At 37.9% G+C, this 138,252-nt stretch overlaps 3 protein-coding genes and 1 long non-coding RNA gene across 4 annotated transcripts; all 4 read right to left on the bottom strand.

The window, feature by feature from the left end:
- Nucleotides 1-30,187: 30,187 nt before the first annotated feature.
- On the bottom strand, nucleotides 30,188-33,830 carry LOC139139937 (uncharacterized). Its single transcript, XR_011553909.1, has 3 exons — nucleotides 33,752-33,830; nucleotides 33,347-33,500; nucleotides 30,188-30,600 (listed from the first exon to the last, which is right to left on the bottom strand). It is a non-coding gene; the product is annotated as an uncharacterized lncRNA (long non-coding RNA).
- Nucleotides 33,831-46,075: 12,245 nt separating this feature from the next.
- LOC139139967 (dehydrogenase/reductase SDR family member 4-like) lies at nucleotides 46,076-61,975 on the bottom strand. The gene is made up of 9 exons (XM_070708940.1): nucleotides 61,777-61,975; nucleotides 59,180-59,357; nucleotides 58,821-58,898; nucleotides 57,977-58,000; nucleotides 53,217-53,287; nucleotides 51,414-51,465; nucleotides 50,661-50,795; nucleotides 47,569-47,624; nucleotides 46,076-46,399 (listed from the first exon to the last, which is right to left on the bottom strand). The coding sequence occupies exons 1-9, from the start codon at nucleotides 61,842-61,844 to the stop codon at nucleotides 46,285-46,287; spliced, it is 777 nt and encodes a 258-aa protein (XP_070565041.1). The 5' UTR covers nucleotides 61,845-61,975; the 3' UTR covers nucleotides 46,076-46,284.
- A 25,675-nt stretch (nucleotides 61,976-87,650) lies between these two features.
- On the bottom strand, nucleotides 87,651-112,013 carry LOC139139935 (dehydrogenase/reductase SDR family member 4-like). The gene is made up of 9 exons (XM_070708899.1): nucleotides 111,866-112,013; nucleotides 103,150-103,327; nucleotides 102,886-102,963; nucleotides 100,821-100,844; nucleotides 100,538-100,608; nucleotides 98,834-98,891; nucleotides 97,139-97,273; nucleotides 96,047-96,102; nucleotides 87,651-87,967 (listed from the first exon to the last, which is right to left on the bottom strand). Exons 1-9 carry the CDS (start codon nucleotides 111,922-111,924, stop codon nucleotides 87,853-87,855), a joined length of 774 nt encoding a protein of 257 aa, XP_070565000.1. The 5' UTR covers nucleotides 111,925-112,013; the 3' UTR covers nucleotides 87,651-87,852.
- Nucleotides 112,014-116,610: 4,597 nt separating this feature from the next.
- Nucleotides 116,611-131,178, bottom strand: LOC139139698 (dehydrogenase/reductase SDR family member 4-like). The gene is made up of 7 exons (XM_070708558.1): nucleotides 131,083-131,178; nucleotides 126,183-126,360; nucleotides 123,898-123,968; nucleotides 122,205-122,262; nucleotides 121,333-121,452; nucleotides 118,769-118,824; nucleotides 116,611-116,725 (listed from the first exon to the last, which is right to left on the bottom strand). Exons 1-7 carry the CDS (start codon nucleotides 131,139-131,141, stop codon nucleotides 116,611-116,613), a joined length of 657 nt encoding a protein of 218 aa, XP_070564659.1. The 5' UTR covers nucleotides 131,142-131,178.
- Nucleotides 131,179-138,252: the final 7,074 nt, after the last annotated feature.

The following is a 138,252-nucleotide window of genomic DNA, read 5'->3' as shown; positions in this document are numbered from 1 at the left end:
TTCCATACACCTTTCTTGTCTTTCCAAAAGCCTCTTGAAATTAAATTTCAGTTACATTTGGCTTTTTGAATTGTTCACTGATTCTAGATAAGTGAACACACTCTGTAGATACATGTATATCTCCTGTGTGTTGACCAATAAATAATATTGTTCTCTGGTATGATTGCGAAACTTACAAGTCAAATGACAGAATTTCACAAGATGTTAAAACAAAACCATCGGTGACATCATTCGGCAAACCATTTTTTCACCCTGAAATCAGAGAATGAAAGTCGAAATATGGGTAAATTTCATAATTTCATCGCTTCACTTGACCATTTACATTAAAATTGGACCAAATTTCGATCTTGAATTTGCACTCTGTTAGCATTTTATTTCTAATAGCGTTGATCGCGATTTCGTGCTGTACTATAGCTGCACGCGCGCGACTTTCGGACAAATATGCTGAAATTCGGACAAATTTTGTCGTTGTTTGCACGGCTGTTGTTGCAGCTTGTAGTCTCAGTCATCAATTCATACGAATAAGTATGACGCTTTTGGCCATTCTAACACTCGCAGGTTTTATTTTCGTCGTTTATGTGGAAAGTGCGGACAAATGTTTATTTATGCATATTAATGTGAGAGAATTCGAAGAGCGACATCATTTGCGATCAGCGCTATTAAGAATGACACGTTCAGCGCGGTAAGCTTATAATTTGCGGCCAACCTTATTTGTAATCAATAATGGAAATGGGAATTACGAATTGGGTAAAATACTAAATTGTAGTTGGTTTTTCCCGAGTAGGAATAGCGATGTTAACCACTAGTTGTGCAATGTTAACTGCAAATCGAAATTAGTAATTAGAAATTGGCACCATGTGACCAACTTAGAGAGCCTCCATATTTTACAGAGGTGTCGGTGGAAATCAGGAGGTTTAGTTTTACGACACGGCTGGAGTCAGACATTACAAAACACTGTTGGGGGTTATTTTACAAAAGCTTTTTGTGGAACTATGGCAGTAACAACAAAATTGAACGAAATGTAAAACATTATGTAATTTCAAAAGACAGGAAATGAGTACATGGATATAACTGCAGCAGTTGTCTGTAAAACTGGCCGTTTAAGAATTTTCTGTAAATAAAGCTACATTTTTGAAACTAACACGAACAGGAAAACGTATTCACTTCTGGATATGACACTTTAGTCTACGATTAATCGTTTGATTCTGACGAGTTACTTTGAATGTCAAGTTCGTGGATGTCAAAACCCTCTACAGAGAGTAGTAAACTTGATACTAAAAGTGACCCCTCAGAAGCCAGTGATTAATTTTAGGCAAACTGTCATAACTAGAACGTAGGCCTATAATCTGCGTAAAAGTGATCGTTTGATTCTGAGGGGGCTAACTTTAGTGCAAGTTCACTACCCCCGTGAAGGGAGTTGACATCCGTTAATTTGACACCGAATTTAACTCGTCAGAATCAAACGATTGTAGACAAAAAGTGTCACAACGTTAACTACAGATGTATATACCGGTTTACTGTTCTGGTTCGTTTTAAAACTGTTGTTCTATTCATCGAATGTTCGTTAACTGCAACAGTTGTATTGATGTAGACACCCGCCGCAGATTATCGAATGGACATCCATGACAGCTGTATCAATACAGAGATTGTAAACTATTAAGGTTATACTCGTATCGATTTACAATCCGTGACAAAACGCGGCCAATCTGTTTATCGCAACGAAATTTTAATAAAGGAATTCGAAAACAGATTTTTTGTTGATTTTCATGCTAGGCTAAAATCTGTCGCATATTGAAATATACCCTATTTCTTTCTTTTATTTTGAATATCAATTTATCATTTCAAAATAAGCATTACGGTGCTACTGCGTGGCAGAAGCGGCCAATCGCCCTTTCCAGTTTATTATCAGGCTGGCGTAAATTGAAAATAGGAAATGCAGGCTATTTCCTATTTTCAATTAGGTGCAGACATGCGCAATGACATGTAGTGCCGCTAACCAAGACAGCAAAGAGAGTCCGACGTAATTAAATAATGATAACATTGTAACAAAAATGTATCACAATTATCCCGCGAATTGAAAAGATTTTGACGTCAAGATACACTGACCCTTGTGGTTATGTGCTGGCGTAGCCGCGTAATTAGCTCGAAACGAGAGAAGGCAGATCAAAAACGTCATCCCCCTATTCTAACTTGAGTGACTAGGGCACGTGATGTTTATCCCTCAATGGCCCGCCAAACTAAATTTAGTACAGGCATTGCATGCCGCGAAAAGTAATAATACCTCTAAACAATAATTAAAGCTGCAAGCAGCGTTGGCGGGGCCCAAGCGATTAACATGGTGTCCAATTCTTGCACTGATTATATTATGTGCAAAATTTTAGCTTGAAAACAGTCAAGTTCTTGTAAAGAAGAATTTTGAACATCATCTCATATTTGTCTGTTTCATGCAAAATACGATATGGGGACAAAACCATGTGACCAATCCAATTGCCTTTCACAAACTTGAAAGAGCTCTCACTAAGAATGACAAAAGTGGAATTTCATTTCCATCAGTGTTTTGTTCTGGAGAAGAAGATTTTAGAGATAAATTGCTATTTTCGCGAAATCAAATATGGCGTCTTAAACTGAGCACGGTTACCTACCAAAAATTTGTTTTAAAAGTACAGGACATATATGAATTAGATGACGGTTAAATATTCCATGAAATGAATGTATTCATCTCTGAAATTTAGGCCGTAATAAATGCAAATTTGGTTAAAAAATAAATAATTCCATTTAGTCATATATTTTTTCATTTCATCTTTACTGTTCAAAATTTACTTTTGTATAATTTTATGACAAGACTGTGAAAATTTAGAAAATCAAGCATGGTGACCCAATCTTTTGTCTTTAATATTTGATTATTCTCATATGCCAGAATTCAAACATTTCCATGTGTTCTTCCTTGTGTTGCTCTCTGGCCTGATCTTGTTTAGGTAATGTTTCACTATCATGAGCGTCATTTGACACAAACTCTTCTTCAGCTACCATGTACATCAGAGTCAGAGCTATCTCTGTCACTGCTCACGTATGCAGTAACAGTGACACTACAGTAGCAGGGCGGTATCTGATAGTGACAGTTGCCAATAGGCAGTAACTGTATTAACTTTGATAATTTTGACAATATTTTTGTTCAGTTTATTATACAACTGTGTTCTTGTTCTACTCTCAACAGCATGTTGAACTGTCCAGTATTCAGCTTGCTAGCACAGCCTGTGTATGTGTACCATGCATCAGTGCTGACAACTGACTGTCAGTCTGGACTCTAATTAAACTATCACCTAATACATATTTATATATATACAGGCTTTGTCGACAAACTGAACATTGTGTGTTAGAGCTGCTGAAGGGAGATATATTGGATAGTTATTGCAAAAATCATCAACGGTTGCAGCTTCTGCCCTGTTACTAGGCTCAAGTTTGATTTTTTTACGACAATCACACATGTTTAGATTTTTTCGAGATAAAAGTCATGGAATGTGACAAAATGGTTGTAGATTCTGTTAAATTATTACTAACATTACAACATTTGAATGACATAAAGAAGGTATTCATTTTTCATTAAATTACCTACAAAAAACTTGGAATCGGAAAATATAAAACATAAAAGAACCACTAAATTTCAAGTGCCCCCCTACAGGTAGAGCAAAATTTTCAAGCTCCATGAATTTAGCAAGCGATGCTCGGACAGCGCACAGCGTATCGATGACACTTGGGTCAGGGGTCATGACCAAAAACGTCAGTGCGTATTCACGGCCAGCTTGAATCATGCCACGGATCGCGGAAATCACGGATCATAAATCCAAATGTTCATGTCTATTACGTAAACAGAACCCTAAAATATAAAACACATAATGTTTTGATATGGAATAACATCTTTTTGTTTCACTGACGATCAAGTTAAATGCTCAAATATCGCGACAAGACTTGCGCATTTGCACGACATGAATGCGGAAGTACTTCGACTCGGCAGATGAGCCGAGCGCCTTCTCTGAAAACCTGTTTACGATATCACGTCACAGTACACTGAAAATTCTTGGGACATCATCATTAAGGAGCCAATTCACACAAGTTTCTAACGTCAGTAGGGATATTTGCAGTATTTGCTTGTTGGCAGCAATACACCACCAACATTTCGCCGTTCAGGAGTGCCTTACTCGCTCCACAGGTTATCGTAACGTTGCTTGGATAGTCGTTCGAGGCGGGCGGCGCGGCCGCAGGTCGCCGTTTACTTGGAAAAAAGCCAAGTCAGGGGTTTCATTAAGATTTGAAGTAGGGGGCTAGAATGGAAAAGTAGGCGGCTTGCATCTGCCATGACCACAAAGCGGTCGTCGTCGGGGAGGGTCCGGGAGGGGTGTTCCCCCTCCCGGCCGAAGGCCGGAAACCCTGAAAAATGAGCTAAAATTTACTAACATTTACTTTACACAGCTTACAGTTACTTGAATTTCTAGTATTTTCAGGGGAATAGTCAGCAGTGTTCCATGGCAATTTGTGTTCATATCATAAAAGCCATTTTCCTAGGAGATTAGGCCTAAATATGATAATTCATAATTAAAAATGATAAAATGTGGTGATGTTGACGATAATTTGAACAAAGAAAACAAGTCTTTAGAGCCTCTATGCTTTAAGGAGGTAAACTTTAATAATTCACTATTATTAATGATATAAATTTGATATGTAGATGATATTATACAGTGTTATATCTAGACAGGGGGATAGGGGATTCCCCCTCTGTTGCAATGTTGGCACCCCCAATTAATTTGTCAAGGGGACCACTCCCCCTTCCATGAAATGGTGCCAGTCACACCTTAGAGGTACAAGTAGAACACATGAACTGGTGAAATGCCCCCGAAATTTTCCGATAAAGGGGGGAAAATTCCCCTTGTTGATGCCATCCTGGATGAAACACTCATAATGTTATGCTTAAAATTAAGAACCCTGATGTTTGGTATGGAAATCTGTAGATGAAGAACTTTGATACCACTAAGGAGGTAAAAAGGATAATTTATATAACGAGTAATGATAAAAATGACAATCATTACCATATTTAGAAATAGAATCAAAGATCCTCAAGGTTATTTGACTATATGGGTATGCAAAGTAAGAACCTTGATATAGGATATGAAAATTTGTACGTTTAGAAGCGCACAATTGGATTTACCTGACGATCGCTTTTGAAGTGAATTTAGAGGTCTGACAGTATTGTAACCACTCTGGGCGACTTTCCTATTGGCGTCGATAGACCGAAGAGCAGTACATATCATACGTCCAGCTGGTTAAACTCCTTCACAATTACGCCTACCGTAGTGCAACGCACATCGGCTTACTAAAATTCCAACTGTAACCGGAAAGTTTTTCGTTCGAAAAAAATCAGGTCATTGCCTTCGAAAGCAGTTTAAATCCACGGAATTATCCTTCTCTTGTTTCTTGGTTCACTTCAAAACCGAGGATCGTACAGCGAAGCTTGACCTTGCGATCGCTTCCGTCTTCATTTGTTCATCGACCATTTTGAGTTGAGCTAACGACGGCCGACAGGTGTAGTATGCACGTTTTCATTTGCGTATATAAAGGTAACCAAATAGGAATCAGCAATTCAGGTAGCCAATAGAATCGTCAATTGCAATTCCGATTCTTATTGAGGCAGTATACGCAAGACCGTGCTGCATCGTAGTACAAGGCGATCGTAGTAGTCGCTCGTCTTCTAAATTTTGTTTCACATAAAAGCCGTTGAAAAGTTTGATTACACAGCTTGTGAAATTTGTCCGTATCATTTCCGAAGGTAAAAAATATTTTAGCTATGAAAGAGTTCAAATTTCCAAAAAAGTAGCCGGCGAAATCGTGAGAGTAACCGGTCAATTTCGCCGGCTGCCGGCTCTTAATGAAACCCCTGCAAGTAAACGGCGACCTGCGGCCGACCGCCTTGAACGACTATCCAAGCAACGTTACGATAACCTGTGACTCGCTCTACGTTGTAAAAAAGCCGTATGCTTTTGCCGTGACCTAACTTTCCAAATTCACAGTAGACTTTCCGCAATAGTCGTTGGAGATTTTGTTCAATATATCACGCGTGGTGGAAACCGCAATTATCCATAATCACACAGGCATCTACAGCCAAACACGGATTTCCCAACTTATCCGTTAACTTGAACAGCCTCTTCGAAAAGTTCAGTGACCCGTTTTGTGGGTCAACGATCACATCGGAATGATCGACACCCGTTGCACTGATACATTGTCATCAAGAAGTTTTCTTATGATTTCGTGTTTCCTTGGCTGCCGCCTTTAGTAAAACTTGTTATGTTGTCGACAACTCTGGTGCGTTCTCGCACTGGTCTATCACCGGCTGTTAGGGGGAGGACACAGCGACATTGCACTTTTATATGATATCCGATAGTTACGGCTAATAGACTATACAATATCGAAGTTAGATTGGCTCGGTTAGATCTATTAGTGGTGAAATCTCCGATATAGGATATTTACCGTGATTAGACAGAATCTACTATCGCCTAGTGTCGCAGTCAGAGTCAGTCCTTGGGAGTCGGGTTTGACCAGAACAGTAAGGTGGTGAAATCTTCGATATATATCGGATATTTACCCGCGATTTGACAAAATCTAGTACGGTATCGTCCAGTATCGAAGTTAGAGTAAGTCCTTGGAAGTCGGGTTTGACCAGAACTGTAAGGTGGTGTAATCTCGATTATATATCGGATATTTACCCATGATTTGACGGAATCTAGTATCGTCTATTGTCGATATTAGAGTCCCAAAATCACCGATAAATATCTGGTAAATATCGGCGATTTCACAAACCTTGCGTGCCGAGGCACAGGGCAAGTCATTATAGTGTCGTCTACTATCGATATAGAGTCCCCAAATTGCCCATAAACATGGAGTAAATATCGGCGATTTCACAGATCTGGCGTATCGAAGCACAGGGCAAGTTATTGTAGTATCGTCTAGTATCGATATCAGAGTCCCCAAAGCGCCGATAAATATCGGGTAAATTTCGGCGATATCACAGACCGGGCGTGCAATGGCAGAAAGCAATTACAGTGAAATACGATCAAGCTACAGAACTTCATAAAACAGGGTGTTGTTTTAATCGATGTGTATCAGCGATTTTTACGACATAAACACACTGGGCTTGATATGGTCTTGTTTAATCTCTAATCAGCTACATGCTCTCAGTTACATAACGCACAAGGGCCACTCCATGCATGTCTGATAGATAATCATAAACAAATCACCACACCTTGCAATGTCATGTATCTTTCTTTTTAATTCGTGATGAATGAGTGAGCGTGCATTCAGACACCTACATATAAAATTACCCGAATAGCTTCATTTATGATCCTTGACACTCACATATCAGCTGTGCGTAGACCCCAGTAATTGTGCCCCGGCGGGACCTTGTCCCACTCTTATTCAGTCAATCACAGCAGTCGGCACCCCTTAAATCTAGTGGCACACTCCTCTAAGTACTTCCGTGGCAGTATACTTGACAACGTCACCTGGCGTACAAAAGCTGGTCGCCAAAGTTGCCTTACACAAGGGGCCGAGATTAGGGTTCGTGTGACTGCTAGCTGAATTTGACAGCGGGCATTGCAGTCTGTTGTGCCGTCTTTGACTTTCAAGTGTACAATATAACATACATCACTGATCGATCTTCTGACTGACGAGGTTTTAAACTGCTGCCTTTTGAACATTGAGGCAACTTAACCGATCCAAATGCCTTTCGCAAACTTGAAAGTGCTCGTACTAAGAAAGACATGAGTAAAATGTCAGTTGAATCTGTGTGTTGGTTTTTTAGAAGAAGATTTTTAATGATTAAATTGCGATTTTCGCTATATCTAATACGGCGAACAAACCTTCTGACTGACCCAAACGCCTTTCGGAAATAAAAAAGAACTACCACTTGGGATTATGAGTGTAAAATTTTAGTTCAATCTGTGTATTGGTTCTGGAGGAGAATGTTTTTAAAGATTAAATTACGAGTTTTGCAAAATCACATACGGCAGCCAAACCATGTGACCGATCCAAACGCCTTTCGCAAACTTGAAAGAGATCACACTTAAGATGATATACATAAAATTTCATTGAATCTGTGTGTTTGTTCTGGAGTAGACGATTTGTAAGAGTAAGTTACGATTTTTGCAAAATTCAATATGGTGGCAAAACCAGGTAACCTATCCAAATGCCTTTCACAAACTTGAAAGAGATAACACTATAGATGATGCATGTATAATTTCTGTCGATTCGGTATGTTTGTTCTACAGAAGAAGATTTTTAAAGATGAAATTACGATTTTCGCAAAATTCAATATGGCGGCAAAACCGAGTGACCGATCAAAGCGCCTTTCGCAAACTTACAAGAGACTACACTTTAGATGATATACGTAAAATTTTAGTTCAATCGGTGACTCGGTTCTGGAGTAGAAGATTTTTAAAGATTAAATTGTGATTTCACAAAATCCAATATGGCGGCCAAACCACGTGACCGATCGAAATGTTTTTTTGCAAACTTGAAAGAAATCACTGTAAGGATGACATGAATAAAATTTGAGCGTAATCGGTTTTGTGGTTCTGGAGAAGAATATTTTTAAAGATTAAATAACGATTTTTTGCAAATACGATATGGCGGCCAAACCGCGTGACCGATCCAAACGTCTTTTGCAAACTTGAAAGAGATCACACTTTAGATGATATTTGTAAAATTTTAGTTCAATCGGTGACTCGGTTCTGGAGAAGAAGATTTTTAAAGATTAAATTGTGATTTCACAAAATCCAATATGGCGGCCAAACCACTTGACCGATCAAAATGTTTTTTGCAAACTAGAAAGAGATCACTCTAAGGATGACATGAGTAAAATTTCAGCTTAATCGGTGTTTTGGTTTTGGAGGAGAAGATTTTTAAAGATTAAACTGTGATTTCACAAAATCCAATATGGCGGCCAAACCACATGACCGATCGAAATGTTTTATTGCAAACTTGAAAGAAATCACTGTAAGGATGACATGAATAAAATTTGAGCGTAATCGGTTTTGTGGTTCTGGAGAAGAATATTTTTAAAGATTAAATAACGATTTTTTGCAAAATATGATATGGCGGCCAAACCGCGTGACCGATCCAAACGTCTTTTGCAAACTTGAAAGAGATCACACTTTAGATGATATATGTAAAAATTTTAGTTCAATCGGTGACTCGGTTCTGGAGAAGAAGATTTTTAAAGATTAAATTGTGATTTCACAAAATCCAATATGGCGGCCAAACCACTTGACCGATCAAAATGTTTTTTGCAAACTAGAAAGAGATCACTCTAAGGATGACATGAGTAAACTTTGAGCTCAATCGGTGTTTTGATTCTGGAGAAGAAGATTTTTAAAGATTCAATGAGTATTTTAGAATATCCAATATGGCGGCCAAGGTCACGTGACCGCATGTGATTTTATTTACAAATTCTTAAGACCTTATGTCATGCTTGCATTACAGAGAATTTTAAACCTACTAGACCCAAGGTTTTCTGCAGAAGCCATGTTTTATGTTTTTGTAAAATCCAATATGGCCGCCAGGTCATGTGACCAATCGAAATTTCAAGGATCAGGTGCACGAGTACTAATTGGCTTCTATTAGCCCTGCAAGTTTGAGAAGTTTTCATTAAGCCGTTCGAGAGATCTAGGTGAGCAAAGAAATGGCAGAAGAAGAAGAAGAGGAAGTCAGTAGAACTTGAGCAATAACAATAGGGTCCCAGCCGGTCGGCTTGGGCCCCTAAAAATGGCCCCCAAATCGGACACTCTTGAACCGAAACAACGTTTCGTTAAGGGCGACATTTGAACGGCTAGTTAGGGGCCCAAGCCGACCGGCTGGGACCCTATTGTTATTGCTCAAGTTCTACTGACTTCCTCTTCTTCTTCTTCTGCCGTTTCTTTGCTCACCTAGATCTCTCGAACGGCCGAACGAAAACTTCTCAAACTTGCAGGGCTAATAGGAGCCAATTAGTACTCGTGCACCTGACCCTTGAAATTTTGATTGGTCACGTGACCTGGCGGCCATATTGGATTTTCCAAAAACCTAAAGATGGCTTCTCCAGAAGACGTAGGGGTCTAGTCGATTTGAAATTTTTTGTATAGCAAGCATGACCTAAGGTCTTCAGAATTTGCAAATAAAATCGCATGCGGTCACGTGACCTTGGCCGCCATATTGGATATTCTAAAATACTCATTTAATCTTTAAAAATCTTCTTCTCCAGAACCAAAACACCGATTGAGCTCAAATTTTACTCATGTCATCCTTACAGTGATCTCTTTCAAGTTTGCAAAAAGCATTTTGATCGGTCACGTGGTTTGGCCGCCATATTGGATTTTGTGAAATCACAATTTAATCTTTAAAAATCTTCTTCTCAAGAACTGATTCACCGATTGAACTAAAATTTTACATATATCATCTGAAGTGTGATGTCTTTCAAGGTTGCGAAAGGCGTTTGGATCGGTCACTCGGTTTGGCCAACTATTGGATTTTGCAAAAAATCGTAATTTAATCTTTAAAATCTTCTCCTCATGAACCAAAACACCGATTAAGCTGAAATTTTACTCATGTCATCCTAACAGTGATCTCTTTCAAGTTTGCAAAAAGCATTTTGATCGGTCACGTGGTTTGGCCGCCATATTGGATTTTGTGAAATCACAATTTAATCTTTAAAAATCTTCTTCTCCAGAACCGATTCACCGATTGAACTAAAATTTTACATCTATCATCTAAAGTGTGATCTCTTTCAAGTTTGCAAAAGGCGTTTGGATCGGTCACTCGTTTGGCCGCCATATTAGATTTTGGAAAAAATCGTTATTTAATCTTTAAAAATATTCTTCTCCAGAACCACAAAACCGATTACGCTCAAATTTTATTCATGTCATCCTTACAGTGATTTCTTTCAAGTTTGCAATAAAACATTTCGATCGGTCACGTGGTTTGGCCGCCATATTGGATTTTGTGAAATCACAATTTAATCTTTAAAAATCTTCTTCTCCAGAACCGAGTCACCGATTGAACTAAAATTTTACGTATATCATCTAAAGTGTAGTCTCTTGTAAGTTTGCGAAAGGCGCTTTGATCGGTCACTCGGTTTTGCCGCCATATTGAATTTTGCGAAAATCGTAATTTCATCTTTAAAAATCTTCTTCTGTAGAACAAACATACCGAATCGACAGAAATTATACATGCATCATCTATAGTGTTATCTCTTTCAAGTTTGTGAAAGGCATTTGGATAGGTTACCTGGTTTGCCACCATATTGAATTTTGCAAAAATCGTAACTTACTCTTACAAATCGTCTACTCCAGAATAAACACACAGATTCAATTGAAATTTTATGTATATCATCTTAAGTGTGATCTCTTTCAAGTTTGCGAAAGGCGCTTGGATCGGTCACATGGTTTGGCTGCCGTATTTGATTTTGCAAAACTCGTAATTTAATCTTTAAACATTCTCCTCCAGAACCAATACACAGATTGAACTAAAATTTTACACTTATAATCCCTAGTGGTAGTTCTTTTTAATTTCCGAAAGGCGTTTAGGTCAGTCAGAAGGTTTGTTCGCCGTATTAGATATAGCGAAAAAGCAATTTAATCATTAAAAATCTTCTTCTTAAAAACCAACACACAGATTCAACTGACATTTTACTCATGTCTTTCTTAGTACGAGCACTTTCAAGTTTGCGAAAGGCATTTGGATCGGTTAAGTCGCCTCAATGTTCAAAAGGCAGCAGTTTAAAACCTCGTCAGTCAGAAGATCGATCAGTGATGTATGTTATATTGTACACTTGAAAGTCAAAGACGGCACAACAGACTGCAATGCCCGCTGTCAAATTCAGCTAGCAGTCACACGAACCCTAATCTCGGCCCCTTGTGTAAGGCAACATGGCGACCAGCTTTTGTACGCCAGGTGACGTTGTCAAGTATACTGCCACGGAAGTACTTAGAGGAGTGTGCCACTAGCTTTAAGGGGTGGCCGACTGCTGTGATTGACTGAATAAGAGTGGGACAAGGTCCCGCCGGGGCACAATTACTGGGGTCTACGCACAGCTGATATGTGAGTGTCAAGGATCATAAATGAAGCTATTCGGGTAATTTTATATGTAGGTGTCTGAATGCACGCTCACTTATTCATCACGAATAAAAAAGAAAGATACACGACATTGCAAGGTGTGGTGATTTGTTTATGATTATCTATCAGACATGCATGGAGTGGCCCTTGTGCGTTATGTAACTGAGAGCATGTAGCTGATTAAAGATTAAACAAGACCATATCAAGCCCAGTGTGTTTATGTCGTAAAAATCGCTGATACACATCGATTAAAACAACACCTTGTTTTATGAAGTTCTGTAGCTTGATCGTATTTCACTGTAATTGCTTTCTGCCATTGCACGCCCGGTCTGTGAAATCGCCGAAATTTACCCGATATTTATCAGCGATTTGGGGACTCTAATATCGATACTAGACGATACTACAATGACTTGCCCTGTGCCTCGGTACGCCGGATCTGTGAAATCTGTGATATTTACCCGATATTTATCGGCGCTTTGGGGACTCTTATATCTATAATAGACGATAGTAGAATGACTTGCCCTGTGCTTCGGTACGCCAGATCTGTGAAATCGCCGATATTTACTTCATGTTTATAGGCAATTTGGGGACTCTATATCGATAGTAGACGACACTAGAATGACTTGCCCTGTGCCTCGGCACGCAAGGTTTGTGAAATCGCCGATATTTACCAGATATTTATCGGTGATTTGGGGACTCTAATCGATACTAGATTCTGTCAAATCATGGGTAAATATCCGATATATATCGGAGATTACACCACCTTACAGTTCTGGTCAACCCGACTTCCAAGGACTTACTCTAACTTCGATACTGGACGATACTAGATTCTGTCTAATCGCGGGTAAATATCCTATATCGGAGATTTCACCAGCTAATAGATCTAGCCGAGCCAATCTAACTTCGATATTGTAGCCTATAGTCTATTAGCCGTAACTATCGGATATCATATAAAAGTGCAATGTCGCTGTGTCCTCCCCCTAACAGCCGGTGATAGACCAGTGCGAGAACTTGAACGCACCAGAGTTGTCGACAACATAACAAGTTTTACTAAAGGCGGCAGCCAAGGAAACACGAAATCATAAGAAAACTTCTTGATGACAATGTATCAGTGCAACGGGTGTCGATCATTCCGATGTGATCGTTGACCCACCAAACGGGTTGGAGTCACTGAACTTTTTCGAAGAGGCTGTTCAAGTTACGGATAAGTTTGGAAATCCGTGTTTGGCTGTAGGTGCCTGTGTGATTATGGATAATTGCGGTTTCCACCACGCGTGATATATTGAACAAAATCTCCAACGACTATTGCGGAAAGTCTACCGTGAATTTGGAAAGTTAGGTCACGGCAAAAGCATACGGCTTTTTTACAACGTAGAGCGAGTAAGGCACTCCTGAACGACGAAATGTTGGTGGTGTATTGCTGCCAATAAGCAAATATCCCTACTGACGTTAGAAACTTGTGTGAATTGGCTCCTTAATGATGATGTCCCAGAATTTTCAGTGTACTGTAATGTGATATCATAAACAGGTTTTCAGAGTAGGCGCTCGGCTTATCTGCCGAGTCGAAGTACTTCCGCATTCATGTCGTGCAAATGCGCAAGTCTTGTCGCGATATTTGAGCATTTAACTTGATCGTCAGTGAAACAAAAAGATGTTATTCCATATCAAAACATTATGTGTTTTATATTTTAGGGTTCTGTTTACGTAATAGACATGAACATTTGGATTTATGATCCGTGATTTCCGCGATCCGTGGCATGATTCAAGCTGATGGCCGTGAATACGCACTGACGTTTTTGGTCATGACCCCTGCCCCAAGTGTCATCGATACGCTGTGCGCTGTCCGAGCATCGCTTGCTAAATTTATGGAGCTTGAAAATTTTGCTCTACCTGTAGGGGGGCACTTGAAAATTTAGTGGTCCTTTTATGTTTTATATTTTCCGATTCCAAGTTTTTTGTAGGTAATTTAATGAAAAATGAATACCATCTTTATGTCATTCAAATGTTGTAATGTTAGTAATAATTTAACAGAATCTACAACCATTTTGTCACATTCCATGACTTTTATCTCGAAAAAATCTAAACATGTGTGATTGCCGTAAAAAAATCAAACATGAGCCTAGTAACAGGGCAGAAGCTGCAACCGTTGATGATTTTTGCAATAACTATCCAATATATCTCCCTTCAGCAGCTCAAACACACAATGTTCAGTTTGTCGACAAAGCCTGTATATATAAAATTGTATTAGGTGATAGTTTAATTAGAGTCCAGACTGACAGTCAGTTGTCAGCACTGATGCATGGTACACATACACAGGCTGTGCTAGCAAGCTGAATACTGGACAGTTCAACATGCTGTTGAGAGTAGAACAAGAACACAGTTGTATAATAAACTGAACAAAAATATTGTCAAAATTATCAAAGTTAATACAGTTACTGCCTATTGGCAACTGTCACTATCAGATACCGCCCTGCTACTGTAGTGTCACTGTTACTGCATACGTGAGCAGTGACAGAGATAGCTCTGACTCTGATATACATGGTAGTTGAAGAAGAGTTTGTGTCAAATGACGCTCATGATAGTGAAACATTACCTAAACAAGATCAGGCCAGAGAGCAACACAAGGAAGAACACATGGAAATTTTTGAATTCTGGCATATGAGAATAATCAAATATTAAAGACAAAAGATGGGGTCACCATGCTTGATTTTCTAAATTTTCAAAGTCTTGCATAAAATTATACAAAAGTAAAACTTTGAACAGTAAAGATGAAATGAAAAAATATATGACTAAATGGAATTATTTATTTTTAACCAAATTTGCATTAATTTCAGAGATGAATACATTCATTTCATGGAATATTTTAACCGTCCAGTATTGTCAATTTTGAGTAGCATCTAATTCATATATGTCTTGTACTTTTGTTTGGTAGGTAACCGTGCTCAGTTTAAGACGCCATATTTGATTTCGCGAAAATCGCAATTTATCTCTAAAAATCTTCTTCTCCAGAACCAAAACACTGATGGAAGTGAAATTCCACTTTTGTCATTCTTAGTGAGAGCTCTTTCAAGTTTGTGAAAGGCAATTGGATCGGTCACATGGTTTTGTCCCCATATCGTATTTTGTATGAAACAGACAAACATGAGATGATGTTCAAAATTCTTCTTTACAAGAACTTGACTGTTTTCAAGCTAAAATTTTGCACATAATATAATCAGTGCAAGAATTGGACACCATGTTAATCGCTTGGGCCCCGCCAACGCTGCTTGCAGCTTTAATTTATTTTGGTGTTTCTCATCTCCCGACCGACCGTAAATTTCAGCTCCGACATGAAAATAAAAAAAAAACTTTTTTATTTGCGCCGCCTCTGAGGCGATCATCCTAGCAACAGCATCACCATCATCAAATTGTGAGATTGCAGCGACTCAGACTGAAAGGACAGAGAGCACAGAACACTGAACTGAAAGACAAGAAATTGCAGTGACTGAATGGACAGAACATTGAACTGAAACAAATACAGTTTTTTTGTACTTGTTTTTTTTATTGCGACCGCCCGCCCTGCCCGAGTATTCCTCTGGAGATGAGAAACAAAATAAAAGGGTCACCTTATATAGGTTTGTTGAGACTGAAATTTCAAGATATCCTAATCTTGGATTTTTCAATAAAAATGACCCCCTTATTTTGAGAAATATGGGAGAGAATACGACCAAAAATACCCCCTTACGTACAAAATCCAGGAGAGGGAGACGTAATATTAGAGTCAGGTCAATGCTGAATTATGATATTGTTTTCACATATATTAACACATCAGAGTCTGAAAGAAACTGTCAACTTTGGAACAGGAATGTCAAACTCATAAAATTCATTAGATTTCGAATTACAGTTTTAAACCAGATCGAAGCATAGGAAACGCACAATGAATTTTTTGAAGTTTGAGTGTCCGATAGGTATTTCCTGGATATTTCAAACTTTTCTTAAGCCAGGTTTTTGGAAAAGTACGCCTTTTTTCTCGATTTCACGGACCCGTGATAGGGAATAAAAACACTCCGCTCCCCGTGATTTTAGGACCATGCATGGATACCCATTTCCCCCGACAGTGACACCACCGGGGGCATTCCTGACTCGCGCCTTCGGCGCTACGCTTGCGGCCCCAGTCCCGGGCCAACCCCAACCCGTATGTGCGAGAGACAATAGAAAAGAAAAGGCACAAGGGACTGTCGATAGTCTAAGTTTTGTTTGCCCTGTCCCAACCAGGCCCTGACAACAGGTGGGCGCTTTGACAAATTGTACCAAGAAGAAAACATCTCTCCCAGGCAATTGTTTGGTTTGATAGATTTATTGACTCGTACATGGCAGACCATTTTGACATACGCGATGCTCTTTTATAAACCCGGAACGCGGTCTTGGCACTCACAGAAAAAGCTGGGTACCTATGCTTGTTACGCAAAATTTCAAAACACTCCTTACTTTGATCTGGGGTTTTCAAGAAAAAAGACACCCTTGAGCGAAAGTGCGAAATATAGAAGAAATATGAACCAGAAACAAGCACCAAATTAATCAAGAGCAGATACAGTTACAACCATGTCAATGACCAGTGACATTGTCTGGACACACCAGTGTAATCTTTGTTATTGTCTAACAGCTGGCCACCACTATTACAGTCTAGGGCAACAAGACACCTTACGGAAAAAAGTGTTCCTGACGATGCCCTTATTAAAATAGTCACATTCTCACCTCAGCGCTGAAATGGTTGTACGTGTAAGAACATTGTTTACCAGATTTCAAAGTGTTATTCTAATCCTTTCATGGATAAACCTTTGCAAAAAGTATGAGTTTTCACGGGCCTAGATGATGAAGCAAAAAACTTCCGCTTTTCCATGATTTTGAGAACACGCTTAGGTATCCAAATTCCATTAGAGTACCGGTATCCACATTTCCATTAGAGTACCCTAATCAGGTTTATAACCCCTTTGTGAAGAGCAAATTCTGGCACCAAATACGAATCCACTTCCGCGCTGATGATTCGATGAATGTAATATACAGTCAGAGTCCCTCCCAGGGGCTGTGTTACAGTGTAACAATTACCGTGCGACGCACCGTCTCTCTGACGTCTGCGTTAGCGACGCAGCATGCCACTGCACATGTCTGCACCAAATTGGAAATAGGAAATAGCCTGTATTTCCTATTTTCAATTTACGTCGGGCTGGTGAGTGAACAAGGCTTCGCGTTGGCCGCAATCTGCTATCCGTACTTACCATTATGCTTATTTCGAAATCATACGCTTATATTAGAAATAGGAAATAGAAATATGAGTATATTTCAATATTCAATAGATTGTAGCGTACAAGACAAATCAACAAAAAATCTATTTTCTAATGTCTATATTAAAATTTCGTTGTGGTAAACAGATTGGCCGCGTTTTGTCACGGATTGAAATTTACAACGATTCATGGTTGTGTGCTATGTATCATTCAATTTTGTTGGTATTACCATAATTAAACAGCTAATTTGTAAAATGCAACTCCCCAAACTGTCTTTTTAGTGTCTGACCCCCGAACAGTATTGAAAAATCTAAATCCCCTGCTATCTACCGACCCCCGCCCCGTCAAAAATGAAAGTTCCCTAAATAAGTTGGAATCACTTGGTGCAAATTTCTAATTTCTAATTTCGATTTGCTTTTAACATTGCACAAATAGAGGTTTCGTCTGTAAACTCGCTATTCGTACCGGGGAAAAGCAACTACAATTTAGCATTTTACTCCAATTCGTAATTTCTATCTGCATTTATTGATTAAAAATAAGGTTGGCCGCAAAAGATACCGCGCTTAACATGCCATTCTTAATTCAGATAAGCTTATAGTATGCTAACAGAGCAAATTCAAGATCGAAACATGGTCCAATTTTAATGTAAATGGTCAAGTGAACCGATGAAATCATGAAATTTGCCCATATGTCGATTTTCATTCTCTGATTTCAGGGTAAAAAAATGGTTGGCCGAATAATGTCACGGATTACTTTCGATCTTGAGTTTGCTCTGTTAGCATTCTATACCTGAATTAAAGGTCCATTAGCAGTAACTTTGGTCATTTTTTTTTATTTTGTTTGTTTCTGTGTATATATCATCTGCAGTTTCTGGTGTGAATCCGTGACATTATTCGGCCAACCATTTTTCCATAAGAAAATCAAAGAGAGGATGTTGAATATGGGGTAAATGCCATCATTCAATTAGTTCATCTGGTTGTCGCGCATTGAAATTGGGCCATTTTTCGATATCAATAAGCTTTCTTGACTTGAACTTGAGAATTAGAAATAACCCTCTGTGCGCGGTACATTATTCGGCCAACCTTAATTCTTGTCGACAATCGACAATGTGCAGTTACGAATTAGACTAAAAATGTCATTTCAGAAGTCAGGTGTTGGCATATAGGAGTACTACATAACGTCGAATCCGTGACATTATTCGGCCAACCATTTTTCCATAAGAAAATCAAAGAGAGGAGTTGAATATGGGGTAAATGCCATCATTCAATTAGTTCATCTGGTTGTCGCGCATTGAAATTGGGCCATTTTCGATATTCAATAAGCTTTCTTGACTTGAACTTGAGAATTAGAAATAACCTCTGTGCGCGGTACATTATTCGGCCAACCTTAATTCTTGTCGACAATCGACAATGTGCAGTTACGAATTAGACTAAAAATGTCATTTCAGAAGTCAGGTGTTGGCATATAGGAGTACGCATAACGTCGTCGTGGAACATAAAAGTCTTCTTTAATCATCCATTGTTATCAGGAAATTAGAAATGGAAATTGGCTCCGACTTATTTAGATTTTCCTATATTCAACTACTTGCGTGGGACCTTGACATGACCTGGTTAATGTCAACACAATTACACAAAGAAATACCGCTGGACATTAATGTAACAATTTTGTTGAAAGACGCAGCGCGGATTCTCGTTATGTTACAAAATGGATTAAAAGTAACAAAAAGTGATAGGTATGGTTCAGGGGAATCATTTCCCACGGGACATAATACATGCAGTGAAAGTACACCAATATTTTCCTGTTTGAGCACCCTTTTCTATACGTTAGCTGACAACTAGAAGTCACAGAAGCAAAGCGGATACTCGCCATGGATTTAGAAAAGCTATCGCTTGACAGTGCTTACATCCAGTCATTTCTTGATAACGGCAAGAGTCACAAATACATCAGTTGCCACCTGCAAAGTCTCTACCCGAATGTTAGAGGGTTATCTGAGCGTAGTGTGCGGAGGTATTGCATTAAACATAACATTCAGCGTTTAAATGGTCCCGAACTTGATCGACGTGTTTCTAACGCAATTCAAGAAGTGGGACCAACGTATGGTGTCAAAACAATGCTGGGATATTTAGATGCTAATGGATTAAAGATCGGACGTGTTCGCCTTAGAAACAGCCTGAGACGGTCTCATCCTGATTTTCACGAAAGACGAAGAAACGATACGGCAAGACAAACCAATCCGGTGCCGTATTATGCAGCGTACTTCGGACACAAACTTCATGTAGACCAAAACGAAAAACTTGTTGCATTTGGAGTTACTCACGTCTTATTCATTGATGGCTTCAGCCGTAAGATCGTTAAATCTGTGATAATGCCTATCAAAAACCCGATTGTAATTTACAAAGTTTACCGTGAAATACTACTTGAGTTTGGTATTTGGGACATGCTTCGCATCGATCATGGTCGAGAGTTCTGTTTGATGAACTTCGTTCAAAACAAGTTGCGAGACTACCGAAACTTCCGGGACTGTCCAGCCTATGTCCAATCCCGTTCGCGAGAAAATCTACGAGCGGAAAGGGCATGGCCAGAAGTCAACCAGCGGACGAATTATGATATTAAGGCGGCCTTGATAAGCATGCAGCGACGAATGCTCATCAACATGTACAACGAAACCGAGAAGTTTTGTGTATCTTTCATCGCCTGTAATGTTGCTCAAGTTGGGTTGCAACGCTTTGTGCCAGCATGGAGAACAGGCACCCACTAGAAGGTAAAGTGAATATCTTCAAAGAGCTGTCAAAATCATTCAATGACAATACATACAAATTGCGTAGAAAAGTTGGCCATGTACGCCACCTAACTTAAGTTTGTGAATTATTTGCTGAATTCACAAGCAGGTAAATGATAACAGCAAAAATTCCACACGCGCGTAGTTCTCGCACATCCTTACCATATTATAAGGGACAGACCATTAGAAATTGGGAGGGGTGGTCACGATCGGATTCTTAAAGTTTTTACGTCTGAAAATTTCAAATTTATTTTTTTTCAAATGAAAATAGATTTACAATTTTTTCTGAATCTTGCAGAAGTTTTTATTACTGGTTATGTTCTGAATATTTTTTTTTATTTTGGAGAGAAGTCTGATTTTTTCCCCAAAACTTTCTGCTCTGAAATTTGTTTCCCGTTTCTGACCACCCCTCCCAAAGTGTAATGGCCACTTTGATCTGGCCATGAGCTGAAGCATCCCCATCCAAAACGTATTTATTACCTTGCAGTCCGATCCAAGTCAGGGACATATACCGTGCTTTTAGTGGCTTCACAGGGGCGCGCACTTTGTGACTTTAGCGAACTCTACTAACTGGGATTCGTTTTAAGAAATTGACCGTTATTCTACCCTTTTAATTGAACAATTCTCTTGGAGTTAACAAGCTCTCACACCACCAAATTATACATTTTCTGAAAGCCTAGACATAGGAGAATATTTTGGTTACCACAGTCACACATTGTTTGCATAACTGTCACATGACAGTTTATTGCATAATCTTTCAAAAAATCTATTTTCCGAATGTTTTGTTTCAATCCTTTAATTAAGATATGTGGCTGAAATTTGTGTGAGTACAAGATATCAAAACTGATCGTTAAAAGTGTGTCTCAGAATTTTTTTAAACCTTCTAAAAAGATTGTTTATGACAAAAAACTTACACACTAATAGTCTTTTTCCTTTCGGAGTGTGCTACAAAAAAAAACTAAGCAAAGTATAAAAATCTGAGACACTTTGAAGAGCGTTATAACAGCTTGTATTTGTGCAAATTTGAGGCAGATAGATTGAATTGAAACAAAACATTAGGAAACTGATTCTTGAAAGATTATGCAAATTACCTATCACATGATAGTTATGTAAACAGTGGTGACACTGTGGTTAACAAAATGTTCTCCTATAGGCTATCCAGGCTTTCAGAAAATATACAATTTGGTGGGGTTATGAGCTTGTTAAGAATTGTTCAATTAAAAGAGTCGAAAAATGGTCAATTTCTTATACTGGAACCTTAATTGATTTGCAATTTCTAGGTATTTCTCCTTTAGATTTCCCAAAACATACGAAATTCACAATAACCGTTATCACATGAACGGGCACGTGCACAGATCTCAACCTTTGTGACATGACAGATCAAAACCCCGTATCCCTGGTCTACGTCACACGCGCACATCAATCCATGGCAAACCCTGCTGCTATTATTTTTCAACAATTCATGCCAACAAATTTCGGGAAGTCAAACGTGGCGCTAAAGTTAAACCATCGTGCATTCTATATAGACGAAACTCCCGGACGCAACAACATTATAAATTACCGTTGCATTGTAGAGGACATATGGACAGTAACGTGAGTAATAAAACTATAGCCGCTCTTCGTGAACCACCGGCAGCTCGTGATCGATCGGGTAGCGCACGTATCAGTATGACCACAAGGATATGAAACTGGCCACAGAAAGATATATTTTACTTTATTCTGTTGATAAATGAACAATAAATCTCTATTTCAAAACGCATTTGTGAATCTTGTTTTCTATGCGATCTGCCTGTGTAATAATTCCTTGCAGAAAGCTCGATTAATGCTCCAAAACTCCAAAATACCATAAGAAGACTGTTCATGTGATAAACATATAACCCATGATATTTTTCTCTGTTAACGTCATCGTATACTCGTATTTTCGCGGAGCGCAGAAATTCTCGCCCACTGCTCGAATTTGTACTAATCCGCGAAAATACTCGTATACAATGACGTTATATTCTTGACCGCGGAATGACTTCACTTTCACCTCACTATTTGCGTAGGGATTGCGTTAACCCCATATTTTGCTTCCCGGACTTCTAATTTTGCAGTGGGACCCCTACTTTTGGTGAGGAGGGGTCCCATCCTTCATAGTAATACACATATAAGAATTCAAATGTAGTAGTGCTAAGCCTGCATTGCATGAGGTGAAATGAGATTTTACAATACAGGACGGCGAGCAAGAAATTAAGTGACAAAGGACAGAATGGTCACGATAGGATTCTGAATTTTTTACGTCTGAATATTTCAAATTTTATTTTTTTTCAAATGAAAATTGATTTACAATTTTTTTCTGAATTTGCAGAAGTCTTATTACCCGGTATGTTCTGAATATATTTTTTTATTTTAGAGAGAAGTCTGGAATTTGTTTTCCAAACTTTCTGCTCTGATTTTTGTCGTTTCTGACCACCCCCTCCCAACGTGGAATGACCGTCCCCTAGTGTTTATCATCGACGTAATGTTGATGATGTAAAGATTGAGAAAGCCACACTTCAAAATTTGTTTTCACCTCAGCGTGACGCAAAAATGACGTGACAAACCGCAAGTTCCCGGATGTCCTAGGTCAAGAATATAAGTACGTCATTAGTTGCTGAAAAACGAAATAATATGTCCTCTGATACTGTAATATTTTTTCCATACCAGGTTTCAATTCTCGAGTGCCAGATGTCTTGGCCAGAGGTAACAACAGGATTGCACGTTTAACAGATGATGTGATACCTTCTGTCGACGATGCAGTGATTATGTACGAAAGAGCAGGGGGCAGTTTAACCAGGGAGAGCCGTTTTGGTGACGACCCTCTAAAAGACGACCAACACAAAATCAGTCGCCGAGAGCAGCTTCACCACCAGCAAGCTCATTCTTTTGAATATATTTTGGGACGTTTGGTGAACGGAGACTGTGAACCCTTTGAAACGGCAATCGTTTCATTCATTAACATTACACTTTCCTTGATCTAGGCCAGTGATTCGCTGTGTGTTGAGGTGTTTTAATATTCTTATCAAATATACATCGAATGGACGAGTAGGGATAATTGTGATTTCGAATTCTATATGAAAAGTTGTTGGCCTGAAAATGCCACGGATTGTTACAACTCACCTGTATTTGCAAGATATATGCATCTTTTCTGATGCTTTGATACGCATATGCACCTCGAAAGTGAAAGACTTAAACTTTTGATTAATAGTATCAAAATATCTGTCCCAGATGTACATTTCACCTTCGATGGCCAACTTTGTGATAGATCGATGTTCCATGTGAAGAGAACAGAAGCAAATTACACTGTAATAGGAGTAGGGGTGAATAAGCACCAGGAGAACTATCTTTTCGCATCGAATACTGAAATTGAAAACCTAAATGGTGGTAATGAAGGAAATAAAGCCTTTTGTCGTTTCATTTGTTTATTCTAGTCAATCAGGCGTAAACTTCATATTCATACAGGACGAAATTCATATTACATATGTAAAAGATCCATTTGGTCATTTTCCATTAGAGGAAAACAAAGATATGGGACATGTTTCAAAGTTATTTCAATCGATTCGTCATGGTGAGCTATTCTAGCATATCTTCGCATACATTATAACTTATTTCAGTCTTGTGCTTTGAGTTTTGATTCACTATATACATTTCGAACTATTCATGTTAGTCTTATGGTTCCAGTACATGGCTAAAGTTGTGTGGTCATATGAGCACTATCTGCAGCTTTAAAGTTGGGTTTGGTGAACTTTCAGTTATTTAACAGTCCCTCTTATCAAGAACTGTGATTATTCCTACACGGGTTATTTTCACAAAGAGAACACGTTCTATTAGTACAGTTATTTAGATATTTGCATTTTTCAATAATTGTATTATGGAGAAATGTCATTTTTAGGTATAGTTTTGAGAAGATCGAAACATCATAGACTTCCGTTCCTTGTGGAATAATATTTTCATGGACTCAATTTGATGGTTTTTCTTGATTTGCATAGTTACCAGACCTCTTGATTTGCATAATTAAATGAGAAGAATAAATTTCTCATCGTCTTGAGTGCATAAAAAAGAACCACTTATCAAGCAGTTTCTTGATTTGCAGTGAGTGCGGATCTACTTTCTATCAAAACGATCTACAGTCCAGTTAAAAAAACTAACTTTCTCAGTGGCTTTAGCCACCAATTACACCGTATTAAAAGTTTGTAGGTATCCTGAAAATGAAATAATTCATTTCGACTCAAGCGAAGGAAGTGAGAATCGGTTGCAAACGACAAGTGTGGTAAGACGCGTCATAAACAGATATAATTATTCAACCCGGGCTTCAAAATTTCTGTATGATATTGGATAAAATTAAGGTACACGGGGCACTGCATGCAACCAGCACGCTTGTTTTCAAAGCAACATTTCTTATAAAAGATGGGTTTTAGAAAGCTGAATATCTGAGGTTTTATAACTTGGCAAAATGTTATTCAATAACTGAGGTGGGTGAGTTTTGGGGGTAAAAAACTTAAATTTTGGTATTATGTCATACAGTTTAATTTAAGTCAAAAACTTGAAGGGTCTTATTGAAAATTAAAATTTTATTTTAAAATTGAGTTTATGAAGGAAAAAGTGTATTTTTGTTTTGCGATATCTGCTCTCCTTGCTGATTGACAGCTTTCGAAAGATTGACTTGTCAAAAATCGCGGAAAAGGCCTTGATAAGAGAAACTAAATGCATGATTATTTTTGCTCTGATCGTGTTAACGACAAACAAAAATACCATTTTGGTGTAGGATACATATAAAATTACTTTTGAAATTTTCGAGCAATTTGACCTACGCTGAGCGAAGTTAAATTCATTCAAAAGTGGGGCGAAAATTTAACATTTTCCTACTGGTGCACAAATTTGCATAACAAATAAACATGCAAACATCACGTGGACATGTCAACATTACATGCAAAAAAGAGGTTTATAGTAGTCAGTTACATTATTGACCAAGATGTCTTTGCTACTGTAGTGTAAGAGCAAGACAACCAAACTTGTCCGAATGTGTGAAATTTGACCGAAATCGCCGTGTTTCATGCAGTGCCACCTTAACAATATATTTTGATATAGACTGAAAGATTCAACCGTCGGGCAGAGCTCCTGCACACGCCATGCCTTATTTTAAAAGTGATTAAATATACAAATGGGATTTAGAGTCAATCAGTACTAATTCTTACATGTAGTACGATAAGAATGCCTGCGAAATCATAACAAAATGACGTCGTTTCTGCATTTCGAGCGATGTTGGCCAACTGATAAAATCCCCAATTGGCTTACGTCAATGGATTAGCATGAGCAGAGCGCCCGCACACGACTGAATCTTTCAGTCTAGTACCAGTTTAATAGGCGTTGTTTGGGTGAGGGCTGGGAATTAAACTATTAACTTTAACAAAGCAGTTTTTTGACAATGAACTGGACTAAGGGAACATTCGCTTTTCACGGGGGGGGGGGGGTGTTGACTTTAACAAAGAAGTTGTTTTGTTTTTCTTTTGGGGGGGGGGGTTCCGATCTGTTATATGAATGAATGGTGGGAAGGGGAGTCAATTTTTACGACAGATTGTATGGAATTGTTGCAAAAGACACCAGAAGTGATCAAAACTTCAAATTCTCCCCTGTAATTTTAATTCGGGGTGTAACATATCGCGACCTAGATGTCTTGAAAAGTCACCGATACAACAAGAATAGCATTCTTGACATTAAAACGCACGCCAAATTAAAGATAATGCTCAAATGTCCAGTATTCTGCTTGCCAATGTAGCCTATACATGTGGAATAACCGTTGTTATTGTTGATAATTAAATTCTGGTCCGGACTAGATTACACTTTCAACAATAACAATGCAGATTGTACTCATATGAGGTGTGTTGATGATCAAAATATTTTTTCATTCAATAATTTCTGTTTCGAAATACGTTTTGAAGAAAAAGGCTATTGCCATTACCAAGACACGTATCGAAGCCACCGAATTATGTGAAAAACGAAAATCTGACAAAAATCGGCGTCCTTGGTTACTCGCCCCCTTAATAAATCGCTCTGATTTACTTTTGGTTTCGAATTCAGTCTCAGACAAATTCAGATTTTTGTTCGAGTGACCGAATGTAACTTTGCATTTTGAAGTCTAGTTATTTTTGCTGCTTTTGAGTCATAAATTTACCTACTTGCAATTAAAAATAAATGCAAGGCATTGCTGCATATTTAGTTTGTATTGATATTGCCAGTGCATCTTGGAAAGAATCGTTTTGTCAAAATTTTGAAGAAATTGTATGTTGAAAACAAACAACCGATGGACTCCACTATCATAAGTTGCAGAAATGGTGAGGTGACTTGATAACAGGAATAGTATGCAGGTTGTGATGACCAGCTACATATTTGCACCCAACTGACGTGTGTAAAGTAACTTTTAGATGTCTGGAGATGTTTAAATGTTTACTTCAGGACAATTTGATTACAGTTTGACTGAATTGAGTTTTATTATAAAACAGGTAAAATGCCCCCAGACGACAAGTATGCAAATTTCACCACATTTTGAACAAACCTGACTAAGGTCAACCCTACGAAGTTGCATGCGAACTTTCAAAGCATAGGGATGTCATTTCTGAGATGTTCTTAATTTTTTTTCGAAAAATAGAAACCCCTTCCAATCCTGCGACGCGTTATTTTAATGCCAAAAATGGATATTTGACGTTTCAATTACGCGCGGATCGTTCGATATCAATAAAAATATGTTATTTCCGAGCGTATACGATCGTTTCGATTTTAACTCGAAATACCCCGAAGGTTCGATTTGTGTTTAACGCTATCCTAGTGAGTGACGTGAGCGGGTACACTGCATTCTCCATGCCAGGGGGGGGGGGGATGTGCACGACGTGATTGGCTTAAAATATTGGTTAATTTGCATAATATGAATAATTCATGAGTAATAAAATCTCGATTTTTTTCTCAGAATTTCTTCTAATTATTTTGAATTTCACTCCAGATTCCAATTGCAAGTACTTTGGGACACAACCAACACGAAATTGTAGAGTTGTTTTCATGTTAACCCTCCTTTTCAGATTGGCCGATTACGTTGTACGACGATGAAGAGATGTTGATAACATGCAGTTTTCTACTTTATTTTAATACCGCAAGTCTCAATACTGAAGTATGTTGTAGACAAATTGTCAGATTTCCGTCTAAAATGATTGCTCCAAATTGCTCCACCCTTATTTAGTCGCCCCTGATGTCTAAAGTTACCTAATTAATATGCAATTTCGGCAACGTAAAGTACTTCTACTATACTACGTCTCGTGCGCCCAAGTTCGAATCAGGCGACCGTGACGTAAGATGACAACATTGCGTCCGTGTGGTCACGAGCTCCGGGCCGTTGGCCAAAGTACAAAAATGAGCAAAAAATGAGTAAGAGTAAAGATTTACGGAGCTCTTCTGATGGAAAGAGTCTCGGACGGAGAGCAAAGTCAAGGAAAGTCTAGGCAGAAACCGCAATGCTGGAGTTTGCACAACATATTTTCACTTTGGCCTACGACAACCCGGAAGTTTTCACTACGACGTATCGCGACGGACTGACGGTACATGCGTTCGATCAACGCAATAGCGCCCTCTCGTGCACATCCCCCCTGCTCCATGCAGAGTTCTTATCGCGCACTGTGTGTTCGATTCGAACGCGCGAGAAGAACGCATATGTACATGTACCCCTAGCTTCGTTGACAACGGCCACTGTGCCGAACGTTCGATGTTCGGAAACTGCATATAGGTGGGCCACCAGAATTCAATTTTTCGACACGTTTTTATTGATATCGCACGATCCGGGCGTAGTAGAAATGTCAAATTTCGACCTTTGGCATTAAAATAATGCGTTTTAAAACTAATACAAAGTGGGACTGCCACTTTAAGAACCTGCATAATAAATTTCAGAGCAATCTGAGTTTCAGACAAAATGATTTTTGACCACAAACAGCAAAAGCTTTCCCCACCCAAAATATATTTCACCACAATTTGTACGGTACTAAGGCCATTCTAAGGTAGCTGCATACTGAATTTCAAAGCAATTTGACCAGGGGTTTCAGAGAAGACGATGAATGTTGACAGACAGTCCACCTATCTGATAACCTCCGCATCACTGACAGTGGAGCTCTAATGGTTACGCATTGAAGACTAAAGGATCATTGTACTTATACGTATGTACTCGATTATACAATGAAATCAATTAATGGCGTCGCTGAGAATGTTCATCTACTTTCAGTGTCTCAAACCCGAAATTAACTTCAGCGACATCGTTTTGTCCACCAGAGGGCGTCCTACGCCTGCCCTTGTCGACAAGATTCATAATTTAGCATCAGCCTATATAGAGTTTAAAGGGGCTTCAAAGTTCATCTAGAATTTTAGATCACATTTTCATCAGTGATGCCCTAAGCCGTAAATAGCATTTGTTACTTGACAAGACACGATGACACATTACTGATTGTGACTTTGCTAAATTTGAAGTTGCCAGGGCCTTGTCATCAGCCTGTTATTAAGACTCTAATGCAAAGAAGTCATACGCTAACAAGAAAATGAGAATATACTCATCTTTAATGCAACTTTGAAGAGATATAAAGTACAGTAAGTGTCTCACTATTATGCAAAAGAATGCAATTCTTTAATACATTCCGTGTGACATAATTGCAGACTACACGTATATAGTGAAGTTATCCACTAGTTTTGAAATGTTCATAGTTTCAGTTTTTGATAACTTAGTCAGCATGATTGACGACAACAATAAATTGTGGCAAGCTCATTGATAAAGAATGATTATGTAATCACTACTCATCTCAGTATTTTTTTATCCACTTTGTGTTTTTCTGAAAGTATTGCATGGTTAACACTGATCATTCACAGCAGTTTTTTGTTCAACAACATATTCCTGGAACCTCCATAATTTTTCCTTCCCCAAAACTTGAAAAAAGTCCACAATTGCAAAGGTTATGTTGCAACACTTGCACGTCTCTGAATATTTCTCCAATTTACATTTCTATTTGTGAAGATCAATTCTAGCCAGGCAATCCCATTCACTGTTATGTTCATCATATCTACTGATAAAATCATTGGGCTTTGAAAAGTCAGTGAAAATACTGGCAACTACTGGTATGTAGTATACAGGATGTGCTCAATTCCAAGATAAACTTGGCAAGATGACAACATGAATACTTCAACAACAAGAACTTGAAAACAGTGTATAATAATAGTAACACAACATTGACAACTTGAAAAAAATGTGAATCACTTCTATAACATTAAGACGATATCGAAGGATTCAAATTGCTAAACAACGTTTGCTAAGGATAATTTTCAAAATAAATGAACATGCAAAGATTCGTTGATTTTTTCTTAATCAGAAAAAATAAACAACACCACATGAAAAGAACCGGGTTCTATGCGCGTGACGTCAGAAATATGCAAATGACAACAAAAGTATTTCAAACCCTATCAGCTCCAACAAATTGCACAGAATTTTCCAAAACTTCAGAATTTAATACATGAAATACCTGCTGATAGCCCCTAGCATGGATTAGGCTGTCTGTTCAGGCAGGAGCAATATTTGAAATGATGAATATTCGCTGTTTAATTTTATGAAATTTTGAAGGGTATTATGGCAATATCTCATAAACGATAATGAAGTTTACAAAAGCATGCTTATCTATATTCTCCTTATTGACTTCAATAATTCTACCAAATATGGACTGAATGATTGAAAATTGAGAGTTGAAAGGTTTTGAAAATTTTCAAAATATCAGGAGCATAAAATCCATAGAAAACAACGGAACAGTAAGATTTTGTACTTGCATGTGTGCGCCTTTAGAAGGTTTCTATCTTTAGCAACGCATGAGTTCCTTAAATCCTTCAGTATCGCCTTAACACTGACAAAGTTTTTTTTCAGTCAGTAATTCAAAGCTAACACCGGAACATAAATTTCCAGGTTTGACACAGCATAAAAATTCCTCCATATATGAAAGCCATCTTGGACCCTTACACTATCAGATTCACATATGTTTACTGATTTCTGGTTTCAACAAAATCATCACTAGAATCATCATCTATTTCCACTACATGTGGGTGTGACTCTGTCTGAAACCTTTGGGCCAATGCAGCGGACAGTGTCTCTTCGGAGGACACATCATATCCTCCCTCATCTGCCAAATGATCTATACCACGCACGTGAGGAGGATTCTCTGGAATTGGTTCTCTACACTGGGGGCAGGACTCTAATGGCAGCACGCACTTCATACAGCCAATAATCCTGTTACAGGTTCCAGGACAGAAGTACAGAGGGAAATCGGGTTTGTCAAGACAAATCATGCACGATATTCCAAGTATATTGTCGGATGTCGAACTACCTGCGTGTGTTCCAGATGTAGACTGTAAAATACAATAATTTATTACTTTATTAGATCACGAAGAACCGTCTATTCCATACACAGAGCAGAAATTCAGCTAAAGTTACTTCCCAACATGATACATTCAAAGATTTTATTTTGATTACAGCATTTGAAAAAATGTCTGTTAAGCTATACTTCCATAGCCTAGGCATACATCACGAAATGTTACATGTGTCGATACATGTATTTTTAACATGATCAAAATATGTGAGGTTTTATATGGAGTGTCTAAGAGTCGCAAAAATGAAGACAAACGGCCAGTTCCAAGTACGCTAACCTTAACCATTTCGGGTACCAATGAATTCAGTATAACACACAGAGCCAATTTCTAATTTGATTTTCTGTTAACATTGATAACTAGAAGTTTTGTCATTGAGGTCGCTTTCTTACTCGGGAAAACCAACACTACATTCAGTATTTTACCCAATTCACAATTCCCATTTGCTGTATTGATTAGAAATACGGTTGGCTGACAAGTTGCTGTGCTGAAGTTCGTGTTATTCTTAAGGTAAAATGTACCTTGATTATTTCGTTATCTGAAAAGTTTCTTGATACAGTTTAACATGTACACAAACAAATATCTCCAGCAAGTTTAATTGAATTTACAGCAGGAGTTGTTAAATTCATTGAATATGCAAATAAGCTATTAATTAACAAAAGGCTGCTCAATGTCACACTCAAAAGCCAGGTGTCTGTCATAAACACCCAGAAACAAACTGACCACGGAATGTCTGAGACATCTGCATGAACGTACACCCTATCTGACATGGTAAAGTATATGGTCAAAGTCAGTTATTTCAGATTCAGATCAAGAGTAAATTTATTCCAAAAGTCCAGAGGTGCTCATACATGCAAGTCTATGGAGAGTGAAACTAAAACTTCCTCTAACATGGCCAAATTTAATCGCATTTTGAAACAATTGACGTGCATCTGTATGGGGTAGGGTACTATCCTAGTACAAACTTTGAAAGAAATTGACCCAGACCATGTCTGAGATATCTGTGTGAAAAGACGCATGCATGCATGCACGCACAGACAGAAGGCACTCTATAAGTCCCCTCGGACAACTAAAAATAGTGGGGAAAACGTCACATCACGGACAAAATTCTTTTTTTTTTGGATGGTTTTATACTATTGTGAGTAAAATGTGTTGAACTAGAACTCTTGCCTAATAGAGGGCGCTTTCTTCAAAATATAGCCGGGTGACCCTATATGTTTTTTATGAACAACCACCTTAGGCAATATACAGTCAATAGCTGAAATTTTTAGACGATCTGGGAAACTTAGATTTCAAGGTGCATACTTCCTTAATTCAGAATACAAGATATGAACTGAATATGCTCACGTGTTTGAAAAATAAGTAATACACAAGAGAATGTAAGTAAATATGAAGTACAGCATCTTCTATTGCAGTATAATTTGATAATGCTCAATGCATTACAGTACAGAGATATCTGTCAACTCTATACCAGTAGCAGGTTAATCACATTCGGTAAAGTAGTTTCCGAGTCATGTCACTAATTGCAAAACTTCTTTAATATGCAAATGAGCAGTTAGTTAATTGTACACTGTAAAATGCTTCACAGTAAAGTCAGATGTCTATTAGATCTGTACCAGTGGCAGGTTTCATTGAATTTGGTGCAGTAGTTTCCGAGTTACGTCTCTAATTACAAAACTTCATTAAATATGCAAATGAGCAGTTATTTGATTTCACACTGTATAATGCTTCGCAGTACAGTCAGATGTCTATTAGATCTGTACCAGTGGCAGGTTTCATCAAATTTGGTGCAGCAGTTTCTGAGCTATGTCTCTAATTACAAAACTTCATTAAATATGCAAATGAGCAGTTAGTTAACTTTACAGTGCACAATGCTTCACAGTACAGTCAGATGTCTATAAGACCTTTACCAGTAGCAGGTTTCATCGAATTTGGTGCAGTAGTTTCTGAGTTATGTCCCTAATTATAGAACTTCATTAAATATGCAAATGAGCAGTTAGTTTACTTTACAGTCCACAATGCTTCACAGTACAGTCAGATGTCTACAAGATCGTTACTAGTAGCAGGTTTCATCAAATTTGGTGCAGTAGTTTCCGAGTTATATCGCTAATTACAAAAGTTCATTAAATATGCAAATGAGCAGATTATTGACATGACACTTATAACATCATCATAATGTTATGAGACTGACATCAGTATGAAGTTTCTTGAACTTTTGTGCAGTAGTTCTTGATATATGTCAACACTGTCATTTATGTCTCCATAGGAAACCATTATATCAAAAAATTAAATCTTTGATAATTTCATTAATATGCAAGCCACACCCACCAAAACCTTTTCAGTTCTTGCCATTTGTGATCTGAACCTGTGTACCAAATTTGGCTTAAATCTGTTCAGCCGTTCTTGAGATATCGTGTATACAGACAGACAGACAGACAGACATTGCTGAAACATTAGCTCACGTGTGTGACCCACGTGAGCTAAAAATCCTAGGCTAAAGAGAACAAATTCAAGATATGAAATTTGGTCCAATTTTAATGTAAATGGTAAAGCGAATGTTGACATTTAGCCTACGCATATTTCTACATTTATTCTTTGATTTCAGTGTGAAAAAATGGTTGGCCAAATAATGTCACGAATTTTTTCCCTCGGTATTAAAGTACAATGTACAAGTGTGCCAGAAAATGTGTAGCACATTGTCGGCTATTAATCTCGCTAAAGGACTTACGTGTAACTGCCTCTTGACAGACTCCAAAACTGTTCTTATGTCATCTAGCTCGCTGGACTTTCTTTGTTGCCTCCACTGCGCTGTAGTTTCAAAACCTCGAAGTCCGAGACAGAAATGACGTAAAGTTTCCTTGCGCTACTCCAGTACGATAGCTCTATATCGGAAAAAAAATTAAAAAATCAATTTGTACAAATAAACACACATACTATACGAAGTGGGCTCGGGTATACCGCAGATATTTTGCTTGCAGTCTAACGCTGCGTAACGGTGAATCGTCCAATATTACCTACGCTTATAACTTCAGGAAGTCTTCGCAAAAAGTATGCATACTTCACTAGGAATAACTCGGAATAATGTCTTCCAAAGCTGCCCTAGAGTAAAAAAAATGCGATTTTCAATACTTACTTTGTGTAGCCTGAGTTTCTCTCAGTGGGATGTAATTCCTGTCAAGCATTTTCAGGTTTTCATCCAAACCCAACTCGCCTTCAGCTTTTCACAAACAACATTTATTCCGCAGGAACTTGCTGTTACTGAGACGGGGATTACCTCAGTGTCTTTCAAAACCATTTCTTCAAACTGCAGATATGTTACTGCCTTAGTTACACTGGACTCTTGACGTCGATTTTGCGAACTTGTGCTTGCCCCGATGTTAGCCAAGGTGCCGGGTGGCGGTACCCTCCTTGTCTTGACGACTGAGGTCGCTGGTAAAACATGTTTGCCGGTGGTGTACCAGTTTCAGTGTTGTTACTGTTACTAGTAACTGTCGTGGCTGGGAGATTGTGTCGACTCGGACTTGACGATCCACTCGTCGGTATTATCCCCCGAACTTCATATGTTGTGTCAAGCTCCGATTCAGGAATTTCAAATAGGCCCGCCTCCGTTTGCCAATGCACCTTTCGCCCAGAGTCAGTTGTTTCGTCGGAAACGAGATACATTGTCCTCTCATTAAATGTGTTCCCGGTCAAAACGTTTAATCTCGATGTGTGGAGGGGAAGTGGGAGCTGCAACACCTCACCCCCGATACGAACTTTTACCGACATGACGATCGCACAGAGTTTCGATTCAAATGATCCGTGTTACGACAAACTTTGATCCAATCTCGAGTCCCACCAGAGGCGTTGCCTATACGACAGGATCCCCGTGGAAACTTTTCGTCCAATCACATCATTTTTCTCCAGCTGTCATTCCAGATTACTAATCATCGAACATTGTAGCAAATATTTGTAAAGAAATGTGAGAAAACGGACTCAATGGCACACCTTCCGGTCTGAGGATTCCCACGACCTCGCGCGTTTCCAAACAGGCTAAGGGGCGGACCATTTAATATCTTGGGGTGGTTGTATCATAGACCCAAGGGTCTATGATTGTATGTAAGATTTTGGGGAAAAAATGCTTGACGTAAAAAACTCAGATGTAAAACTAAAGCTTACATATATCCTCGGTACTACTATGCAAGGTGGAGACAAACGAAGGGAAAATCTACAAAAACAAAATCTGCCCATGGAAAAAGTGTGTGGAAAAAAATCCGTCCAAACTTATAAGTTATAGGGGTTTGCAAAATTTTGATAAAATGGTTACATTTAGTACGGATTTTATAAAAAAAGTTACAAATTATGATTGCTTGGGTTTCAAGTACTTTGTGTCACGTATACACCTAAACCATATCGGTCAAGGACCCATGAAGTGATATTGAAAATGGGTCAGTAGAAATCATGCTGAGCCAATTTCTAATTTCTAATTTTGATTTGCTGTTCAACATCGCTCAACTAGAAGTTTAGTCGTTGAGGTCGCTATTCATTCTCGGAAAAATCAACACTTAATTCAGTATTGTACCTAATTCGTAATTCACATTTGCCGTATTGATTAAAAATAAGGTTGGCCGACAATGATACCTCGAAGAACGTGTTATTCTTAATTCAGAAATAGAATACTAACAGAACAAAGTCAAGATAGAAATCTGGTCCAATTTTAATGTAAATGGTTAAGCGAACGGATGAAATATTGAATTTTGCCCATATTTCTACTTTCATTCTTTGATTTCATTGTGAAAAAATGGTTGGCCGAATAATGTCAACGGATTTGAATCGCTGAACCATGGAGAAATTCCTAATATTTAGCTCATAAATATACCCTATATGAGTATAATCTGCATTGTTATTTTTTAAATTTTGGATTCAGGTCCGGACTAGAATACAATTATCAAAATAACAATGGTCATTTCATATATACAGGCTGTTTTGGCAAGCAAGACACTGAGCATTGGTCATGATGATCGGATTATAGTAAAATTCTGTAGTTGATACATTGAAACACAGAGTAGTGAAAAATTAGTCAAAAGTTACAGCTTATGTCCCTTTAAGAATGACAAGTTCAGCGCGGCATCTTTGCAGGCCAACCTAATTTTTAATTAATAAATGCAAATAGAAATTAGGAATGGGGGTAAAATGCTAAATTATATTGTCGTTGGTTTTCCCCAGTACGAATAGCGAGTTTACAGACGAAACCTCTATTTGTGCAATGTTAAAAGCAAATCGAAATTAGAAATTAGAAATTGGCACCACGTGATTCCAACTTAGGGAACTTTCATTTTTGACCGGGGGGTTGGTAGATAGCAGGGGATTTAGTTTTTCGACACTGTTCGGGGGCCAGACATTAAAAAGACAGTTTGGGGAGTTGCATTTTACAAAAGCTGTTTGCTTAACGATGGTATACACCAACAAATTGAATGATACGTAATACACAACCATGAATCGATGTACATTCGATATGAGTATATAACCTTAATAGTTTACAATCTCTGTATTGATACAACTGTCAGGGATGTCCATTCGATAATAACTGCAGCGGGTTGTAGCAGTTTACGAACATTCGATGAATAGAACAACAGCTTTACAACGAACGAGAACAGTAAACCGGTACATACATCTATTGTTGTGACACTTTTTGTCTACAATTCTGAGTCTTTTGATTCCGACAAGTTACGTTGAGTGTCAAGTTCACGGATGTCAACTCACTTTACGGGGGTAGTGAACTTGACACTCAAGTTAGCCCCCTCAGAATCGATGATCACTTTTACGCGGGTAATACACGTTTCTAGTTTTGACAGTTTGTCTAAAATTAATCACTGGCTTCTGAAGGGTCACTTTTAGTGTCAAGTTTACTACTCCCTGTAGAGGGTTTTGAAATCCACAAACTTGAAATTCAAAGTAACTCGTCATAATCAAACGATTAATCATAGGCTAAAGTTTCATATCCAGAAGTGAATATACCGTTTTACTTTTCGTGTTAGTTTCAAAACTGTAGTTCTATCTACGGAAAGTTCGTAAACTGCCACAGTTTTACAGACAACGAACTGCTGCAGTTACATCCATGTACCCATTTATGGTTTTACATTTCGTTCATTTTTTTTTATTGCCATAGTTCCAGAAAAAGCTTATGTAGAATAACTCTCCAAACACTAATGTTTGACTCCAGTCGTGTCGTAAAACTAAACCTCCTGATTTCCGCCGACACCTCTGTAAAATATGGAAGCTCCCTAAGTTGGTCATGTGGTGCCAATTTCTAATTTCGATTTGCAGTTAATATTGCACAACTAGCGGTTCACGTCGCTATTCCTACTCGGGAAAACCAACTACAATTTAGTATTTCACCCAATTCGTAATTCTCATTTGTATTATTGATTGCAAAGAACGTTGGCCGCAAAAGATACCGCGCTGAACGTGTCATTCTTAATTCAGAAATAGAATGCTAACAGAGCAAATTCAAGATCGAAATTTGGTCCAATTTTAATGTAAATGGTCAAGTGAACTGATGACATCATGAAATTTGCCCATATTTCGATTTTCATTCTCTGATTTCAGGGTGAAGAAATGGTTTGCTGAATAATGTCACGGATTAATGGTAAATATATTTGGAAAACTTTAAAAAAATTAGGGATGCCTTTGAAAAAATCAGGTACAATTTTAACTAACATTGGCTTCGTCACAGACGACAGTCTTTGCTTTGATGAGCATAAAGTCTCAAAGAGATTTAATGATTTTTTCTGTAATATATCTTCAACATTGGTTGACAAATTACCATCAATGTCCGGTGAATATGGTTCTGATCATGTAAATCGTTATTTTGATGAATCTGAGGTTTTGAAACATATCTCAGCTATCGACGTTCATAAAGCAACTGGTTTAGACAGTGTTTCTGCAAGATTCCTGAAAGACGGTGCAGAAGTGATCGCCACGCCCTTTAACACATATTATCAATCTTTCCATTCATCACTGTTCTGTTCCTGCAGATTTTAAATGTGCAAAAGTGGTGCCCGTCCACAAGAAAGGTGACAAAACTTTAGAGGGAAACTATAGGCCGGTATCAGTTCTATCAGTTTTCTCAAAGGTTTTAGAGAGATTTGTTTATAATCAACTGGAAACATATTTATCAAAAAACAATTTGTTGTATGATTTCCAATCAGGTTTTAGACCGGCTTATTCTACAGATACTTGTTTAATGCACATCACAGATTACATCAAAGGTCAAATGACAGGAATGGTTCTCATTAATCTACAAAAGGCATTCGACACCGTTGACCACGTTATCTTGTTACGTAAATTGAAAGCTGTGGGCTTGACAAATGGGGCTGTTGATTGGTTTAAATCATATTTGACTGATATACAACAGATGGTTAGTGTGAATGGGTGTACTTCCCCATTGAACCAAATCAGCGGAGTTACCCAGGGATCGATATTAGGTCCGCTGCTGTTTTCACTTTATGTAAATGACATGAATTCAGCTGTTGGTTGTAAACTCTCTGACGACTAAAATAATACTTGAAGAACGTAATATCTTCATGTTTGCAAATAAAATAATACTATAGACACATAATATCATAGTGTTTGAACATAAAATAATAGTAAATTGGCCTAAAATAATACTTGAAGCACATAATATCTTAATGTTTGCAAATAAAATAATGCTATATATAGACACAAATATCATAGTGTTTGAACATAAAATAATAGTAAATTGACCTTAAACAATACTTGAAGCACATAATATCTTAATGTTTGCACATGGAGTAATGTCTGATGCACATAAAAATATAGTGTCGACGTCGGCACATAAAATGATTTTCTTTCGTTATAAAGTAATTATGTAACCTCCTAACATACTACTATCTGTAAAGTTAAGGCAGCTGAGGCTTTCCGTAGTAAACTCAATATAACGTGTAATGGCACTAACATCGTTGTTGTCAATTATTTAGGAGCTGATTTAGATCAAAGGTTATCGGGTGAAAGTATGGCTTAGCAGGTGATACATAAGGCTGATTCCAAATTAATATTTCTTTACCGTAAAAGTACTTTTTTGGATACCGACTCAAGAAAACTCCTGGCAAATGCCCTGATAAATTGTTTGTTTGATTATGCAAGTGCCTACTGGAATCTTTGGCTGAAAACATACATTAAACATCGTTTGCAAAGTACACAAAATAAAATCATTCGGTCTGTACTGGGGTTGCCACAAACACATATTGATGATCCTCATTTTTAAAAATAGCGTCAATGACACTTTGCTCACATTTGGTTACATGTGGCAAGCCTGGATGTATACATGATATTCAACACGCTTCTATGTACCTTAGCTTGTGATATTCATAGTCAAGTGCATTTGAACAAATTTTGATACACCGTCCATTGAAGTATGGAATAGTTGGCAACTTGCAGATGTTGATCACATACACTTACACAATACCATGCAACCTAGTACATCATAACTAGTGATAAAATCAGCCATACCAAACTAAACGTGTCCCTTAAAATATTGTAATGCATAAAATTAATGTAGACAATATTTGGTCTCTCTATGGTCTATGGTTGCACAATCAAAGACTAAGGTAAGATGTAATAATGGACATTCCTCACCTTCCACTATTAATGAAGCTGCCACACCTACATGATAATGGTATGTCCCAAACTGCCACCAAGGTAAACAAGCATTGCAGTGACATAGACAGTGGGGAAATTTCCAAACACAAACATATAGCAAGAAGCCTGAAACATCAGATATGTACATCTGTTTTAAAGCTATTCTAACTGACTTTCAAAGCATCAAACCAGGGATTTGTGTAGAAGCCATTACTTGACTTACACAAACAAGCAATTCCATAAATATACAATATGACAATGAAAAAAAACAAAATCCTTTCGAATCAAAGTTAGAACATTTTTTTACACAAAATTGTTATATTTACATCCTGCATTTGCAAGAGTTTATAACTAATAACCTGACCTTGTTGGATTAAGCAGCAACGTTTACTGACTATACAGATGACACTTATCATATACTTATGTTGTCCTGCATCTTGAAAATGAAAGACTGGTTGTATACAAGATCTCTACACCATAACTTCTTTCAGATTCACTTATAGCGACTTCCATGCAACACTTTTTGTACAATTTGGTATGTTAGCTGCCTTGCAAAGATAATCTGACCAATGTTTATTCACCAAGTTTTCACTTTTGTTGCTCAGTAGCATTTTAGTAACCCTGACTTCATTTGAACAAATACTAATTTACAGTTGAGCATGTAAATGTATGTACCACAAATACACAGGTAAAATGTGCAGCAATTCTCAATCTTTTGCGATTAGACCAGGGACTTCAAGAATATCATATTTGGCATTAAAAAAAAACAAAAACATGCAAAACATGGTACCCAAAACTTCTTTTAAACATGTAACATATAGATAGCTCCATGCTAATTTTTTTGTAAAACAGTGTGTCAGCTGCACTGCAAACGTCTGTCTTCCAATTCGCTCATATTTTCTTATACAAATTTCATCAATATTTTGATATATGGTAATCAAATGATCCTTAGAACTCAAAATCCAAATATGATACCAGGTATCTGACATGTGACTCTCAAAAACAAGACTTTTGACAACAGTCGGTAAAAAATTCAAAAATACATACTTACAAATTTTATGCTTCTCAATCAAACTATCGCATACATTGTTCCTCCTACCATACTTACCAAATAATAAAGTAATCACTCTCTTGTCAATATAAATAGCAGATTATGAAAAATCATGTTTTTGTATTTCTTACTAGTATTCTTTTATCAACGCCTACAAGATTCCATTGGATTAAGCATTCCAAAGCTGGCCACATTTAATATGGAAATTATTCAGTTATGAGCTCCACAAACTTGGTCTACAGAAAGACTGGTGACATACAGACTGACATACACAGACTGGCTGTGATGACATTGGCTTCTTAGTGTGCTTTGGCCCATGGAGAGTGATAAATATATATTATAACAAACAGCTGGATGCAATGATAAAATAGTGATATAGCACTCAGGGTGAATATTTCAACCTTACATTTAGATCAAAGACGATGTTATTTCATTGAATAACTCTGAATTCAGTAAATATCTCGCTATGATTTATCCTCCAGAATTGGAGATTAAAGAAACTACAGAAACGGCCTTTTCTGCTTCATATCTGGACATTTTACTTGAATTTGACTCTAATGGTCACCTTTCTACTAGGCTGTATGACAAGAGAGATGATTTCAACTTTGGTATAATCAATTTTCCACACCTCATCAGTAATATTCCACTCTCACCTGCTTATGGGGTATACATTTCCCAGCTTATTCGATATGCAAGAGCATGCAGTTCATATGGTGATTTTGTAGAGAGACATGGCCATCTTTCTTACAAACTGTTAAATCAAGGTTACACCAGAGCAAGACTTGTCTCTACATTCAAACGCTTTTTTGGCAGGTATCACAAGCTGGTAGATAAATACAATATCTCTCTTCGACAAATGATCACTGATGGCATCGGTGACATGGGGCCTTAGTTAGTGACCACTACCTATCTGACTTACAGATTGATATATGGCGGGTGCCACATGTGGGGCAGGATATGCGCTTACTATTTTTGAAACACCCGACATCACTTCTTGGTCTTTTGGCCAGAGGTCCATACATCTTTCTTTGATTTGACTTTGTTTGTGTACCGTCAATTTACTGTCTGTTCTGTGCTGTTTTGTGTCTCTGTTTACAACTATTGTCTTACAAATTCTGACCTAGTGTTATTGGATTATGGATTGGTATGATTGCGATTATTATACATCAATTTAATTAGTTTCTTGTCCTCTTTCTACTTAGTATGTGATAATGTTTAAGACAATCAGCATGCAAGACAGTTATGTGTTGGCAAATACAGGCAAGCAGCTACCTTTTCTTGATTTTAATGAACAACTAGATAACCTTGACTGAAATGCTTAACAACATGCAACCAATGTTTACATTTTGCTCATACACCAGATACACAGAGAGATTCCAACATACAACCATTAACTCAAAAACCCTACAGGGAAAAGTAAACCTTGTTTTCTTCCAGTGCAACTGGTGTATCCACTTTTGAAATAACTTATAAAACCAATATGTCACAAGGGTGCTGGCACTGAGATCAACTTAAGAATTTTAAGTGTGGTGAACTTGACTATTCCTTTCAAATCTTGACCTGACTTGGAATCTTCAACTGAGATGCAGTGCATTGTAAAATGTGTGCACAAAGACATGGGGGTAGACCATTTGATATCCTTGGGGGGGGGGTCTGAAGATTGATAAGGTAGCATTATTTTCAACCTGATCCACTGTACAGTATTTTTTTTCACTCTTCCACCTTTCTTTTAGTCAAGCCTTTACTGGCAGATTCGTTTTACACTGACATTTGCTTGGAATGTTTTTTTTTCCTGAAAATCTAGATCCCCCAATCAGGATATCAAATGGTCCATCCTTTTATATCAACAATGTTTATTTAAAGATACAATGACAGGAAGTGTAAGAGCTATTTATAACCCTGGTACTCTCAAACATTGAAAACAGTTTAGAATATTTGTTGGGAACCAAACCTGCTAAATCACCTTCAGCTGTGCTTTCTTATGATTCTTTTAACACATTTTAACACCAAATACAGTTTACCATATGAAATGCTCACAAAATCACCACATTATGTATACTTAGTTCCTGTAGGAATAAATCGCCAAAAATCAGAAAATCTTTTCACCAATTTTTATTAATTTTGTTCATATCAACACAACATGAATAAGTTATGGAATCAATACTGTGGACTTTTTCTGTAAGTTTTTTCCATAAAAAATTAGGGAGCTTCATAAAAATAGGAAATTGAAGACGTTTCTCTGAGAATTTAAAACAAGCGACCTTGCAGTTGAAAGAGCTGCTTTGTGTTATGTAGAGAATAACTTTTTGCGACACATGTTGATGAAGGAGGAAATCTTTGACAGCACACTTCAGGTTAGCCAGACCAAAATGGCAAATATAGCTGCAAAAATATGTAATTGAAGACGATATAATTTGAACATATTAAATTAAGATCATACATAGGAAAATTGCTACTCAACATCAAAGCTATTAAAAAAGATTTTATGAAACAAATTTTTTTCAACCAAAGTAGCAAAAATTGCCCCAAAAATACAAAATTGCAGATTTCGTCCTGATTTCAATATATCATATTAAGATAAACCAAACGAACCTGTATACCAAACATCAAAGATATCAAATGAGCAGTTTTTTAGAAATACATTTTTTTGACCAAAAATGACAAAAATTGCCCTAAAAATACAAAATTTCAAATTTGATAAGAATTTGAACACATCATATTTTGATCAACCTTATGAACCTGTATACCAAATACCAAAGGCATCATATGAGTAGTTTTTGGAGAAAAAATTTTTTTGACCAAAAATAGGGAAAATTGCCCCAAAATTACAAATACTAAAAATTCACTACAATTTTTACAAACTTGACTGAGGTCATCCCGAGGAACATGGATACCAACTTTCAAAGCAATCGGACAAGCTGTTTCAGAAAAAAGATTTTTTTACTAAAAACTGAAAAAATTACCCAAAAATATCATCCACAGTTGTACACACCTAATTTAGAATACCTAAAGGAATCTACATACCAAGTTTCAACCGAATCTGACCAATGGTTACTGAGTTTTAGCAGTTTGCAGGATTTTTCCTTTTTTTACCTCATATGCATATTTTTGACACTTACATGTTCATTTGAACAAATTCACATCTCCATCTCTGTGTGCACCTGTACACCAAATACTAAGCCGGTAGCTGCTGTGGTTTAGGAGTTTTTGATCTGGACGGACTAACAGACATACATACATACCGGTACATAAACACAGACGATATGTAAATGAGATGCAAATGAAATGATCCACCTTATACGATAAGCTCTCTTTGGTATACCAAATGAAAGCTAAAAATTAGGGTGGCTCCCGGTCAATAGAAGAGTTGCATTTCTAAAATTAAATTTGATGCATAGGATTATTCATGGGAAAGGCCCTTCTTATGTTTCAACTTCTTTGGTTATGAAAAGGAATGTTCACAATCACAATATTCGCCATAGTGATCTGTCTATTTACATTCCATTCGGCGCAAAGTTTTCTCAAACTGGCTTTCACTGTTCTGCATCGAAATTGTGGAATCACTTGCCATGTAATATATGGCAGAATTCATCAAAGAATATTTTTAAAGGTTTGCTGAAGAGGCATTTTTACAGTGAATTTGTACATTAGAATGGTTGCAGGTTTTCTATGTCATCATGTATATATTCAACGTGAGACTCATTTGCCAGTGTTTTTATTAATTAACCGGCAGCAGGAATTTCATCCGGGTTTTTAATTTTTGTACGGTTTTCTGTAACTTTATTTTGTGACGTCTATATTATTTATTAGGTTGTCTAGTCTTAGTTAAATTGGACCACAGTTGAAATAAGTCCACGGACTTTTCTGTGTTATCCATGCACAAATATTTCCTTGTCAGCGTATTTTATAGATCTGTTCTTTCTTTTATATTGTTGTTATTTGTGCTAAATAAATAAATAAATAAATAAATAAAAATTTAAATAAATAAAAATTTAAATAAATAAAATAACCAGATATGAACTGAAAATGCTCATGTGTTTTATTATATATTGAAGTTATGTGTAAATTTGAACCTTTGCCACATGTTTGCAACTTCATTGAAATTATTATGATCAACATAATGAACAATAATCACCGCTGATTAATTCTAAAAGGTCATGAAGTATACAAATATGCAATAGCTGAAATAAAAACATTAAAGTTATTTGACTGCTCTTATTGTATCACCATTTTATCTAGCAAGTGTAATTACCGTTGGCCAAGTCCTTCAAGCCATATATGCCGAGCTGTGAAAGCTCATTAGATATGCAAATTATAAATTAGCTGACATGAAAATGTGAAATTACTTTCGATATTGTTTTAACCTAGTACCTGGTATAATCATCAATGTACATAGCATGTTTTGCCAACTTTGATCAAGTAAATCCCGGTATATATCCCTAATAAGCAAAGTTCATTAAATATGTAAATTAGGAATTGGCTTAAGTAAAAATGCTTAATGATTGTCAATAATGTTGTATCATGGTATCTGCAATATGTGTAGCAAATTTTGTCAACTTTGGTCAAGTCAATTCTATATATTCCTAATTAACAAAGTTCATGAAATATGCAAATTAGGAATTGGCTGAAGTTAAAACGCTTAATGACTTTCAATAATGTTAAATCATAGTATCTTTAATATACATACCAAGTTTGGTTAATTTTGATCGAGTCAAATCAGACATATATCCCTAGTTAGGAAAGTTCATTAAATATGCAAATTAGCATTTATCTTTCATGTCACCCCTTAATGGTTCCCACTGCTGATATATCTTGGTGTGATCAACATTTGTAGCAAATCTCATCAAATTGTGTGTAATCGTTTTTAATATATATCCGTTTTTTCTAAAATCATTAATTATGCAAATGAGCAAAAAGTATGCAAGCCACACCCACCAAAAACTAATCAGTTCTTGCCATTTGCTAACTGAATCTATGTACCAGATTTGATTCTGATCTGATAAGCCGTTTTTGAGATATCGGACCAACAGACAGACAGACAGACAGACAGACAGACAGACAGACAGACAGACAGACGGACACACAGACAGACAGACAGACAGACATCGCTGCGACATATGCTCACGTGTGTAAACACGTGAGCAAAAAAAGGGATGCGGCCATTTTGAATTTCAAATATCAGTAAATCTTAGGTTGTTTCCCTAGTACTAACATTTTCACGGTGATCGTGGATTTTTATTCTTGATTTTGAAAGAGAATTGTTGAGAGATTTCTTGAGGAAAGACTGAGCAAAAGTTAAAGTATGTCACTTTCGAGGCATGAACTACCCCAAGTAAATTTTACACTTGCCAAGTTTTGCTTTAAAGGGACAAAGTCGACCATATTTCATGAATTTTGTTTGATGCAAGATACTTCTTATATTGTTTGACATGTTGAAAGATACTGAATAAATGGGTGACCATGCATATATTCGATCCCAGTTTTAGACAAATCAAATGAAATCATCACAAATATGAATTATTATTCATGGTCATTTTCATGATTGTTTCATGTATCGTGTTTAAAACTGGGGTCGAATATATGCATGGTCACCCATTCATTTAGCTTCTTTAAACATGTCAGACAATATAAGAAGTATCTTGCATCGAACAAAATTCATGAAAAATGGCCGACTTTGTCCCTTTAATTTGTCATCAGTAGAATGGTTGGTTTTAACATTCATATCAACTGACACACATATAATCCTCACATTGCTACACTCTTCCCTTCTGATGAATTTGAAACTTTATTGCAAAAAATTAAAATATTTTAAGAGCATTATTAAAGAAAACTTTGACAATTGATAATTGAAGTGTTTTTTCATTATCACTGCAAATGTGTATTGGCCTCTTTTAAATGCTGATATGTAAGTTCATGAATATTTGCCAAGATATATCAAAGGAAGGTCAGGTTGATGATGTCTTCTATTAGATTATTTAGAGTCTTGCAGACTGACCACCGGCAATGACGATAGTTTCACCTGTGATGTATGAAGCATCCTCTGAACACAGAAAAGATACGACTCCAGCACATTCTGATGGCTCTCCAATTCTGAACAATGAGAGGAAACAATATTAAAGTCAATGAAAGGTACACAGTACAAATCATTGATTTCTAAAATGGGTCATTCTCATGACCAATACAGTTGCTAACGTCTCACGGCTTTATAGACAGGAAGTCAACTTTTCACTCTTCATGACAGAAAAAATGACACATTTTTGACCTAGCAATAGGATAATTGTGCACATCTGCTTAATGTAAATAGCTTCCTCAAATGATGATGCTTTCTGAATCAAACAGGTTTGTAACTCAATCGGGGCTTTGTGCCCGGAAGTAAGGTAACACATGCAGGGGTCATGAATATATGTTGCAATTACAGGAAAAATGTGTAATGGTGGTTAACTGGTTAACTAAGTTCACCAACAAAGGCTATTTTTTCATATGTGCTAGCTTTCGGGTGGCTTACATTGGAAAAGCCATTTGAGCCATATATAACTCGCCCAATGTTTTACAAAAACAGACAAAATCAATGTATTTTGAATCATGGGGAGAAAAAGGACAAGCTTGTTGCTTTCATCACGTCATATGGCAGGGACCATCTTGTGATGGGTATGGCATTTTCCACTCACTCACGTTCACACCAGGCTGTACGTATTTGCATTACATAAACACTCACGATTCCAGCTTGTCAATAAGTCTCCTTACAGACCTCAAATACTGACCATTTGCAACCTAGAGCCATTGACATGTACTGATGAGCATTGATGGCTGTCACTCTTCAAAAGGACTACAAGCTTGTGTGAAGAGCCCCCCAAATTATCATTAAGAATATTAAATTATGGTGTTGGTCTAAATTTTAGGGATGTGCAGATTTGAGGTGTCTCAATATTTTAGGGTGTGTTTTGCCAGTGTGGTATACAGTCTTCGTAATGCAGTGATAATGCAGTGAATAACCAGTCATGTCTCTGTCACATTCTAATACTGCAGTTATGCAGCCTGTTTCATTGAGCATGCTGCTTTTTATCTTTACAGGTTAAATTTGACAGGTTTCTCAATCTTTCTCTTTGTACAGTAACAGATCATGGATCCCTTTGCAAGTATTTACAACAGCATGCAAATGAATGGGAAGTCCCCAACATTTCTCCTACACCTGTGCAAAAAGTATAGCCCCAATAACTTCTATGGATTAAAATCTCCTCTTCAGAGAATGTAAACATTACCTGTTCATTGGCACGGATTGGAGTCTGTCTGCTTGAACATTTGGATCTTTCCACAACTAAAAGATAAAACAAAATTTAATTGAAAAGCTTGAAGTTTGAGCGCTAGCCTTCATAAAATAAATCCTTTCTTCATGAGACAAGTTATGAAACATATATTTACTCATCTTTAGTACACACGTAGCATTCTGATACTTTTGTGTGCCGCATGTGTAATATAGAGGGAGAAATATAAACCTTTATTCCTAGTAACAAGTCATCGTTGATGACACAGTCCCCACTTGTTAATGGGTATTTTGATTACAGGTCCTCAGAGAGGATAGAGTCCTCTTCATTAGGTCTGTGATAAAAATACTTTTGAATGAATTCGCTTGATACATGTCTGAGTTATGGTTCAGGACATGAAAAAATCGTAAAAAATGGTCGCACAGTGGCCATATTGGATCGCATCACAAAACAAATTGATGTGCATAGCTATGACATTGGTCGATGTCCTTGTACCAACTTTGAATAAAATCGGTTGAAACATGCGGATATGCCTGAGAAATGGCTCTGTACATGAAAAAATCGTAATAAAATGGCCGCCTGGCGGCCATATTGGATCGTATCACAAAACAGATTGACGTGCATATGTATGACATAGGTCAATGTCCTTGTACCAACTTTGAATAAATCAGTTGAGATATGCCTGAGTTATGGCTCTGTACATGAAAAAATCGTAGTAAAATGGCCGCAGAACGGCCATTTTGGATCGTATCACAAAACAAATTGACGTGCACAGCTATGACATTTGTCATTAACCTTGTACTGACTTTGAATAAAATCGGTTGAAACGTGCCTGAGAAATGGCTCTGTACATGAAAAAAATTGTAATAAAATGGCCGCCTGGCGGCCATATTGGATCGTATTACAAAACAAATTGACGTGCATATCTATGACATTGGTCAATGTCCTTGTACCAACTTTGAATGAAATCGGTTGGAACATGCCTGAGTAATGGCTCTGTACATGAAAAAATCGTAATAAAATTGCCGCCTGGCGGCCATATTGGATCGTATCACAAAACAAATTGACGTGCATATCTATGACATTGGTCAATGTCCTTGTACCAACTTTGAATAAAATCGGTTGGAACATGCCTGAGTTATGGCTCTGTACATGAAAAAATCGTAATAAAATGGCCGCCTGGCGGCCATATTGGATCGTATCACAAAACAAATTGACGTGCATCTGTATGACATATGAAGTAATCCTTGTACCAAGTTTGAATGAAATCGCTCCAGGCATCTCTGAGATATCTGCGTGAACGGACGGACGGACGGACGCACAGACGCACACACGCACGCACGGACATGACCAAACCTATAAGTCCCCCCGGACGGTGTCCGTGGGGACTAATAATAACAGAAATTTGCAATTTATTGTTTGCAAATGCAAACTAAATAAAATATAGTTGGAATGTAAGTTGACTGCAACCACTATTCCATATCAGGTGAAGTCAAAGTAGCATTACTTGTAACTTTTGATATGTATGTCATTGTTTTTCATTTTCTCTGCAAACATTCTTTAGGTTTATTCCCCTAATCATGCCAAAATGGCATTAACCCTTTCACCATCATGGTTTGTCCCAAATCCATTGTTTTCGATGGTAAAGTTGGACCTGTATACAGGGAACCCGGGTGAAATGGCATTAAAAGAGTGTTCAACTTGTCAAAACAGCCTCTAGCAGTGTAATGTGCAATGTTGTTATTGACAAATACATAGCAGTCCTGAGTAGAAAATTCTTTGCTGACAATAACATTACATAGTTTACATGATATATCATGTTGGTGAGGCTAATTTGTATTCCTCAGGGAGAAGTAGAAGGAAATGTTCTCTACATGTCATTTTCAATTATATAGTCCCTGCCAAACTCTAAATTCTGTCAGTGTACAAATGTGAAAGTGTACAAATCTGATTGTAAATGCATTATTCAAGTCTAGAAATGGCCAATAGACACAATAATTTGTACGCCTAGTCTTTGGATAAAAGCATTGAAATATGTGAAAAACTGCCTTGTGTACATTTGAATAGGTGAAATCAGAATAGGAAGATAGACAACTGGCCATTTATGGAAATTAATTCAGATTCATGTGCACATTCAGGAAGATTCATCATCGAATTCTCCTATATACTGGATCTTAATGCAAAATAATTTAACATGCAGTGTGTTATCTTTGAGCAATCAATTTTTACCCCCTCAAATTCCTCCGACCCCCCAGGCCGTAAATAATAACATCTCCCTCATGTAACCATATTTTCAACCTTTAAACAGTGGGCCTTATGATTGTAGAAAAATGTATTAGCTTTGAATTCACTGAAAAATTTTACATGAAATAATTGTTAAAATTAAAGGGCCAGTCATGCTAACTTCTGATAATTTTTTTCACTATTTTTGTGTTTTATTTCAACCAAATTTCTTGTTCTACTCTCAAAGCATGTTGATATATATACAGTATTCACCTTGTCAACTCAGCATGTACATGTGGAAACTGTGTTGTTATGGGTGATAATTGAATTCTGGTCAGGACTAGAATTCATATGTAACCAGTAACAGTGCATTTTATGCATACATAGACACTATGTTGCCAAGCTGAATAATGGGTGTTTCAATGTTCTTTTGGGAGTAGAGAAAGAACTTGCAATTGACATGTAAAATAAAAATAATGGAAAAATCATCAGAACTTAGTATTACTGACCCTTTAAATTATGAAAGTACCTATATTCTTAGCACGAATTGCCATAGGAAATTGATCTGTCAGTGTCAACCTGAATTTGATGAAAATTTGGAATTATTCTTTCTTTCTTTCAATTTTCCTTTCCTTAATCTTTCTTGTTGTACATCCGTTCATTTTGTCCCCAACAACTACAGAACCACAACTTTTGCTGATGAATTTTGTCAGGTATCAACAATTTTACAATTTTCTTTGAAGAATTATCAAAGTGGAAGACAATTTGAAGAGCTCTCTGCTTTTTTCCTGTCACATGACTTGTCATGAGAAATCAGATGACATTAATAGGATTACACAGTGTATTTCAATGAAACAGATACTTACTGCTTCACTGAATCTTGTCCGTATCAGTCCAGGTGCAATACAGTTAATTCTGATATTCATGCCGGCACACTGTGGTACCAATGCTTTCGTCAAACCAAACATTGCTGTCTTACTTGTTCCATAGGCCCCTAGCAACTGAAAATAACAATTCCACTGTCAGGCCACATTGTGTTCATATCATGCTCTCTCACTCCTGAGAGAAATCAGTGCATCAGAAAACTAGTCTTATACAGACAACATCAACTTTCATACATGTAGGTGTGATCAGATGTACCACTCTTTGCATTACGGGTATCTCGTAATAATTTGTTTATCCAAGAAAATGGATTTCTATGCATTTACTCTATAAATTCAGCCAATTTTCTCATTTTCATTTCTGAAGTGAATTCGTTCATTATGAACATAAAGGTGCAGTTTCTGCTAATGTCATGCTGATAGTACGGCCGAGTGGTTGCAAGTTTGTTACTAAATATAACTGCATGTGCAAGCAAACTTGCTCCATCATGGACAAAGTTTGTTTGTGTTGCAAGCTAGGCTGTACTTTCAATAACTGAATTCACTTGCTATGACTATAAAATTGCACATCACACATGCACAAGATGGAAGTTTTGTGTTTCTGACAAACAGAACATTACAGTCACGGCTGACTGAAGCTGTAGGGGGATGATTCATTTCATAGAAATCTACGACAATAAAATGAGAAAAGCAGAATAATATAAAGGAAGATGATTTGGAGTTGGCATGCATACTTACACCACTGAAAACGAAACCTCCAATAGATGAAACCAATACGATAGAACCACCTCTGTAAGAAAGGCAGGAAACAAAACACACACATTTTTCTGTTCATCATATTAATTGCTCCATCAACATTATTACATCATCCAGAATAAACAATGATAATCTAAAGGAAAATGCATGACCGCTCACACCTGTGGCCACTTTACTGTTGATCAAGCCTACAGTACTTGATACAGTCAGAAATTCTGCTTGTATAAAGACAAAACAGACCCTGCCAAGGGTTGTAAATGAGTGGTAACAATTGGCACCCTGTGTTAAAAAAATTGAGACACAAGATATACCACTTCCATTCATGAAAGCCTGTACTCGATAATTAGTTTATTAAGGCAACACATATTTATGAGATCAATGGTATAGCATCATGCAATTGGCACCCTGTGTTAAAAAAATTGAGACACAAGATATACCACTTCCATTCATGAAAGCCTGTACTCGATAATTAGTCTATTAAGGCAACACATATTTATGAGATCAATGCTATAGCATCATGCAAACTTGTATGTCCCATGCAGACAGTGTGTCTGGGGAAATTGAAATCAACAAGACTTGTACATGGACCAGTACCTGGTAATGTTACATTGTATCCCAATCTTGAACACAGGGTGCCAATCGTAAACTCTCATTTACAAACCCCAGATAAAGCTGGTTTTGCCTTTGTACAAACAGAATTTCTGACTGCATCAAGTGGGCTTAATCAACATTAAAGTGGCTATGGGTGTATTTTGCAATCTACAATTCATCTTGTAACAAAAGCCAATAATCCTGAATCTCAATACTGTTGACATCTGTTCAGAACAAGAAACACAATGTCATACACAGTACAAACTAGTTTATATTTATGAAACTGTAATTAAAGAAGTATCAAAAGCTGATAATGGAAAATGACTAGAGATAGACATTGATATTGTCATTCAGGTACAATGTTTTTTTCAATTATTCAAGTGAATCAAGAAACGTAGTATTAAGATTTTCATAATTATCAAGATTGTGTAAGTATGATATAGTGAAGGTATCGGCAAAGATGTTCAACATTGTTCACAATACCAAGTCATACAACTTGTGACTTTAGTCCTAGAATTTTTGTCTACCGAGTTATATTGCTGTACCTTTGCATTAGAGGAGAAGCAAATGACTGCTTTGGGGTTCTGAAATACTGGCTGATCTTAAACATCTCCATGCGGTGAAAGACAATATTCACATGTCATCATTTCAATCGCAAGACTGAAGATTAGTGGACTTAAAAAAATTTTGTTTGGATTTTTAATTACCTAGGGAGTCCACTCCTTTTTGTTCCTAACCAAAGGTGTGTCTGCTGATCTTTAGTTATCTCTTTCCATTTTACAGAACGCCTTGTTATTTTGAGTTCTGACTGTCCTTGCTTTTATTAGGTCAAAGAGGGCAAATTATATTGGTATAAATGACAAACCTTTATGTTGCCAAACCTAATGTGCTTGATAATTAGAGAGTATTGGCTGTCATTAGACAGTGCTGTTCATAATACATTGCAGCATATTGGTGTAATGATATCAAAACGTTCACAATGATGTAATTATTGGTATGATATATGAAAACAAATGTCTTGTATTCTCTATATTAATGTCTAGAACAGTATGAGTGCAGTTGAATGGTGATTTTTTTATCTATTAAGTTATATCATTGTGTGTACATGTAGAAGTGAAATGCACCCTATGTTAGAACAATATACTTTTCTCAGTGCACACTTGGTTATAATTATGAAATATTATTTGTCCTTACCCTCGCTTTTCTATGTACGGTGCAATTTCTTTGACAAGAAGAAATGTAGCCTTCACATTGACCTCAAAAATCTGAAATATTCATATCAGATAACTTGGCGTTAATATGATTTTTTCCTTATGAAAGCATTTTGCATTAAAGTCACAGAACCACACATTTGAAACAAGTGACCTAGTGGCCACTAGAGCTGTGTTATCTGTGTTATGTAGAGAATAATTACTTGTGACACATTTTGATGAAGAACTTTCAAGGTGGAAATCTGTATCAGTTCATTTTAGAATGGCCTGACCTAAAATGGCAAAAATAACTGCAAAAATACACAATTGAAGATTTCATCATAATTGAACATATCACATTAAGATCATCCCTGAGAAGATGCCTACCACATATAAAAGTTATCAGACAAGTAGGTTTTGAAAAATGAATTTTTTTACCAAAAATGGCAAAAATTTCCCCCAAAATACAAAATTGCACATTTCATCATAATTTGAATATATCATATTTAGATAACCCCTATGATTCAGTATACCAAATATCAAAGCTATCAGACAAGCAGTCAACAATCTTTATATAACTTTTGGTAAGAAAAACTTTTTACCAAAACTAACAGGCCGTTTTGAAGAAGAAGCTTTGAATGTAAAAAGTTGATGGATGCCGGATTATGGACGCCTGACCCTGAACAACGCCACACATCCACCTATTACGCATTAATAGAGATGTACATAATACCCTAGGGTACATACATTCATTCATTCAGACAACCGGCAGAGACAGGATAACGTTGTCTGTGAACTGGCTTGCTTTGTGGTGAATAAGCTGAGCTCAGGTATGACACGTGCAGCCATGGAGAAAGTTATCAAAGACTTTTATACTAAGTCGGAGGTTGATGAAGCCAAGAATATTGTTTTTGAATTGGCTGGTGACCGTGGGCCATCTCGTCGTAAAACTACGCTTACAGTTCGTGATGTTATTGATTGCGTCGCTGATTTACCTGTCGATACCCAGACAAGATTTGTTGCCCAGAGTCTGCATCGTCTTCCCCCAATTGACATTGACTATGTTGACTACATAAGTTTACTGAAAATGGTTCGAGATATGCGTGAAAAACTGGACAGAGTAAGTTCTAAAGTTGAAGCCAACGAAGCCTCCACTCGCTCTGCCTGTGACAAGGCTGCCGTTGATAACACCTGTATAATTAGACAGCGTGAAAAAAGTCATACAGGTCAACGCGCGGCCGTGGAAAACGCTCCAACAGAGTCAGTTTCTGCAGCTGATATTGATTCTCCGAATATGCCAGTTCCTGGTACAACTACAAGCGAGGACCAAACATGGTCATTTGTGGTGAAAAAGAATAAAAACAAGGTTCGTTCTGTAAATCGTCCCCGTAAAACCAAGCAAATCGTTCAGGGATCCGGAAATTCTACCCATCATTTCAGCGTAGCGGATAGGCAGCCTAAACTGCGCAGCGTCTTCGTCAGTCGTCTGTCGCCGGAAACATCTATTGACCAGATTCAAACCTACATCGACGAAGTATGTGGCTCTGACACTTTTAAGGGAGGTTGCAAACTTAAAACTCGTTTTGATACTTATTCGTCCTTTAAAGTTGATATTAGAGACAACTCCTTTGAAGGCATACTTCGTCCTGAAACATGGCCTTCAGGGGTATTTGTGAAACCATATTTTCTCTCCAAATCGGAGTTGTCTGAGAAAAGATCAAGTACTTCACGTGTAGATTAATAGAAAATAATGTCCACGAATATGATAAATATTGCCAGCTATAACATCAGAGGTTTACCTTCTTCGCTTTGTGATGTCAGTACTTTACTTAGTTTGTGTGATGTTTTACTAATTCAAGAACATTGGCTTAACAAGGACAAACTGCCGGTACTCAGCTCAATTCATAATGATTTTACCTCTATAGGTGTGAGTGCCATCGATAGTACTAGTGGCATTCTCACAGGCAGACCATTTGGGGGTGTTGGTATACTTTGGCGTAAAAACCTGAATGGTGTTTCGCCTATTATAATAGATTGTGAAAGTCGTGTAGTAGGCATTCGTATAGAAATGGTTGATCGTCCTGATCTTGTGATTTTCAATGTTTACATGCCAACAGCAAATTCTGACACTGACGAATTCCGGAGAATTCTTGGCTTGTTACAGGTGGCTATTAATGATCTTGACACTTGCTGTTGTATTATTGCTGGAGATTTCAATGCTGATCCAGGCAAAAATCAACTTGAGTATTTTCTTCTGAATGACTTTGTGAAAGAGAATGATCTTGTTCTCGCTGACATTGAGAGACTCTCATCTAACACATTCACTTTTTTAAGCGATTCATGTGCAGCTCGTAGCTGGCTTGACCATATTATTTGTACAAGAGCGGCAAATAGTATTCTTCATTCTGTCACTGTCAACTATGATTTCATTTCCTCTGATCATTTCCCATTAATTTGTACGCTCAAAACTGACTTGCTACCAAAGATAAGTTCAAAGCCCAAGAAAAATGCTTGTAGGCCCTGTTGGAACAAGTCAACTCCCACCCATCTCTCACGTTATAATTCGTTGTGTGATAAACTTCTCTCAAATGTGAAAATTCCCGTTGAAGCATTAGTTTGCACAGACCCTAACTGTTGTGTCCATTTCGATGATATTGATATGTTCTATAATGACATTGTCTCTTCTTTAAAATCTGCAGCAGAAAGGTCTATTCCGAAAACTGCGTGTTCCAATAATCATTCTGTCCCAGGTTGGAATACATTAGTTAAAGATAGTCACGATAAAGCCCGAAGTGACTTTCTGTTCTGGAGAGATCATGGGTCTCCTAAATCCGGGCCTTTGTTTGAGCTAATGCGCAAGTCGAGGGCGCAGTTCAAACGGCAACTTGCTCAATGCAAAAAAGCCGAGAAAGAACTTCGTGCGCAGGCTTTAGCAGAGAGCTTAAATAATGATCAAAAAGTGTACTGGAAAGAGGTTGCTAAGCGTAAAGGTAAAACACCAACTCCTTTATCGGTAGATGGTTGTACAGGTGATGCAGAAGTTGTGAATATGTGGAGAAATCATTATAAGGATATTTTGACAAAAACTGGTGTAGACTTTACACCTGCTCTACCTAACATTCCGTTTTGTCAGGATATGCTTGTGCACCATGATGAAATTAGTGATTTGATTACAAATCTGAAAACAGGTGCATCATCTGGTATCGATGAGATCACCCCTGAACATCTAAAATATGCACCGTCTCGGGTGTGTGTTCTATTGTCTCTTTGTTTCACGGCCATTCTTATTCATGGGTTTGTCCCAAGGCAAATTATGACGACTGTTTTAGTTCCTATACCCAAAAACCCAGGTGGCGATATTTCTGACAAGTCTAATTATCGCCCCGTTGCTGTTGCAACAACGGCTTCTAAGTTGTTGGAGAGGGTTTGGTTAAATCGCTCCATGGATTGCCTTTCTACTACGAACCATCAGTTTGGATTTAAACCAGAACATGGTACTGATATGGCTATTTTTGTATTGAAGGAGATTTTGAGTTATTATAAACATCATAACACGCCTGTTTTTGTTACTTTTATGGACGCTTCAAAAGCGTTTGATTATGTTCGTCACGACGTGCTTTTTCAGAAATTGATGTCAAGGGGAGTTAAGCCTTACTTAATTAAAATTTTGTTTTATTTATACACATTTCAAGATTTTGTTGTTAAATGGAATGGTACTTTATCTGCACCATTCCAGTCTAGAAACGGAGTTAAGCAGGGCGGAATTTCATCACCGATATTTTTCACAGTTTACCTAGATGATCTCAGTAGGAATCTCTCAATGCTGTCGTTCGGATGTCTTCTTGGCGATTACAGGGTTAACCATTTAATTTATGCTGACGATATAGTTATTTTTTCTACCGGAGCTTACGGTCAGCAAATGTTAGTCAATTGTTGTGGCCATTATGGCAGTAAAAACTCGATATTTTTTAATGAGAAAAAGACAGTGTGTATGTTAATTCAACCTGGTGTTCGGAAACTCAAACCAGTTCCAATTTATCTAAATGGTAGACTACTGACTTATGTTAATGTTTACAAATACCTTGGTCATTTAATATCTTGTGACCTTAAAGACAATGAAGATATTCAGGCACAGACTCGTTTTTTATACGCTAGAGGTAACGCTATCATTCGCGATTTTAAATTTGCTTCTTTGACGGTTAAGTGTCATTTATTTTCTGTTTTTGTGATATTCCGTACAGTTCTTACTTGTGGTGTAATTTTTCTATGAAACTGTTTAAAAACACTAGGAGAGCATATTTTCGGCTATTTCGTAAACAAACGGGTTTTCAATATAGTCATGTTCAAAATAATACTCTATTACTTGTTAATCTCCATGTTTTAACCTTTGAAGAAACACTTAGGAACAAGTCGTACAGTTTTCTGAGCAGATTGCATCTCTCTAGTAATGTGATTGTGTCCTCTGTACTGTCCATGTCAATTTTTCAAACAGTTTGTTATGGAATGTTTGGTGTCAAAGACTATTTTAACTTGTAGTGTTTTTCTTTTCTGCTATGGATTATTTTTTATCCGAAATAAACAATAATAATAATAATAATAACTACTTTCCCTGTAGCTTCTGTTACAATGGCAACTGGAAACTAAAAATGTTGTCCTGTGTATGTACAGCATCAAACATTTAAAGCAGAAAAATGCAGTGAAGGCACCAATTATTGCAAGTACAGAATGAGTTAGGAGCAATAAAAGTAATATGTATAGTCTCACCTTGTCCCAGACACTCTCTGATGTCTGAAAGAAAAGATAACACAGAAAACTACAATCTTTATATCAAATACAGTCATAAATCATATTTTCTGATTTTTATTTCAATGGTCATTGCAACGTCAAAAATTCAAATTGAATAGCAATAATATGAAGAAGAGTTCTGCAGATAGCCTCAAATCAAACTCTATTAAGAACAATTTAGAATGTGCGCACGTGCACAGTTGATTCCATAAAATACGGTAACGCAACGCATCAATATCGTGATTACATATCTAAGCTGAAGAATTTTACTTTAAGAAACGCCCAAAGAGAATTTAAAAATTATGTCATCGTTACATCACCATCGCTGCTTATACAAACTCTTCATTTGTGGGTTCATCGAGTTACACCAGACTAAAATTTAACAATCAAAATCAATCTCAAGCTGTAGATTTTTTTGTCGTTATAGCATTAGGCTGCGCTTGTCTCACGCTGGAGTTCGAAATTTGTGCAAGCTCAAAAATGTTACGCAGCGCGCAGGTCTTCTTATTGAGAATATAAACGCCAGCTCCAGCCAATCAGATTGCTGAATTCCAGCTAAGCATATTATAATAATATTTGAGTTACAAATGTTCTTGTTAATATTGACTTTGATTTTAATGTATCACTTATTTGGCTTTGGAAGGTTTAAATATCGGCTTTAATACTACACTAGTGTGACAAATCTATAAAATGAAGCAAAATGGATTTTAGGGCAGAATGTCTAAATAGGTATAAAAAATAACATAATACCAACATGCATTTTCGAATCACTATATTGAGAAGAGAAAATTACATGATAAAGTGAGGTTAACTTGCTACTTACGGACAAAACTGCGTCAAAGGCGGGATTTGTTGCAGCATTTGATACCAGGATGTCAATTCCACCATATTTGTTCAAAGTCTGACAAACCAATGAAAATGGGAATGTCAAAGACACAGTGGAAAGAAACCGTACGTACGATAGTGAAAACTTCAGTTACTCTACAAGCTTCAAAATGAAGGCATACAGCAGCTAATACCAGCAAACTGTTTTTAACAATCTGAGAGTCTAGATATATTGATTCTGGAGGCACATTCTACCTAATAACCTTTGAACCCGGCTCGGACAGAAATGTTCGATGACGCCATAGAGTACCAGGGGGTCAGGGTACAAAGGGTTAATAACAGGAACTCTTACCATACCTCTTCAATGAGTTTACGTCTGTGTTCTTCCTTTGCAACATGGCAAACAATTCCAGAGACACTGAGACCTTCTGATCTAAGTTGATCCACCGCTGCATCAACATTTTTTTGTTTACGGCTGCTTATCATCACATGTGCTCCATCCTCGGCCAGTCTCTTTGCTATGGCCAGACCAATTCTGAAATCAATGTCACACAAAAAAGACAAATGCTATGAAGGATGCATGTAAAGCTTTTGATTTCAATATTCACACAAGTCATCTGAAGATGATACAGTCTCCACCTTTTCTAATGTTGATGATGGGATTTAAGATGGCAATTGTAAGAGAACAACTGTAAAGCAGACAGTGAAGATTGAGTTCTGTATGAGAACTAGGCTTGTGTAGAGGTCAAACTCGTTTCAAGTGCATTTTCCAACTAGTAAATCAAATTGTTGATAGAGAAATTTCTATCAAGACCCATGTTGACTGCAAAGAAAATGTGTCTGTACCAGTTTGAATGAAACTTTCAATCAGATCAGTGAGTTGCAAATAATGCATCTTTACATTGTCAATTTGGATAGACTATATCATGTTGCAATACTTTCCCCATATCAAGGATGAGGCTATTCATCCCATGCATGTATTTGTCCAAAATTGCACGAATTCCTAATTATTGTGATGACCCATGATGACCATTATCAACAATTGTCACGTTCAGGTTGCAGTTTTACCTCATGGCTTTGTTTAACCCTTTGCACCCTGACCCCCTGGTACTCTATGACGTCATCAGACATTTCTGTCTGAGCCGGGTTCAAAGGGTTAAATGTCCCAACCTAAAATTAGCATTCTCATATAATAAATTAAAGCAATTGACAATAGAACTAGAATTACAATGAAATGCCGCAAAGTAAAGATTTGTATACAACTGAACTCAAGTCCGAATATACTTTTTTTTATCAATGATGCTTGGCACATATTGGGTAGATTAAATCTATGTTTGACAATGGTTATGGTCTAATCTCATTAAACGTGCTGCTTCACAGGCTATATACATGATGAGTGTCAAAAGCATTGGTAGTGGGTGAATCCATTAAATTCTAGGGGTGGATTGGAGACACTTTTAGGAGGGACTATGTAGGTTTTTTGCCATTTTCTCTTTGTATTTTAGCCATTAAACTTCTTTGGCAGTACCATTACTACTATACACTGCAATAAAATAGAAAAAAAAAATTTTTGGATGCTCTAACCACTATTAACATATAAAGAAGACAAACATGCCTCTTTACATTTATTTTCGATCACCTAAAAGACCCCACACACATACATGAGATTGATAGTTAATTGCATATTTCCAAAGTTTCAGTCATAATGGACCTGATGCCCGTAGCAAGGTGAATCTAGAGAGGAGGACCATGCGATAGCAAGGTTAGTCTAGTCTGTTTCATGGAAGTCTCACGATTGATCAGTCGTTTGTTTGTTTGTTTGGTAGTTTACTTGTTTGTCTTTTTTCCTGTTTTAGTCTCACAATTGATCAGTCCCTCATTTGTTTATTTTCCTGTTTACTTGTTTATTTTTTTTACTTGTTTGTTTTTATTTATTCTATTTTTTTATTTTTTGACATTTGTTTTCTATTTTTTATTTACTTGTTTACTGTTATTCAGTCAGAGTTCCCTGTGCTATAACATTTAAATGATATAACAACAGATGAGTGTGACGGCTGATCCATTTATTGAGAAGATTATTGACCCCTTAATTGTCAAAGTCTCTGATAAAATTGAAGTCCCTCTGATGCGCTCTACACTTGATCCTTCACAAAACTAAAACAGTATTGACAAAGGGCCAGCTTAATTTAAACTACATTAATATGGAATATCTCTCACTCATGTATGATAAGCAGTCAGCATTAAAGATATTGAGCAGACCAGGGAGGCCAGGAGGGGATTCTCCTGAAAGCTGAACTTTGGAAAATATCATGTTGAAATAAACTGATCTCTGACCTACATTGTAACCCTGTCTAGGTCATATGTCGACAGTTGGTTTAAACAGTACGGTATGTCCCATTGGGTTGTATTTTAAAAAGACTGAACATTTGAAAGCACCTACAAATATAAATACTGTAAATGAAGTTTCTACCTTTGCTCATTGCACCTAGCTGCTACATGTGTATGACATACATTGAATTATTCTCTCATCCAATTATTCATTCATTCATTCATTGCTCTTCAACATTCCCGAAGCACTACACTTCACCTTCCGATATGACGTTTGCTTGGGGTAATCACAGTCCTCCCACACAACCGTATCACATTAGCACATTCAAGCGATGGTTACGTTTACCTTTCTAAATTGATGATCTTGTTATGGTATTTCGCCCAGCTACTTGTTTTCAGTGGAGGGACCAGACCTGGGGGCCGGGTATGTTATGGCTGGGCAGCATTCGTCCAACCCACAAAACCAAGGCAAAACCTCGAGCTAGAATACAGCAGCAAGACCTCACCTAAGGCTATACTCCACTACATCTGTAATACAGTCATACAGTAGGTCGAGGTTTTGCCTGGGTCGGACGGCAAAACAACTAACCAGGCATAACCTCGAGCTACAGCTGTGCAGAACTTACCCGTCGGTTGAAGCTGTCACTATGGCAACCTTGCCTTGGAACCTCTTGCCAGAGCTCATATTTGACATCGAAATGGGTCTTGGGTGGATATAATTACTTCTAAGTAGCGACTGCAGGGCGACAAACGGCAGACACTATACTACTACGGCCCTGCATATCGCTTCACATCAGCAGCGTCGGCGTGTGGACGACCAAAAGTACAAAGGTTAAAGGGCATGTGCAAACCGGGGGTGCTGCTCACGTGTTATGGAGAGTATTGAAGATGAGTGCATGTGAGGCAGGGCTATTAACCTGTTCCAAGACCGAAATCAGAAATGATTGTTCGGCAAAATCCAGCCAAATCAGGCATTTTAGAGAGTAAACATCGTGCAGTTTGCCTCATCTTTGGTCCACATGACATATAGATTCGTTTGGATAAAATTTATCGACCACTAGTGTTTTGTGAGACAAAGTAAGAAAATAGTGGTTCCTGTTTTTAAAGTCACGGGCATTCTAATTGGTACCCAAACAATATGAACATAATCCAGGATGCTCCTAACATGTATACATCTTAGAGATTTCAAAATGTAGGCTAGAAGTGAATTTCTCGGTCCTTTCAAATCATTTGTTCCGCTGACTTTGCCTTTTACTTGAGCACTGTGGAGGATTTTAGACGAATATTTTTGTACTTGTTCAAAATTCCAATGCATCATATTGGTTCTAGGCCTCATTCGATCGCTTTGTCTATATTTTGTATTCAATGACTCGATCATGTACTGGGCTTCCTTCATCTATGGTGTTGTTTCATATCGAATATTTTTCATGCATCTAGATAGATGATTGTTTGTGTGTATCTGTTATTTTTCTTTATTTTATGGTATTTTTCTATGGGCCTAGAGCCTGATTCAAATAAATAAATAAATAAATAAATAAAATAAATCTCCTAGGCTCCAGCGGCCCCCCGGAAATGTAAAAAGCTAGGTCAAATATAACAAGAAGAAGAACATGAAAAACCACGTGACATGCGATATCACATTTACAAGTTTCTCTGTAACAAACGATAAAAAGATGAGGTGGACCCTATACCAACATGGTGTGTAACCTGGTATGCGCTCGCTCTATACATGCGCGAAAATTACACAAATGTAAGTAGCATCCCCGGCATCAGCGTTCAACGCACTTCAAATGGTTGAAGTCTTCATATGAAAAATTCTCCAGCCTTTTTTCTGAATTAGATTTTTCTTGGAGAAAGTGGTCATGAACAATATATAGGCCTACAGATGATGAAAGGGCATACTCTCAGGTTTAATAGTTGGCAAGAGTTGGGTAAAAGGTTAACATTTCGTTGGTATCTTTCTCGTTATTAGGTGCAGGCAACGAACAATGGAAGGGATAAACGGTCAATGTCGCTGGACTTAGGTTTCCCTTTAAAGGGGTCCTTATTACGGTAAGATATAATGTGCAGAAAAAGTCATGTGAACTGACTAACTTTAAGTCCACAGGATAATTAATTAACTGTTCATAATTTTCTTTCCAACTGAAAACTTTTCTACCTACCCTCCCGCACTCAAAGTTCACTTTCACCCACTCCCGACATATTTTTGCCTGCTTCCCTGCCCTGTGGCGAAAATTACTTAATTGTCGATTTCCCTTGCCCTGGAAAATATTACCCTTAAAATTTTATCATTCCCCTGCAGACATGAAGCTCCCCTGCCTTGTGATGAAAAAAACTGTCGATTTTCCTCTGCCCTGTAAAAAGCAAGTAACTTCAGGCCCCTATCCCTCGTTTTCCCCCAATCCGGTCCCCAGGCCCATCAACCGATATCTACCCTGCCAGACAAAAAAATAAAATCTGCCCCCTGCCCAATCCAAATCAAAATTTCCTCTGCCCTCAAAAATTGCTCCCGGAATAGCTTTTTCGATGAATAGCTCCGTTGGCTGCACCTGCGTTATGGTAGTTTTGTATTGGAAAGAATTTGTACGGAGATTAGAGCAAATTTCAGAATCAGCATGCAGTTTTCAGTTCTGTAGTTTAGAAATGACTTTTTGAAACCCTAAAATATGAAGAATAGCCCTCAAAATAGTAAAGAGGTCTCAAAAATGCAGTTTCCCTCTAAAGATCTTAATTCCGCCAAGGCTCTAACTAGATCTTTAATCTCGACTGAATACTAGTAAAGTAAACGTGGACAACTGGGATTAAGTAAGAATTTTACACCCATTTTATTCATTTATCTACATGGAGCGAAGGAAAAATTAACCATCCATGTAACTAAAGTATAACCCTGACCTATATACGAACTCACGCGCAGTGCATTGACCTGTACTAAGCAGGGAAATTCCCTGCTGAGTCATTCACATTCCAAATGGAACTTGCGCAATACAGTAGCTATGACTCACCCCCACTGAGCAAAACAGAACGACATTCTATTCTCTCTCTCATTTGTTAGATAGATTCTGACTGAGCCGTACCGGAGCCGGTCTGCTCTTCAACCCGTACCGGAACAGTTCCGAAGGTGCGGGTCTGTGAATTTTATCTGCTGGCTGGTCCCTTTTCACTATGTTTGGAGTCGTCGGAACGAGATTTTCCCCTACCGGAACCATAGGGATGTTGCGCAATACCTCTATCGGAACGTTTTCAGGCAGGGACTTTCCAGTAGGGAATTTCGCAATACCGCTTTCGCAATACCGGGCTTCAGTTGCTTAGTAACTTGTGATGTCATGTTCAATGTCTGTCATTCTACAGTTTTCAGAAAAATTTTCTGTGGAATTTTTTCTGAACCTAACTTTCATATCCATTCAATCCATAATATCGTAGATATCGCTCCAGCGGCGGACTAAATCCTTCTTGTTTTTGAATTTCTAGCGCCTGATGAAATATGTCCTGAATAAGTTCTGACCCCGGAGCCTCTGTTGTTGCACCTTTTTCTTGTATTTGTGTAAGCAGCTGTTTATATTGAACATAATAATGTTTATATTTCTCTCGTCTCTTTGCTACACCAGTTTTCCCTTGTATCACATCAATAACAACACCTGGTATAGGAGTTAAGGCTAACAGTACCGGAACTGTCGGAATTGCCGCTATTACAGCAGAGCTTACAAGAATTCCTTTAGTAATATTAAGAGCCATATCAATTCGACCCATTAATTTATAACTTCGTCGATATGCAGCACTTGTTCTTTCTATGTAATCAGCCAATTGTTCAACGCTTTCAACAACTGAGATGTGCATTTTTTTACTGTATATGTAAGGGATGATAAAAAATAATTGTAGTAATATAGAAATATAATATGGCAGAAGGAGGAGAAGATATACCACTCCAGGATTTCGATGATGCAAATTTGAATGATGACGATGCTACTGCTGAAACATTCTTTATAGACGATGATAATACCCTTGCAGAAGCTGATCCTTTCCTTGATAGCCCAAAGGTTGATCGTTTGACTGAACTTAAAGCAGATGAAAAATTAAGAATGGTTAATAAATTCTTAGATGAGAATAAAATTACTGATCCGGATGCACTAAATGTATTGGCTATGGAATCTGAGGTTAGGGATGGAAAGCTGTATTATAAAAACCTCAAGCTGTCTAAAGATAGAGGAGGTGGATTTTATAAGCTGTCCACATTAATGAGTTTAAAAGGAGGACATGAATTTATTAGAAAAGTATTAGCAGAGCCCGAATATGTGAAACGTACATTGCATTCTGAAGATGTGAAAAACGATAAAATACCGGCTGAGAAGATGTCACCAAAAGACATGGGTATATACAAAGATAAACTGACAGAGTTACGGCAAGATGCTTCTGGTAATGCACACAAAATACAAGCTTTTGAAAATAAAATCGAACAATGGAACAATCTAAACCCAGAATATAGAGCTTTGTTGATGAATTAAAGATGGCAAATATGCGTCTTGATGAGCTTTACAGTGAAAGAGAAAATCTGTTAGAGCAGACAGAACTTACACCCGAACTCAGAACAAGACTAGCTAAAATTGATGATCGAATTGAAGTACAACTTGATATGATCAGTGGTGCACGTGAAAGACTGGTGTCGACTAGGTCTCTTCGTGATGTAATTTCTGATCCAGAATTATCACTGAGACTGAAGCTGACAGAATTATTTAAACGAAATGGTATAACAATCGCTGCAATACTGACTGCCCTTGGAATGACAATATCAACAATTGCCCTGGCTGTAACTAAAGGAGGGGGAGGAGCGGGAGCAGGGGGAGGAGGAGCAAACGCAGGAGGTTCAGGTCCGCCCAAAGTATATACAAAAGCGAAAGAAATTGTAAAGCAATTTGGCGAATGGTTAAAAACCTTGGCCGCAAAAAGTGCTGCTGCAATACCAGGTTTAATCGGTTCCCTCGTCAGTTTTCTATTAAAACAGCAGGATCGGTGGTCGGATTTGTTGGAGAACAGCTATGGATATTTTTAACTGGTTTAACATTAGTCATTATAAATAAAATTATGTATTAATACGGCATCGACATGTTTGGTGAAAAGAATATTGCAAAGTTTCTTTCTAAAAATAAAGACCTGTTTGGTTTCTCTGTCGAATTGGAATGGTGCAAACTCCGACGAGTAAATCGACATATCCTTCGAGCAAATCCAGGTGTCCGACTCAAAGATGATAATCTTTATCATAACATTTTAGCTTTCGTGAAGGAATGTCAGAAGACTAACTTCTTTAAGCGATTAGAATTCATAGCTGTATTCCAGGATACTGAGGATGACCAAGAGGCTCATCATCTCCAAGAATATTGGGTTCTTCGATTGATTCGCGACACAGGCAATCGATTTATCTTTCAGGCAGACGGAAATATTTATGTAAAGATGTGATTTATTTTATTTTTTTCTTCACTACTATATACATTACATGAAAAATGGGGTACGATAGAACATTATCACCGACTTTCACCAACCGAATACCGAATGGAACGAAGTCAGAAAGAACTCATCATGTGATTGCTCATAATCCAAGTGAGGCAGATCCAGGCCAGACACTTATCATACGATGTCCGAAGTTAGAAAGCGGAGTACTCTTAGTTCCAGATACTTTCGACCTGGTTTTTGATCTCGAAATAACGGGAGATGAATATAACCAAGTAGTACAAAATGTTGCAAAAAATTTGGTGGAGCGTATGAAACTCACATTTGAGGGTCAGACACTTTTCGATTTGAATAAATATAGACTTATTGAATGCTATCGTGATCTCTTCAAACATAAAAAGGAGAGATCGAACATGACACTGTACGGAATTCAGAACGAAAATCTAAGAAAATTAAGAAGCGGTACGGCCGATGCAGATCAAAACGTCGTGGGCGATAAGTTACTTTTCGACACATATAAAACAAAATATGCTATTCGTCTCACTCACCCCCTCATAACAGGCCATGGAGTTGCATACCCAAAAGCGTTAGGGAGTCATATTGAATGGGAAATTACGTTGGCACCCGTCTTCAAATTACTTTCCAGTAAAAATAATATTATTACAAACAATTATAAATTAAAAAACATTCAAATGGAATACGAGACAATTTCTGACCTCGATCTCGCGAGGTCAACTGCTGGTTATTACAACAGTGGAAAAAGTTACCTTTACGAGCATATACATTATTTTAGAACAATCCCATTCAAAGAATCGGACACGGTTATCAATGAAAATATAAATGTACCACGACGTAGCATTAGAGGTATCGCAATACTCTTCACTAAATATCAGTATAATGCAGAACTGAACAGTGAATTTTTCTTTAACCCCTCCATTGAATCTGTGTCTGTAATGATTGAAGGCATTGCAAATAAAGTGTACGCTCAGAAGATGATACCAAGACAATTTTGGAAAGAGGTGCGACGGTATTTTGCTGAAGATAAAGATTGGTGTGAAATTGATATAGATGAGTCCGATTATTTGAATAATAAATTCTGTCTGTTTATCGATCTGCGTAGTTTTAAAGATATTGAGTTTCATGGAAATGGTTTAAAAGTAATGAACACAAAGGACGGAATTCAACTTGAAATTCTGAAGAAAGACACCACAATTAGGGTTGGCGATGACGCTCGCGATGAAAATATATTTGCTCACATTTATGTTATCAGTGATGCCCTGGTCTCTATTGAAAATAGTAGATTAAAGTCTTTACAATTTTAAACCATGACCCGTCGTCCGTCCTATCGGCCATGTTTCTGCCAGCCATTCGCCTGTGTCTGGATTGTATAACTGCACACGTTTGATATCATTTGGCGCCATCATGATTTTACTACGCTTTTCACTACGGATTTCTCCAGCCTTTTTCCGTACAAACTGTACAAACTGTGCCGGCTCCGGCTCCTTCCCAGTTTCAAATAGATCTTTATAATCTTCAAAGTTCAAGTGTTTTCTAACACAAACATCTTTCACCCCTTTATTTTTTTTCGTCTCCGAAGTTGGAGTTCGAAAAGCATACACTTTCGAGCGTATGCCGACAAAATCAAGAATAGGTTCACCATTCAACTCATCTTTAAATTTACCTATCACTTTTTTATTAATCTTCGGAAAGTTGGGCCCACTCATCCCACTAGTATCATATATAGACTTCTCACCATTCTTTTCCACATCTTCTCGGACTATATCATTGAAAGTTACGTCCGGATCCGGGGAGGGTATTGGCACACTGTAAACAAAACTATCAGTATCCATGTAGGCTAATCGTATTCCAGGGAACTTGACCCGAAAGTAATTGTAATGCGTCTCATACATAAGCAGCTTAGAAAGTTCCAGTACTGCGGCGCCGATGAAAACTGGTTTTACATATCTATGCTCATCCGTTTCAGTTCCAGTAGGGCACTGTCGCAGGAATCGCCATCCTCTTCGGAAGTTATGAAAGTTATATGTTTCATCTTTGGATTATACTTCTGAATCTTTTTACGGCCACTATCCGTACCCCTATCGGAACGGTTCCAGTCCGAAACAAATTTAAAGTCTCTGTACTTTCGAACATCTTCTATTGTCTTACCGAACATTGCATTATTCATCAGCTTATAGAAATTCTTTTCAAAATCTGTCTTCCCGTTTGCCCTCATTTTAGTGTTAAAGTCGATATATTTCGCGAGACATGGAGCTTCATCGAAAGCAAGCACCCGATAAATCTTTTCAATCTCATTCCCATCCGAAGATAGAATTCCAGCAACTTGTAGTGTAAGACATAGGACTCTCTATCCATCACACTTGTAATCAGTCGACCGCCCTGCCTCGGAAATTCATAGTGATGCGGTGCTAATGGCAAATCGCTGTGTTCTTCATGTAATTCGGCTGGGTATTCTAAGTCTACTTCTAGAAAACTTGGTGGAAAGGTGGCGCCAGGTCCCCACGCTCCGCCAGCTCGGGCCCCGCTCCCCCCTCGGCTCCGCCTCGGGCTCCGCCTTCCCATTCCTCCCACTCTTCCATCGTCATCCAATGAAGTCCGCCCGTAGGCATTGCCTGACTCATTGCCCAGCCGTAGAGATTGTTTGCATCGAGATATTTTATTTCGGTCACTGGCTTCTCTGGATCGTAATTCCCGCCAGCTCCGCCGGCGACGGCCGGATGATTTGTCTGTAAATAATGAATATTACACTGGCTGATACCTCCTCGTATTCCCCGTTGTACGAAATTCATCTGCTCAGCATCTTGAATGAGCCCAAACTTATTACCCGTGTAAAGTAACATAGCATCCCATGTCAAGCCAGGCGCTGACATATAGTGGGCCGGATCTAACTTATATGCTTCTAAACATGTGTCGCGAAAATTTTCGAATATATTTGCAAGAAGTAGAACGTCAGTCTCACAATAGAATTCCATATAATCACGAATCGTCTTACATCCAACTTCGTCCATACTCTTAATGCATGTTCGTAATCAGACTCCGAAATCCCCTCTTCCGTCAATTCGCTATAAAATTCCTCCCTCTCCGGGAGCTCACCCTCTCCCAGTCTGTCAACCGAGTCTAAATATTCGTAGGGGAAGAAACCTTTCGCCCTTTGAATGTCCGGGTACGAAAGTGGGGCCGCCGTCCACCCGTGGGTCTCCGGCACAGTTTTTGCCAACTTCGCCAATGACCCCATCATCAGCTGAGCACTGTCCATAAACTTTATAGAAAAGAAACGTCTCTTTATCTCCCTCTTCCCTCCGGCAACAACAATTGAGCCACTAAAAATAAATGTTTTCGAGAGACCCATAATTCCACCATTGCTCGTCTTAGCTATTAAATTTGGCTCTTGTCCGGGACCATCATCTATTTCATGTAACTTTTTCAAAATAAAAGAACCATCGTATCCCTTGAGGTTGTGAAAGTAGATAGGAATGGTTCTCGACGGGCGACAACCCTCGCAATAAAAAGTCGCCTCCTCCTTCACTACTCGGTATCCTGCCGGCTCTCCACATGCAATACAGACTGGATCACATCCGTCACGCTGGTAATTAGAAGGATCCCTCATCGGTATTATTTTCCAATAATACGATTTAGAATAATACTCGGCCCGTTCTTTCATATCCTTCAGAAAGTCTGTAACACAGGAGAGACCTGTGAATGTTCTTTTACCATAAACGGTGGGTCGGCCCCACCCCCGTTCCACCATAACATACGAAAGACAAATTGGAATATGTCGACCGGTCCCCTTCTCAATAATTGCCTCAGTATCTGCATAGACGACGTAGGGGGCGGGGACCTTCTTCCGATGTCCTTCGAATTGACACACTTCCTTAGGAAAAACTGGCTGGGCGTCGTCTGTTCCACAGTACACCTGATGTATTTCTAATTCTTCTGTTGACTTAAAACCTCTTTACAAACCGGGCAAATACACTTCCGTCTGCGCTCATTCTTTCGATTAGTATGAGAATTAAGAAGACGATTTAACGCAGTAATTGGAACGAAGTGAGAACGGCCGCCGTCGCCAACTATCAGTAAGATATTTGCTATTTGATCCGTTCCGACAGGGGCTCCGCTATATAACACAGTTATGCCGGACGGGGCTGGATCGGACTCGTGGATCTGAAACACTTGAAGTTTCGTGCCCGGATTTTGCTGCTCGAAGCGCCTGAATACAGTCAGATCGGCGGGCGTGGGAGTGGGTATTCCCTCCCAACAGTAGTCAGCAATAAATGGGATGTACGTATCCCATTTTCTCCTTACCTGACCACATTTCTTTTTGCGAAACTCAGGATCGACCAACTTTATACTTGCTACGACAGCATACTGAAAACAATTCTCAGCCCCCACCGGTAGAATAAGATCGCTAACACAATGCTTATTTTTTAACCATCCGGGAAGTTGAATCCCAGCCCCCGGGCCAGCCCCGAGTAAAACTTCTACTAGAATTACTTCAAAATTAAGTATCTCCTCGAGAACGAGACCAGAACCCTCAACATTTTCAATTGTATCAAGCATACGATCGTAGCGATCTATTAATTGTTGCCCCACATCCGATCCCGATCCTCTTACATCTTTTGTGTATGTATCTTTTAATTTAACAGGCAATATACGAATTTGTGTATTACCAGTTTTCGGATCCGATAATTTGACTTCCATTTCAGTATAAACAGAGTACATCTTTCGTTCCGAATGGCTTTCTTTGACCATACCTTCAATATCCACCAGCTCCCCGATATCCTTGACTCGCTTGACTTCAGGAAATTCTTTTTGTAAAACTGCCCCGTCGAATGCTTTTCGTAAGCGGTGCCTCACATCAATATTCTCATCCATAATAATCTTTATGATATATACTATCCTAAAAATTTTTAAAATGAAAAAATAATTATTTCTATGATAGGTCATCAAAATCCACTATAATATTTTTGTCAGCATTTATTTGTTTATATATCTCACCTAATCTTTCTAAGTCGACTAGTTCTTCCCTATCTTGAATTTCTGGTTTATTAGGCGCAGCACAAAATAACCTCTCAACAGTGAAAGAAAGAGCACGCTTACTTAAGCGCGGTTTAAATGCTAAGAATTCTATCTTACTACCTTTCGTGATATTACGAGGTACAATAGCAGGATTTTCTCGGACTGGTAGTAACGGACTCACTGTTTTAAAACCGCAGTCAATTTCTTGAACCATATCAATACATGTAGCGAAATCGTGATTTCTCCCTCTCCCTCTTTTAAACTGAAATTTAAAATACGCCACTGGCTGAGGCCCCTCGCTCCCTCGCTTCTGATACACTTTAGATGGATTGTAAAATGCGCAGGTCGTTCCGATAGGATTCCCTTCGGTTCCGATAGGATTCTTTGAGTGAGCGGCCAGGCTTGCAGCATAACTTTTAGCAGTGCTTGCATCGAAACTTTCACCTAGGGTACGGAATATTATTAAATCAGTAAACTTTTGAAGACTCGGTTGCCAACGGACACACACCCCATCGCATGTAGCAGGATCACCTCCCGATCCATATTTAGGTCCGATGTTGAAAACCACTTCTAGCTCACTGTCTACATATATAATAGGATCTACCAATGATTCACCAAATATGAGTTTCCCTTCGTCACTGATTTGAATATTCTCTCTTCTCCGGTTTCAAGTATTTTTATTGCAGTTGAAATAGAAAGGATTGTCATTGTCTTATCGTATATATCTTAATAAAAAAAATTTTTCTATGATATAGTATCCTAAAATGTCATACATATTCATAAATGGACCAACTGGAAGTGGTAAGAGTTACGATGCAGTAAATTTGGATCCGTATCACGTACCAGAATTTGACACTAGTTTTTCCAGCAACATTGCCGACTTTTATAATGGGCGCCACGTTTCGATTGCTGATTTTCAGAACCAGTTTATAGAACATACGCTTAGTTTACAATGTCAGGCTGGGAGGAGGAGGGGGGAGGTTTCCCTCCCTTCAGAACAATACATTATTTGTGACTCTTCCATAATTCAACATCTGACTTTTTCTCGAATCCGGGGCGTTTCCACGGAGTCGGAAGAAAAAAAGATTGTTTCTAGAGCATTTGACCATTTACATAGTTTCATTATCATATTCAAAGATATGCCTTGGGATTATTGCAGGCGGAATGTGTTGACTCGAGCCAGGTCGTACGAAATCACCGGTACCGCCTTAGAAGAACTAGAAGAGATTCACAACAAGTTCAAACAGACTTTCTTAGAAATTTGCCACGACTACAGACTTCCATGTTTGGTAATTCGGAACGCTCTTACCCCCCTCGTTCTCAAGAATATACTTAATCCAACAATTGATACCGAGACAGTCGGGCCAGTAGAATATCCACGAGCTTTTGACTTTGGAATTGCATGGAGCGGCCCTCGGCACGCGATAGCGGCAGCCAGGGATTTTTAATAGACGGTTTCAAGGAGGAGGAACTTGAAAAAGCGTACTTCCCACCTGGTCAAGAACAACTAGAACAACCTCGAGTCTCACTAAAGAACCTACACAAACTTCTTAACGCTTGTGAATCTGTGTGTGCTTATAATGCTTCGTTTGACCTACGAGCACTTGACATTATGAAACCCTACGGTTCTGTAACACCGGACTTTGAAGTTACTTGTCTATGGCTCATGTCAGTTGTGTACATTATACTTCAACCAGAACTTATAGATAAAGCTGAAAAAGGGGGACTCGAAAGAACGGACTATGGCAACATGAGAAGTCGTTTTGAAGATCTTGCAAACTTAATATGTGCCTCCGGAGGAACTGAGGGGCCCCCACCTCATCCACATACGGCCGAAAAAGATGCAGTAAGTGAACATTACTTACGACAGTACATGATAAATACTTGGCCAGGTGGGGGGTGGAAATGGGGTGGTAAACTGACACTTTCGGCTTTCAAGAAATTAAGACTTTTTCCATGGTACTTATTGAATAACTTTCGTAAATACTTACGTTAGTACTTACGTAGTACTTGACAAGTACCATGGACAGGAACTTACGTAGTACTTGACAAGTACCATGGACAGGAACTACGAAGTTCTAATAACATTTTCCTCCGGCTCCCAACTATTGAAACTTTCTGGATAACCTTTCCATTTTATCAGATAATATTTCTTTCCTCTAATTTTTTTCGTCTTCAAAATTCGTTCTACTCTGTACAGCTCGTCGCGTTCTGAAGGTGCGCTCTGAAGTTCATCGGAGTAGAAAGTGCCAAGTATTTCCTCTCCATTCAGATCTTTTATTTTGTAAACTGGTGGCGTTCCTAGTCCAGCTGCGTACACAACTTTTGAAACCACGAAAATCTCCTCTGTCCAATTTGGTAAATACCCTTTCTTAAAAGTGGTCTTGTATTTTGTAATTCGAACCCGTTCTCCCGGCTTGAATTCAGGGTTGGCTCCCCCGGCTGCCAACTCAGGACCGAATAGTGTATAAAATGCCTGCCAATCGTTCTCCTCTGTTACGTCCCTGGGTTTCATTTTGATACTTCCGTGAACGGTGTTATTGTAATTCTCGAGAAGTTGTGGTAGAATTGGGAGCCAGGAACGTGTCTGTTTATATGTAAAGTATTTCCACATCATCGTCTTAAGGGTCCGATTAAAACGTTCAACAACACTAGCTTTTTTGTCACTGTAGGTGTGAAACCAGTGAATTCCCACCTCCTCCAACCACCCCTGCATTTTTCGGTTTGTAAATTCCCGCCCCTCATCTGTCTGAAGTTTGTCGGGTCTTCTCCCGGATTTCTTAATCACGTCTTGTAGTGCCTGCAACGTATCATCGGCCGTTTTTGACTGTATCGGCCTAGCCCATGCATATTTGCTTAGCACATCGATTACTGTTAGCATGTATCGAATGTTACGATTCTCTTTTGCGAATGATGAAGGGAATTCCACAAGGTCTGCTTGCCACTGTGAGTCTATCGATGTTACAAAAACGCGTCGGCCGCCCGTAGCATGAGAACGAGGTACCGGTTTATGTAGATTATAAGTTAGCTGAGTTTTTAACCAGTCCTTCACCTCTTTCTTAGTGACGTGGAGTCCGCTGGAGCGTGCTGCGTCATATAATTTTTGTACACCTCCAAAACCAGTTTTCGGGTTGTAATATAATTCTCTAAGAGTACCTTCGGCTTCAGCTTCCATAATTGCTATATTATACGAATAATTTTATGTCGTACGGAGGGCATCTATATAGTACCAAAATCGGCGGCCACCGGACCCTCTATAAATCTCATACTATACGGATGCCGTAAACGAAATACTAGTTTACTGAATGGCCTACTTTTCAATTGCTTGATTAGGCCCACGGCTTCCCGTTCTGACACCTCCATTCCATATTCTTTTATAATAGTTTTGTTGTCTATCTTGTTCGGTGTGTAAAATAGTACTAACATCTGTATGTTTTCCCTAAATGGTTTACTAATACTAGTATATTGTTGAGTCAGAACCCAGACAGATAATCCGTCATGTCTTGCGCTGAAACCAAGTTGGACTAAAACGTTACTGCGCTTCTTCATATCTTTGGACGAGGCGCAGTCGTCGAGGATTATTAAAGTGTTCGTGCCGGCCCATTCTTTATGCACGTAGGTTAATGTATCATCCACTGCATCGAGTCCGACTGGAAATATAAACACATTATCATCGGTGAAAATGAATCTTCTATTATACGCTTTATTATTCATGAATGTTGGGCAAATGAATATCACATATTCGAATTTCCTTAAGTACGGACCGGTGAGGAGGTCCAACATAAATTCTGTTTTGCCAGAATATGTCGGTCCAGTTATAATCATGTTGAATGGTGGGGTTACGTATATTGACATTTCCTCTGGATCTATATACTGTAAATTAATGAATCTCTTCTAGTTCTTTTAAGTTACTGGTTCGAGTTAGATGAAACCCAGTCACATCGACAGCATCTGAATGAACTATATAGTTAGTGACTTTATTCCAGTACCTACAATAGTAATGAATATTGCTAAAGATAACAAACCAATTTTACCATATTCGTGAATAGGGTCTACGCTGGTCGTAGATGCTGCCCGTTCCGGGGAGGGGAGGGGAGGGGACCGAATCCGAGTCGTGTCATTGTGAGGTGACTCTCCGGGCTCGTCCTGCCACTTCACAGGATCCGCCTCCCCTTCCATCTCGTGTACAGCACTTTCTCGAACTTCCGTGTTTATATCACCATTCACCCCGAAGACCATAGATTCTGTTGCGTATTGCAATTCATTATTATAACCCGAGATTGCCGGGCCCGAAAGGATGACCATCTCAGACGGTAAGAGAAGTAAATTTGGCGAAACTGCCATATCAAGTTTGACACCAGTATTCATTATTGTGTCTTGATATCGCCTATAACTAATTACTTTGTCGGTATTACGAATTTCATCTTCGAGGAGAACACCGAATTCTTTTCTTACTTGCTGTGCACTGCCAGTATCGCCCACTATGGTACTACGAATATTTGCTTGTGCGCCAAGTATGCAATATACGTAGGCTTCAAGGCTTTCATTGAGGCGGGCGAGACCGGCCTTTGTTAGTCCCGAGTCTCCCTTCAGAGGAATGAAACTATTGTATTGTCCCTCCGATCCATCATTTCGGAAGAAATAATAGTGTGGTCTGTCTTTGTCGGGCAGTACATGTTTTTTCTTTCCAAAAATGGTATGTGTATAGAAAACGCCTCCGTCGTCAGAGAGGAAAAAGTCATGACCGTTGTATATCGCTTTTGGCTGTCGAACGGGACCACGATTAGTGTAATATTCATAACCATAACCAAGACCTTTATTTTGACCTTTTCGATATCGAAAGTCGGACTTCGTTGGGCTTATATTTCCAAATTCAGTACATAGAAGTTCATATTGGACGAGATTGTACGGATTGTCGCCCGCTTTGAAGGTGGGGGTATCGTCTGGAAGTGCAACGCCCATTTCGTGAAGGATACGACGTATTGTAAAGTATACATGGAAACGGCAGAATGATCGTATTTGAGGCGGAAATTTCTTATCAAAGAGATGGGCGAATGATATACCGCAACCAGTAGTGCTACACCATACAGCGAAATTCAGTTGCTGGTCCCAGTATTTCATCTTTGGGCTGCCCAGCCAGACATTACTTTCTTTAGCTGATCGATGAGTGATTACGTTATCTTTGAACACATCCCGAGGATGAAAAGTAAATTTATCTGTCGGCGTTACATATATTTCTAAGTCCATGAGAATAGGTTTTATTCCCCCGTCCGGTTTGGTAGGAATATCAGCATGCTGTACTGCCGGTACGCTCGTCTTATTCAATTGAAAAGCAACTGGGAATAAGTCTGTACTCATTATTCGTGTTTCTATATACATATAGATTTAAATGGAGGAGAATTTTCCCGGAATCCCTGTCGGAATCCCTATCGGTACGGTTCTGTTAGGGGTACTAACATTCCAGACTATGTTAATACTTTATTCGGATTCAGGTTTAAACGAATTTTTTATTTTTTAGTAAGAATAGATAACATACTGCAAACAATGGAGAATTTAATAAAGTCATCAGCAGCGGCAAATATGGCAGCGCCCTACCGGAACGGTTCCGAGGACGGCTTCGAGCGCCATCGGCGCCTCGGACAATAATCAATCCATAATAGAGACAAAACGTGAAAAAATACTCTGTGTCATCGCAAGTGGTCAAAGTAAGTTATTTTTTGGTAAGGAGTTTACAGTTAGAGAAGTGGAAACGTGGAAAGATGAATTCATAACACGAGCCTTTAAAGTCTATGAAGCGAAATACAGTTCTCTTATAAGTGATACCATCACTCAAAGTTTCATAGATCTAGGAGCCCGCGCAATCAGTCAGGTAGTTCCAATCGATGATCGAGATAACTATGCCACTGATCTTAAAAAGGATTTTATTCTAAACAGTGAAATAAAACGATTATCAGGACGGATAGCTTACACGTGGGGGCCCCTGATTGCTCTAATTTCCACCGGTTTAATTACGGGTAAACATTTAAATTTTAAAAAAATCGGGTTTAATATAGTACCTGAAATAAATGGATTCAACTTCGACGACTCAGCAAACGGCTCCGCCAGGGACTCCGTCAGAAGCCCCGCCGACGGAGCCCACACCGCAAACGACGACCTTCCCGATTCCGACACAGCGCAACATAGAGAAAGTGACGTTACCGCCGAAGCATCCAGGGAGAGTTGCTGCGGGCAAGAAATTAGCGGAATGGAACAGGCAAAACAGGGAGAAGAAACTAAAAGCAATGGAGGGGGAGGGAGGGGAGGGGAGTGATGCGGTAGCGACAAACTGTATAAGCCTACCGCCTACAATGAAAGAACAGTGTGATAATAATTCACGCTGGTATAATAAATGTTATCTTGTTTTAGGAATTGTGGGAGTTTCATTGACTGCATTAGGACTATATTGGGGGCGTGCTCGACATACCCCTGTTCCGTCCGGAAAGATCCTCCACAGAAAGCGAAAAAAACAGAGCACGTAGCAGCTCCCTCCGGAACAGTTCCGACGGGAGTGGAGGGGGAGGGGGAGGGAGAGGGGGGTGTTCCCAGCTCCTCTACATTGTATGAGATGGATTAACTCCCCATATTTTTTATTTTTATTTTTTATTTTATATACTAGTCAGCAATCATGGATATTAAAACAGTTGTAAACACAATGTACGATGGTATTGTAATCGCAGGACTTGCGATGGGATATCTTATGATCTCCAGCAAATTTCTGAAAATAGAGGTTGGCGATCCAAGTCGACCAAATTTGACTCGATTGGCAAAATTAGGCGGTGCGACTGCTGCCGCGGTTGCGACCAAAGATCTCCTTGAACAGAAAAATATTATTCCTGCAGAACCTTATACTTCGTAATAATAATATTCATCGAACATTTATACTTAGTAATATATACATACAACGTACAACGATGATCATTTGGATTGAAAGCAAAACAGGTGAACCAGTCACTGTTAATTTTTACCCTTGTATTGACACGACGCAGTTTACGAAGATAAGACTGCTAGAGTGTGGACTATATAATTCATGGCATAACATAACATCGACGAATAATGTAATAAAATATCAAGAAGGTGACCAACCGAAGAAGACTAAATCAATACGTCCAGGTAACTACAATATCGATACGTTAAACAAAGCAATCGGGTTGAAGCAAAAAATAATTTTGAAAAACATCTGCCGACAAACCATGTTTATCTAACTTTGGCTAAAGATATTAAAGTCTATTTCAATGCCACAGGTAGCTTCGCCAACGTCGTCGGCTTTTCAGATAAACCTGAGAACAACCCAGTTATAAAAAGTACTATGAGTCCGAAGAAAGTGGATTTCTTAACAGTCACTAAATATATAGTTCATTCAGATGTAGTAGATGTTACTGGAAATTATGTTTCATTTGGTTCGGGTGCCTCCGGAGGATACATACAGGGGAAAGTATCGAACTGTTTACAAATACTTCCCATCCGGGATACGAGAGAAATAAGTGAAAAGGTTACTTACGATTTTAAAAACGGAGCAATTTCTATGCCATTGAGAAAAGGGGGAGATTACATGAATTCAATGCGTATCTGGATAACGGATCAGGATGGAAACATGATCGATTTCAATAACTGGCCAATTAGCTTTTGTATTGAATTATTGTAGTCCCGAAGCGGGGCCGGTGTAACCCTATCGGAAGATAAACCATCCCACGACCAATCCTCCAGCAATATAGATCATCTCATATTTCTTTTGCTCAGGGCTGGGTTGATAATAATCTGAGAATTGCGCTAACGCTTGCGCTGGACTTGACGTAGAGTTGCTTTGCACCGCTTCTGCTTCTTCCAGGATTTCTGCATCTGTATCTCTTAATTCTGCCGCAGCATGCGCATCCTTTGCTTGATTTTCTCTTTCCCAGTCAGCCTGTAGTAATCTTTTTTCTGACCAGACGTTGCGATCATGTTCAAATTTTTCTAATGCTTTATCATGTCGAACTTTCTCTCAATAAGAGCCTCACCATTCCCAGAAAGCTTTTGTCCGATAATATTTCCTCCTGTGAATGCCGTTGCATTTAATACAGCACCGAGAACTGTCATTCCTATAGCTGAAGCCATGATTGTGTATATTACAAGGTATTATTTTAATTTTCACTGTATATAGGTCCCTACGGAGTATGTCTGATCCAAGTGGCTTCGGTCTAGGTACAATCGTATGCAAAATCTTGAGCTTGAAGATCTGAGTGATGTTAAAGTTAACAATAATACTAAGATGGCTGCTAATCATAATAAGGATTACGTCCTTCGTTACAAGGACCGCGAAAAATATTTCGTTTTAGCCAATGCCGCGGTGCAATCCCACGAGCATGCTGTAGAATTTTCCGAACTTAAAGACATTGATGAAACTGTAATTGACGCCACAAAGGCTTCGAATGATTCTACTCCTTTTGCTCTGACATGGGATGGGGATAGTCAGAAATTCATGCCTTATAATGTGCCGCGTAACATCTTAGATATATTGGATAGTGAAATTGCAGGAGGTGTTGCTGAACCACCAGGAACTCCGAATGTGATTTATTTTGATAGCAATGTAAACAAATACAAGTTGCTAGATTTTCGTAGTTGGCTTACTCCTACGAATCCATACATTGCACTTCTTGGTATACCGATTCACCTTAAAATTAGTCCTCTTAATACAATAATGAAGGCAGATAATACACTAAGAAGGTGGATAAACGAGGGGGAGAATTATTGCTCGTATACAGCTAGCGGAGTTCCAGTAAGATTATTTTGGGACACAACTTTAAAGAAACTGGGTCTTAAAAGTGTTACGTGCAGAGAAAACGAACAAAAGGGTGAACTCAGCAGTTTACGTTTAAACAAAATTTATTACGAAAACAAAACTAATTGCTAAGTCAGGGACAGAGTACAAGCTTTAAAAGTGTACAGACTACTTATCTCAGCTGGGACGGCAAAGCTCCAGTCTCAGAGTTGTAACAGTCAGTTGGATGAATGAACAGTCCTTTGGCTTGCAGGCTTGAAGCTGCACAAAGTCCACAGTATAAATCCAGCGTTGGCGATGAAGGTCTTGAAAAGTCTTGAGAATGACTACTGCTGGAGTTTAGTAACACACAAGAGACACGATCCCAAAGTCTGACTGGAAGCTGTGCACGTCCCTTTTATAAAGCATATAAGAACAATCTAGAACTTTTATTGACATGCTAATTACTGTTCTAAAATTATCTCCCTTACACAACTAATCAACTTTCCAGAACATTCCAAACATGACTAATTGAATTCAAGGTTGTGAGGTCATCAAGGGCAGTGACCTTGAGAATGTTCTAGACTAATTGAACTCAGGCCATGATGAGTGTGGGGGAAACGACCTACATAACACACCCCCTCTTCAAAAAAGAAAATTTTTCAAAGAAAAATCTTTTCTTTTACAAATGTAATCTTGAAAAGGATTTAAGTACTCAAATTTGTTTTACTCTAAAGTAAAATTTCTTGAAAGTGAACAACAATAAAATTTCTTGAAAGTGAACAACAATAATTTCTAAATACGAGAGAGACAGTCTGCAATTAAATTGTCTCTGCCTTTGATATGTCTAATGTCAAGATTAAACTCCTGTAACATTAAACTCCATCTTAGCAATCTCTGATTTTTGCCTTTAAATTTCTGCAGAAAAACAAGAGGGTTGTGATCAATATAAACCACTATTGGCTGATTTGAAGAAGTAACATAAACTTCAAAATGCTGTAAAGCTAATATCAAAGATAAACACTCTTTTTCAATTGTAGAGTAGTTTCTCTGGGATTTGTTAAATTTGCGTGAAAAATAGCAAACAGGATGTCCCATGACTATCTTCTTGCAATTTGTTGTTGGAAAACTTGAAATGGCACTGATTTGGCATAAAGTATGCACGGCAAAGTCCGGTTATTTTACTGAGTTCGATAAAGTCATTGTTCGGCAAATACTTGGCTTCCTCCTGGAGATATTCCGCTTTCGCAGGATTCAGTCCGTCTGGATGTTGTTCCACTGGATTACTGTCGCAGACATCTTCGTTGTGGTAGATGATGTTTGTCCTCGTTGGAACATCTTGGAACAAATGTTCATGGATTGGTTCTTTCACCTGTTGTTGTTGTTCTGGCTGGAGGTGTGCCAACTTTGTAGACTCCAGCTTCTCCAGGATTTCTGAGTTCTGAAGCTTGACCGAGCCCAGCTTTGAGTTTAGAGTATTTCACTCAAGTCAGTTTCAGTATCACTATCTTCATAATGGCCAGAACTGACTGTACTGACAGGCTTTGTTTTAGTAGGATTATCCCTATCCAAATATGGCTTAAGCATATTTATGTGACATAGCTGTTTTTGTTTTCGCCTGTCAGGTGTTATTATGATGTAATTTAAATCACTCAATTTCTTATCAATTAGGTATGGCCCAAAGTAACGAGCATGGAGTGGTTTGCCAGGAATTGGAAGTAGAACAAGAACCTTTTGACCTGGTTCAAACTTCCGTTTTGAGGTGCTTTTATCATATTTGGTTTTCATTGACTGCTGAGATGACTCAAGATTTTCTCTGGCTAATTCACATGCTTTAGAGAGTTTGTACGAAAATCTGACACATATTGCAAAATATTCAGACAATCATCATCGTCTGATAGGAATTTCTCTTTAACGAGCTTAAGTGGGCCACGGACTGTATGTCCAAATACAAGCTCAAATGGGCTAAAACCAAGAGACTCCTGAATTGACTCTCTAACAGCAAAGAGCAGAAAATGAATTCCTTCATCCCACTGCTTCTCTGTGTCAAAACAGTAGGTCCTAATCATGTTTTTCAAAGTTTGATGAATCGCTCAAGAGCACCCTGACTTTCTGGATGATAGGCGGATGACCTATACTGTTTAATGCCTAGCTGATCCATTACTTGTTGAAAAATACCAGACACAAAGTTGGAGCCTTGATCGGACTGGACACATTTAGGGAGGCCAAATAAAGTGAAAAATTTGACTAAAGCTTTCACTATAGTCTTTGCCTTTATGTTTCTCAGTGGTATGGCTTCTGGGAACCGAGTTGATGTACACATTATTGTCAACATGTACTCATTTCCTGATCTTGTTTTTTGTAGGGGCCCAACACAGTCTATTAGTATCCTACTAAATGGTTCTTGAAATGCAGGAATTGGCTGTAAAGGGGCCTTTGGAATGGTCTGATTTGGCTTTCCTACCATTTGACATGTGTGACAAGTTTTACAGAAATGTGCTACATCCTGCCTGAGATTAGGCCAATAAAAGTGACTGAGAATTTTATGATAAGTTTTCCTGACTCCTAAGTGACCAGCCCAGGGGGTTTCATGGGCCAGGCGCAATATTTCAGCACGGTAGGGCTTTGGAACCACTATTTGATGTTTTATAGCCCAATCGTCATCAACCAAAACATCTGGAGGTCTCCATTTACGCATGAGAATACCAGATTTTGTATAATAGGAAACAGAGCTATCTGAAGTTTTATCTTCATCATCTACCCTGTCAAACAAAGACAAAATATCTGGGTCTTTGTTGTTCTGCAATGAGATTTGATCTAGAAAATGTCTGACTTTGGTCAGCAGAAGTTTTACTGGAAGTTTCAAATCCACGAGGGATAACGGAATGATCCGTGTCAAACACCTGACTGAGAAAGGTGTCTTTTTTTTTTTTTTTTTTGAGATTGTCTTGAGTGGGATTTTGATTCTCTGAAGTTTTTTTTTGGGATTCTTTGACATGGCTCGAGTAATTGCACACGAAGGAAATAAATCGGGTATCTCTTGTTCAATTGGCTCTGGATCCTGATCTAAACTAGGATTATCAGTCACAAGTGGATTAGTAATGACCTTGTCCCCAGCAAGGTCGTTTCCAAGAAGAAGGTGATCCCTTCAAAAGGCAAAAAAGGCCTAATACCTAAAGCCACAGGTCAGAAACAAAGTCCGAAGACAAATAGACATTATGGAGAGGAACAGGAATAAAGTCATTGCAATCTACCCCCTAATAAGAACTTTAGAACCTGAAAATGACTTTTCAGAAAACGGCAGGGTATCTGCCACCAAAGAGACTGGGAAGCCCCGGTATCTCTTAAAATTTTGACAGGGGTAGCGGAAGAGAAATCACTAGAAAGTGATATAAAACCATCATGAATAAATGGTTCGAAAATACCCATAATGCTATCTTGAGAAGAATTGACCTTGACCTCATTAATTGGGGATAAGAGGGGTTTAACCTCAGAAAATGTGTTACACACATTATTAGACTCTAATTGAGTTGATGAAGAAATAAAGCCGGTTGGCTTAGATCCACTTTGACCACTTTGACCTTCACGTTTTCTTTTCAATTTGAAACAATCTGACATTAAATGGCCGTCTTTCTTACAATAATTACAAGAAAGTGTACCAAACTGTTTGTCAGAAGGAGATTGAGACTTGGGATCTGATGATGTGGGAGTGTTACTTGAACTCTGTGAACTGTTGTCATTTGATTTCCTACTGTCCTTTGAGAAATTCTTGGATGAAAAGGAGGAGTTAAATTTACCTGCATTGTTTCTGTATGAAAAGGACTGGGATGGTTTGCTGAGAAATGAAGATTTGTGGGTCAACGAATAATCATCGGCCAAACGTGCAGCAACCTCTAATGTATCTGCCTTTTGTTCATTGATAAATGTCTTGATGTCACTCCGAATGCACCTTTTAAATTCCTCAATCAAAACAAGCTGTCGTAATTTGTCATAATTCTGACTGACCTTTTCAGAAGAACACCAACGATCAAACAGTTGTTCTTTTGTTCGAGCAAATTCAACATAAGTTTGATCTTTCACCTTCTCACAATCCCTAAATTTCTGACGATAAGCTTCAGGCACCAACTCATAGCCCTTGAGAATTAATTCCTTCACAGAATCATAATTTGAAGCCTGCTCTACTGACAACTGAATGTAAATTTCTCTGGCTTTACCCACCAAAGCACTCTGCAAAAGCATAGACCAGGACTCCTTAGGCCAGTTCAGACTCTGAGCAACTTTCTCAAAATGAAGGAAATATTTATCAACATCCTTTTCTTGGAAAGGGGGAACTAACCTGAAATGCTTAGTGATGTCAAACTTGTCTGAAGGGAAGAATTTTCCTGACTGTCCAAGCTCTAAACGTTTTATTTCTAACTGCAATCGGTGTTCTGCTAATTCTCTTTCCTTTTCTTTTTCCTCTCTTTCTTTCTCCCTTTGTCTTTCTTCCATTTGCAATTCTTTTTCTTTCATTTCCAATTCCCTCTCTTTCTGTCTTTCTTCCATTTCTAACTGCATTTGTATTTTTTCTTTTTCTAATGCCTGTCTCTCCTTTTCCATTTGTAATTCTTTTTCTTTCATTTGTAATTCTTTTTCTTTTCTAATGCCAATTTTTTTAGCTCGAAATCTGCCTGTATTTCTAATTCCAATTTTTTGAGTTCGAAGGAAGACTCAGGCTCATAATCTTTTAAGGCAGACTCCTCAAAATGGCCAGAATTAACTAAATGTTTTGCAATCTTGAACTGTATTTCTCGCTTGCGCATAGATCTTTTGACATCTACTTTAAGGAAATTGGCCAGTGCTATGAGGTTGTCTTTTCTGAGGGAATTAAATGTGTCCTGATCAAGGTCATCCATAAATTCGTCTGGCTTGAATTCCGCCATGATTGAATTTCGCTGAGTTCACAGTATACAGTAGTTTTGAAAAGGTAGGCAAAATGTTGTCAAACGGCTCAAAATATTCGTATCCCGGACGAGCCCCCAATTTGTTACGTGCAGAGAAAACGAACAAAAGGGTGAACTCAGCAGTTTACGTTTAAACAAAATTTATTACGAAAACAAAACTAATTGCTAAGTCAGGGACAGAGTACAAGCTTAAAAGTGTACAGACTACTTATCTCAGCTGGGACGGCAAAGCTCCAGTCTCAGAGTTGTAACAGTCAGTTGGATGAATGAACAGTCCTTTGGCTTGCAGGCTTGAAGCTGCACAAAGTCCACAGTATAAATCCAGCGTTGGCGATGAAGGTCTTGAAAAGTCTTGAGAATGACTACTGCTGGAGTTTAGTAACACACAAGAGACACGATCCCAAAAGTCTGACTGGAAGCTGTGCACGTCCCTTTTATAAAGGCATATAAGAACAATCTAGAACTTTTATTGACATGCTAATTACTGTTCTAAAATTATCTCCCTTACACAACTAATCAACTTTCCAGAACATTCCAAACATGACTAATTGAATTCAAGGTTGTGAGGTCATCAAGGGCAGTGACCTTGAGAATGTTCTAGACTAATTGAACTCAGGCCATGATGAGTGTGGGGAAACGACCTACATAACAAAAGTGTCGGTGATGAGGCAGCTGAATTAACTTTACAGACAGTAAATCAACAGATGACTGATAATATGAAAATACTTCAACATGGTACAGTTCTCATTAGATGTGTAAAGTTAGCTACGGGAGATGAATTTGACGATTTGGTTGGATATTATGCTATGAAAACAGATAACAGAACAACTTGTGATATTATCATAAGTATCGATAAAGATCGGGGAGGGGAAATGAGTATTGAATGTTTTGTTGGTGGGAATAGAATAGAGAACGACTTAGGAACTACATTTGTACGTAGAGATAAAAGAGTGAACACTTTAGATATCAGTACCATTCATCTGAAACGACTCATTTTGTTTGAAGTAATGGTCTTTCGTCATATTTTAAGTTCAGAGGAAATTACTAAAATTTTATCTATCGGTGTGAACAAGTTAACTAGAGTCGTTCAGAAAATTTTTCTGAAACTGTAGAATAACAGACATCGAACATGACATCACAAGTTGCTAAGCAACTGAAGTCCGGTATTGCGAAAGCGGTATTGCGAAATTCCCTGCTGGAAAGGTATTGCACAACAGTGTTCTGGTAGGGGTATTGCGCAACATCCTATGGTTCCGCTCGTTCCGACGACTCCAACATAGTGAAAATGGACCAGCCAGCAGATAAAATTCACAGACCCGCACCTTCGGAACTGTTCCGATACGGGTTGAAGAGCAGACCAGCTCCGGTACGGCTCAGTCAGAATCTATCTAACAAATGAGAGAGAGAATAGAATGTCGTTCTGTTTTGCTCAGTGGGGGTGAGTCATAGCTACTGTATTGCGCAAGTTCCATTTGGAATGTGAATGACTCAGCAGGGAATTTCCCTGCTTAGTTCAGGACAATGCACTGCTGCGTGAGTTCGTATATAGGTCAGGGTTATACTTTAGTTACATGGATGGTTATTTTTTCCTTCACTTCATGTAGATAAATGAATAAAATGGGTGTAAAATTCTTACTTAATCCCAGTTGTCCACGTTTACTTTACTACTACTGAATACTAGGATTCCGAAACACAAAATATGGAGATAGCCGTCGAAGGCAGTTAACCAGCTTGATACTTTATTATAGAAAAACATTGATTTCATCTGTAAATGAAAATGTAACCAGGGTTTTCAGCAGCACTTATTACTCGTTCGCTACGCTTTTTGATCTAATATGCAGACTTCTTCTGAATCAACTGGAACTCATTCACGTCACGTGCAATTTGTTCTGATTTAATATTTCAAATATCAAAAAAGGAGTCCAAAGAAGGAACAAACATTGAGAATTATAGTATGTGAATAAGATTAACATTGATACCCTTTGAACGGGGCACCAGCTGTTCTCATCAGACGAACATAGAAAACTGCATTTATGCGAGTTTCCTTCAAATGATATCATTTTCATAAGATTACTCACCATATTTACTTAATATCAGATTTATACTTCTTAATCAAGCCTGCTATAAATACGAAATACATTATAACAATCATAGAGTGGGTGTACATAAAGGGTATCTAAAGACCAAGTTGCCCCTTTTGTCAGTGGAAACGTATATTTCCTGTATAAACGGTGGAGTTTACGAAAGGGTGCTTCTCAATCTGATAGAAATGTCCGTTCAAGAGGAAAACACGAAGCGGAAGAGGAAGATATTGAAGAGATCGTTTTAATGATAATAAGAATCCTACAGAAAAGAAAATATTCATGAAAATCGTTACCATGTAAACAAATCTAAGCTTCTAATATCATCACTTCTGTGCCTATCACAAAGCCTCAGACAGTTGTGAGGTAACGCTTTATGGAAAAGAGGCTATCCTTCTATTTGCCATTGTCAAGAAAGACAATTGGATTTATTTAAAGTCTTGAGGACAGACCGCCAGCAATGACGATAGTTTCACCTGTGATATATGAAGCATCTTCTGAACACAGGAAAGATACGACTCCTGCACATTCTGATGGCTGTCCGAATCTGAATGATAAGAGGAAACATATTCGAAGTGGACGATATGTACACACTACAGTTTATTGTTTTCTAAAATAGGTCACTCTCATAATCCCTGCATGACCTTGCACTATAAATTGCTACCTCATGGACAGACAGTCTTTCAGTTTTTATCCCTTACATACGGTAACAAATACGTACAGAGTTGACCCAGGACTATTCGGAGAGGTAATAATGCATATCTGCTTTATAAATAGCTGATTGAAACAATACTTCATTTAAATCAAACTGGCTACTTAATTGCTTACAAAAATTGCGAGGATGTAGGTCATACAGCAGAGGCTATTAAAATATTTTCATTTCACATCCAAGGTCCTCAACATCAAGTATTAATTAAAATTAGAATAGAATATGTAATGACAATGCCATTGTCACGTTCACAGTATGCCCTGAATCTCAATTGTTTACCTTCACATGTCAACTGTCTGATGCATACACAGTAATGAAAGAGGAATGTTCCATTACATTCGAAGGCTATTTCACAAATAAAAGTTTTAATTCATATCCTAAACATGTTACATTGACAAAGGGGACGGTTGACGTAAACACATTGAAAACGAAAATATATCAGTTAGGGGCGATAGTTTTTAAGTCGGATAAAACCTTCGTACTCGGGCTCTTCTGGTATATAAAGTCCAACCCTACGATAAAATGTCTCGGCCTGCGGCCTCGACATTTTATCGTTGGGTTGGACTTTATATACCAGAAGAGCCCTCTTACTCGGGCTTTATCCTATACTTACAATGGTCAATCGGTAGAGACTATAATGAATATGTTGGCAGTTACATTATTTTACATGTAATCATAGTTGTTGATACAATGTCAATCAGGGTCATGAAAATGAACAAATGGCAGTTACATTATTTTAATCATAGTTGTTGATACAATGTCAATCAGGGTCATGAAAATGAACAAATTGCATATGTAGCAGTTCTCCTTTATTCTTTCTTCGGGTTGACACATTCAATCATCCTAATAAACTTTACCAGTGTAAATGAATTGACCAACATCTGTCACTGATTTTACGGCTGGTTCCTGCTTACAAGACGGTATAAATGCCGATTCCTCAAAGCAAATCCACGTATATGTTTCTGATCATGAGACAAACTGGCAAGATTTTGTCGTCAAACAGGAAAGGGCATTGTTTCATCATAACGAATGTCAAATCTGAAGGCTAATCATATGTGGATGTCAAAATATTTTGTCATTTCTTTGAAATTACAAGTAAAGCTAATTTTTAGGAATCCTAGAAATTTGCCAAATTCTGATTAAAATCACGATCATTATTTGATCTATTATTATTATTATTATTATTATTATTATTATTATTATTATTGTACTTGGGCCTCAGCCCAAGTACATTTGTTTTCATTCCGTGGGAAAAAACTCTGTAAGGTATAACCATTTCTGGCTGAGACCAGGGAGGGCAAAATGTCTTGGCTTCATCTTTCTTGGCATAAAATAAATGGCGTAATGATGCTAACTTTAAAAAGTGCTGCTCTCAGCCAGTCATGAATAAGTGAGATGTGAATATAAATGCTTCTCTATCTGAGTTTTTGCCACAAAATCTTCTGAATATAATCAAAATGTGCATCGAAATGCAACAATTAATGCACCCTCCGTTTCCTAAGCGATGGCACGACCCTTGCTACACCCACTGGACGAGCCAAAGTGGGAGGGGTAATTTCAGTTTGGTCGAACAGGAGGGCTCGAGACCAGAATTTAACATTTAAACTTGAAACATGTTTAATCGCTGACAAGATGTGGACTAGTGTTAATCACAGTGAAAGTTTGAAAAGGAAAGGTTTTATATCCCGGACACAATGAAAAACATTACGACTGGAAACTGTACCCCAGTTGAGAATAGTAATGCCCACAGCGATGGAGAACACTTATCCTTGAGCTGAGAAAACCAGACCATCATTTCGAAATAGAGCTGCAGATTCCAGAAGCTCGTTCAAAATAGCTAGGTACACCCCATTAAGGGTGGTTTCGAGTTTTGAGGGCAAATTTCGCCTCCTTCATATAGAAATCGTACGTTTGTTTTTCCAGGAGAACACACCATTTGACACAAAATTTGCATGTAAAGGGGTCGCCAGTAAGTACGTGGTCAAATCTGGCATAAGAAACAATATGAAATGTTGGGTAAAGCCAGTCCAAAATAAACTGATTTGAACTTTTGTGTTTTGTAATTTATACCACTGCAGTAACATTACCTTTTTTGACAGCATCACACAATGTAATACGTTTTGAAACTGAATACTCCGACGTATTCTGTGTCTCCTTTGCTAAAAAATACGGTATGCCGATTACCATGTAAGGAGATGATGACGTCAAGACAGATTTGTAGTGCGTTTGGTCCTGGATGGTGCACGAAGTTTTGTCGAGGTAGCTTGTGTATTTATTTCCTAAATGGGAGAGATTAGGGTCGATCTAAACGAAGGCCGAAGAATGTTATGATACTCTAAGCGAGCTGAACTCTAACGCGAATGGTTGGATAATTTGGAGGATGTCTAGAACCGGGGTCTAGAATGATCTCGTCTCATTAAGATTATTTGGCGGTCAGTATTGAATTTCAACTGCGTCACAAGTTTGCAAAATGAGTATTCCGTCGAACGGTCAACGAACGATGTTTTAGAAATCTGGAGACATGGCACATCGCATTTTTATTTTAGTATTTTATATTTACAAAAGATTTAAGAAGCAGTGATTTTGTCGAAAATTTTGAAAAAAATATAGGAAGATTTGATCGCGAACACATTTTCACTTGGGGTCAACTAGCCCTGCGTACGATGCTGTGTGTTCCGCTACAGCTAATCGCCCCGCTCACCACAGCCCTGCAAAGACCCGTACGTAGGGTCGGTGACTTCAAATCCATTTTGGGACTTCACGTAAAAAGCCAAATTACTGCCGAAATTCAGCGTTCTTGGGCCCAAGTCGTATCCCAGCCTACCTCAGCTACTCGATCGCTTCCAAAAATGACAGTCTTTTATTCACTTCTCGTAAATAACCGTCGATGTCGGCAACTCTCTCGCTAGCCCTGCGTACGATGCTGTGTGTTCGCTGTAGCACATAGTATCGTACGCAGGGCTAGGGCTCAACCGGATGCGCTATTTTGCGGGTTGCGGGTTGCGGGCTGCGGGTTGCGGGCATGAAAAAATGTGTGTTTTTTGATATCATTTTCGCCCTTCTCACACTTCAAATTAGTTCAACCGCCGATAAAAGCACAATTTTCAAAATCGTTTTCAACGCCGTGTCAAATAATTTTATTGTGGTGAACACGATTATAGTCCTAGGAAACTTTTCAAAGTCACGCTGGATGAAATGCTTGAAGGGGGCATACCGGCATGGAGCGACTATCATATTGCAGGTGCAAGTCATACGTTCATGATATTAGGAGATAAATTATTGAGAGCTGCAGAACACAAACTCATCCAAAAATATTCCTATTAGATCGATTCCTGAAAATAAGGCAACGCACCGGCGTGTTTTTCCCACTGAAATTCTCGCGTAAAATGTTAGGGACGGACCATTAGATCTTGGGAGGGGGGTGGTCAAAAACAGAAAAAAAAAATTTTCAGAGCAGAAAGTTAGGGAAAAAAAAATCTTCAAACTAATTTGCAAAATAAAAAATAAATAAATAAGAAGACAAAGGCGTAAAAAAAAAATCTGCAAAAGTCTTTAAAATTTTGAATTTTTTTTAGATTTTACCGACAAAAAGCAAATTTCTGCCTCCAAGCACATTTTTAATTTTAATTTAAACATTTAGAGTGACTGTATCCCTTATACTGGAAGTTGTGATTATCTTATCTTTTCAGGACTTTTGTATTCTGATCACTTGAAAATTATGAAATTATAGAGCCTGTTTTCTACTTGTTTCCTGCGTACAAACCAAGCAGGTACAGTAGGTAAAACATTGAAACTATGATATGGTTGTCAAGACAGAAAGTTGTATTTGCCTTTTAAGATCAAGGTAAACAGATGCAGGCCACATCAGTTTCATTTTTTTCACAGCATTTTATTGCAATGATGAATGCAAGAATGGGTGAACAAGTAGAAACACGTCAATAATGATAAAACAACATATCAAGTCATTATGTATTATTTTGCTTTTAAAAAGGCATTTTCAATTCTTTTTTCTCAAAAAACAGCCTCAAAAAACAACAGCAACACGTTTTAACATTCAACAATACACTACGTAGAATGCCATCTATCCAACAAATCCCAACACAAAAACACAAAAGGGTCGAACTTTGAAAGTTTCTCGATAGCAAATACTGAATAAATCTGCATGAATAATCGTTTTTGTGTAGCAAATTTCAAAGAAATTGGACAAGCCCTTCCAGAGAATACAGATTTTTTGACCATGAATGGCATAAATTGCCCTAAAAAGACAAATATTGAAATTTCAACACATCTATACACATCCAATCAATTTGGGCATGCTGCTACAGAGAAATAGATGTTTTGATCAAAAAAGGGCAACAATTGCTCTAAAAACACAAATATGCAAATTTAACTATATTATTTAGCTTATTTTAGCTTCTCAGCTTGTCAAAATCAATTGTAAATCATGAGATATGCATGATGTTGGTGGGGTGAATGTAGGCATTTCACCACGCAGTAGAAAGGAAAGCCAGGAAACCAAAATAGTCAATTTTCAAAACTATAGGAAGCTACTGAGGAGCAAGAAGACCATGTTTCAGAGGAAGATGTGTAATCCGAAAAAAATGCTCCCAAAGTGCCACCAAATAACACCATTTTTATCTCTATTATTCAAAAGCTCCAAAAGCAGGAGGGGGACACCCCCTCCTGACCACCCCCCGCAAAAATACTCCCCAAGTGCCACCAAATAACACCATTTTAATCTCTATTTTTCAAAAGCTCCAAAGGCAGGAGGGGGACACCCCCTCCTGACCTCCCCCCGCAAAAATACTCCCCAAGTGCCACCAAATAACACCATTTTAATCTCTATTTTTCAAAAGCTCCAAAGGCAGGAGGGGGACACCCCTCCTGACCTCCCCCGCAAAAATACTCCCCAAGTGCCACCAAATAACACCATTTAATCTCTATTCTTCAAAAGCTCCAAAGGCAGGAGGGGGACACCCCCTCCTGACCACCCCCCGCAAAAATACTCCCCAAGTGCCACCAAATAACACCATTTTAATCTCTATTCTTCAAAAGCTCCAACTCCAGCAGGGGACACCCCTCTCCTGACTCCCCCCCCCCGTGACCGCTTGCGTGGCCGCTTGTGGTGCTTGGCACCACATCTTTGCCCTCTTTATCTTCAGACAGCGACGAACTAAAAAAAAAATTATAAATCTGAAAATTTACTCTGAAAAAAAAATTTGCACAGCTAATCTCAATTGGAAAAAAAAAATTTCAGAAATTTACAATAGTAAAAAAAAAATTTTCACAATTTCATTGTGACCACCCCCCCTTCCAAGGTCTAATGGTCCATCCCTTAGCAGAATGTCGTTCTCTGAGGTCGCGACCTCGCTTGAACCGAAACGGCAAAGTAAACTAAGTCCTTTGTTGTACGTCTTTTTCTTTTAAAGATTTCATGAAAAATACACGGCATTTACAATACACATCACTTCTACGCTTTTTTAAGTCAAATCTTTCCTTATGCATTGCATTTAACTAGGCATTGTTTAATTTTCTGTATGAGTTGCCCTGGAACCGAATTGTGAATGGATGCATTACAAAGAATTTACTTCCTATGGCCTGATACTAGAAATGTAACAATTTTCATTCCGCGATAAGTGGCGACATTTCCGAGGCGCGATTTTTTTTGTCAGTCTGGTATAATACGTATATTTCTCACTCACATCCATGGCAAGAAAGAAAAGTGATTCAGATCCCTAATTATTTGTAATGGCCAAGCAGCTCGGAATAAATAAATTGGTCCTCGGAATCGCCGCTTTTAGTTTAGCAGATTTTGATTTTTTTCAGAAACATGACATTTTCACCCATTTGGTTTGGTCTGTTATAGCATCTTTAGTCCAAAAAATTAAGTTTACAGCATTGATGTTTTCAACAGTCTTCAAATATACAGTATTACGTTAAAATACACCATATAGTAGTGTTTCATTAATTTTAACCATCTTGACCTGATGGTGAAATATGGACTTCGCAGGAAAAGGGATACTGTACGATAGACCTGATCATCATTATTGATAATAGACACATTCTAAAGGTTTTATTTCTTATATACTATATGCCATATTTCATATATATGAAATCTAGCCATAATTCTAAAAACCCGCAGCCCGCAGCCCGCAACCCGCACTTTAGCAGATACCGGGGTCAACATGGGGTCGCAGCCATGTTGCCTCAAAGCTTATTTCTGTCTGCACTCAAAAATGTCGGATATGAACCTGAAAAATCGATGCAATTTCGTCAAAATTCGGCGAAATTTCAGCCTATAGACAAAATTTCATCTAGGTAAGGTAAATTTACTGAAATTTGATCGACAAATAATCCTGAGCTTGAACGTGACAGCTCGCCTTCTCCGGGAAGTCAAGTATCCAGCTGCCCATACACAGTTGCCCATATGGCCAGGTTATGAGATTGTTTTCAAGCGAGCGAGCCAATAGAGCTAGAGGTCTGATTTTTGGTATATAGGAATAACTTAGCAATACAATTATTTTGAAAAAATGTCACGTGACCTCAATGACCTTTGACCTCAAATAGATATATTTGTCCACAACTCAGTAACCACAAGTGCTACACCCTTCATATTTGGTATGATGGGACACCTTATGACACCACATATTGTACCTCATTACAGTAATTATGCGCATATCTAATTCTGAGCAAGCCAATAGAGCTGGATGTCCGATTTTTGGTATATAGGGATAACTATAGGGTAGAAATCTAAATATGCCCATCTAAATATTAGACATCTACCATCGAGAACAAAAGAAATTTGCTGTAATTTGAATATTTAAGGAGTTTAAGCAATTTTCACTATAAATAAAGAACCCCTGCCTCAAACTCCACAAAAGTTGCTAGACATATTTTGCCGTTGTCATGCCATTGCTTCGTTTAATAACCAGTTAATCAAATGCCTAATTGACAGGAGGAAATTCAAGACCATATTTGAATAGCAGTATATATTGTCCTCAAAATTACTCTATCACGGCCCAAGTACTCATTGCCTTCAGCAATACTGCCTTGTTATTATTATTATTATTTAATTTATTATTATTTGATCGCAGATTCACGCACTGGAAGGTTTACTATTCAATATTTGTTCTTCCTATAAGATATATTGACGTTTATCATATCTTCCCTGTAGGATCTTCCGTCTACCTGTCAGGCCCCAACTTCATTCCTGTCTTGTCTCCGTAACCATAACCTCTAGCTCTTCTTGCTTAAGTTTTCATATTCATTAGCCAGCTCCCTATTTATCCTAAAAGTTTACAAGGCAACTGCATCTCTCTTAGATTCCCCCCTTAACTTGTAGACCCTTTATCCTCTTTCAATTCTCGCGGGCTAATATTCTCTCAGATTCCTTTGCAGTGTGCCATTGCAAGCTCTTATGAACTCCCTTGATTGAATTTTGGAATTTAAAGATATCCCTTGTGTCAACCCTACACCAGTACATACGTATGATAAGTTAAAGTTTATTGCGTCAGGGAGACTTTTCACGAGTCAGAGGGGTATATTTTTATCTTAATACCTATTTCATTGTGATGTCCCAGATTCCAAAACAAACACTACTATTTTCCCTGGTTTTCAATGTCCCCTTGCAAACTCGATGAGAATGCTTCACTGCTGTTACGTCTGTATTCAAGATTCCACTGTTTATGCAGCCTGTCTCATCAAGCAGTTTTCCATCCTTACATGTGAAATCTAAAAGGTTTATCGGTCTGTCCCTCAGCACAGTATTGTATTCATGGGTAATTATTTCCCCTGAGTAAACTACATAAAAATATACGAGGAAGTATTAACATTTCTCCCATACCCCTGTTCATAGAAAATTCACTCCCAACAACTTCTATGGATGGAAATCCACTCTTTTGAGAGAAATAACCATACCTATTCATGGGTATACCCTTGATCCTTTCTTCGTAAGTATCTGGATTTTTCCACAACTAGAAAATAAAAACAAATTATCATTAAAAAGCTTGAGTTTTAACCTTCATAAAATCAATCCTCTATTCGTGAGGCAAGTTATGAGAGTTTTTACTCATTTTTAGCTCACAGCTCTCTGTTACGTTTTGTGTGCCGCATGTGAAATACAGAGGGAGACATACAATGTTTCATAGTTACTAATGATAACACAAATATTAAATTCGCTACTAATGAATGGAAACCAAATAATATACTAGAGGAACAGAATAAAATTAAACATTGTTCAACATTAGGTAACTGACAACTGCAATTACCGGTATATAATTTTTTTCACCTATTTCCCTCCATTTTCTTGTTTGGTTTGTTAATATTTTCTAGTTCATACTTCCCAAATGATGTCGAAATTGCGTCAAATACAGTGCTCAACTTATCACAGCTACCTTGATTAAAACGTTATGTCCTATAGCATTATTTAGAACTGAACATTGTGCATAATACATTGTGTTTGCGAGGCTAATACTTGTATATTCTTTAGAGAAAGGTAGAAATGCTCTTGGCAACAAAAAATGAACGGCCAATGTTTCTCGAAATTCATCTATGAGGACACACAGAAAATATATTGAGACTGAATTGTTCAAATCCTGAAAATGTGTACATCAAATCGAGATATTAAGAAATATCGTCAACACACAGCACAGATTTGTGACGTCACCATGAGGCAATCATGTTGTGGATGTGTTAGTCAAGAGGGGCACTGCCTTTGTCATTAGCTAAATTCCTAGTATATCATTGACTAGGCCCAAAATACAACCTATTATTTTTCACCTATTAAACAGTTGATCTAATTATTGTACAAAAATTCATTTCTTTGAATAAACTTAAACTTAGCGATGTAGTTATGGATATTAAATAATTACCTATACAGTACTTATAAATTACCCACACCAACAATTACTCAATCATGATTTCTGTCGACGATCCGTATCACATGACGTTTTGCAGGGAACCATGTGACTGCATGATCACCTGATGTGTTGCAATGTAACCAGTACTTACACCTGCATTCATTTTTGTCTTTATCAGTCCAGGTGCAATACAGTTAATTCTGATGTTCATCTGGGCACACTGTGGAACCAATGCTTTCGTCAAACCAATCATTGCAGTCTTACTTGTTCCATAAGCCCCTATAAACTTCAAAATTGACAATTTATGTGTTTGTAAGCAATGCTGCCTTGATAGATTTCATGCTGTCTATGTCCGGACGTCCTGAGAGAAAGCAGTCATCAAATTATCTATGTCTTACAGCATTGACTGTAATAGATGTCGGTGTGATCATTTGTACCATTTTGTACATGATGTATTTTACTGGCAATTTGTTGCAAGATTACTTGTCTACAAATCCAGTGTGTTTTATTTTCATGGATGAACTGAATTCGTGCATTGCGAATACAATGGCACAATATTCTGTTATGGTTGTCATGCTGACAAGTTAAAGCACATCCCTCTCAACATGCCCATCGCCATATAAGGTTATTACATACATTGTTGCCAAACGAGACAAACGCTGTGCAAATAAGCTGCAGATCATGGGAATTCTATTTCCATTTTGCTTGAACACGCCAATCACAAAGACTCTGATGATGAATATACTGATGTGTACATGGAATTATGTGATTAAAGAGGCACTCCCACTTGGTAGCATTTTTAAAACACATTTTTTTAATGCCAAAGGTTGATATTTGACGTGGCGACTGCGCGCGGATTGCGATATATCGATAAAAACATGTCATCAAAAAAGTAAAAGTTTGAATTCCGGTGACCCACCTAAATTCAGCTTCCGAACATCGAACGTTCGGCACTGGGGCCATTGTCAACTAAGCTATGGAGTACGAGTCTACGCTTACGCTGCTGTATGCCACAGTACCACTCGTGTCGGTGATCGGTCATGCCCCATGGGGGAAAGCCGAGTCTTAAATATAGACCGTTGGCATTAAAAAAATGTGCTTTAAAATATTACAAAGTGGGAGTGCCACTTTAAGGTAGAGGTATGCATTATCTATGGATGACTACCCAATTTAATATATAACTCAACACGGTCAAAATGAAGTCCCTTTATCCTTAGGCAAGACATGAATATCCATTATTTGAACGCTGAAACTTAGTCAAATTTCTTACAGTTGCTATTTTTTCATGAATAAACTGACACATCTTATAGAGAAACAAAGAAAATATGACAGGACTGCAATCGTGAATACAATTTGGTATGGTACGTAACACAAGCCCTATAGACGTTAGGCGAGTGCTTTACAGTACTTATTGTACACCAATCGAGCATATACCTGCCTGCGGAGGGATTTTTAAGATTATATGATATCGACAATTGTTTTGCTGTCGTTTTAAGTTGTGAGCTCTCGTCTGATTAGAACAATGTGGTGACTGACTTGACACGCTGATTGAATGTGATTGCAAATATAATAACCAAAAGGAGTTCTGAGTTTTCTGAAGTGATGATGTGCAACATAAGTGAATTCACATGCTGCCGTTAATTCAGTTGTCGACTACAACATTGCATTTCACTCACTCATACACTGGAATAATTTCTTTAGCTGACGAACTAAAACCAAATACTGATAAAGGTATCTACATTTGAAATTTCGAGGCTTACGGAATATCGTTTGAAAGGAAAACTTCTATGACCATGTATTGAGAAAAGCAAAACAGCGAAAGGTGTGTATTTGCGTATTAATTTACCTGCAGTATATCGAAATTGAAACCTGCAATAGAAGAAACCAATACAATAGAGCCACCTCTGTAAGAATTAACGGAAACAAAACATGTTTTAGCAACTCATATCAATAAAGCGTTGGAAACGTGTGATATGACACCAATCCAAACAAACAAGAATAATTCTAGTCGAAAAGAAAATATGAGACTTGTTTTTAGAGGGTTGTTTCATTTCGCAAGGTTTGTCTATTGGAATCAAGAGTTGACATTCCTGGACCTCGAATCGTCTGGTTCAGAGCAAGAAATATGCCATACAAGTACAGATTTTTTTCACGTTAATGGAAATTTAACAATTGGAAACGAAATATCATCTGATTTGTATGGCAAGTGATCCGGTGCGGCGGAGACATTGATCCCATCACTCAGATACAAGCAGTTTCACAATTCAGTCAAATAAAAAAGTATAGAATTTTCACAATTTTTGTGAGTTGTGTAAACATATTTATTATACATAGACGATATGGCAGAAACGCACCACATTGATTACTATACAAAGTCATAAAAATTTGTATGTTTGTCCTACGTATTTTGTGTACCTTAGTATCTATATGTGTATCTTTGTGTGTATTTATGTATGCATATATACATGTGTACGTATGCATGCATCCATACATGCATGCAAGTATGTATGTATGTATGTATGTATGTATGTATGTATGTATGTATGTATGTATGTAATGTTATGTATGTATGCATGCATGTATGTATGTATGCATGTATTACATGATACACATCTTACAATCAAGCAGAAACCAATGACTGTTGGGGATGTCTGGAATGCTGATTGTCACTTATAGCCGACTATTGAACCACTCTTTTTTGGGAGTGGAGATTTAGCCGAGCGGTTCTCTCTGTGGCCTCTCAGCTAGGCGACTGATGCCGTATGTTGTGGGTTCGAATCCGATTGAAAACTAGCCGTATTATATGTCTGTTCAAGTATGTGTAAACCTGAAGGTGATATTATGATAGGAAATCAAATGTTAATCTTATATAATTTCGTGTACGTGTATAGAGAAGTAATATATATCAGGCGCAATAATGGAATGTGTGGCAACTTGACAGGTCATCATTTGCTCGACGCCAGCAGGGCAAATCGCCAATTATCACGAGGGTATAGTCCCCTGTTCAGACGGCGGCAGGGCAAATGGCCAGTTGTCGCGAGGGTATACATTGTCCTTTATTGGGACTGTAATGTTTTTTTAACGTGTCGACCCCTCCGCCATAATTTTCATTTAACAATGTGAGTTTCATTGATAGACTACGAACGAGCATGTGCAAATATTGCTTAAGAGACGACAATCAAAAACAAAATACCAAGGAAAACATTTTTTGTTATTAAACGGCGGATGTTAGTGTTGTAAACTTAAGTTTTCTTGCATGATTTTAAAAACATGGGATTCTGTAAGACAATCACGGTGGATGAAGTGTCTATCTTTGATAAACAAAATTATGTAATTGTGATCATTTTCAAATTCCAAAGTTTTCGTAAAAGTTTAAAATAGTTTGAATTGAGTTGCGGGTCAGCTGATGACAATGATGTCTGCTTCGTCAACAAAAAGGTTCCCATTGCATCCTGTCGGGGATCAAGATGTTCGATATTTAAGAAAGTAATTTTTGTGACACGTTTTGTCGGTACAAACGTGGGTATTCGGAAATATCGTGTGTCCTTACCCTCGCTTTTCTATGTACGGTGCAATTTCTTTGACAAGAAGAAATGTAGCCTTCAAGTTGACCTCAAAAACCTGAAATATTAATATCAGATAACTAAGTGTCCATATGTGTACATGTTTCTATTAAAAGCATTCCGCAAAGCCGTATTATATACATTCAAAACATTCAAAAACATTTACCATGTAACTTCAAAACTTCAAAACACAAAGGATGCGGTGAAGACACCAGCATCACAAGATGAGAATGAGCTAGGAGCGTTACAGAATGTTAAGAATCGTATTACCTTGTCCCAGCCACTCTCTGATATCTGAAAGAAAAGACAACATACAAGAAATGACCATATGTATATCAAGTATGACCAGAAGTTGTATTTGATGATTTTAAAGCCATTGCAAAGTTACTTGAACATTGATACAATAAGAGGAATTCAGCAGATATTCCCGACAACAAAGTGCTGCTGTCTTGGTAACCATTCCCGTAGCAGGAACTGTTACGAAGAAAACTCTAAAGTTACGGAGAAAACTCCATTTTACGTAGAAAACTCCGTCTGTCACAACCAACAGCGTTACATACCTAGGGCGACATAATTGAAAGTCATATGTTAATTAGGAACATCGACAAAGAAGGTGATAAGCACAACTTGACAAACAACATTTTATGGCGGCAAAATAACAATAAGTAGATAGAGAAGTGGTCATAAAACACATTCTTACCAAATTAACGCTGCTTTTTCAAAGACTTACAAAGACGCCTGGTGTTGTCTTTCAGGTCATATGTGACATTTGGTAAAATATGCACGGACCATTTTGTGTCAAAGCTTGTCAAGGATATAACCCTATGCCATGTCATACGTATGCAAGGCGATTTGTTTTACGATACATTCCAACATGGCCGTCCAGTTGACATTTTATTTCAATTGTTTCATGTGTAATGCTGTATCAAAGAAATCATTGCTCGGGTTGTCTCAGGGTTGATACAAAGACAAAGAGCTTTATCCTTCATATGTCCATTTACTTGTATCACGATATAATGGCCGTATTTAGTGATTTGTTTCAATTTACTTAGTGTTGAGCAGTAAATGAGACAGACTTATTTCAAGGGCGTACATAACCCTGTTTTACAATTGCACATTGATTACTTTCATGATACCATTCAAATGACCACAAAGGAGCCCTTTTGTTATTTTTTCACTTAAATAGCCATTACAAGGACATACCAAACCCATATCGATTTCATTCACAATCGGTAAATAGATTATGTACCATGGCACACATGTGTACGTCACTCTGTGTCCTGATACAATTTAATATGGCGGTATGGTCGCCCTTTTGTTGTGATCTTTCATCTCAGGGGCCGTTACACAGACATACACGCGAAATATTAGATATTATTGGCTGAATACATGGGTTTATGTGCCCGAGAGCAGGTGACAATTTGCCCGATGCCAGGAGGGCAAATTGTCTCCTGGTACGAGGGCACATAAACCCATGTATTCAGCCAATAATGTTTTTATTACATGCCTCTCCTGAGTTACTGCTATATAATATTTAGTGACATGCAGGGCATTCTCAAACAATTTTACCATAAACGACCAGCATCAAACAGATTTTAACGAAAGTCAAAATAGCAGTGCGCGCATGGATATTTTACATCTAGCGTTAAGATCTACTTTAACGTCGAAAACGTCGAAGGGCTTCACCGGACCGGGTAACCATGGAAACCAGTCAGTACTATATATTATTGCCTGAATACATGGGTTTATGTACCCGAGAGCAGGTGACCATTAGCCCGACGCCAGGAGGGCAAACTGTGTCCTGCTGCGAGGGCACATAAACCCATGTATTCAGGCAATAATGTTTTTATTACATGCCTCTTCACAGTTCATGCTATATGACAATTAGTTACATGCAGGGCACTTTCAAACAATTTTACCATTATCGGCCAGCATCAAACAGATTTTAACGACAGTTAAAATAGCAGTGCGTGCATGGATATTTTACATCTAGCGGTAAACGTGTACTTTGACGTCGAAAATGTCGAAGGGCTTCACTGGACCGGGTGACTATAGAAACCAGTCAGTACATCGTTCACCAGTCCGCTAACTCCCCGGATGTTCCTATTCAAATCAATACACTGATTTGCACTCACATCGAGGCATGTAATAAATTATATCATGCTTTTAAAAGTCAATTTGTGCCACGCTTCGATGATAGTGACGAAAACAAACAAAAACCGTTAAAAGCAAACTAGCAATTAAAAACTCCTAAAGTATATGATCCAGCAGAGACTATGCCATAAACGATTTCTTGTTTTAGAAAATTACTGAGAAAAATGACATCCATACTCACTGACAACAATGGCCCATAATGTGTATTCGTTGCAGCATTTGATACCAGGATGTCAATTCCACCATATTTATTCAGTGTCTGTCAAATGAATGACAACATAGGAATGTTTTTGACCATAGACAATGAAAATACACAGTGGCATCTTCATCTATTCCACGAACTTCAGAAGTCTACACAAACAGCATACCATTAAACTATTGTATCAATTTGAGTGTCTGAACATCTGTCCCTGGGGCGCATTCCATCTTGACTGTATCTTCTTACCTCTTTAATGAGTGTACGCCTGTGTTCCTCCTTTGCAACGTGGCAAACAATTCCAGAAACACTGAGGCCTTCTGATCTAAGTTGATCCACCGCCGCATCAACTTTTTTTTGTTTACGGCTGCTTATCATCACATGTGCTCCATCCTGGGCTAGTCTCTTCGCTATGGCCAGACCAATTCTGAAATCAATGTCACACGAAAATCACATGTCGCTAAACATGCATGACGATTGAAGATGCCGAATTCTACATTGAAATTATACATACTGAAGTCATTTGTTTGCTATTCCTTCTACAACTGTCATTCAAATATTTTGAAATATTGGTGACATTTTAAAGTTAGATGTTTCGTCACAGATCAAACAAGTCGAAACACTTAGAAGGAACTGTAAAGTAAAATTGCAAATTGCCAGTCAGGAGTAAAGTTATACTGTCAAGTGAAAGAGACATTTTGCACCGTAAGAGGCATGCCTACTGTGCAACAAAGAAAGCACTTATGCTGTCGACTCTCAAACAAATCCATTATGGACTACTTTAGTCCTTCCCTTTTTGGTATAGCAATAAAAAAGCATAACAGCGTGAACATATTTTCTACTGGTATCTGCTGAAATACAATCTGTTGAAGGTCAGTGATCCCTTGATAGTCCCTGATCAAGCTGTAGTCCCAGTGTTGCTCCTCACTTGCCCCTCAATCACAATCACAAAACTAAAACATTAGATGGTCTTACTCCTCTATATTCAATTACTGGGCGGAACTCTGTGATCATCAGACTTTTCTGATGCGCTTGTGCACTCATGAGGCAGAAAACTGCTGAGAGCGGTTGTTGATACCACAGGACACAAAATTATGATGGTTGTATTTGTTTATGCTTTTATTTGCCGATAGAATTGAAGAACACTAATGTGTCATGGTTGTTGTTCAATCAAGATATTCTTGATTTTAGTTCACCTACCATCAAGCAAAGTGTAAGAAAAATCACAACGTAATGTCGTATCAGGACATATTTCAAGCTTATTCGAACTCAGGAACACTCCTACCCTTCATAATTCACTGGACTGTTCACTCATAGTGAACCAATGACGCATAAATGTTTTCTGCTGAAGTGCAGCGTCTCGAAAGGTCTTATTCATTTGGGTCGTTGAATCTGAACATTAAGCTTATAATTGAATATTACAAATAGACTCTCTAAGTTGTTGTGAATAGTGACAATCGAACAATCACAAATAACGCCATGGTGAGACAGTGCTTGGGCGAATTACTTGGGATATTTGCAGGAGGGTTTGTGGTGTATCATGCTGCCGGCGTGCCATCCCTGCACAAGCATGAAGCAAGTGTGGTGACAGCAGAATACACTGCAAGCCCGAGTACAAAATAATTGAGTTCGAAGAGGTCGCACTCTTGCCATATGGTTCTGTAATTATGACATATGTTACAACGGAAAACAAAGACGGAAGATACTAAGTATCATGCGAAACACCTGACATCACTTCTTGATTTTTTTTGCCAGAGGTCCATATATTGGACTTTGTTGTGAGTACCGGTGATTTACTGTCTGTTCTGTTGTGTCAATATTTACAACTATTGTTTACGAATTTTTACCTAGTGTTATCGGATTATGGATGGGTATGATTGCGATTATTTTCGGGCATCTGATGTTTGGCAGAATGATGTATCCAAAGGTCCTAGTTTTGAAATCAGGTTTAATGTACGATGATGTCATGGGTTTCTAACTGGCTATATATGCCTCAATCCCAGTTCCGATTCTGTATAGAGTTGTTTACATGTTTACAGGTCTCACTGACGCCCTTCGCTGCAATCATGACGGGAAAGAACAGTAAAACGATAGCCCCTATTTCATAATTAACAGGGTTTATGCAAAATCTGTACACACATTTCCTGTAGAAAAAAAGACAAAAAAGAAACCCAATTGAACTATTATTAATTCACAAAAGAGCAGGAGCCTGTCGGGGCTACTTTAATTGCGCGGAAAAGAAATAAAGGATAACAATGTAGTCAAAATATATCAAAACTGTCAGAAATTTGATCTTTCTTTGATAAAACTATAAACAATACAATACTTTATTGCTCAACAACACACTCAAGGAGTGTGGTAAGGCAAAAATGACAAAACTCAAAGATGCAGACTTCAACAAAACACTGGATGAAGCTGCTGCTGTGGGAGGAACTAAAGTACAAGAAATAAATTTGATAAAACTATAAGCTTGGTTATAGCTATCTCCTTTGAAATATTCACTGCCGAAAGTTGTTTCTCTTGCAAAGTAGTACAGGGTGCAGGCGATCATTTTCAGTTTGTTGATAAGATACTACTTGTTCGCAAACAAAAGCACCCTAGCCCAGGCTGTGTTCATAAACACTTCTGCTGGAGGAGGGATATATCGGGGATGGGGGCCGGGATCTGCAACAAATTTACAACATGCTCGGCATTCCGTCGGATATTATTATTTTATTAAATTCCTTTCATAATACCATTTCCCGCCATATCCATTTTTGACGCGCCCTTAAGGCGCAAGTTTTAGGGTATATTGAACAATTTATTGATGATCCCACCCGCCACCTTTAGGCAAAACATTAAGTTTGTCATTATTCCTACTTACTCGACTCTTTTGTTGTGCAATGTAATGAGTAACGGTTTCAACCTAACCTTTCATTAACAATCTGGGAGATAGATTATTTGATAACATTCCTCCATTGACGATACATTGGGTTTAATAACAATTCGGGAGAAGATAACCTATATGTCCAAATCATCGTGAAATTGACTCCGGCTGGAAAAGTGCGTAACCACTGTCCCTCCATATAGGACCGTGACCCGGCAAAAGTGTTTGATAGATAAAGAGTGACCCTTCCTTATTTTCATGAGTAAAAACACCGACCCTTCTCCTGCGTGTCACAGATTGACATATGATTTCTCATTTGACCTTTGAACTGTCATAGAATACTTTTTAACTTCTACAAATAATCACTTGGGTGAAATTCCAATATCATATTTGTTATTCACATCTGCACTCTTAAACATCCCATTCTCATCATGTATATTATATCAATTGTCAAACATTTTTAAAGCACAGATTTTGCTAGTTTTGTACTGTAAAAAAATTATTTGTTGTTTCCTCATAGACAACAATATTTATATAGTGTATAAACATTTTAAGTGAAATTCCAAAATCAAATTTCTTGCACAGAAATACATTTTAACCGCCTTAGTGTAATCAAGTACATGAATATCAATTATATAAACACACAGATTTAGCTAGTTTTGTATTGCAAAAATATTCATAGTTTCTTCAATGACTCCCATCAATGAAATTTCAAAATCAAATTTCTTATACACATATGCACTTGTAACCACCCTATTCTAATCAAGTACATTTATATAAATTATCCAACGTCTATAAATGCACAGATATTGCTAGTTTTATATTGGAAAAAATTATTCACAGTTTTTTCATAGACTTCCATGTATAGTCGGTGAAATTCCAAAATTAAATTTCTTGTATGCATTTGCACGTGTAAATACCCCATAATCAAGTGCATTTATATCAGTTATCAAACATTTATAGATGAAGAGATATTGCTAGTTTTATATAAGAAAATACGTGTTCATTGTTTTCTCATAGACTACCATGTACAGTGATTCAACATTATCGATGAAATCCTAAAATCAAATTGTTTGTACACACATGCACTTTTTATCTTCCACTTCAAGCAAAGTACATGTACATGAATAATTATTATCAAACACATATAAATATAGATATATAGCTTGTTTTTATAGGAAAATGTTAATAATTTGCCCAATAGAATATCATGTATCATTATTTAATATTTTTGGACAAGCACTTTATCGAAGACATTTTGCCTTCCTTTGAGGGGCAACATCACAGAAGGGGTAGACTCGAGCGCATTGTGAGTCTGTTAGGAGGGTATTTGAAAAAAATGTCAGAACTTTTTTGGAATCTCCCCTATGGCATATAATGTTTTTGATAATTTCACTACAGTCAAATATCGATGATACGCGCGCACTCTGATGCAAGTAAACTGTGTTATATATGTAATTATTCTTTAAAATGTGTTCTTTCAAACACATTATTACATGTATACAATGTCATAGCCAGCAACAGTCATCTCTCCCTAAGATTGTTTACATCAATTTAATGTTTTCATCTATTTAATATTCACTCATTTTTTTCTGCGTGATGTAATGCCTGCTATGGAACAACATGTTAGCCAATCAGAATCATTTACAGGTCAAGACGATGACGTACAACATCCATATTTGGAGTTCGAAGACAATCGCAAATTTGTTAATGCATGGACATCGGAGCGCGAGTGGATGACACTCCATGATTAATTACTTTTGTACGTATAGAAAAGCTACAGCATATGGTGTTAATTTTTTTCTGCTTAGAGCGGATATAGCTGTTTTTAGGTGTGCTCCCCTGAGATTCGAAAAATAAAGACGTCGTAGGGAATACACCGAAAGTAAACTGTTAGGCTAAGAAAAATAAAAAGTCTGTTTCTCAGCCTGGACATATTGCAGAAATAATACGGTGACGTGTTTTTTTTCTTATTTGTTTATTCTTCAACCAACAAGAACGCTCAGAAAAGTATGACAAAACATAGAGGAACACTCAGAGGTAAATGCACAGCAGTGTTGCTTTGGTATTTTTGTATGGCAAAAGTTATGTGGTTTAACTTTTAGTGCAGCGATGCACAGTTTTGACAGCTTAATATAACAGTGACGTATGTGTACAGTTCTGAATGGAATGTTAGTGTCATTTATTTTGTTTACAGTTCTGTTTTATACAGCACTGTGTTATCACTATTCTAGTGTATTTTTCGTTTTTTTTTCATTTATTTCCTCATGAGGAGAAAAAAAGGTTGACGCGACGGGTCTGAATTGACGCACGAAAGGATGAGAAGCTAACGTTGTATTTTTCTTGTCCTTATTGTAAGGCTGCGTTCAAAATGAATTGTGAGGGGGTTGGAGAAATTTAGGGGGAGTCAAAAATATTTTGGCTCTAAACGTCTTGAAGTCATCCAATGGTTCTAATGTTAGTAATAATTAGACTAAATCTACAATCGTTTTGGTAGCATTTTCTGACTTTAATCTCAATAACATCTGAAAATGTATGAATGCCATTAATGTTTTGTAAAAACAACAAGTTGGCCTTGCAATGGGACAGGAGCTTCAACTGTTGATAATTTTTTTCAATATTTCTGTGCAATGTATCAAATACAATTTCTTTATGTCTGTCTACAGCATGCTGAAAACACAATATTCAGTTTGTCGACAAACCACTTTTGTCTAAATATTCAGTTCGATGATACAAATGCATGGTACACGTAGGCTGCGTTGGCAAGCTGAATACTGGACAGCTCAACATGCTATAGGGAGTAGAACAAGAACTCAATTGTATAAACTGATCAAAAATATTCTCAAAATACAAAGTTAATACAGCTACTGCCCTGATACCGCCTACAGGCAGTGTCACTGTCACTGCATGCCGGCAGTGACAGTGATAGCTCTGACTCTGATGTAGTTTAACAAGAGTGTTGGTCATAGACACTCAACTGACAGTTAAATACTTGTACACAAGATCAGGCCAGAAAGCAACACATGGAAGACTAGGAGACTTAACAGTTACCATGAATTTTTGAATTCTGGCATATGGGAATAATCGAATATTAGAAAAAAGAGATGGGTCACCATGCTTGACCTTATACAAATCTACGATGAAAAGTCATAGTTTTTCTCAAATCACTTAAAGCTCCATAAGTTGTATCTTTTGGCTATTTTTTAAGAACTTTTGTTTTGTGGTTTCCCTACACTTTCTGCATTGAATCCCTAAACTGTTATTTAATGCCACGTATTAAGCATATCAACACAACCTATATGAGTATAATCTGAACTGTTATATTTTGAAAGTTGTATTCAAGTCCGGACTATAATTCATTTGTAAACAATAAACAACGATCACTACACACATAAAAGCTGCATTGACAAAAATAATACTCGAAATTTCAGCATGACAAACGGATTAGGGTCCGACACTGCAGTTGGTATGCAGAAGCAGAATATTGAAAAACCTGCCAGAAGTTACAGCTTATGTCCCTTTTAAATCAATATATGGATTCAAGTTCATGCATTGAATGAAATTTTTACATCCCATCGTACAATAACACAAAATTAATTAACTTTGAACAGTAAAGACTCTAATTTAAATGAAAAAAATGTGTGACTAAATGGAATCATTCATTTTTTACCACTCTTGCCATTATTACACCAAGGATTTCTAAGATTAAAACATTTATTTGATGGCATATTTTCACCTTTCAGTACTACCCATCTAAGTTGTATATTGTGCTTTTGAATACAAATATTTTTTCAGTAGGTCAGTGTGCTCAGTTTTTCATAATCTGGCAAAATGTAGGCGGGAATTACCAATTTGCAGACTCTCTCATGATTAATGTCATTTTGTGTGCTCTTCAGCTGGTGCCATTGACCTGGCTAGAGTTGGATAAACTTAAGTGGGCTTAGATTGATAAATCCAAAAGGTCCACTGATTTAAAATGAATCAATTTTAAGAATTTGCCCTAAGTATACGGCTCTACAACCTGCTGATAAGAGGTAGTGTCGAACATGTGCGTGCAGAACTACGCAATGCATGTTTATTTTTACTCTGCGTGCATTCATAATAAATATGCGGCTATATTATAATTGGGGGGGGGGGCTTGAAAATGTTTTATCATATAGAAGTGTGGGGGGGAGCTTGATCATTTTTCAGGGTATTGAGAGGGGATCTGATAAATAATAAGATTTCAATTGCTATTTCTCCAGCCCCCCTCGCCTTTTTTTGAATGCAGCCTAAGTTTCTAAGAAGTTTGAAATATTTTCGATATCAGTTTCTTGTTCGCTGTCGTTATTTCGATCGCGACTATGATGTGTACATTTATCCGATTTCAGTCTTCTTGAAACAATCCCCTTCATTATTTTAGTGCAATGTACTTGAATCATCAGAAGTTTCAATGTCTGCGTATATTTGATTTTTGCAGTCATTGATCACATTTACTGTTTCTCGGTGATTTTTCAGGCGGTTATGCTACAGAGCACGTGGGCAATTTACGCCAGGGGTATAGGGATCGGAATGGTAAATGACCAGTCCCCCAAATTCAGCCTATATTTATGTTGATAGAACGGTTTTAGAATTGAATTTTCACCTGGATGGGGGTTGCCGCTGTTTTGTCTATTTATCAGGTGGATTGCGAGTTTGTCGGGTCAGGCGAGAACCGCCATGTTGATTTCAAGGCCAGGGCTTGACCTGTGGGCCTTTGTAACTAGTATGATTAGGGCGACATATTTTATTTTTGTGTTTTCCATCTCCTGACCGACCGTAAATTTCAGCTCCGACATGAAAATAAAAAAAACTTTTTTATTCGCGCCGCCTCTGAGGCGATCATCTTAGCAACAGCACCACCATCATCAAATTTTGAGATTGCGGCGACTAGCTCAGACTGAAAGGACAGAAAGCACAGAACACTGAACTGAAAGACAAGAAATTGAAGTGACTGAATGGACAGAACATTGAACTTAAACAAATACCCTTTTGTACTTAAAAATTATAGAGACTGAATGGACATTACATTGAACTGAAACAAATACAGTTTTTTTTTTGTACTTGTTTTTTTTATTGCGACCGCCCGCCCTGCCCTAGTTTTCCTCTGGAGATGAGAAACAAAAAAATAAAAGGGTCACCCTTATCTTGTAAACAGGTCGCCCGTTTATTTTGATGCTTATCTACTCGTCAGGTGCCGCCAAAGAAGCTGTTCGTGCAATAGGGTGTTCGTATGCAGTTTTTTTTAGCGGGCGGGGAGGAAAAGTCAATATTTACAGTGAGAGGGAAAGAAATTTCAGTTTTTATTCTGAGCGGGGAGAAAAATTCTGGCAGTGGGTACGGAAATAGGTAGAGGGTATAGGGAATGCCGTAGTTAACATAACTTCAGGGAAGATTTAGCACCTAACTTGAGGGGAGCAATGTCCAAAGTTTGAAATGGTAGGATTTTTTGTTGTGATAGATAAATAATTTTGTAAATGAATGTAACTGTGGAAATATGTACATCTAGTGGGGAAGGGGAATTTCAATGGTGGGAGAGGACAGTGGGGAGCTTGAACTGTTGTGGAAAGGGGAGCGGGCAGACCATAGATCCTGGAGGGTATTTGACCCAATTCAGTGGGAGGGCATATGCCAGTGGGAGGGCAGTTGCGAACAGCTCTAATTTCCCTTCAAAGTTTAGGTCATGGTTAAAAATATGTAATATCAGTATATCAGCCTTACAAACATGTTTTGTGATGATTTTGTCAGATTGGCGAAATTTACCATTTGGTGGAACCTGACTCATAGCGCTTTGGGACTCCCTGCACCGGTAGGGTTAAACCTGGGCCACAATGATACATCATATAAGTGGATTGTACTAGTACGCGCGAGCCCAAGGCCGAGGTATATTTTGTTTTGCGAATCAAAACGACTGCCCTCAGGGAAAATCGCCTGTTACTTGGGGAGGCTTACTGGTTTTGTACCTGTACTTTGTTTGAAGGGTTTGCTGAACCACGGGGACTGTGGTCGAGCCGTTTGTCAACTCAACAACGAACGTTTTGCGTACATATATTTCTTAGTCTTTTAGAGCATTATACTTACCCTTCAGTTGAAGCTGTCACTATGGCAACCTTGCCTTGAAATCTCTTACCAGTGCTCATATTCGAGATCGAGATGAAAAGCAGCGACTGCAGGGTGACAAATGTCAGAGTTTATTTACTTCTATGGCCGGCCTGCACAGCAAGTAGAACGTTAGTCTCGGTGCATGACCGGACGTACAAAGGTTAAAGGTACCGCAATAACTCTAAGGGCATATGCAAACTCCAACTGCTCACCATGTTATTGAAAATACTATTATTGAAAGTCGGCGACTGTGCTCCAGGCCTGTGCTTCCCTGTTCCTTCACCAAAGTCATTATATTTGATCAAACTAACGTTCTGAAGTCAGTTTCGTTGTTCTTGTATGCAAAATTTCCAAAAGGAAATCTCAATTTATAACATCATTTAACAATTTGAAGGATTTATACTGAACATCTGTCGAAAATGACATTTTCAGTAACACGGCATTCTGCCGTGTTATTTAACCTTGTGGTAATTTTAATTAAGACCAAACGAATTTTAATACGAAATTCAATCTTCATAGTCCAGCCTTCTTAACTAATGAAGTATGCAGCAGTGTTAGGTTTATGCTGGGGAATTTCGAGCTTAGGGAGCCTTCAGTTATTACAGGGTGAGTTGGGCCGAGGGAATGGGAGAGAGTCACTTTTTATAAACCTATCTTAAGGGGAGATTCACTTTGACAGAAGCTAATTTTATTGCCAAATCTTTGATTGTCTGTGTGAATAGGAAGTCACCAACGATATACGCCGATTCTTTTAAATACATACACACTATTGACAATTTTCACAAGCAAAGATGCAGTGGTATCCTACATTAAACACCTTTAACTGTTAAAACTGATGAACGACAAGAGACAAAAACATATGAAACAGGTGGAAAAGTGTATGTCAATATCAAATGTACATAAATGTAAAGATATTGTGCACATGTTACTTCCCACTTCAAGCAAAGTACATTGAAATATATTATCAAAAACATATAATATATAGATATAGCATGTTTTGATGGGAAAAATTGTCAATAATTTGCCTGATAGACTCCATGTTTTATGATTTGATATTTTTGGATGAAGCACTATATCAGCCACATCTTACCTTCTTATAGTTGCACAAAATATGGTGACCTTCCCTCAAATGTATGAAATACCATATCTCTTCAAAAATGCTTGCATAATAAATTATGACTGTCCCTCCAAAAACACCAGCCCTCCAATCAGTAATTTGTTCCTAACTTACATAACAATTAAAACAATTGTTATGTAAATTAGCTGATACTGTTTAAGTTATTCCTCGGGAGATTACTGCAGTGATTTGGGAGAGGGTCAAGTTTAAGAATGTCGGACAAAGGGGAGGGTCACATTTTAGACAAGAAGATACGGGAGGGTCTCATTTTACGGTACAAGTGTGCGCGGAATTCCTCCGGCCCACCCCCTGTAATTAATGAAGACTCCTTAAAATTTATCTACCACTCGACTCTTTTGTGAGACAAAGTAACAAAATACTTGTTCGTGTTTTAATGTCACAGGCATGCTATACCCAAACAATATAAACATAGACCAGGATATTTAGTCTTCTAACATGTATACATCTTAGAGATTTCACGATGTAGGCTAGAAGTGAATTTCCCGGCCCTTTCAATTCATTTGTTCCGCTGACTTTGCCATTACCTCGAGCACAGTAGAGGTTTTTAGACGAATATTTTTCTATTCGGGCAAAATTCAAATGCATCATATTGGTCCTAGACCTCTTTCGATCGTTTTTTGTTTCTTTTGTATTCCATTAATCGACCAGTTACTGGGTATCTTTCATTCATGGTGTTGTTTCATATTGAATATCAATTTAGACCTATGTAATAATTTATATCATCTCAGATTATTCATGCATCTCGTAGTCTCCACCCCGACAAAGAGACGCTTATGCAACCAGTTGAGTTATTGAGTTTATAAAGAATAAGATAAGTCTAATTGCTAATACAACAAAAAGAAAAACATGAGAACCCACGTGACATGCTGTATCACATGTACCAATTTATCTGTAACGAGCGATATATAAACATAGTGTGCTACGTACCCGGTACGCGCACTATACATGCGCGAAAGCGCGAAAATTAATGTCAGTAGCACCAACGCACTTCAAATGGTTGGCAGTCTTTACATGAAAAATACTCCGCTTTTTTATGAATCACATTTCTGCTGGAGAAAATGTTCATGAACAATATATACAGATGGTGAAAAGACATACTCTCAGCTTAGTTGGCTTATTATAAAAGGTTAACATTCCGTTGGCGTCTTGCATGGTCGTTTGGCATTGGAAAGAATTTGTAAGCGTACAGACTATTTCAGAATCAGCATGCAGTTTTCAGTTCTGTATTTTAAGAAATGACTTTTTGAAACCCTTAAAAAGACGAATGCTGTTGTTGTCTATAGATCAAATAGCCCCCGAAAAGTAAAGAGCCCCCATAAATGTAGCAGCCCTCTAAAGATCTTAAATCTGTAAAGGCTCTATCTGGATCTTTAATCATGACTGAATACCAGGATTCCGGAACACAAAATATGGAGACTGCTGTCGAGTATAGAACCAGCTCTGATCCTATATTGTAAAAGTACATTGATTTCATGTATAAATGAAAATGTAAGCAGAGTTTTCAGTAGCGCTTCCGTACTAGTTCGCTGCGCTTTTTGGTCTAATATGCAGAATTCTATCGAATCAAACAGTACTCATTCACGTCACGTGCAAATTGTTCCCATTTAAAGATCCATTAGCTGTAACTTTCGTCATTTTTAAATTTTGTTTGTTCTGTGTATCATCCGCAGTTTCTGGTTTGAAACTCTGAACCATGGAGAAATTCCTAATATTTAGCTCATAAATATACCTTATATGAGTATAATCTGCATGGTAATTGTTTAAATTTTGTATTCAGTCCCGGAGTAGAATACATTTATCAACAATAACAATGGTCATTTAACGTATACAGGCAAGCAGGACACCGAGCATTGGTCATAATGATCGAATTATAGTAAAATTCTGTAGTTGATACATTGAAACAGAAATTAGTCAAAAGTTACAGCTAATGTCCCTTTGATATAAGCCTTATGAAATATCAAAAAGGAGTCCCAGCAAGAGGAACAGGTACCAAGAATTATGTGGATAAGATTTACATTGCAACCCTTTGAACGGGGTACCATCTGCTCTCATCAGACGAACACAAAAAACTACATTTATGCTAGTTTTCTTCGAATGATATCACCTTCATAAGATTACTTACATCAAATTTAGAGCTTGTTAATCTAGCCTGCAATAATTACGAAATAAATTATAAAAATAATCGAGTGGGTGCACATAAAATGTATTATACGAGGTCTAGTTGCCCCCTTTGTCAGTGGAAACGTATATTTCCTGTATAAACGGTGGAGTTTACGAAAGGGTGCTTCTCAATCTGATAGAAATGTCCGTTCAAGAGGAAAAGACGAAGCGGAAGAGGAAGATATTGAAAGACTGTTTTAATGACAATAAGAATTCTACAGTGAGAATTTTGATTCAAAAACACAAGTGTTAAATGCAACCGACTATTCATTAGCAAATGCAGAGTTTCATCTTTTGCATTTACTAACACGAAAATGTTAAAACATCGTGATTCTTTCAAAAATGGCATTATCATTGAGATTTATAGGGTATACACACTCATGAAACAATGACCAAATTATTGACAATGGAAACAAGAACATTTCTTTGCCAGAACACATGAATATTTGCAAATAATCTGTAGGGACAAGTCAGTTTCTACGGCCTTGGGGATTTATTTGTGGACATCAACAAGTGACTAAAACCCCCCTGCCCGGAAAACAAACAAACAAAAAACAGGTTTACCTCTCCACTCCCGATTTCGTAAACAGGGCTACCTCCAACGTTCCAAAAGTAACATAAAAGGTGAAAAATTGTATATACACCCCCTACGCTCACACACAAGCTAACAGATCGGCTATTGGCTACATGTTTCAGGAACATCAGAAAGAAGAGTAAGCTTATGTATTGGAGTTCGATCTTGACTTCACTGAAAAGTTTGAGATCTAGCTTGCAATGTACTTTCCGAAGAGTGCGAATGCGATGAAAACAAAAGTATTTCAAAAACCATGTGCGTCTCACTTTATATACAAGTACCGTTCACAGATTCCAATGTAATGTAGTACATGAAGTTCCTACGCCTCGACTTGCATCACAAATCATCTTCAGGACATGTCACTGTAGCCAATCAGTCTATCCACGTTCCTCCTCTGTTATGTTGTTTTGCAGATATTAATGTCATGTTTATATCTGCTGCACGCCACTTCTTTGTCGTGTCGAAAATGTTATTATAATGCGTTTAAATTAAAGTTTTTTCTTTAAAGGAATATATTAAAGGTTTTTTCAAATGATTTATCAAATGCAGTGTAATTTATTAGGGCTGCTGGGGCAAATCAATAAATAATTCGGATGCCCCGGTAAGATTTCTGTTGTCCCCTATCTTTTTGAATTGATATACATGGGAACCTTAACATGTAGCTGCTTAACTATAGCACCAGAATGAAAAATTCTCTGTATGTTGCACGTCATAGAGTTCAGTACTGAGATACATTTGCCGGAATATCTAAGAGAGTCTCCCGTCACATTATCACCTATTCACGTCACTGTCAGGGACCATTTCAATAGATGTGAACATTTGCCTGTTGTCAAGAAAGACAATTGGATTCATTTAAAGTCTTGAAGCCTGACCGCCGGCAACGACGATAGTTTCACCTGTGATATATGAAGCATCTTCTGAACACAGGAAGGATACGACTCCAGCACATTCTGATGGCTGTCCGAATCTGAATGATAAGAGGAAACATATTCGAAGTGGACGATATGTACACACTACAGTTTATTGTTTTCTAAAATAGGTCACTCTCATAATCCCTGCATGACCTTACACTTTAAATTGCTACCTCATGGACAGACAGTCTTTCAGCTTTTATCCATTCCGTACGGTAATAAATACGTACAGAGTTGACCTAGGACTTTTCGGAGAGGTAATAATGGACATCTGCTTTATAAATAGCTGATTAATACAAAACTTCATGTAAATCAAACTGGCTACTTAATTGCTTACAAAAATTGCGAGGATGTAGGTCATGCAGGCGGAGGTCATGAAAATATTTTCATAGTTTCATTTCACATCCACGGTCTTCAACATCCAGTATTAATTAAAATAAGAATAGAATATGTAATGACAATGCCATTGTCACGTTCACAGGATGCCCTGAAACTCAGTTATTTACCTTCACATGTCAACTATCTGATGCGTACACAGTAATGAAAGAGAGTCTTTCCCTTCTGTCGGTCGCTATTTTACCGTACCAATGAAATATTTTACAAACTTAGAATCCTTTGTTCAAAATAACAATTTTGTAAGATCTGCTGTACAATATAAAGCTTATGTATCTACGAGAAAAGGCCATGGTTAACACCTGACCCTAAACTTGGTATTTTTAGTGTAATGTAGTGTTCAATATTATAACTTTCTGGTGCCAGAAAATGCAACAATAACTTGACTTTAACGTATGTTACAATGGTCAATTGATAGAGACAAATGAATATATTGGCAGTTACATTATTTTAATCACAGTTGTTGATACAATGTCAATCAGGGTCATGAAAATGAACAAATTGCATATGTCGCAGTTCTCCTTAATTTTTGCTTTGGATTGACACTTTAATCATCCTAATAAACTTTACCAGTGTAATTGATTTGACCAACCCAACATCTGTCACTGACTTACGGCTGATTCCTGGTTAAAAGACGGTATAAATGCCGATTCCTCAAAGCAAATCCACGTATATGTTTCTGATCAAGAGACAAACTGGCAAGATTTTGTCGTCAAAGAGGAAAGGGCATTGGTTCACCATAACAAATGTCAAATCTGAAGGCTTATCATATGTGGATGGCAAAATATTTTGTCATTTCTTTGAAATTACGAGTAAAGCTAATTTGGGGGATCCCAGAAATTTGTCAAATTCTGATAAAAATCTCGATCATTATTATTTGATCATATATTCAAGCATTGGAAGGTTTGCTATTCAATATTTGTTCTTCCTATAAGATATATTGACGTTTATCATGTCTTCTCAGTGTAAGGAGGCTTCCCTATAGGATCCTCCGTCTACGCTGTCGGGGCCCTCTTCATTCCTGTCTTGTCTCCGTAACCATGACATCTAGCTCTTCTTGCTTTTCATATTCATTAGTCAGCTCCCTAATTATCCTAAAAGTTTACTAGGCAACTACATCTCTCTCAGATTCCCCCTTTACTTGTAGACCCCTTATCTTCTTGCAATTCTCCCTGGCTAATATTCTCTCAGATTCCTTTGCAGTTTGACATTGCAAGCGCTTATGAACTCCCTTGATGGAATTTTGGAATTTTGAGAAATCCCTTGTGTCAACCCTACACCAGTACATACTTATGATAAGTTAAAGTTTAATGCGTCAGGGAGACTTTTCACGAGTCAGAGGGTATATTTTTTATCTTCATCCATTTCGTTGTGATGTCCTAGATTTCAAAACAAGCACTATTTTCTCTGATTTTAACTGTCCTCTTGCAAACTCAATGAGAGCCCTTCACTACTGTTACGTCTGTATTAAAGATTCAACAGCCTGTCTCATCAAGCAGTTTTCCATCCTTACATGTGAAATCTAAAAGGTTTATCGATCTTTCCCTAAACACAATACTCGGTTTATGTGTAATAATTTCCCCTGAGTAAACTACATATAAATGTACGAGGAAGTATTAACATTTCTCCTAACCCTGTGCATAGAAAATTCACTCCCAACAACTTCTATGGATGTAAATCCTCTCTTTTGAGCAAAATAACCATACCTGTTCATGGGTATAAACTTGACCATTTCTTTGTACTTATCTGGATTTTTCCACGCCTAGAAAATAAAAACAAATCTTCATTAAAAAGCTTGAGTTTTAACCTTCATAAAATCAATCCTCTGTTCGTGAGGCAAGTTATGAGAAAGAGTTTTACTCATCTTTAGCTCACAGCTCTCTGTTACTTTTTGTGTGCCTCATGTGAAATACAGTGGGAGACATACAATGCTTCATAGTTACTAATGATAACACACATATTCAATTTGCTACTAATGAATGGAAACCAAATAATATACCATAGGAACTAAGCTTAAATTCAAACACAGTTCGACATTAGGTTCGTTACTGACAACTGCATTTATATACATTTTTTAACTTTTTTCCATTTTCTTGTTTGTTTTGTTGACATTTTCTAGTTCAAACGTCCCGAATCATGTTAAAATTGCGTCAAAAACAGTGTTCAACTTATCACAGCTGTCTTGATCAGCGTAATGTCCAACAGCGTTATTGAAAATTGAATTCTATTATAATTCTTGAACAGAAAAAAATCATTGCTGACAACAACACATTGTGCATAATACATTTTGTTTGCGAGGCTAATACTTGTAAATTCTGTAGAGAAAGGTAGAAATGCTCTTGGCAACAAAAATATGAACGGCCAATGTTTCTTGAAATTCATCTATGAGGATACACAGAAAATATATTGAGACTGAACAGTTCAAATTCTGAAAATGTGTGCTTCAAATCGAGATATTAAGAAATATCGTCAACACATTTCTTCGACGTCATCGCAAATATGTAACAGCACAGATTTGTGACGTCACCATCCCGCAATCATGTTGTGGATGTGTTAGTCAAGAGGGGCACTGCCTTTGTCATGAGCTAAATTCCTAGTATATCACTGATCCAAAATACAACCTGTTATTTTTCACCTATTTAACAGTTGATCTAATATTTGTACAAAAATTCATTTCTTAAATTTGGCGGTGGAATTATGAATATTAAATAATTACCTTTGCAGTACTCATAAAGTACCCACACCAACAATTACTCAATCATGATTTCTACCAACGAACTCACATGACGTTTTGCAGGGAGCCATGTGACTGCACGATCACGCGATGTGTTGCAATGTAACCAGTACTTACAAAAGCATTCATTTTTGTCTTAATCGCTCCTGGTGCAATACAGTTAATTCTAATGTTCATCTGTGCACACTGGTGAACCAATGCTTTCGTCAAACCAATCATTGCGGTCTTAGTTGTTCCATAGGCCCCTACAAACTGCGAGTAACAATTGAAGTATTTGTAAGCAATGCTGCCTCGATAGATTTCATACTGTCTATTTCCGGACATGGTCATCAAATGTCGTACAGCATCAACTATCATAGGTATCGGTGGGATCATATGTACCATTTTGTACATTATGTATTTCAATGCCATTTTGTTGCAAAATTACTTGTCTACAAATCCAGTATTTTTTTTATTTTCATGGTTGAAGTGAATTCTTGCATTGCGAATATAAAGGTACAATACTCTGTAATGGTTGTCATACTGACAAGTTAAAGCACATCCCTCTCCGCATTACTATCGCCATATAAGGTTATTGGCACTCACTCACTCAGCACTTTACCACTGCACAGCATACATTGTTGCCAAAATAGACTAACGCAATGCAAATAAGCTGCAGATCATGAGAATTCTATCGCCATTTTGCCTGAACATGCCAATCACAAAGACTATGATGATGAATATCCTGATACGTATGAATTATGCCATCAAGGTAGACGTATGCATTATCTATGGATGACGGGCCAGTGATCACTCAACGCTCTCCTTTCATCCTTAATGGAGACATACATGTCCATTATCTGAACGGCTTGTATTCCTCAATTAAACATCAAATTTATAACAGTTTTAATTTTTTTCATGAATAAATTGACCCCTGTAATAGAGAAACAAAGAAACTATAGCAGGACTGTGAATTGTGATTGTGAATACACGTTTAGCTATAGTACAATTCCTCATTATTTTCATTAGTATGTTTAAGCATAAATACCCCTCAAAAATTTTGGTATGGTAGTGACTTCACAACATATACCATAAACGCTAGACATTAGGCGAGTACTATACAGTGCATATTGTACCTAAATCGAGCATATACCTGACTGTGGAGGGAGTTTTGATATCATATAATATCGAAAATTGTGTTGCTGTAATATTAAAGTTTTGAGCTCTCGTCTGATTAGAATAATACAGTGACTTACTTGGCATGCTGATTGAATGTGATTGAAAATATAATAACCAAAGAGGAGTTCTGAGTTTTCTGAAGTGATGATGTGCAACGTAAGTGAATTCACATGCTGCCGTTAATTCAGATGTCGACTACAACATTGCATTTCACTCACTCATACACTGGAATAATTTGTTTAGCTGACGAACTAAGACCAAATACTGATAAGGTATCTACATTTCAAATTTCGACGCTTTAAGGGAATCGGATATTGAAGTACAGAGAAGTTATCTTCTTCCACTGTAAATTAGCAAACAGACATGTTCCGAACAAACACTTGTACCATCAAATCGACCAAGAACAACCAAATCTCCATCAACCAGGAACACAATAACAATAAAGGTTTCATCGTGATAAATTACATCGAAGGTACCAGTGAAAGAATCAGGAATACACTACAAAAGAAAGGAATACAGACATACTTCAAAAGCACCAACATACTTCGAGACATCCTCGTCAAACCCAAAGATAAAAACAAGAAACAGAACATGAAAGATGTTATCAACCATATAGATTGTGCAACACTGGGGTGCAATGCCCATTGCATTGGGGGACCAGCGAACCCCTTAGGGAACGATTTGAAGAACACAAGAAAAAAGATCAATCCGCTATTCGACAGCATATTTCAGAAATTAAACACAAACCTCCAGAATTGTCTTCGTTGTCAGTCAAAGTCATCGATAAAGAACAACACGTGGACAAAAGAAGATATTAGAGGCCATGTACATTAATGTAAAAAATCCACCACTCAACGCCAATGTTGGAAAATATAAGATACCACCTATCTATGGTGACATACTGAAAGTCAGTGGACAGTTCAATGTCCACACTTAACTCATTATCTGTGCCAATAAAACGTTTTCACACCCCTAATTTGTTCACACCTCCAGCTGTTTAAATGCCTGAATTTGGATCTTTCTGTCAGATAAAGTGTGGACACTGATAAAGGACAAGTGATTTGTTTGAAACATGTCTGTTTTGCTAATTCACAGTGGAAGAAGAGAACTTTTCTGTACTTCAATGTCAATGCTTCTATGATGAACATACACAGTTTCTAAAGGGATATTGTGTGAAAAGAAAACTTCTATGAACATATATTTATAAAAGCAAAAGAGCGAAAAGTGTGTGTATTTGCGTATTACTTTACCGGTATTTCAATGAAATTGAAACCTGCAAGGGAAGAAACCAATACAATAGAGCCACCTCTGTAAGAAATAACGGTAACAAAATATGTTTTAGCAAATCATAACAATAAAGCATTGGAAACGTGTGATATGACACCATTTCAAACAAACAACAATAATCATAGTCGAAAAGAAAATATATGACTTTTTTTAGCTGATTTTTTGTTTTCGCAAGGTTTGTCCATTGGAATCAAGAGTTGACATTCTTGGACCTCAAATCGTCTGGTTCAGAGTAAGAAATATGTCATACGAGTACAGATTTTTTCACGTTAATGAAACTTTAACAATTGGAAACGAAATATCATCATCGAAATGCATCCATACGTGCATGCAAGTATATATGGGTGTACGTATGTATGTATGCATGTGTGTATGTATGCATCACATGATGCAAATCTCACAATCAAGCAAAAACAAAATGACTGTTTGGGGTGTCTGGAATGCTGATTGTCATTTATATGTCTGTTCAACTATGTGTAAACCTGAATGGTGATATTATGATAAGAAATCTCATGTTAATCTTATATAACTTCGTGTAAGTGTATAGAGAAGCAATATATATCAGCCGCAACAACTAACTGTGTGGCCACTTGACAGGTCATCATTTGCTCGACGCCAGCAGGGCAAATCGCCAATTATCACGAGGGTATAGTCCCTTGTTGGGACGTCGGCAGGGCAAATGGCCAATCGTCGCGAGGGTACATAGTCCTTTATTGGGACTGTAATATTTTTATCACGTGTCGACCCCTCCGCCATAATTTTCATATAACAATTTGAGTTTCATTTACACATGACGAACGAACATGTGCTAATATTGCTTAAAGGCGGAGCCTCCCTATAAAAGGGGGCAAACTATGGCGGCGTTCATTGTGTAAATGGACACCAAGCAGGTAACATGAGGGCACACGCTCCAGAAAATGCCACTTTTTAGTTTTTTCCGACCGCATAAACGCTGACAAACTGCCAAGCGGTCAGCACGACGCTGCTGCCGATCGAACTCAGTGGTTATATCATATTCTAACGTGACTGGACGACATTTTTTAAGGAAATTCGAGTGTGGTGCTGGGGAATAAATGACCGTTAGCAATTTGAACAGACCGTCAATCAAACGGTTATATAAGCTCTATTTGCAGGATTAGCAAAAGGTGACAAAAGATTGAAATCAGTTTGCGTAATTAATGTTATAGAAATCAAACATCGTACTGGCCATGTGTTTGACTGGGAGGAGAACTCCACTAATGCGAGAACCTGGGATTGAAAAGTGCGCGGCTTGCTTAAGAGACGACAATCAAACATAAAATACCAAGGAAAACGATTTTTTGTTATTGAATGGCGAATGAATGTTAGTGTTGTACATTTTATCGAGTTTTCTTGCATGATTTTGAAAACATGGGATTCTCTAAGACAATCATGGTGGACGAAGTTACGTGTGTCTATCTTTGATAAACAAAATTATGTAATTATGATCAATTTCAAATTCCAAAGTTTTCGAAAAGTTTAAAATAGTTTGAATTCAGTTGCAGGTGAAATGATGACAATGATGTCTGCTTCGTCATCAAAAGTCCCCATTGCATCCTGCCGGGGATCAAGATGTAATTTTTATGATACGTTTTGTCGGTGCAAACATGTGTAATCGGAAATATTGTATGTCCTTACCCTCGCTTTTCTATGTACGGTGCAATTTCTTGGACAAGAAGAAATGTAGCCTTCAAGTTGACTTCAAAAGTCTGAAAAATTAATATCAGATACCTAAGATAACTAAATGTCCATATGTGTACATTTGTGTGTTTCTAATGAAAGCATTCTGCAAATAAGTCATATTATAGGCATTCAAACTTTAAAGCACAAAGAATGCGGTGAAGACACCCGCATCACAAGAAGAGAATAAGCTAGGAGCAGTACAGAGTGTTATGAACCGTATTACCTTGTCCCAGCCACTCTCTGATGTCTGAAAGAAAAGACAACATTGAAGAAATGATCATCTGTATATCAAGTATGACCAGAAGTTGTATTTGATGATTTTAAAGTCATTGCAAAGTCACTTGAACATTGTGTTATGTAGGTCATTTCCCCCACACTCATCATGACCTGAGTTCAATTAGTCTAGAACATTCTCAAGGTCACTGCCCTTAATGACCTCACAACCTTGAATTCAATTAGTCATGTTTGGAATATTTGAGAAATTTAGTTAGCTGTGTAAGAGAGATAATTTTAGAACAGTAATTAGCATGTCAATAAAAGTTCTAGACTGTTTTTATATGCTCTTATGTAAGCACATGTGTATAAAAAGGGACGTGCACAGCTTCCAGTCAGACTTTTGGGATGGTGTCTCTTGTGTATTACTAAACTCCAGCAATAGTCATTCTCAAGACTTTTCAAGACCTTCACTGCCAACGCTGGATTTATACTGTGGACTTTGTGCAACTTCAAGCCTGCAAGCCAAAGGACTGTTCATTCATCCGACAGACTGTTACAACTCTGAGACTGGAGCTTTGCCGTCCCAGCTGAGATAAGTAGTCTGTACACTTTTAAAGCTTGTACTCTATCCCTGACTTAGCAATTAGTTTTATTTTCGTAATAAATTTTGTTTAAACGTTAACTGCTGAGTTCACCCTTTTTGTTCGTTTTCTCTGCACGTAACAATTGGTACGACTGAGAGGAATTCAGCAGATATTCCCGACAACCAAGTGCCACTGTCTTGGTAATCATTTCTAGTAGCAGAAAGTGTTACGAAAAAAACTCTAAAGTTACGGAGAAAACTCAATTTTACGTAGAAAACTCCATCTGTCACAACCAACAGTAATACGTATCTAGGGCGACATAATTTAAAGTCATATGTTAATTAGGAACATCGACAAAGATGGCGGTAAGCACAATCCTTGACAAACAATATTTTATGGCGGCAAATAACAATAAGTAGATAAAGAAGTGGTCATAAAACACATTCTTGCCAAATTAACGCTGCTTTTCAAAGACTCGTAAAGACGCCTGGTGTTGTCTTCCAGGTCATATGTGACATTTATTAAAATATGCACGGACCATTTTGTGTCAAAGCTTGTACAAGGATATAACTCTATTGTATGTCATACGTATGCAAGACGATTTGTTTTACGATGAGTTCCAATATGGCGGCCCAGTGGACATTTTGTTTCAATTATTTCATGTGTAAACCTATAACAAAGATATATCCTTGGTCGGGTTTGTTTCATGGTCGATACAAAGACAAATACCTATATCCTTCATATGCCCATTTACTTGTTTCACGATATAATGGCCGTATTTAGTGATTTGTTTCAATTTACTTAGTGTAGAGCTGTAAATGAGACATACCTAGACGGACTTATACTAAAAGCTTTCATAACCCTATGTTTTACAATTGCACATCGATCACTTTTACAATACCATACAATATGACCACCAAGGAGCCATCTCGAAATATATTATATCATGCAACTCAAGGGCCGTTACACACACACACGCGAAACATATTATATCATGCTATTAAAAGTCAATTTGCACCACGCTACGATTATAGTGACAAAAAACCCAAAAACTGTTAAAAGCAAAATAGGAATTAAAAACTCCTAAAATATATGATCCAGCAGAGACAATGTCATAAACGATTACTTGTTTTAGAAAATTAGTGAGAAAAATAAGATCCAAACTCACAGACAAAAACGGCCCATAATGTGTATTCGTTGCAGCATTTGATACCAGGATGTTAATTTCACCATATTTATTCAATGTCTGTCAAAAGAATGACAAAACAGGAATGTTTTAGACCGTAGACAATGAAAAAACACAGTGGCATAAAACTTTATCCATTCTACAAACTTCAGAAGAAGTCTACACAAAACAGCATACCATCAAAGCATTGTAACAATTTGAGTGTCTGAACATCTGTCCCTGAGGTGCATTCTACCTTGACTGTATCTTCTTACCTCTTCAATGAGTTTACGCCTGTGTTCCTCCTTTGCAACGTGGCAAACAATTCCAGAAACACTGAGGCCCTCTGATCTAAGTTGATCCACCGCCGCATCAACTTTTGTTTGTGTACGGCTGCTTATCATCACATGTACTCCATCCTCGGCCAGTCTCTTTGCTATGGCCAGACCAATTCTGAAATCAATGTCACAGGAAAATCACATGTCGCTAAAGATGTATGACGATTAAGGCTGCATTCACAAACACCTCTGGAAGGGAGATTTCAGGAGGGGGACTTGAAAAGATTTACAACACGCAAGGGAGCCTCAAAAAATAACATTGTAAAGGGGGGACTTGAAAATTTACTGAATATCAAATTCCTTTTCAAATACTTTCTGGCACTTTCATTTCCTACCATTTCCATTTTCGGAAGTTTTAGGGTATATTAAACAATTTATTGATTACCCAAGCGGCCACATTAATGCAAAAGATTTAGGTTGTCATGATTTCCACTTACCCAACTCCTCTGTTGTGCATCGCTGTCCTCTATTAAGGTTCCAAGACAAGAAATTGACCTCTTTAATCTAATAATTCTCTGATGGTTAAAAAGCTCAGAACCCCGTACATTATGCATTTTCTGAAAGCCTAGAAGTAGAAAAACATTTTGGTAACAACAGTGTCACTATTGTTTACATAACTATCACGTGACAGGTAATTTTGCATAACCTTTCAAAAATCGGTTTTCCCTATGTTTTGTCTCAAGACTTCAAAATATCTTACTCAAACTTGCTGGAATGCAAGCTGTCACAACGCTCTTCAAAAGGGTGTCTCAGACGTTTTATATCTTGCTTAGTTTTTATTTGAGCACAATTTTAAACAAATCAACCAGGATTAAATTCACCACTCTGGAAGTTTCTCTGACATAAAAAATTGTTCATCAAGGTTGAAAAAATTCTGAGACACACTTTGAAAGATCCTTAAGACAGCTTGCACTCACACAAATTTCAGCCACATATCCCAAAGCATTGAAACAAAACATAGGGAAACCCGATTTTAAAAGGTTATGCAAAACCTGTTTTGTGACAGTTATGTAAACAATGGTGACACTATGGTAGCCAAAATGATTCCCTATACCTAGGCTTTCCGAAAATATATAATTTACGGGGTTCGAAGCTTATTAATCACTAGAAAATTGTTGGCTAAAAAGGTCAATTTCTTGTCTTGGAACCTTAATGACTAAAAGTTTCAACTTAACCTTACAATAACAATTTGGGAGATAGATTATTTGATAACATTCTCCCATTGACAATACCTGGGTCTAGGTCAGTCAAACGTTCATGTCGCCACATGTACATTTTTGTTTTTTGAGGACTTTGACAAAATACAAACTATTTAGAATAGTAAATCGTGTCATGAATAATAACGGGAAGCTTCAGGTCAAACAACCTTTGAATAACAATTTTGGAAATGATAACCTATGAACCTAAATCCTCCCATAGATAATATCGTACTCGACCGCGTATAGTCCCTTAGGGTAAGAAAGGAGAACAACAGGACATATATAGTATGGTGTTTATTTTACTCTACATGTCATATTGTCTTTCACTCCTGTAAAATTAGATCTGTACTTGGTAGAGATAATGGCAAATCAGCCACCCTTTTCCTGTCTTTGCCAAAATAAGGGGCTGGTACTCTGGTCAGGCAATGTATATTTTAAGTCCTTGCTCTACAGGATTGGGGTATGGGTCTAAAAACGAATGTAAATTATTTTCAAAAACTTATGGTAGGGGCTTATACATGGACAGGGGACTATACTCAGTTGAGTACGGTACATGGACCCGGTTGAAGTCAAATGTTCATCTAAACCAATGAAAATTTTCATTCCTATAGAGAACTTAAACAGAAAACATACTATTTAAAATACTACATTGTATCATCAACAACTGAAAGTTTCAACTCGAATAATCTTTAAATAACAATTTGGGAGATGATAACCTATGTGTCCAAATCCTCGTAAAATTGACTCCAGCTGGAAAAATGCGTGACCACCGTCCCTCCATATAGGATCGTCACCCTTCAAAAAGTGTTTGAAAGAAAAACAGTGACCTTCCCTAATTTTCTTGCGCAAAATAAGCCGCTGACCCTTCCCCTTCGTGTCACAGATTGACATATAATTTATCATTTTACCTTTGAACTGTCATAGAATACTTGTTAACCTCTACAAATAATCACTTTGGAGAAATTCCAACATCATAATTGCTATTCACGTCTGCACTTTCACACAACCCTTTCTCATCATGTTTATTTATATCAATTGTCAAACATTTATAAGAGCACAGATTTAGGTAGCTTTGTATTGTAAAAAAATATTCGTAGTTTCCTCCGAGACAACAATATATAGTGAATCAACATTTTCAGTGAAATTCCAAAATCAAATTTCTTGCACACACATGCACTTCTAACCACCTTAGAAGTACATTAATATAAATTATCAAATGTCTATAAATACACAGAAGCTAGTTTTGTATTCATAATTTCTTCATAGACGACTTGCCACTTCAAGCTGCAAGCATAGTACATTTACGTTGAATCACCAAACGCATATAAATATGGAGACAGCTTGTTTTTAAGGGAAAACGTTAATAGTTTCCCTAATGGACTCCCATGTATTATTATTTGATATTTTTGGACGAAGCACTATATCAAACATATTTTGCCTTCCTTTGAGGAGGGGGACTTCAAAATTATAACAAGTCAGAAGGGGGGGGGGGGACCTGAACGCATTGTGAGTCTGTAAGGAATGTATTTGAGAAAAATCTCAGAACTTTTTTGGAATCTCCCCCTCCAGAAGTATTTTTAATGCAGCCTTTAAAGCGCTCATTAACGTCAGGTCATGGCATATAATGATTTTGATAATTGCAGTACGGTCAAATATCGATAGCACGAGCACTCTGATGCAAGTAAACTGTTGTCTATATATATAATTATTCTTTAAAATGTGTTCTTTCAAACACATTATTACATTTATACAATGTCATCGCCAGCAACAGTAATCTCGTGCTGAGACTTTTACATCTATTTAATGTTTGCATCTATTTAGTTTTTACGCAATTTTTTTATAATATGATGTTAGCCAATCACAATCATTTACAGGCCCAAACGATGACGTAACACATCCACATTTGAAGTTCGAAGACAATCGCAAATTTGTCAATGCATGAACATGCGAGCGTGAGCGGATGACACTCTATGGTTGATGACTTTTCCACGTATAGAAAAAATATCTCATATGGTGTTAATTTTTTCTGCTTGCTACGAAAATAGCTGTTTTTAGGTGTGTTCCCCTAAGATTCGAAAAAAGTAATGACATCGTAGGGAATACATCGAAAATAAACTGTTATTGTAAGTTTCTAAGAAATTTGAAATATTTTCGATGTCAGTTTCTTGTTCGCTGTCCTAATTTTCGATTGCGACTAGGACGTGTACATTGTCCGATTTCAGTCTTTTTGAAGCAATACCTCTTCATTGTTTTAGTGCAATGTACCTTAATTATCAGAAGTATCAATATTTGCGTATATTTGACTTTTGCAGGCATTAATCACATTCACTGTTTCCTGGTGATTTTTGCAAGTGGTTATGCTACAGAGCACGTGGGCAATTTACGCCAGGGGTATAGGGATCGGAATGGCAAATGACCAATCCCCAAAATTCAGCCTATAGTTTTGTTGATAGAACGGGTTTAGAATTGAATTTTCACCTGGAGGGGGTTGCCGCTGTATTTTCTATTTCGCAGGCGGGATAGCAATTTTGTCGAGTCAGGCGAGAACCGCCATATTGATTCAAAGGATAGGGCTTGACCTGTGGGCCTGAGTAACTAGTATTATTATCTCGTGAACAGGTCGACCGTTTATTTCGATGCGCATCTACCCATCAGGTGCCGCCAAAAAGCTGTTCGTGCTAAAGGGTGTTCGTGTGCAGTTTTTTCAGCGGGCGGTGAGGAAAAGTTAATGTTTATAGTGGGTTGGAAAGAAATTTCAGCTTTTACACTGGGCGGGGGAGAAAAATTCTGGCAGTGGGTACCGGAAATAGGTAGAGGGAAGGGAATGCCGTGTTTAACAGAAGTTCAAGGAAGATTTAACGCCTAACTCAGAGTGGAGCAATGTCCAAAGGTTGAAATGATAGGTTTTTTTGCTTGCACAGGTTTGCGTTGATCTTCAACTTGGTATGTATATGTTTATTGCATCCATGTTCTAAACGAACTCACACTGGATGAATAGTTTTGTAAATGAAATGTACCTGTGGGAATATGTACACTAGTGGGAAAGGGGAATTTCAATGTTGGGAGAGGACAGTGGGAAGCTTGAACTGTTGTGGAGAGGGAGAGCTGACAGACCATAGACACTAGAGGGCAGTGGACCCAATTCAGTGGAAGGGCATATTTTCCGCACATGCCAGTGGGAGGGTAGTTACGAACAGCTCTACGTTCCCGTCAAATTTTAGGTCAAGGTCAAAGATATGTAAAATCAGTACATCAGCCTTCGAAACATGTTTTGTGATGATTTTTGTCAAATTGGCGAAATTTACCAGTTGGCGGCCGGGCACCAGACTCATAGTGCTTTGGGACTCCCTGCACTGGTAGGGTTAAGCCTGGCCCACTATGATACATTATAAGTGGGTTGTACTAGCCCAATCGTCGGAACGCGCGAGCCCAAGGCCAAGGTGTATTTTGTTTTGTAAATCAAAACGACTGCCCTCAGGAACATCGCCTGTTCTTTGAGAGGCTTACTGGTTGTGTACTTGTACTTTGTTTGAAGGATTTGCTGGAGCACGGGGACTATGGTCGAGCCATTTCTCAACTCAACAACGCACTTTTTTTGCGTACATGTATTTCTTAGTCTTTTAGAGCACTATACTTACCCTTCAGTTGAAGCTGTCACTATTGCAACCTTGCCTTGAAATCTCTTACCAGTGCTCATATTCGAGATCGAGATGGATTTTGAGAGGATACAATTACCTGAAAGGAGCGACTGCAGGGTGACAAATGTCAGAGTTTATGTACTTCTATGCCTGCACAGCATGTAGAACGTTAGTTTCGGTGCATGACCGGGCGTACAAAGGTTAAAGGTACCACAATTACTCAAAGGGCATGTACAAACTCCAACTGCTCATGTTATTGAAAATACTAGTATTGAAAGTCCGCGACTGTGCTCCAGGCCTGTGCTTCCCTGCTCCTTCGCCAAAGTCATTATATTTGATAAAACTTATGTTCTAAAGTCATTTTCATTGTCCTTGTATGCAAAATTTCCAAAAGGAAATCTCAGTTTATAACATCATTTAACAATTGAAGAATGAACATCTGTCGAAAATGACATTTTCAGTAACACGGCATTCTGCCATGTTATTGAACCTTATGGTTATTTAAATCAACATCCAACTTATTTTATTACGAAATCCACAACCTACAATTCCTTATCTCCTCTTCAACCAGTGCACATACCACTCTAATTGCTGCTCAAACATTGCCAACTTGTTAATGACTACGCGTATCAGCGGATTAGCTTAATAAGTCAACACCAAAGCCGTCCCACACGTATTTTAATGCCTGTGGGACGGCTGTGGTGTTGACTCAATCACTTAATCCGCTGATACCGACAGCGGATTAGCAAGTTGGCAATGTTTTCGGAGCAATTACTGTGGTGTATGAACAAGTTGGAGAGGAGATAAGGACTTGTCGGTAATATATAAAGCAGTCAGACGGTGTGGAGTTGAACTCTTTACTCAAAATATCACAGTCAAAATTAATAAAATCAAATAAGGTAAACCGTTGCACAAAAAACCCTCCTCCCCACCCCAGGGTCCTTTTATCTGTTCCCTATGGAATGATCGGGCAAGTACATCAATCTTTAATCAGGAAATATCGGAAAATGTACTCAGTACTAGCCTCTAACATAAGGCTTGACACGTCGAATAGCTGATCATTCTCCTCTGAAGATCACAATAACGTGAAACAAATGGTGTAATGAGATTAGTTTCTACTTGAAACCATCTGTATTATGATATATATATATATATTATATTTGTGTTGTGTTTTGGTGTGTGTGGTGTGTGTGTGTGTACATATACCGGGTATGAATATACATATCTCAAGCATAAATATTGCTGTTCTTTACTATTATTGTTATATTAATTCACTAAATGCTTCAGTACATATCAACAAAATTTAGTAGCCCCCCTTCTTGTTCTCCACTTTTGAGCACCCCTTTTGTAGTTTCGATTTTTGAGTGACCCCCCCTCAGATTCCTCCGCCCCCACAGGCCATAAATAATGACGGCTCCCTTATATAACAATTAAAACAATTGTTATGTAAAATAGCTGATAATGTTTAAGTTATTCCTCGGGAGATTACTGGAGTGATTTTGGAGAGGGTCAAGATTTAGATTGTCGGACAAAGGGGAGGGTCACATTCTAGACAAGAAGGATAGGGGAGGGTCTCATTTTACGACCTCCTATCACAGGCATGTTGTACCCAAACAATATAAACATAGACCAGGATATTTAGTCTCCTAACATGTATACATCTTAGAGATTTCAAGATGTAGGCAGGAAGTGAATTTCCCGATCCTTTCAATTCATTTGTTCCGCTGACTTTGCCGTTTACTGGAGCACAGTAGAGGTTTTTAGACGAATATTTTTCTATTCGCGCAAAATTCAAATGCATCATATTGGTCCTTGGCCTCATTCGATCGTTTTTTGTTTCTTTTGTATTCCATTAATCGACCAGTTACTGGGCATCTTTCATTCATGGTGTTGTTTCATATTGAATATCAATTTAGACCTATGTCATAAAATGTATATAATCGCAGATTATTCATGCATCTCGTAGTCTCCACCTCCACAGTGAGACGCTTATGCAATCAGTTGAGTTATTGAGTTTATAAAGAATAAGATAAGTCTAATTGCTAATGCAACAAAAAGAAAAACATGAGAACCCACTTGACATGTACCAATTTATCTGTAACGAGCGATATATAAACATATTGTGCTACTTACCCGCTACGCGAACTATACATGCGCGAAAGCAACGCACTTCAAATGGTTGGCAGTCTTTACATGAAAAATACTCCGCTTTTATTATGAATCATATTTCTGCTGGAGAAAATATCCATGAACAATATATACTGATGGTGAAAAGACATACTCTCAGCTTAGTTGGCAAGAACTGTGTAAAGATTACCATTCCATTGGCGTCTTTCTCGTTATGGTAGTGTGGCATTGGAAAGAATTTGTAAGCTTATAGACTATTCAGAATCAGCATGCAGTTCTGTGTTTTAGAAATTACTTTTTGAAACCCTTAAAAGATGAATGCTATTGTTCTCCGTAAATCAAATAAGCCTTATGAAATATCAAAAAGGAGTCTAAGCCAGAGGAACAAACACCAAGAATTATGTGGATAAGATTTACATTGCAACCCTTTGAACGGGGCACCATCTGCTCTCATCAGACGAACATAGAAAACTACATTTATGCTAGTTTTCTTCGAATGATATCACCTTCATAAGATTACTTAAATCAAATTTATAGCTTGTTAATGTAGCCTGCTGTAAAAACGAAATCAATTGTAACTATAATCGAGTGGGTGCACATAAAATGTATTATACGAGGTCAAGTTGTCCCTTTGTCAGTTGAAACGTATATTTCCTGCATAAACGGTGGAGTTTACGAAAGGACACAAAACATCAGAAAGAAGAGTAAACTTATGTATTGGAGTTCAATCTTGACTTCACTGAAAAGTTTGAGATCTAGCTTGCAATGTACTTTCCGAAGAGTGCGAATGCGACGAAAACGAAAGTATTTCAAAAAACCATATGCGTCTCACTTTATAAACAAGTACCGTTCACATATTTCACTGTAATGTAGTACATGAAGTTCCTACGCCTCGACTTGCATCACAAATCATCTTCAGGACATGTCACTGTAGCCAATCAGTCTATCCAAATTCCTCCTCTGTTATATTGTTTTGCAGATATTAATGTCGTGTTTACATCTGCTGCACGGCACTCCTTTGTCGTGTTGAAAACGTTATTATAATGCGTTTAAAATAAAGTTATTCCTTTAAAGTGGATAGATTAAAGGTTTCTTCAAATGTTTATCAAATGCAGCGTAATTTGTTAAGGCTGTTGGGGAAAATCAATAAATAACTTGGATGTCCCGATAAGATTTCTGGTTGAATTGATATACCAATGGGATCCTAATTATGAAGCTGCTCAACTATAGCACTAAAATGAAAAATTCTCTATGTGTTGCACTTCATAGAGTTCAGTACTGAGATACATTTGCCGGAATATCTAAAAGAGTCTCCCGTTACATTATCAACTATTCACTTCACTGTCAGGGACCATTCCAATAGATGTGAATATTATTATTATTATACTTTATTGTCCTAAAAAAAGGATAATCACCTTACAGCTCAGAGGATAGAAATGACAACCAGACAGACATATAAAAAACAAAAACAAAACAAAACACAGACTAAGTCAGCAAACACACGAAAAAATACACTTCAGAGATTGAGTCTCTTGATGGCTGTTGGAACAAAGCTCTTGCTGAACCTTAATTTGTTACATTTCAAGCAGCGAAATCTCCTTCCTGAAGGCAATAATTCAAATGAGGAATACAAAGGATGCTTTACGTCAGTAGTGATTGCTCGTGCTTTGCGCAGTATCGCATTATCTGTGAGCACTGAAAGGGACGGAGTGGGTCTACCAATTATCTTAGCAGCTGTTTGCGAGATTTTTAACAACTTATTGCGATTTACGGTAGAGAGCAACGAAAAGTAGCAGACATTGCAATAAGTCAGAAGTGGTTCAATAATACTCCGATATAGTAAGAGTAACAGATGTGAATCCACATCAAAGGAACGCAGCCTTCTAAGCACGTGCAACCTCTGCTGACATTTCTTTTGAAGGGCTGTTGTATGATGACTAAATGAAAGTTTACTGTCAAGAATTACGCCAAGGTACTTGAAAAAGGTCACCTGTTCAACAGGTTCTCCGTCAATACAAATTGGGTCATTTTGGTCAGGAACCTGACGAAAGTCGATTGTAAGCTCTTTCGTCTTTGATACATTTAGCTCTAGAAAATTCGAGGTACACCAATCAGAAAAATATTTAACCGAATTTATGTAATCAATTTTCGAGTTTAAATCACTAAGGAGAGCAAGTACAGCTGCATCATCTGAAAATTTGAAAAATGGGCTAGTTGGAGAACTACTTTGGCAATCATTTGTATACAAAATAAACAAGAACGGACTTAAAACAAATCCTTGTGGGGCACCAGTGTTTGTAGAAATCATCGTAGATTTGAACTGTCTAACCCTTACACATTGTGGTCTGTCAGTTAGGAAATTATAAACCCAGTGAATGATTGAAGATGGAACATTGAACTTCATTAATTTATCTATCATAATATGTCGCTGAATAGTGTTAAAAGCAGAACTGAAATCAATGAATAAAATCTTGGCATAGTTACCAGCTTTATCAAGATGTTCTAAAAATTATGGAGAAGGCAAGCGACTGTGTCATCTGTACCTCTTTTGCGATGAGATGCAAACTGATTTGGGTCCAGTTTTGATTGAACGTGGGGGAGGAGATTTGACAGGATCAACCTTTCAAAACATTTCATAATGAGAGATGTGAGGGCTACTGGTCTATAGTGATTTAATTCAGAGGGTGATGAAATTTTGGGAACGGGTACGATTGTCGACGTTTTCCAAATTTTAGGGATAGTGCCAGTGTCAATGGAACGTTGAAATAAATTTTGAAACACAGGACCAAGTTCATCAGCGCACGCCCTCAGCACCCGACCAGTAACACCGTCTGGGCCTGGGGCTTTGCGCGGTTTCGTACCTTTCAGCTGGCGCCGTACATCACAAGCAGTAATGACTATGTCATTTTGAAGTGGAAGTGGACAGGAGGTCAGCCTTCTGTTACATTCTGCAGAAAAGTCTTTTTTGTCAAACCTGGTGTAAAACATATTAAGATCTGAAGCCAATGATTGTGGATCAGATAAAGATGATGTTGATTGTACGACGCTTTGACCGGACATCTTTTTCAAATACTGAAAAGCTTTCCTTGAATTCATGTTACTAAACTCACTTTCTACCTTCTTCCTGAATTTATGTTTTGCTTCTTTGATTTCTGCACGTAGTGATCTATTTGCCCTTAGAATTTGTTGTCTATCTCTTGATCGGAATGCTGATTGTTTCTGTTTAAGTAAGAATTTGATATTTGAAGTAACCCATGGTTTTGAATTGGGATAGACTAGAACAGACTTTGTAGACACTATGGAATCTGTACAAAAATTGATATAATCAGTAACAACAGATGCATGATCATTCAGATCTCCTGACTCTGGTGTGAAAACATCCCAGTTAGTACTGGCAAAGCAGCCCTGCAGCTGTGCGATGGAATCTTCCGACCAATGACGAACCTGGATTTTATTTGGTTTCATTCTTTTGAGCACCTGGCGATAATTTGGAACGAGATGGATCACGTTGTGGTCGGCACGACCCATAGGTTCGCGAAAACGGGGCAGTGTACGCGTTGGTAATATTCCCATAACAACGACCGATTGTCTTTTCTTTCCTTGTTGCAACATCAACATATTGATGGAAGGATGGTAAAATTTCTTCTAATCTGCTACTATTAAAGTCACCCAATATAAACATCGGAGCGTCAGGATAGTGAGACAGCATATTCTGGGTGTGATTGGCTATGGCATCAGCTGCTGTACGTACATCCGCACGGGGTGGAATATAGACACAGGATAGCACAATGTTTGAAAACTCGCGTGGCAGATAAAAAGGGCGTAGTGACAAAGTTAGTATCTCGAGATCAGGATTACAAAGCCTCTTGTGGATTTTGATGTTAGTACACCAGCGAGAATTAATATAGAAACAAACGCCCCCACCTCTGCTTTTGCCAGAGTGAGAGTTCCTGTCGCCACGAAATACGGTGAATCCATCCAGACTGATATCATCATCTGTCACGTTATCATTTAGCCAAGTCTCACAAAAAGCCATAACACATGCCTCTCTGTATACATTATCAAAACGACTATTCGCATGAAGTTCGTCCATTTTGTTTCTCAAAGACTGCACATTTGCAAATACCATGCTGGTAGAGGTGGTTTGGTAGGCCTCTTACGCAGTCTTGTACGTACACCTCCACGCCTACCTCTTTTACGTTGTTTCGGGCCATCAAAGGAGATGACAATTGACAACAGGTGTGACGTTGAAACTGGACGAAGCAGGAGAAGCTGCTCACGTGTGTACGTCAGGCCACCATTTGGTCACCTCTGATATCCAGACCAGTACAGAAATCACTCACAAGCGAAAGAGCAATGAGTAGAACACACAGACATCTAACGATTGACGACATTATACACTTACAGTTAAATAACAACATGGGCTTCTGACTAGAAATGAGTCAGGAGGGACTGTAGAACATAAAATATAAAGTATGAAGAGTTTGGTAAAGTTCTACAGAGAGAAAATAATCAATCATGAATGTTGTCATAGTGCTTGTTGGCTTGCGTATTACATAAACTGTGACGTTACCATGTAAACGAATCTAAGCTTCTAATATCATCACTTGTGTGCCTATCATAAAGCCTCAGAGTTGTGAGGTATAAACTTTTTGGAAAAGAGGCTTTCCTTCTATTTGCCATCGTCAAGAAAGACCATTTGATTCATTTAAAGTCTTGAAGACTGACCGCCGGCAACGACGATAGTCTCACCTGTGATGTATGAAGCATCTTCAGAACACAAGAAAGATACGACTCCTGCACATTCTGATGGCTCTCCTAATCTGAATGATAAGAGGAAACATATTCGAAGTGGACGATATGTACACACTACAGTTTATTGTTTTCTAAAATAGGTCACTCTCATAATCCCAGCATGACCTTACACTTTAAATTGCTACCTCATGGACAGACAGTCTTTCAGCTTTTATCCATTCCGTACGGTAATAAATACGTACAGAGTTGACTTAGGACTGTTTGGAGAGGTAATAATGGACATCTGCT

This window comes from Ptychodera flava, chromosome 9 (assembly GCF_041260155.1).
Source record: "Ptychodera flava strain L36383 chromosome 9, AS_Pfla_20210202, whole genome shotgun sequence".
NCBI classification, from domain to species: Eukaryota; Metazoa; Hemichordata; class Enteropneusta; family Ptychoderidae; genus Ptychodera; species Ptychodera flava.
This window is presented reverse-complemented; position numbering and strand designations above follow the sequence as displayed.

Excerpts from the sequence above, each read along its gene's own strand:
- LOC139139967 (XM_070708940.1), bottom strand. The coding sequence starts at position 61,844 with ATGTCAAATATGAGCTCTGGCAAGAGGTTCCAAGGCAAGGTTGCCATA. Across the intron at positions 59,358-61,776 it reads GTGACAGCTTCAACCGACGG|AATTGGTCTGGCCATAGCAA; the intron begins GTAAGTTCTGCA and ends CATTGATTTCAG. Across the intron at positions 51,466-53,216 it reads CCGTACATAGAAAAGCGAGG|AGGTGGTTCTATCGTATTGG; the intron begins GTAAGGACAAAT and ends CCTTTCTTACAG.
- LOC139139935 (XM_070708899.1), bottom strand. The coding sequence starts at position 111,924 with ATGAGCACTGGTAAGAGATTTCAAGGCAAGGTTGCCATAGTGACAGCT. Across the intron at positions 103,328-111,865 it reads GTGACAGCTTCAACTGAAGG|AATTGGTCTGGCCATAGCGA; the intron begins GTAAGTATAATG and ends CATTGATTTCAG. Across the intron at positions 100,845-102,885 it reads ATTATGGGCCATTGTTGTCA|ATATCAGAGAGTGGCTGGGA; the intron begins GTGAGTATGGAT and ends CTTTTCTTTCAG.
- LOC139139698 (XM_070708558.1), bottom strand. The coding sequence starts at position 131,141 with ATGAGCACTGGTAAGAGATTTCAAGGCAAGGTTGCAATAGTGACAGCT. Across the intron at positions 123,969-126,182 it reads GGCGTAAACTCATTGAAGAG|ACTTTTGAAGTCAACTTGAA; the intron begins GTAAGAAGATAC and ends TTAATTTTTCAG. Across the intron at positions 121,453-122,204 it reads TCAATTTCATTGAAATACCG|TGTATTCCTGATTCTTTCAC; the intron begins GTAAAGTAATAC and ends TTTCTTTTGTAG.